The sequence below is a fragment of the Callithrix jacchus genome, chromosome 14, assembly GCF_049354715.1.
Source record: "Callithrix jacchus isolate 240 chromosome 14, calJac240_pri, whole genome shotgun sequence".
NCBI classification, from domain to species: Eukaryota; Metazoa; Chordata; class Mammalia; order Primates; family Cebidae; genus Callithrix; species Callithrix jacchus.
In genome coordinates this window covers 58,235,591-58,379,769 of record NC_133515.1, presented here as the reverse complement: position 1 = coordinate 58,379,769, position 144,179 = coordinate 58,235,591, and the positions used below count along the sequence as shown (strand labels likewise).

General features: G+C 38.0%; 1 protein-coding gene and 1 long non-coding RNA gene across 2 annotated transcripts; one reads left to right on the top strand and one right to left on the bottom strand.

Annotated features, from left to right (window-relative positions):
• The first annotated feature begins 9,153 nt into the window (after positions 1-9,153).
• LOC144579292 (uncharacterized) lies at positions 9,154-20,261 on the top strand. The gene is made up of 2 exons (XR_013526603.1): positions 9,154-9,239; positions 17,049-20,261. It is a non-coding gene; the product is annotated as an uncharacterized LOC144579292 (long non-coding RNA).
• Positions 20,262-51,917: 31,656 nt separating this feature from the next.
• On the bottom strand, positions 51,918-115,280 carry EFEMP1 (EGF-like fibulin extracellular matrix protein 1). The gene is made up of 11 exons (XM_002757741.5): positions 115,194-115,280; positions 113,823-113,910; positions 109,724-109,772; positions 109,169-109,555; positions 67,246-67,368; positions 63,351-63,470; positions 62,257-62,376; positions 60,174-60,293; positions 56,233-56,356; positions 55,953-56,148; positions 51,918-52,543 (listed from the first exon to the last, which is right to left on the bottom strand). The coding sequence occupies exons 2-11, from the start codon at positions 113,901-113,903 to the stop codon at positions 52,382-52,384; spliced, it is 1,482 nt and encodes a 493-aa protein (XP_002757787.3). The 5' UTR covers positions 113,904-113,910; positions 115,194-115,280; the 3' UTR covers positions 51,918-52,381.
• Positions 115,281-144,179: the final 28,899 nt, after the last annotated feature.

The window sequence follows — 144,179 nt, the reverse complement described above, 5'->3', positions numbered from 1 at the left end:
TGTTTCTGCTGAGCTTTGTCTGGAGCTTTCTATATAGCTTTTCTTATTTCCAGGTGAGATGTTCAGAATCATTCACACCACTGGACTTTGAAACGTCGTCTTTAAAACCTCCAAGAGTCCAGGCACAATGGCTCATGCCTGTAATCCTAGCACTTTGGGATGCCTAGGTGGCCAGATGGCTTGAGCCCAAGAGTTCAAGACCAGCCTGGGCAACATGGCAAGACTTCATCACAAAAAATTAGCAGGGCATGGTGGCGCATGACTGTTGTCTCAGCTGGTCAGGAGGCCGAGGTGGGAGGATCGCTTGAGACTGGGAGGAAGAGGTTGCAGTGAGCTGAGATTGTGCCACTGCACTCCACCCTGGATGACATAGTGAGATCCTGTCCCACCCAACCCCCCAAAACCCCAAAACCTCTCAGAACATAAAGGCACATGTCATTATCATTTAAATAAAATATTTATTGAGTACCTAAAGCACTAAGTGTGGGGGATACAGATTTCTAACCTAGTCTTCACATTCACGGATGCAAACATAAAAATATCAATGACTTTCACATTAGTACTGACTCCATGGAAATTTCTAAAATCTTTCTTCTTCTAAATGGTAAACACTTGACAAATACAATTTGTTTGGGGAAGTAGTCATTCTTTGCAAAATGTTTCGGAGAATAGCTGACTGTTTTCATCCAGACGGATGTGTTTTTTTTTTCTCCATATCAAACAAATCAAATATTCCACTGGTGCCAGCTTCTTTGGTTTTCTTCATATACCATTGTTCTTGCAAGTTAGATTTGATGGTTCTATTTCTTCAGGTATGTTTACAGCTGTGCACGGTTTCTGTTGTTTGTCTAAGTTGGTTGTCTTTTTAGTGCATCTTGTTCGTGGCATTGCCGACTTCTTGGCTGTGCCCTACCAAAACTGATACTTCACGATCTTTTACATTTAAGAAAAATTTCTCTGGTCTAATTAGTGGTGCTCAGGAGGAGTTGATTTTGCCTCTAGGGGTTACATTTGTCAGCGTCTAGAGATGTTTTTGATTGTCACCGTTGGTGGTGGTAGAAGGAGGTGAAGCTGCTCCTGGCATCCAGGGAGGACGCCAGGGATGCTGCTATCTCCTTAGTATGCACAGGACAGCTCCTCCCCAACAAAAGGAATTTTCTGGTCCAAAATGTCAATAGTGCTAAGATTGAGAAATCCTGACTTAGATAATTTACAAAGTTTAGCATAGGTGCTTTCTTCAGGTGAATAATATTCCCAGCATTATGCATGACATGCAGATTCCTATCTGAGATCTATTTTGAGGCCCTCCTTTTTTGTTTCTCCAGAGACTTTCCAAAATTACCTGAAACATTTTTTTGGATAGAAAACAAAATACAGTAGCCTCCCTTTATAGTTGCAGGTGTTTACTTTGGCACATAAAACAAAGCTCTCAGTTGAGGCTATTTCCAGCAGTACATTATTGGCAAATCTTAACCATCATTCCCTCCTGCCCCTTTACTCAAGGGACTTCATAAATCAGTCAATAAAGAAAGGTGATTGCATTTATAAAGCTAGCATAATAGGCCTTGATTTTAACTTGGATCTTTTAAAAAATGTTATTGAGTGAAAAATATATTCTTTGCAAACTCTTTTAAGACTGGATCATTTTAAAGGGATTCTCAGCATGAACACATCACAACATATACTCAAGAAGTGATTTAGCATGTGTGCTGGAAACTCTCAAGTTGAGAAACTGAATGACTAGATCAACGTTTCATTCCCTCTGGTTGAACTTCAAGTATTAATAAACACTATAGCATGAAAACATATGGCTATTTTGAGTCTGGGGCTTGGTTTGCAGCCTTGGTGAAAGGTATTTTGTTTTGTTAATTTTTTTTCTTCTTGTATGTAGGGTTCTAATTAAGATACAAAAGGAAGTAGGAAAGTTGAAATTTGCCTTGAAGTTTTAAAAAGAGAAAAGGGAGGATTTGGGTCTACTCTGCACTTGCTGATTAGTGTATCTTAAACACCAACCAGGCAGATGGCTTCCAGACACTGTAACTTTCTCGTGGTTTCCTGCACACATGGCCTTTAGAATATGGGAGTACTTTTTATTATCATTTAAATCAAATATTTATTGACTACATATTGTTCTAGCTGTGGGGAATACAGAGAATTATTAGATGTAGTCTTTGCATTTAAGGGATGCATATATTAAAATATCAACAGCTTTCCAAATTAGTACCTGCTAAGTGCAGAATGGATGACACAGGCAGTTCCTGCTACTACAGTTTGCTTCCCCTTTTCCTGGAGTCAACCTTGCCTTGAACTAGCTGTAAGGCCAAGTGTGCTCTCTTATGGATTTGCTTGGTATGGCTCTCTTGCTTCTCTTGTGCTGGGCTCAGCACACCCTGGTTCTTGGGTATTCACCTTGATAATGAGGTTTTGTGTCTGTGGCTTGGCTTCTTTGGCTTGGTGACTCAGATCTCTTTTTTGTATTACTGACTTTAGTGTCCTGCCTGTTTCTGCTCTGCAGCCTGTCTTGACTTTGCTTCTTGAAACTTCTGGGAGGTGAAAACCCCTCCACTGGCCCCACAGCACTCTTATGAGCACTAAGCAACTAATACCTCTTGCCACTCCTTTCTTCTGCCCTGGTCACTCTTCCCCTCCTGCCCAGGAAGATGCCAGACTTTATGAAAAAGCTGGGACTTTAACTGAACCTTGTGCCAAACGGAGTTTTAAAAAGATTAATTTGAGATAGCACGTCTACTGGAGAGAAGACAGGGAGACTTCATGGAAGTAACCCAGAGCCAGAGGATAAAGGTCCAAGTTGGTAGCAATAGGAAAAGAGAGGATTGATGCTAGACATATTTCTGAGAATGAATTAGCCAGACTGACTTAGCAGAAAGAGAAAAGAAGATGGATGTCTTTGAATTCTTAGAAATGTTAAGATAAAAGATAAAAGTTCCACCTGGAAGAAAATACAAGAAACCTTTGAGGGTTCACCAGCAGGGTGACTAATTGTCTCAATTTGCCTAGGACTGAGAAAGTTCCCAGGACATGGGACTTTCAACTTTGAAATGGGATGGTCCTTGGCACACCACGTTGAGTTGGTCATTCTATTCCTGACCAGTGCCAATATCATACAGTGTGATGTTGAATAAAAGCTTTTATCTTTCTATGGGGCTCTTTTGACACTCCAAGTCAACTTGACCTGGATCATCTTGAACAGGCATTTCAAACAGCTGTTGGGATTTCAGTCAAGGGGGTTGAGACTTTTATAACCAGGACAGAATGCTACATATGAATGGTTGACTGGGTACGGTGGCTCACATCTGTAATCCCAGCACTTTGGAAGGCCGAGGCGGGTGGATTACCTGAGGTCAGGAGACCAGCTTGGCCAACTTGGTGAAACCCCGTCTCTACCAAAAATACAAAAAAATAGCCAGACTTGGTGGCTGGTGCCTGTAATCCCAGCTACTCAGGAGGCTGAGGCAGAAGAATTGCTTAGAACTGGAGAGGTTGTAGTGAGCCGAGATCGTGTCACTGCATTCCAGCCTGGGTGACAGAGCGAGACTCTGTCTCAAAAAAAAAAAAAAAAGAGTGGTAGGTGCCTGTGTCAGTATAGCCAACCTCCTTCAGGCTTCCATTTTGGTGAGAAGCAAACTTTAAAAATAAAATGTTCAAATAATCTCAAATTTCAATGTACTTTCATGCTTCCCTCACCAAAAAAATGGAAGTTCAATTTGCTTAGATTAAAATGTTTTGCTCTTTCCTTAATGCTTTCTTTCTTGTTGGTGAATAATTTAATGCTTATTCAAACTGACTCAAAGCAGAAATCAGAGAGACAAGAGAAATCTGATAGTGAAAAAATTGATTACTGACCACTGAACTTAACTGTGCAATATCCAGAGACGAGTGTTTGGTAATCACTCTTTTGCGAAATATGAATAAGGAGCTGGAATTAAGTCCTCAGGAACTTTATACAACCAGAATAGATGTAATGCATTCATATGCTGATGTATATGCATTTAGATGAGAAGGTATGACCTCCGAAAACTCTAGAACTGATTTACTTTTAATGTAGATGTTGTTGCAACAGATTTGTTTATTTAGGTTTCTAGCCATCTGCAAACTGAAGGCAATAAATCCAAAGCTTGTTTCTAGACTGATACATGAACATCAGTGCAAAATGACTATGGATAGTTTGATAGTGTAGAAGGAGAGAAAAATGAAACACAAAAATTTGCCAAAGTAACAAAGGAAGCGTAGTAAGCTGGGGCTATTTAATGTAGAGGCAAATCATTCTATGCATTTGTTACTGTTTTATACCCCTATGTAATGACTTATGGTTTAAAGATGACCCTAAATCATCAAGAAAAAGTAAAACACATTTAGTGTACCTTCTTTGAGACCCAAGGGAATTATTTAACATTTTAGAAAAAGTTTCCAACAAACTCTTATATTAATGAGTTTTCAGTTATCTGAAAATTGACTTCTGTGGAATAACGTTATTCGATAAACTATCAGTAAAGGAAATACTACATTTTAAACAAAAAAAAAATGGAGGAAACTAAGTTAGGTTCAGGACTCTGTGTTAGAGTACTAAGGACCCTGCATTTCTGTGAAAATTGACTTGCAACGTCCCTGTTCAGCTGGGGCTGTGCAATGAATGCCAACTGCAGGACAAAGCTGGGTCTCGCAGACATCCTGTTGCCCTGACTGCCGGCAGAGAGCCATCACAAGCTTCAGCGCAGCCCCAAGGGGTGCATATATTAAAGAAAAAACAAGACCTATGCTCCAGAATGACTTTATTTAAAATGCAAAGGGTAACAAGAGAGCTACATTTGGGGAAAGCCCAGCTCTCAGAAACAGGAAAGTAATACCGAATCTTGGTTAAAGTTGCTTGCTCTTGAACTAATTAGCTGGGGATTGAATTCAGCATGAGAAGTCAGAATGTGGGCTAAGAGTGAAGAAAAATGTTATTTTTCCTCTTAGGTACCAGACTGGCACTTTAGAATGTAGTAGCAGGCACCACATGAGACTCAGCCAATTTGACGAAATCACAAAACTGTAAAATACACTGTGGCTGATTGAAAAGGGGTTCCAGAGATATAATGTGGGCCAGATGTTTGATAAAAGACAGTTTTTATCTACTTTGGTGGTAGCCTCTTTGTAATAAGATATTGGCACATTTATCATTAAGGAAAAATAAAGAGGAATGAATAATACAGAATCCAGTGGGATAGTAAATAATAAGTTTCCAGCACTTTTGAAGTACTATTCCTACCTAGCATTGAGCTGCTATTTTTTTAAATCTCTTTTTTCTAAGATGGAAGGTTTGTGGGAAATTATACATAAAAGAAGGAAGCCAAAATCTTCTGCTTTTATTTTACTTGTGAGCCTTTAAGGAAAAGATGGCACTTATAAAGTCATATTTCCCATCGATGGCATCCTTCACAGGTTACAATCCCTTGACAGAACATGTCTGCAAATAACAAGATCTTACTTCTTAACAGGTCTGTACTAGATTCAAAATTTTCATGCTTAACTGACTATGTAAACAAGTTTGGAATTTAGGGAATTTTCTATATTACAAGGGAGTGAAGATTTCCTACTTCTTTTTTGGTAGATGGATTCCCTATCTCAAACCTGAAGTGTTCACATTTTCTGAATCTATGCTGTTTCTTCATTGTTCCCTTTGACTCTTGCAGTGTGCATTTCATGTTTTTTCTGCTGCTGCTTCTGGATTCAGAAGTGTTCAGAGCCATAAGCAAGAGTATACAGTCTTAGAGAAAGTGACAATGCCCACAAATTGCACAGTGCTCTTTAGCCGAGGGCTCCCAGCCTTTTTGGTCCTGCTCTGCCAAAGCCCAACTGTTATGTAAGATTCTTGTGCCCAGATCTCTGCCAAGGTTGGGGAATCTGTGAATTTCTTTTTAGTCCATTGTAGAATGAAAGAAGAGGCAGGAAAAGCCTGTGCCAAATAAAGAGTTAGGAGAGAAATGGACTAATTGGGTATGGACATCCATCGGCAGAGAGTGTTCACCTCAGCATCAGTCAGGAATCCACAGAGAAGCCAGGGGGCCACATTGCAGGTCCCCCACAGGCTTTATCTTCTGTGACTGACACTTAAACAGCAGAGCTCATTTGATGCTGTTCCAGGCTCGCCGCTGGGTGTTTCTAATTGTGTGTTTTAATTAATGTTTTTATTGTACTTGGTCCCAGAGGCTGTTTCAACAGACCAGCATATATTTAGAAGTCTCTAAATAAATAAACGTAAAACAAAGGAAAACTGACTCTGCTGGAATTTTGAGAATTATTGTTTCTAAAAAGACAGGGTAAAGTTTCAGACTCCACTGCTTGAAACTAACTCTGGCAATATCAGGGCCTGTCCACCTAAACATATCCTAAGGGTATAGCAAAGCATGGCTTGAGGATCTTATCCAGGGTTTGGGTTTAGAAACCCATACTCTGGGTCTTGAGACACTTAGGAGACACTGTAAAATTTATTGTGCTTGTTTTTCCTTATTTTTTTTGTATTTAACAGATAAATATGAATATTGGGGTGGGAGTAGTAGCAAACATCTGAGGCAACATTTATTTGCACCTGTGTAGATCTCTTCCTGTTGCTAGATAGAGAAGGTAATTGGAATGGGATGGTTCCTTTGCACCCCTTATTGTTGTCTCTTGAATTTTGTTCTCCGCTTTAAAAGGGACAGTAACACCTGAGGGAGTGAGTTTAATTCAGTTCAGCAAATATTGAGTACTTCTTCATTCAAGCCAGGAGCTTGACTTTATGGGGGAAATGAGATGTTTACAAGTTATAGGATATGTATTTATAAGATATATCTGGCTTCTGAATATGTGCTGAGTTTGGAATAGATGAAAGCGTATTTGGTTTCTTCTTGTCATAAGTCATTATTAGTTAAATTCTTCTACCGTAATTTTCTTGGAGCCCTAGAGAGCTTGTGAAAGTTACTCAAGAGCTGTAAGGCTGGAGTGTTAGCAAATTGCCTGGCGATAGTAATGAAGGCCGGGCCTGGATGGAAAAGTGAAGTTCTGAAGCCTGTCTGGTTGTTTGCCATCACTTTTTGTCTTTCCTAATAGTGGCATCCCTTTCTTCCCTTTTTTCCATCTCCTTCAAGGTGACCTAAATTAGTGGCTCTCGACCCTGGCTTGCAAAGAGCTTTGAAAAAATACTGATGCCTGTGCATCAGCAAAAAGTGCCACAGTGATTTTATTGTGCAGCCAGGGTGAGCCCCAAGTGCCTTTGCCCACCTTCAGCACTCCTCTTCTGCATGCAGCGTGGCAAGCTTGTCCTCAGGAAAATACCTGCTTAAGTCACTCTAGTTCCTTGATTATAAGATGCCACCGGTTCTAAGATATACTACAGATTTAATAAGGCTTTTTGACTAAAAAGAAGAATGGACAAGAGGCCACGCATGGTGGCTCTTGCTTGTAATCCCAGCAATTTGGGAGGCCGAGGTGGATGGATCATTTGAGGTCAGCAGTTTGAGACCAGCCTGGTCAACATGGTGAAACCCCATCTCTACCAAAAATACAAAAATTTAGCCAGACATCGTGGCGGGCACCTGTAATCTCAGCTACTCAGGAGGCTGAGGTAGGAGAATTGCTTGAACCTTGGAGGCAGAGATTACCGTGAGCCGAGATCATGCCACTGTACTCCACCCTGGGCAACAGAATGAGACTCCATCTAAAAAGAAAAAGAATGAACAAGAAAAAATATCACATTATGAGTACACCGTAATTTTAGGTCATGCCATGTCTTCAGAAACATTAAAATGTAAAAATCATGTAAATCTTGGAATAAAGAAAATAACATAACATCACATTGGTTGAAAGCAAAACTTTGCCTGTACTTTTTTGAGGGCTATTTGTGTTGTCAAAGAGGATACTTTCAAAGCTAAAATATTGCAAATTTTGCTTTTATAAGGATAGATTTTCAAACTGGGTGCTCTGCTAGGGAAAGGTTTCTGAATCTTGGCAGTATTGACAATTTGGGCTGAATACTTCTTTGTTGTGGGTAGCTATCCTGTGCGTTGTCAGATGTTCGGCAACCTCCTTGGCCTCTCTCCACTCTCTGGATGCCAATGACACTTATTCCCAACTACTCCCCCACCCAGCATCCAGCAGTCACAACCAAAAATGTCTCCAGACATTGCCAAGTATCCCCTGGGTAAGTGGCAATATTATCTCTGGTTCAGGACCGGTTGGCTAGTGGAATAGATGTTTTAGGGGGGCAGTGGCTTTTGTCAGTTAGCATTCAGTTGCAGAGAACAGACCCCACCATAGCTGGCTCAAGCTGAAATGTATTAGCAACAGAGCATTTAACGGTCTACAAAACTGGTCTGTGGGCTGAAGAAACAGACTCTAGGCTGGAGCCTCCAGAAATGAGTTCTGAAGCTATACCACCACTGAGTCATCAAAGGAACTGCTTCACTTGCCTTGATCTAGGCACCACCAGTCAATGAAGAAGCTGTGGTAGGAAGCCAATTCTGCTAAACTGGGGAGCTAAGAAGCCTTCTGTAGCAGCAGGAGGACAACTTATGCCCAGCCTCCTTCCTTGCTTCATCCACTTCTGAATCCAAGTTCTGAAAGTGCATTTGATAATTCAGCCTGAAACATCCCCAGATCACAAGGGAGCCTGGAAGAAAAGTAGTTTTTAGGTGACCAGTCTGCAATAGACAGGAAGGCATTTTAGAGGGAGATTGAAATGGATATTGAATGAGCCCATTTTTGGTATCTTCCATAGGTTTCTTCCCAGAGATCCTCAACCCACACCAGGGTAACCACCTATTCTGGGCAATTGGCTTTGGCTCAAGTGTCCTCTTCACTTCCCATTTGCTTATTTTATAATTAGATATTTTCCTTTTTGTCTTTTTTTCATTTTCCTCCCTATTTTCTCTCTCATTACCATTCTTTTCATACCTCCTCCCTCTCCCACTCTCTATAGGTTTTCTGAGGACTTGAAGGTACTTCATACTTGGCCCTGTCCATGCACATGACATGTGAAAAGTCTTTGTTGATGAGATGTGAGCTAAGGCCTAGGATAGACACCTGTTACCATGTGTGTCTCTAGTCTGCTGATGACACTATGGGAATAGATATTTTGGGGCACAGGGTTATATCTTTGAATAATATTGTCTCCATCTAGATGAACAGAGCACAAGGTAACATGAAGAATTCCATTGTCTGATATGAAGTAAATGTTGATAAGTCGCCTTAAGTCCAAACAGGTAAGATTCAAACTATGTTTTTTGTCCCTGGGGTGGAGGCCTTCACTATTTGAAAAACATGACTCATTATGGCTAAGAGTAAGTGATTGCTTGCCTGATACATTTTTCTTCCAGTCTGTTCCAAAAATCTCCTAATCATTAATTTAGCTTATGGTATGGGGACTTTGACCCTAAGTTAAGATTCAGTCAATATCCTTAGGAGAGGTAAAAAATCAGGTCATTTACTCATTAGTGCAGGGCAACCACATAAAATACAGGAGAACCAGTTAAATTTGAGTTTCAAATAAGGAATGGTGAATTACAGCATAAATGTTAGTATAAATATGTCTCAAATATTGCATGGAACATACTTACACTAAAACATTATTTGTTCTTCATCTGCAATTCAAATTTAACTGGATGTCCTGTATTTGTATCTGACATGAATGAGCTGATCAAGATATTTCTGGAGAATATATTTCTTGAGAAGGACAGGGGAGGAAGAAAACATGAGAGAAACGGACTCTTGAGAGGAATAAAGATGAGCAAGTTGGGCTATGTACAGAAAGGAAGAGGGGTAACTAAAAAATTCCATTACTGGCTGGGCATGGTGGGTCACGCCTGTAATCCCAGCACTTTGGGAGGCCGAAGTGGGCAGATCATGAGGTTAGGAAATGGAGACCACCTGGCCAACAAAGTGAAACCCCATCTCTACTAAAATACAAACAAAAAAATTAGCCAGACCTGGTGGCACGTGCTTGTAGTCCCAGCTACTCAGGAGGCTGAGGCAGGGGAATCACTTGAACCTGGTAGGTGGAGGTTGCAGTGAGCTGAGATCACGCCACTGCACTCCAGCCTGGTGACAGAGTGAGACTCCATCTCAAAAAAAAAAAAAAAAAAATTGCATTAATCCCATTGCTAAACTCACCCTAGTTATCAGTGACTATTTGCTAGACATGCAAATGAAGCCCTGATTGGCAGATAAAGACCTATTCCTTCTCTGCAAATGTGGTCACTTTCCTGCAGCAGTTGGATCTGTTCCCAGTGCAGCATTGGATCTGTTCCCAAGGTAGCATTCAGTTGCTGGGACTGGACATGCAAAGCTTCGAGGTAAGCAGAAGAGATGAGCAGCACAGGCACTGGATACCTTGGAGCCTTGTAATCTTGCTTGCACAACCTCCAGATTGCATGGTTCTTGGCTTCGGTGTAGCTGGGCACAATTTCAATGCACATCTATGGAGACCATGTCACAACAACAAAACAAACCAATGTAGCGGCAAGTTACATTAACAGCTTGAAAAAACAAGTCAACAGACTTGAAGACTGCTCTGGGAGCCCCTCCCTGGGAGTCAGCTTCTGGCAGAAGGGAGTTACTGTGCCTCCTTTTGGACATTTTTTCAGCTAAGATTATTCCATATGATCTGCATCTTGTCCCTTTCAAAGATTTGATTTGTTTGTTTTTTTAGAGAACCCTTATTTGCTTTATTGTTAGTCATTGTTAGATCTTCCTGAGGTGTGGAGTGGTCTGTATTGCATGCAAGTTTCTCATTATAAGGCATGATTTCCCTCTTCTGATGTCACACCCAATGCAATGGTACATCCTTTCACAGGCTCTTACATTACTGTTGGTCACAAACCTATAGAGCCAGATTTTCCACATCTTCTGATGCCTCAGTCACTGCCTGCCTACAAATTGGTAGTTAGGAAGCATTTATACACCTTGCAGCAATATCCCATACAACAATTCTGTAGTAATTTGTTAGAGAAATTTTGCTACTTATGGAGTGTACATTAGGGCTGGTAACACCTTCCTTATTATAGAACCAAGAACAAACTGACTTCTTAAAGTATGTTAGTGGATCAGGCCCAGGAGTATGTGTGGATTGGAGACTTGCCAATATCAGGAACCTCCTGTACTCATATATTTTTTATTTCTGATTTTTATGAAATATTTGATTTACGTGCCAGTAACATCAGGGTGTGTGGGTGAACACACTGTGAGGAAGCCAGTGAAGAGAAGGAAACTGAAACATTTTGGAAGGGATCTTCTTAGCTGCTTAATGTGATTTCTTTAAAAACAAATGTAAGATATGTTTATTTTGCATCTTCACTTTTTAAAATCTGATTTACATTTTTTGTTAGACTTTCATATTTTACCTCAAAAAATTTTCCCCTACATGTACAGTACATTATAACAATTCCAATTTTTATTTACTGTAAACTTACACTCGCAATGGAACAACAGCAACAAAAACGGCAAAACCATCCTGATTTTCCTTATTCTTTGGTTGTCTTTTTTTTCCCCTTTAAACCCAGCCTCCTCTGACTCATATCCTGGGCTATCTCAATTTGCACATGTTTCCAGAAGTTTTTTTTTCGTTTTTATTATTTTCCCTAGTTGTTCTTTTTCCCATTATCCATTCCTCAACTCCTGTTTCCACATATTCCTCCCCTTTCTCTACCTTCTCTTCCAGTTTCTCTAGACATTTGTGGAGAGACGCAACCTTCTTTTGCTCTTTTATCACAGAACTTTCATGAAGTTTTGCTCCAAGTCTCCTTAAACTATATAAAACAGAATTGCCCAAGCTCAAGTTAACTCTAGTCAGACATGAAATGACTTGGAGTTGCAGGTGTGAAAGGGGATAGGTTAGGATCTCTCTTAGGTCCATTCTTCCCTTACTATACCATGATTCCATGAAGAAATACACTTCAGATTGGTGGATCAGGTAAGCTCTTTTTGTGCATTTAGATTCTCCAACTCAAATATTATAGTTGAACATTGTAAATTCCACTGAACTGAAAAAACAAACAGACAAAAAAAGCCATAAGAAGATTTAGCTGTTTTTAGAGAGACGAAAAGATCAATAGTATCGGATGGCCAGAAATCCTTATATTATCCAAGAGAAGATTAACTCTCAGAAGGGAGAGTAACTGTGGTGGGATTAACTCTGAATGCAACTAAACGGTCTTTCTGTGGCACACCTTGGCTTTTCCCATCAATATGATAACTTTAAGCCCTCCTGGGAAATTAGAGGTCATGGATATCTACAGCAAGCCATGTTGTCCCTGGGATTTCTGTGGCAAGACTTCATTTCAGAAAGAGCTGGTGCCTTTATAAAACCATGCCCAAATGGGAGCCATTGGAAAGGGAGACTACAGATTTATATACCACAGTGATAAACATCAATTTGAATCCACTTATTTTGTTGAGGCTATTTATTTATTTGTTTGTTCCAGGCACATTGTTAAACAGTGGCAAACAATGGTGAGCAAAGTCAGATATGGTGCTCCCTCCTTTCTGGAATATATAGTCTAGTGGGGAAGACAGTAACCACATGACCACAAAAATACATGAAAAATTGTATCAGTCATAAGGGCTAAAAATGGGAAGTACATGGAGCTATTTGAGCACATAATATATGGGTCTGACATAGTCATGAGATGATAGAAGAAAACTGAAGGAAGAACAGGACTTACTTGGAGGTTGCAGGTTGGGGTGAGCAGTTCCTGAGAGGCAGTGGCCAAGTACTGAAGCTCTAGGATAGGAAGGATGGAAATAACAGGCCAGTGCAGCTGGAATAGAGTGAGGGTGAGCCAGCCACAGGGGACAATATAAAGAAGGGTAGCAGTGCCAGGTCATCCAGGTGCACAAAGGCCATGTTTCAGATGCTTTTGGTCTTAAATCCTAAGAACAACAAGAAGCCTTCAAAATACTTTTGAGGGCAGGCTAAGAGAGGTGATCAAATTTACATGTCAAAAATATTTTACTTTGGCATCATAGGAAACATCACAAGAAGTATTAGAGGACCTCAAACATTTGCAACTGAGATATATTTTTTAAGAGCTGACTTCCATTTTTGGCTTACTTCCTAGGTAATTGTGCACCTTGGACAAATCTTTAAGTTCCTCACAGTCCAGTTATCATATCTCTCTAATGCCCTCATCAACTTTCCAGAGTGGTTGTGAGGCTCAACTGGAGAAACATATTGAGAAGGGCAGACTGCTAAACAAGCAGACATTATTATTGAAATTTTTAGGAACCTTGAGGAATTATTATAGAATAAAAAGCATGAAGAGGTAACAGTTTTTGCTATGAATTACAGGGTTGCATTACCTTTTTAGCTTATTGAACTTAAGATAGAGTTATTCCTAAAATTGAAATGGTTTCTAAATTATGATAGAGAAGGTAATAATGAGAGTTTCTTCTTTTTGTCTTTCAAGGGGATCTTGCAAATGAGATATCATGTGTAAATGAAACTGGATATTTTGATCCCAATTTTTGATATTGCTGTTTTGAGCTTCTTATTTTGACTCCATCATATTTACAATGAGGACACTTTGACTCCTCCATCCACTCTTTTCTCTACCACTAATAACAACAGTAAAAATTATAATAGCTATTATTTATTAAGTGCTTACTAGGTACCAGATTCTGTTCTAGGTGTTCTACATGTATTTTTTCTTGTGATACTTTTGATAAGGCATAACAGTGTATGCCTTATCAAAAGTATCACATACCTGATTTTATAGATAAGAAAACTGAGTCACAGTCAGGTAGTTAGATTAAGCAACTTGGCCAAAATAATCCAGTCAGTAACATGCAGTTCACAGCCTACAAAAGTGATTAGAAGTATTCAAACCACACAACTGGCCAACTGTGAATGACAGTTCAATCCTGGATTATTTGAGAGAAAGTTCTCACAATATTATCATAAACCAACTGTTCTTTCTAATCAATAATGAGTATTACAGAAATATGTAATCAATAAGGAATAATACTAATTAAAATATCACAGATAAAATGTATTTTTTTTCTAAATTTAACAGATGAATAAAATATTCTTGGCAAAACTTAGATGGCAAAATTCTTACTTGGTATGAAAAACCAGTTGCATAAAGAAAGCAAAATAGCCAAGATAAAATCAGTAGAATCAGTAAAACTAGATATAGATGAAAACCTCATAAATGAATGAAATCTTTATTGTAAAATTTATCCCCTAAAGAATGGACCTGATAAAAATGGTATCAGAAAATTTAAAAAATGGAAATTTAGAAATATTATAAGTATGTATATAGAAACTTGGTCAAAGAATTATAATGATTTAGTGAAATTTACTTCATTATATCTCTCACCATAAAAAGGTGTTCAAAATAGCAGAATGCATTCTTGCCATTTCTAGTCACCATAGTACTGGAAGTTCAAACCAGAACAATTAGACAATAAAAAAATAAAAGGCATCCAAATTGGAAAGGAAGAAGTAAAATCATCTTTATCTGTAGAAAATTTTAAGGACTTAGAAAACTATTTGAACTATAAGTGAATTCTGTGAAGTTGCAAGTTACAAAGTCAACATACGAAACTCAGTTCCATTTCCATACACAACTCATGAACTGCATACAAAATAAACTGAGAAAACAATTCTATTCACAATAGCAGCAAAAGAATAAAATACATAGGAATAAACTAAAAAAAGAGGTGAAACACTTTTAGACTGAAAATTATAAAACTAATGAAGTAAGTGAAATAAAACACAGATAAATGTAAAGACATCCTGTGTTTGTGGATTGGAATAATTAATATTATTAAAATGTCCATACTACCTAAAGTGAATCAATGCAACCCCAATTAAAATCTTCATAGAAATATAAAAAAAACTTAAAAAACTTATATGAAACCGCAGAAACCCTGAAAATTTAAAGCATTCTTGAATAATAAAAACAAAGCTAAAGGCATCACACTTCCTGATTTCAAAATATATTATAAAGTTATAGTAATCAAAATAGTGTAATACTGGCATAAAAACAGACACAGACCAGAGGAATAGCATGGAGGGCCCAGAAATAAATCTACAAATTATAGTCAACTCATCTTCAACAATGGTGCCAAGAACACACAAGACGGAAAGGATCATATCTTTAATAAATGATGTTGGGAAAACTGGATATCCACAGGTAGAAGAATGAAATTGGACCCTTATCTCATATCATATACAAAATGAACTCAAAATGGAGTAATGACTTAAATATAAGACCTAAAACCATAAAACTACTGCAAGGAAACATAGTGCAAAAGCTTCTTGACGTTGGTTTGGGCAATGATTTTTTAGATATGACACCAAAAGCATAAGCAACAAAAGCAAAAATAGACAAGTAGGATTGCATCAAACTAAAAGTTTCTTCACAGCAAAGAAAAAAATCAATGAGTGAAAAGATAATGTAGAGAATATGAGAAAATATTTGCAAACTATATATCTGATAACTGGTTAATTTCCAAAACATATAAAGAAGAACTCTTACAAATCAATAGCAAGAAAACAAATATCCTGGTTTAAAAAATGGGAAGGACTTGAACAGATGTTTCTCAAAAAGAAGACATAGAAATGGACAATAGCTATGTTAAAAGATGCTCAACATCACTAGTCATCAGGGAAATGCAAATCAAAACCATATGGCAACACCCCACACCTGTTAGAATGGCTACTATCAAAGAGACTAACTAAAACAAGTGTTGACAAGGAGGTGGAGAAAAGGGATCCCTTGTACACTGTTGGTGAGACTGTAAATCGGCACAGCCATTATGAAAAATAGTACGGACGGTCCTTAAAAAAATTAAACATACAATTATCATATGATGCAGCCATTTTACTTTTGGGTATATATTCAAAGGAACTGAAATCAGTGTCCTGAAGAGAGATTTGCACCTCCATATTCTTTACAGCATTATTCCCAATAGCCAAGAAATGGAAACAACTTAAATGCCACTGACAGATAAATGGATAAATAAAATGTGGTATATATTACACACAATGGAATATTCATGAACTTTAGAAAAGAAGAAAATCTGCCATTTGCAATAATATGGATGACCTAGGAGGACATTACGCTAAGTGAAATAATCCAGACACAGAAAGACAAATACTGTATGATTTCATTTATATCTGATATCTAAAATAGTCAAACTCACAGAAGCAGAGAGAATGGTAGTTGCCAGGGGACCAGGGGAGGGAGAAATGAAGAGACGTTGAGCAAAGGGTATAAAGTTTTAGTTTTTCAAGATGAATAAGTTCTGGAGGTCTAATGCACAGCAATGCAACTATAGTTAAAAATACTGTATTATGCACCTGAACTTGCAAGATGGTAGATGTTTTTCAGCCCTACATTCCCAGGATACACACAAAGGTAACTATATGAGGGAATTATGGTGATTATTTTATAATGTATATAAAAGTATCAAGTTGTCTACTTTAGCTATATAAAATTTTAAGGCAATAAAAAAATGCATGTTAAAATTGACACTCAAACAGTGTGGTAAAATTGTTTGGGACCTACTTTTGAAGTTTTAGGTATATCTTATCAGCATCTAATATGAAGTCCTGTTCATCTCATCACAAGTAGTTTACTAATTGGCATGGCTAATTTGTTTCTTTTTCTTTAAGACTAGTTTTTATTTTATCTTATTTGAAAAACTAGTAAAAAATTATTTAGTTGGCACCCATAGCCGACCTGAAAAAGAAGGGCTAAAAAAGAGGCTGATCTTTAACATTTAATCAATAAGTAACTTTTTTATTTCTGCTTGTAAATAACGTAGATACTTGTTTGGGATTGCTATTTACTAGTCACATTATAGTAATCTAATAAATTCTATTGAATTAAATTATTTTGTCATAATGCATCTAAAAATTTCTAATTATTATTATTATTGCTAGCTATAGGGGAGAATGTTCTGACTTAATCTAAATAACTTTCTTTTCATTTTAACATATAGTTGGTGTCTTGAGAATGTTCTGTCCTGCCTAAGTTGTTTAATCTTTATGTCCCTTCTTCCTAAAGGCCTCTGAGACATCTGTGGGCTGTGTGTGTGTTTGGCGTGACCAAGATTAGAAAATGGAAATATATTGTGGATCCCTCTACTTAAGATGGCCGACTACGCTGGGGGCGGTGGCTAATGGCCAATTTCAGCAACACTTTGGGAGGCCCAGCAGGACGTGCTTGATCCCAGGAGTTCGAGCGTAGCCTGGGCAACATGAGGAAATCCCATCTCTGCAAGAAATAATAATAAAAAAAAAGCCAGGCCTGGTATTGCGTGCCTATAGTCCTAGCTACCCTGGAGGCTGAGGCGGGAGAATCACTTGAGCCCCAGAGGTTGAGGCTGCAGTGACTCAAACTCTCACCACTGCACCCCCAGCCTCAGAGACAGAGCAAGACCAGGTCAAAACCAAACCAAAACAAAACACAAAACAAAACAGGCTGACTAGAAATAGCTAGTGTGTCCCGCTCTCACAGACAGAAGAAAGCGGTAAGTAGATACTAGCTCTTTAACTGATCATCCAGGTGGACACTTTGGGATTTAGCAAGGAAGCTAAATTCACCCACGGAGAAACAGATGAATGAGACAGGACAACTGCCCACCCAGAGTGGCACGGAGCCAGGGGAGGCCCCCACCATGGGGAAATAGTGAGAGTACCTGGGGACCCACACTTCTGCCAGGGGACCTTTGCAACACTGGGCTCAGGAGAACACCCATGACCTCTCCCAATCGGGGCCTGAAGATTTACACGGAGAGCTAGGTGGAGTCTGGGCCGAGCCGCCACTCGGGCGCATGCAGAGGGCTGGGGGCCTTTGATCCTGGGGCACCCCGACACCAGTGGCTGCAGTTCCAGCAACCGGGAAGGCCAGGCTCCTTCCCACACCACCCGGATAGGGACCAAACCCACGGGCTGTGCAACAGACAAGCTGCAGGCCTCACCTCAGACAAAGTCCACTGGCCTGGGACCTTAGTGTGGCCACCCAGTGCCAGCTGATCTCTCAGGCCAGTAGCTGCTTTGCACTTCCCTGGGACCGAGCTCCCAGAGGTAGCAGGCAGGCCGCCATTTTCGCTGCTTCACAGTGGTCCCTCCTGTTGCCCTCAGGCCCCCGAGGGGAGCACAGCTGCCTTACGGAAAAGCGGCCAGATTGTCTTCCACATGGGTCCCCAGCCCTGCCTTCCCTCACTGGGCAGAGCATCTTGGCCTGGGACTCCAGCCACCCCTTGCTTGGACCCTTGGGCTGGTAGCAGTTCTGCACTTTTCTGAGATGGAGCTCTCAGAGGTGGCAGGTGGGTCGCCATTTTTGCTGCTCCACAGCCCTGGATCCTGTTGCCCTCAGACTGGGGAGTGCAGTGACTTGGGACTCAAGCGGGGCTCCAGCACAGTGCAGCTGTCTTGCAGAAAAGCAGCCAGACTGTTTTCCATGCGGGTCCCTGCCCCTGCTACTTCTCACTGGGCGGGAATCTCTTGACCTGGGCCTCCAGCACAGCCACCCTGCCCCCGCTTGAACACTTCCGTTAATGGCGTCTCGGCCTTTCGCTGGGGAGGAGAATCCCAGAAAGGATCCACAGTCCCTCTGTCACTGAAGCTGCAGTGGTCAGCAATTTTGGTCAACAAAGAATTGCTGCATGTTGCAGCCACTATACAGAGAGAAGCCCAGTCTCTCTTCTGTCTGACGCCCCACCTCCCACCCTTCACCAGGTAGGGCCTCCCAGCTCAGGACCACAGAGCAGCCATCCACCCCCAGCTAAGCATTCTCACTGGTGGTGGCTCTGTGTTTCCCTGGGGTGGAGCTCACCAAGGCAACCAACAGCCCCATCACCACTGCAGTGGTTCTGCCTTTGCCGCCCTAGGACTGGGGAAGGAACAAAGAGCTTCCGGGATTACTTGTGGCACCTGCATGCCACAGTCACCATATGGAGTCACCCACTCTGTGCTCCCTGTGAGCCCCCAAACGCCTGCTCTTCACCAGGTATCCCCCACCTTGAGCCAGCAGCACAGCTGCCCCACCCGCTGGCTGAACATTCCCATTGGCAGAGGCTCTGCATATTTCTGAAGTGGAGCTCCCAGAGGCAACTGAAAGTCCCTCTGCCACTGCAGTGGTACTACTTCTGCTGGCCTTGGACTGGGGAAGGAACAAAGACCCTAAGTGCTTTACCCACACCTCCAGCAAGCCACAGCTGCCCTAAGGAGAAGCCAGTGTGTCTCCCTTATGAGCCCCCTGCACCCCACTGCTTGCCTCTGCTCATCATCAGGTAGGGCCTCCTGATTTGAGCCCACAACATAGCTGCCCTACCCTGGACTGATTGCACCAATTGGTAGTGGCTCTGTGTTTCTCTGGGATGGATCCCCAAGAGACAAGGGAAAGGCCCTCTGCCACAGCCACTAACAAGTTCTCTTCCCCTGCCGCCTCCAAGCTGAGGAGGAAACATCAAACTTGAGCTGGCTTGAGGGCTTCAGTGTGCAGCCCAGGAGTGCCAAGCCAAGATCTGCAGCGAGCACTTGAGTGGAAGAGGAGCCCACACTCTCAGAGAACTGAGAGAGAACACAGCTGCAAACATGAGGAAATACAGAGGAACCATGTGACTGAGCAAGAACCTACCTACAGGCCATTACCTTTACTGCCGTCCACCAGATCACAGTCCAAAGTGTAACATTGAAAATGCAACCCCTCATGAAACCAAGGACAAGAATTCAGCTAAAAATAAAGACCCTGCACAAGGCTTTGGCATACTGAAAACATTCAGAAATAAAGTCAACTGATTATATTCAAATTATACTACAGTTAAGCAACATCGGCCTACACAGATGAGAAAGAACCAGTGCAAGAACTATGGAAACTCAAAAAGCCAGTGTCTTTTTTCCTCCAAATGATTCCACTAGTTCTCTAGCAAGGGTTCTTAACCAGGCTGAAATGGCTAGAATGACAGACATAGAATTCAGAATATGGATAGGAATGAAGATCATTGAGATTCAGGAGAAAGTAAAAACTAAATCTAAGGAATCTAAGGATGATAATAAAATAACACAGGAGCTGAAGGACAAAATATCCATTAAAAGAAATAACTGATCTGATAGAGGTGAGAAACACACTACAAGAATTTCATAATGCAGTTACAAGTATTCACAGCAGAGTAGACCAAGCTGAGGAAAGAATCTCAGTGCTCAAAGACTGGGTCTTCAAATTAACTCAGTGAGACAGAAATGAAGAAAAAAGAATAAAAAAGAATGAACAAAACCTTCAAGAAATATGAGAGTATGTAAAGAGACCAAACCTGTACCCACCCAACAGGTTCACATTGCCCGCTGCCTAAACAGAGCTGATTTATCAAGACAAGGGAATTGTAATAAAGAGTTATTCACGCAGAGCTGGCTTTTTTTTATTATTTGAGATTTTTATTATTACTCAAATCAGTCTCCCTAAGAATTCAGGGATCAGAGTTTTTAAGGATAATTTGGTGGGTAGGAGGGCCAGTGAATCGGGAGTTCTGACTGGTCAGGTTGGAGATGAAATCATAGTGAGGTGAAGCTGTTCTCTTGTGCTGAGTCTGTTCCTGAGTGGGGGCCACAAGACCAGATGGACCAGTTTATTGATCTAGGTGGAGCCAGCTGATCCACCGAGTTCAGGGACTGCAAAATATTTTAAGCACTGATCTTAGGTTTTACAATAGTGGTGTTATCCCCAGGAGCAATTTGGGGAGGTTTAGAATCTTGCAGTTTCTAGCTGCATGACTCCTAAACCATAATTTCTAATCTTGTGGCTAATTTGTTAGTCCTACAAAGACAGTCTATTCTCCAGGTAGGAAGGGGGTTTGTTTGGGGAAAGGGCTTTATCATGTTTATTTCAAAGCTAAACTATAAGTTCCTCCCAAAGTTAGTTTGGCCTATGCCTAGGAATGAACAAGTACAGCTTGGAGGTTAGAAGCAAGATGCATTCGGTTGGGTCAGATCTCTTTCGCTGTCTCAGTTATAATTTTGCAATGGCAATTTCAAACCTATGACTCATTGGATAGAGGGAGAAAAAATATGCGACTCTGAAAACATATTTGAGGAATTGTTTACAAAAATTTTCTCAACCTTGCTAGAAAGACTAACATTTAAATTCAGGAAATGCAGAGAACCCCTGTGAGATATATGAAACAAGATGACCTTTTCCAGGACATATAATCAGATTCTCTGAGGTTGACATGAAAGAAAAAATATTAAAGGCAGCTAGAGAGAAAGAGCCGGTCACCTATTAATATACAAAGGGAAACCCATTAAGATAACAGCAGAATTTTCACTACAAACTCTATAAGTCAGAAGAGATTGTGGGCCTGCCTTCAACATTCTTAAAGAAAAGAAACTTTAGCCATGAATTTCGCATCCAGCCAAACTAATTTTCATAAGTGAAGAAGAAATAATGTCATTTTCAGAAAACCAAATGCTAAGGGAATTCGTTACCACCAGACTTGCCTGCCTTACAAAAGGTACTTAAGGGAATGCTAAATATGGAAACGAGACTATTACTGGCCACCACAAAAACACATTTAAGTATATAGATCATTAACTTTATAAAGCAACCACACAATCAAGTCTGCATGATAACCAGCTAACAATATGATGACAGGAATGAATCTGCACATATCAGTATTAACTTTTAATGTAAACAGGCTAAGTACTCCAATTAAAGGGCACAGAGTAGCAAGTTGGATAAAGAAGCAATGGCAGTGGCAGAAGATTTTAGTGGCTACCAGGAAACAAAGCTTAGCAAGTGAAGAGAGCCAGAGAAGGGACATGAAAGCTACAGGTTACAACAGATTTGTGAACCAAACCAAACACAGTGGTGGCAGGTCCTAGTTGCTACAAAGAAGACATGTTTTAAATAAATACTCCTGTGTATGTGCAAAAAACTCGAGGACTGTATTTGTGAGTAATTTTATAACAGGTTATTTTAGTTTTTGTTCTGTGGAAGTATACAGCATTCCAATAGGGTTTTAATGTAGACTTTTTTTTTTTTTGACCCATGCTCTTGATTGCTAAATGTAATAGTCTGATATGACACTGAGTAAATGTGTATTAAAAAAAAAAAGAAGCAAGACTGAGCCGTATGATGTCTCCAAGAGACCTATTTCACATCTAATGACACCATAGGCTCAAAATAAAGGTATGGAGAAAAATCAATTAAGCAAATGGAAAACAAAAATCAGGGGTTGCTTATTCTAATTTTAGACAAATCAGACTTTAAACCAATAATGATTTAAAAAGACAAAGAAGAGTATTATGTAGTGGTAAAATGTTCAATTGAATAAGAAGATGTAACTATCCTAAATATATTTTCCCCCTATACAGGAGCACCCAGATTCATGCAGCAAGTTTTTGGAGACCTACAAAGAGACTTAGATAACCACACAATAATAGTGGAAGACTTCAACACCCCACTGACAGTATTAGAACATCGAGGCAGAAAACTAATGATGATATTTGGGAACTGACCGCGACACTTGACCAAATGGGCCTAACAGTTATCACAGAAGTATCCCAGAACAACAGACTATAGGTTCTTCTTCTCGTCTGCACATGGCACATACTCTAAAATTAATCACACAATTGGCCATAAAACAGTTCTCATTAAATTCAAAAAATCTGAAATACGAAATACATTCTTAGATCATGGCACCATTAAAATATAAATCAATACTAAGAAATCACTCAAAACTATACAAGTACCTGGAAATTAAACAACCTGCTCTCCTAAATGACTTTTGGATAAAAAATGAAGTTAAGGCAGAAATCCAGAAATTCTTTGAAACTCATGAGAACAAAGATATTACATACCAGAATCTCTGGGACACAGCTAAGGCAGTACCAGGAGGGAAGTTTATAGTGCTAAAGGCTCACTTAAAAAAGTTAGAAAGATCTCAAGCTAACAAGCTAACATGACAGACATCTAGAGGAACTAGAGAAACAAGAGCAAACGAACCCCAAACATAGCAGAAGACAAGAAAAAACCAAAATTAGAGCTAAACTGAAGGAGACTGAGATGTGAAAACCCATACAAAAGATCAGCAAATGCAGTAGTTTGTTCATTGAAAAGAATAAATAAGATTGATAGGTTGCTGGCTAGAAGAATAAAGGAAAAAAGTGAAAAGATCCAAGTAAACATAATCAGAAATGACAAAGGGGACTTTATCGCTGACCTCACAGAAATAAAAAGAACTCTCATAGACTACTATGAACACCTCTATGAACAGAAACTAGAAAACATAGAAGAAATGGATAAATTCCTAGAAACATACAACCTCCCAAGATTGAACAAGGAAGAAACTGAATCCCTAAACAGATCAATAATGAATTCTGAAATTGAGTCAGTCATAAGCCTACCAACCAGAAAAGCCCAGGGCCAGATGGATTCACAGCCGAATTCTACCAGATGTATAAAGAAGAACTGGTACTGTTCCTACTGAAACTACTTCAAAAAATTGAGGAGGAGGGACTTCTCCCCAGCTCATTCTATGAGATCATTGTTTTGGGCAGTTTGGCCATACTGCCCAAAACAATGTACAGATTCAATGCTATTCCTGTCAAACTACGAATGATATTCCTTATGGAATTACAAAAGAACTATTTTAAAATTCATACAGAAGCAAAAAAGAGGCTGAATAGCTAAAGCAATCCTAAAAGCATTATGTTACCTTGCTACCTGACTCCAAACAATAAAGGCTACAGTAACCAAAGCTGCATGATACTGGTACAAAAACAGACACATAGACCAATGCAACAACATAGAAAGTCCAGGAATAATGCTGCAGTCCTACAAACATCTGATCTTGACAAAGTTGACAAAAACAAGCAATGGGGAAAGGACTCCCTGTTCAATAAATTGTGCTGGGAAAACTGGCTAACCATATGCAGAAAACTGAAACTAGACCCTGTCCTTACACCACATACAAAATCAATTCAAGATGGATTAAAGCCTTAAATGTAAAACCTAAAAGTATAAAAACCCTGGAAGATAATGTAGGAAATACCATTTTGGACATAGGTCCTGGCAAAGATTTCATGACAAAGATGGCAAAAGCAATAGCAACAAAAACAAAAATTGACAAATGGGACCTAATTAAATTAAAGAGCTTCTGCATAGCAAAAGAGACTATCAACAGAGTAAACAGACAGCCTACAGAATGGGAGAAAATATTTGCAAACTATGCATCTGACAATGGTCTAGTAACAAGATTTTATAGGGAACTTAAATCAACAAGCTGAAACAAACAACCTCATTAAAAAGTGGGCAAAGGACATGAACAGACACTTTTCAAAAGAAAACATGCAAGCAGCTAAGAAGTATATGAAAAAACACTGAACATTATTAATCATTAGAGAATTCCAAATCAAAACCACGGTGAGATACCATTTCATACCAGTCAGAATGGCTAATATTATTGTTATTATTATTATTTTGAGACAGAGTCTCACTCTGTTGCCTAGGGTGGAGTGTAGTGGTACAGTCTCTGCTCACTGCCACCTCCTCCTCCTGGGCTCAAGTGATCCTCTCACCTCAGCCTCCCAAGTAGCTGGGACTATAGATGCACAACACTGCACTTGGTTAATTTTAGTATTTCTTTGTAGTCACAGGGTTTTGCCATGTTGCCCAGCCTGGGGCTGGTCTTGAACTCCTGGGCTCAAGTGATTCACCCACCTCAGTCTTCCAAAATGTTGGGATTACAGGTGTGAGCTACCGTGCCTGGCCTAGAATGGCTACTATTAAAAAGTCAAAAAATAATATGCTAGTGAGATTGCAGAGAAAGAATGTTTATACACTGCTGAAGGAAATGTAAATTAGTTCAGCCATTGTGGAAAGTAGTGTGGTGATTTCTGGAAGAACTTGAAATAGAATTACCATTCATCTCAGCAATCCCATTATTGGGTATATACCCAAAGGAATGTAAATCATTCTACCATAAAGACATATGCACACATATGTTCATGGCTATTTACAATAGTAAAGCCATGAAATCAACCTAAATGCCCATCAATGATAGACTGGATAAAGAAAATGTTGTATACCATGGAATACTATGCAGCCATAAAAAAGAATGAGATCATGTCTTTGCAGCAACATGGATGGAGCTGGAGGCTATTATCCTAAGCAAACTAATGCAGAAACAGAGTATCAAATACTGCATGTTACAGATATTGGGGCCTACTTGAGGAGGGAGGGTAGAATCAGGGAGAGGATTAAAAAACTACCTATTGGGTACTATGCTTATTACCTGGATGATGAATAATCTGTACACCAAACCCCAGTGACACACAATTTACCTATATAACAAACCTGCATATGTACTCCTTGAACCTAAAATAATTTTTTAAAAAAAAGATTGTAAAGTGTAGCATGCAATTATACTGTGATCGAGTTCTAATATTATAGGTATTAAAAACAGGGGAAACACATGGAGAATAAAACTAATTCTGAGAAGATGCTTATAATCATGTGATCTTGGTAAAACATTTTCTCTCATGTCTTAGCTTGTTAATTTTTTTTTTTTTAAATCATGTAAAATGCTGGCATTGGACTAAATCCTAATTTCCTTTCTGGGTGTCAGATTTATCTAACTCTTCTTTCTGAAATTCTCTCCTTATACAGCTTGTTCCATTTTTATGATACTATTCATCCTTGAGCACTTGTGGGATAGAGCAGTGTGAAGTAGATCATTCTGTTTTTAACCTGCTCATGTTGTCAGTGGAAACCACAATATAAGGAGCAAAGACACTCAGAAGTGAAGTATGCAATATTATACGCTATATTAATATGAAAGCAGTGCCAAAATGGCAAAATGAGGTGATGAAAAGAGGGGGCCACCCAGAATCCTGCAGTGCTTAGTGTTAATAGATATTTACAAACTTACTTGAAATTCCTTTAGGCGTCATGTTCCAGATTGAAGCTGCTGGGAATTTCTATCCTTATTAATTTTTATCTTCTCTATCCTCCCTACATTTATAAAAAGCTACTGCTCAAAGGGCTGTTTGTTAGCAGTGTCGAGTGGCTCCACCATTAAGGACTCATCGTATTTAAAGTACTCTACTGGTGTGGAGTAAATATTTGCCAATGTTCTAAATGCCAGGGCCTCTTGACAACTCAAGAGGAATGTTGCTTAGGCAGGAATGGGGGAAGGGCAGAATAATGCCTATCCCTGCAGCTGTGCAGCAAATTTTGGAGGACTGGGCTGAATTCCTCCCAAAAAATGTACGGCATTACTACTGCCTTGATTGTTGTTACTGTGTTGCTGACCGCATCTGCCTCAGGCTGCCTTAAAATACTCTCTTTCATGTTGACACTTTGGAGGAGATCAAGAATTCTCTTCTGGTTTGGATTTTGATAAGTGTTTGAAAAAGGAATCATGAAAACATAGGTTTGCCAGAGTGTGACAAAGCAAGCTGTCGACTTCACAATGAGGGCTCAGCAAGTAGCTTCATGTTTTCTATTCATAGCCGCCTCCTCTCTGTTAGCTCTTTTGAAGTACCCATAAAACAAAATAGGCTCATTAAATATGAGGGGGTAAATGAAGTTGGCAGTTTCACTTAATTCAAAAAGACTTTCTCTTTAGATGTTTATACTCCAGAAAAAAAAAAAACTATTAGAAGATGAATGTCTGCTTATCAGTGGCTATTCATGTCCTTCCTTTTGGGTAAGTGATGTCGGCCAGGCTTTGGAAGATTATGGGTATTTTGTTCCAGATCTAGCACTAAACTGGTCCACAAAATTAATGTCAGAATAAAAAGTCAGGAAAGTCTTATCTACCATTTCATTTACTAAGTTTGCCTATAAGGATAAAGGCTATATTGAGTTACTCTCTAAACAATAAAGGGAATTTCTTCATCAGTCTTCCCACATGGACAGGGAGGGGTTTGTCCTATGTATGCCCTTTTGCTGACAGGAACAGGCAATGGTTCTGCCCTGTGGATCAGCTCTTCCAACCCCTAGATTCTGTTCTTTCATGAACCTTTTCCTGCACATTTGGCTCCTTTTCTGAACCTACAGCATCTACATTTTAATGAGCTGAAGGGGATGCCCCTCAAAATCTTGCTGTCAGTAAATGAGGTAACATGTGATGATGTTTAGTAAACCACCATATGCAAATGTGAGGTAACTTGAGCAGATCCTTGAAAGATGGAAAATGTTTCTGTGGTCTCTGGTTGCGGGAAAGGACATTCCAAACCAGGGGAATAGTTTGAGCAAAGGCACAGAGGTTTTTCTAATCAGTGGACACTCTTTTTAGTCCTTATTTTATTTGGCCTGAGCAATATTTGATGCTGTTGACCACTTGCTTCATCTTGAAGTATTCTCTTGGCTTCTGAAAACACATTCTGCTGTGTTTACTTCTGATTTTCTGATGGCTCTTTTCAATCTCATCTCCAGGTTTCTATGACTGTGTGTATATATATGATGATGCCTTGCCTATGTCTCTAGCCAGGCTCCCCTCTGAAGTTCAGATCTATACAGCTAACTTTCTGCTGTTCACATTCATATATACAACTCATACTTAAATGCCTTAAGTTCCACATGTCCAAAACTAAACTCATTATCTTTCTCCCCAAATCTGCCTCTTCCTCAGTTTCCTATCTTAGTGAATAATGTACACCCAGTTATTCAACTCAGAACTATGGTATAATCTTGACTCCTCCCTCCCCACACCTTCCATGTTAAAAAAAAACAAAAACTACACCTTTTAAATTAAATTAAATTAAACTAAATTTTATATTTCTGCATCTTTCCAGGTCTTTCCATCTCCACTGCTACCTTTTCGGGTCAGCTTATCATTATCTTTTGCTTGGATGACTGCAGTAGTCATCCTCCTTCAACTTTTCCACCATGTAATTTTTTCTCTACATTGTAGCCAGTGGGATCTCTCTAAGGCGCAAATATGATCATTGTGTTTTCTTTCCTTATCGCGTTCTAATATCTCCCTTTTGCTGTAAGGATAGTGTCCAGGTCTCTAATAAAGTCTTCTTTGTCTTTCTTATTCTGGAGCTGCTGATATCTCTTGCCTCATCTCTTGCCACCACTCCAAGCTCCTGAGCTTCAGACATTCTGAAGTGAACCCACAGTTAACTCACATACCAGGCAGATTTTCCTCTCCTCAGACTCCGTGCACACTCTTCCCTATCTAGCACACTCTTTTCCCTTGCTCTTTCTCTGGTCTCAGCTGGGAAATCACTGCTCCTACTTTATCCTACTGGCCTGTTTACTTGTCTATATTTATTTAGGCCAATACTCCTTGTAGAGTCTGGAACATTCTAGATAACCAGTAGACATTTCTGGATGAATGAGTGAGGGGTATTGCATGAAATGGCTTAAAGGAATGGCGGATCACCCAGACTGACTGGAGTAGAGGATATAAAAAAGACAAGAGTGGAGGATGTGAAAGAAAGGTGGTTGGGTATCTTAGACTGGGTTTCCTGAGCACAAACCGTGAGATGAAGATTCCAGTGCAGGCAGTTTACTGGGGAGTGCTTTTAGGATCAACTCCTGCGAGAGACTGAGGGAGTAAGAGAGGCAGGATATGGCAGAGGGTGAAGTTGAACTGAAATGAAATTGAAACAGGGCTCTCAGGTGATCCCATGTGGTACTTAGAAGCTGGCACAACATTATAAAGTTCTGAATTGAGGCAATGGGGCTGTGTCTGTGTATCCTCACAGCAACCAGTCATTGAATGTGGGCTAACTCTGGAGAAGGGGCAAACTCAGGACAAACTGCTCCTTTTGCCAAGGGCAATTTCCGATGAGGGATTCAACTATAACCTGTCAGAGGCCAACATTGCTGGTACCTAGGGGAATGACTATCCTGGTACTGGAGGACCTGGGTGGCACAAGACCACATCCACTACACAAGGTCTAGTTCAAACCGGATTGAGGCATTTTTGTTCTATTTGGTAGGCCTTGGGATGCCATTGGAGACGTTTACACAGAGAAATCATGTGAGTCAGAGCTGCATTTGAGAAGATTAGTCTAGTTGTATGCTCAGATTAGATTGGAGGTGGTGGAGAAACTGCAGATAGAGAGGCCATTGGGAAATTATTGAAATAGTCCAGATGAAGAAATAAACGCCTGAACAGGTATGTTGGTGCAGAAATGGAAAAAGTGGTGGTTGTGAGAGATAATGACAATACTAAAATTCACAGACCCTGGTGACTGATTGAATATGGGAAATATGGCAAAATCAAAAGTGATTTCATAATTTTGAGCCTACCTGAAATGTATGAATAATGGTTCTGGTAATTGATATTTAAGAGGAATATAGGCTTGGTGTAGATTTGTTGAATTTGCAGTATGGCAGCCACCCAAGTAGAAGTGGACTACAGGTGGCTGGGCAGTTTTTTGGAAGGGCAAAATACACATTAAAAAAAAGTTCTCTCACGCCTGTAATCCCAGCACTTTGGGAGGCCGAGGTGGGTGGATCACGAGGTCAAGAGATCAAGACCATCCTGGTCAACATGGTGAAACCCCGTCTCTACTAAAAATACAAAAAAAATTAGGTGGGCATGGTGGTGCATGCTTGTAATCCCAGCTACTCGGGAGGCTGAGGCAGGAGAATTGCCTGAACCCAGGAGGCGGAGGTTGCCTTGAGCCAAGATCGCATCATTGCACTCCAGCCTGGGTAACAAGAGCGAAACTCTATCTCTAAAAAAAAAAAAAAGTTCTATAATGATATGAGAATGTTCATGTAGCAGCATTAGCAGCAAATGAGTATAAAAGCAGTTAATGCTACAAGAGGCCAGAGAAGACAGAAATCACTGTAGCCAAGAAGTGTTCATGGAGAATGTTGCGTTTGAACAGGATCTATATGGAGGTGTTAGATTTATGAAGAGGAAGAACAGATAGGAAGGGCAGGATGATGACATTCTGAGTGGAGCCAATGGTTTGAGCAGAGGCAGAGAGGTAGAAATATATACTACATATTTAGAAGACCGTGAGAAGATCAGTTTGATTGGAATATAGGATTCATTTAAGGACATTTTGGTTTAAAAGGTTGAACAATTGATTGTGGAGAAATCTGAATGACAGGCTGAGTGATAGGGAAGAGTTTAGATGAAGTTTTGGTAAAAATTTGCCTCTGTTTCTGAAGTTTGATTCTTTCAACTGCCTCAATGTGGGTCTTCATAATCCTCAGAAATAGAACTTTCCACTTGAGAGACACTCTTGGTGTTTTTACACCTCAGTGCTTCTGATACAGAAGGCTACTGGTCTCTGAGAGGCTTTTTCATGGAGATTATATGAAGACACATTGGAGGAAATTCCAGCTCCATGTGTTTTGGAGGCTTTTACATCCACAGTCTTTGCTTAGCTTTCATGAGGCACAAAGAATGTGTGGCCTAATTGGTCAGCTGGTTTACTGGCTCACCCTGAAAAGTAAATATTTTGTATCTGTAAGTGGAAATTCAGTATGTGCAATCTAGCTGCCTAGTCACGCCTGCCCCAAATGCTGTTGAAAACTTTGACCAAGGACTATAAAACTGTCAAGAGCTGGGACCCAAGCTTGCTTTCACACCAAATAATTCATTATTGAAGCTATTGGGAAGATAACAGGACATGCATTTGACTTGCTGAGATTCCTTGTTTGCTACAGAAGCATCTGGCAGAGCTAAATCGCTTTGTATTACATCATGTTGGATTTCTTCTTTTTATTTATCATCTACTTTTATTTGTTTGACATGGAAACTTGCCCCACCCACCTCTGAGCACTCTCATTGAATAAAAAAAATGTATCTTGTTATAACTTCAGTGACTTCAAAATGGAATCTTCAGACTGACACTTGGACCATTAAAAAAAAAAAAACAAAAATTTCTTTTGTGTCTTTGAGCAGATACTTAATTTTATCCTCCTCCCAAGTGGTCATAGGCTGCTATTAGACTCCCTGACTGCCATTTTGTAACATTCACAGGATCACTTGTTTCCTTTGCATAATTGCATCACAGAGTGTTCGAAACAGTTTTTGGGAACAGGCAGAGAATTGCTGTTTAAGAAACTAAATTTTTTTGGAGTAGGAAGTAAATGATATGTGCTTAAGCCCCCATGGATGCTTTTGGAATGGCCTGCTAGATTTAAGGCCAGAGCTGGAGAATATGCAATTGATGATGTACAGTTACTTCTGTTAGGGCAAAGTAGCCCTAGAGTGTCTGTAGCTTTCCTCACAGATAATTGCATGCATGGGCTTTCACTCAATAGAAGAAATGTACCAATTCTTGAGCAATTAAAAAAATGCAAATATCTCATCATGTTATTAAATTGCAACTGATATTGAACAGCTCTACATTAATCTCTAAGAAGCAAACAAAGGAGTACTTACTGTTTTGTCAATTCTTCAGTCGTACACAATTGAATATATTCTTCAGCCCACACAAATGTTTACACACAAATGTATTATAAGGCTTTTTTTATGTTTAAACTTTATATATAACAGTTTATATATAACAGTCCTTTAGATGTTTGGTCGAAAGGAAGTACATTTCAATATCTAAAAAAGAATCTCACAGCCATATATATTGTGTTAAGACATTGTAATTGCTTAATGCCTTACCTATTCCATTTTGGTCCTTCCCGAAATCAGACTAATTTTCATAGTTGTCTATGTATTCATACTACGGATCCTTCCTTCCTTCCATCCTCCCTTCCTTCTTTCCTTCCTTCCTTCCTTCCTTCCTTCCTTCCTTCCTTCCTTCCTTCCTTCCTTCCTTCTTTTCTTTCTTTCTCTCTCTTTCTTTTTCTCTTTCTCTTTTACTCCCCCTCTTACTCCTCCTCCGCATCCTCATCCTCATCCTTCTTCTTTTTAAGACAGAGTCTCACTTATTGCTCAGGCTACAGTGCAGTGGTAGGATCATAGCTCGCTGCAGCCTTGATCAAGTGATCCTCCTGCCTCAGCCTTCCAAGTTGCTGAAATTATAGGCATGTATTTTCTAGTGTAAAGTTAGTTTTTTCCCTATTTGCCTTGTCTAGAGATGGGGAAGAAGAGTCATCTCCAGTCCCCCATCATGTGATGTTAGGGGTTCTGAGAAGACTTCTGTATTTCCCAAATTCACTTTCATAAATAGTTTTATATTAGTACAATTACTGTAACAGAGACCAAAGAATTTAATGCAGTTTACTTATTCATGATGTCTGCCAGCCATACTTTGGTTTATTGATGGTAGTCTAAATAAAAGAGAGAGGCTTTCTAAAAGAGCATGATATTTATTTGGGAATAGAGCATTACAATGGGAGTTGCATAATCTTTGCTTAGCTTTCATGAGGCAATCTTTGCTTTGCATGTGCCATAGTAAACTACATGCATACTCAGGCAGAGAAAGAAAGAAAAAGTTTTTAAAGAAAAAATGAGGAGGATTACATAATTGTTTTGAGATAATTATCCTTGGCCACAAGGATCAACAATAGTGACACCAGCCCAAAGTTAGACAGGCACTTGCTGGGGAAATGTCCTTGAAGAAGTATTTTGTGTGTTCAAGTTGGCAGTATTTGCAATATCTTTTGTGATAGTTTTTATCAGTCATTTATGAATGAGAACCACCCTCTTCATATCCCTGGCCTTACTCATCAGGGTATTTTTTTTTTTTAACACAGGTAACTATTTTGATTCTAACAACTCTCACATTTCCAGTCATCACTGCCCTTTTTTTTCCTTTTTTTCTGAGAAAGAGTCTTGCTCTGTCATCTGCACTGGACAGTCATAGCTCACTGTAGCCTCAAACTCCTGGGCTCAAATGATTCTCCTAGCTCTGCCTGCTGAGTAGCTAGGATTACAAATGTGTGTCACCACACCTGGCTAATTTTTCTACTTTTTTGTAGAGATGGGATCTTTCTATCCCAGTTGCCCAGGCTGGTCTTGAACTCTTGGCCTCAAGAAATCCTCCTGCCTTGGCCTCTCAAAGTGTTAGGATTTTAAGTGTGAGCCACTGACCCTGGCCCATTTCCCCCTTTTGATCAAGATCTCTCTCCAAACACATTGTTGATCAATCATCCTGTAGTTAAATTTCGATGCCCCTTTGTGCCAGGATGGGCCTGTCTGGGTTTCTGGTCTGGTCTTATACTGGAAAGAGTGAATGGCAGCTAGCAGTCAGAGTTAAAACTCTTAACACGTTTGAGCAACAAAGGAGATTTGAAGGGACAGGCTTTCAGGCTAAGCCTACTTGGAGCTCATTATTAAGTTTAACTTTGTTCTGTAGTCTTTTCCCATCATCTCGAAGTACTAGGACAGCATTTAGGAGTCATATTTCTGCAAAAATTTAACAAGTACCAGACACAAAGTTTAAAAAGAGAAAATACAAAAGTAAAATTAATAGTAATATTACAATCTCAGTTTGCATAATCGATTTTAGCCATGAACCTTGACTTCAAAGGCAACCAATTAAGTAAGTCAAGTGAGTGTAGAGAATTAGGTGAGTAACCATGTGGCCTGTTTTCTGACTTTGTGTGTATGGGTTTCAATTTTCCCAGAAAACCGAAATATTAGACAAAGCTAGTCATCATTTAGTTATCCCTGTTAACCATTTTTATAGCCTGTTAATATCAGACATTCACCCAGGTACAAACCTTAAAGTTAAATATATTGGTATATTGCTGACAACTCAGAAGATACCAGTCATTTTTATTAAGCCAACAATATTAAATTAGTCTTACTTATCAAAAAATTGCACAAGCAAAGTTCATCCTGTTTTAGGATTGGCTTATAATTTTATAACATCGTGTCAAATTTTGATACCTTGTTTACTGATCAGACAGTTTTATATATTTGTCCTTGCTAGATGAACAAATATAGCAAGGCCAAATATATAAAACTGTCTGATCAGTAAACCCAGGAAAAAAATGTATGCTGACATTTCTGAAGTTTCTATTTTTATTTTGCCAATAATTTTAAAACCAGCTCTTTAATGAAAAATTTGCTTAAGTCACATGAAGTAAAATGATGTGACTGAGTTCATCAGTATATATTTTATATGAGTGCTCATTTATCTAAGCCAATCTGAATAAAATTCCTTAGGGAATTTTTGGCCAACTATGCCCTATTTTGCCATGTAGACACAACATATAATAAATGTACATATGTATAAACACATAACATATATATACACGTAAATAAAGATCTCACCAGTTTCATTTTAGAATTTTAGTACTATGTACACATTCAGTAGTTTTTAAAAGATAGTTGAATCTAAATTATATTTCTGAAAAAAGAAGACCTGTTTACATGGCTAAACTTTATTTGTCCCTATAGGTAATACAATGAAAGCTATGGACTAAAATCTTGACTAAAGCAGTTACAACACCAGTTCGGTTTTAAAAGCTGTCCCCCAAACTTTTTCTTAGTTTCAGATGAGTTTAGGGTTAAATTTTCAATGTTTATATTTTAGCTGAAACTGGCTGAATTGTATAAAAAACAAAAATTCTCAAGTTTCCTTGAATCTATTTTTTTGTTTGTTAGTCTGTTTTTCTTGACTAGTGAATGCAGGTAAATAAATATTTTTGAAAAGTTTTTTTTTCTGCCTTTTTCTTTTTAATCCCTGCATGGTAGACAAAAGAAGTTTTTCTGTTAGACAGAGATACTTTATATTTTTGCTGTGAGCTCAAAATTTTGACCTGCTTTATCCAAGAGTCTGATTTTTTTAAATTTAAATTTTATTTTATTATTCTTTAAGTTCTGGGGTACATGTACAGAATGTGCAGGTTTGTTACATAGGTATACATGTGCCATGGTGGTTTGCTGCACCTATCAACCCATGATCTACATTAGGTATTTGTCCTAATACTCTCCCTCCCCTAGCTCCCCTCCCACAATAAGCCCCAGTGTGTGATGTTTCCCTCCCTGTAGTCATGTGTTCTCATTATTCAACTGCCACTTACGAGTGAGAACATGCAGTGTTTGGTTTTCTGTTTTTGTGTTAGTTTGTTGAGAATGATGGTTTCCAGCTTCATCCATGTCCTTGCAAAGGATATGAACTTATCCTTTTTTATGGCTGCATGGTATTCCATGGTGTATATGTGCCACATTTTCTTTATACAGTCTATCATTAATGATCATTTGGATTGGTTCCAAGTCTTCGTTATTGTGAACAGTGCTGCAATAAACATATGTGTGCATGTGTCTTTGTATAATGATTTGTAATCCTTTGGGTATATACTCAATAATGGGAGTACTGGGTCAAATGGTATTTCTAGTTCTAGATACTTGTCCCAATTACCCCAGTGTCTTCCACAATGGTTGAACTAATTTACTCTCCCACCAACAGTGTAAAAGTGTTCCTATTTCTCCACATCCTCTCCAGCATCTGTTGTTTCCTGACTTTTTAATGATTGCCATTCTAACTAAAGGGAGATGGTATCTCAGTGTGGTTTTGATTTGCATTTCTCTAACCAGTGATGATGAGCTTTTTTGCATACATTTGTTGGCTGCATAAATGTCTTCTTTTGAGAATTGTCTATTCATATCCTTCATATCCAGTTTTTGGTGGGGTTGTTTTTTTCTTGTACATTTATTTAAGTTGTTTGTAGATTCTGGATATTAGCCCTTTGTCAGATGAATAGATTTCAGAATTTTTCTTTCATTTTGTAGCTTGTCTGTTCACTCGGATGATAGTTTCTTTTGCTGTGCAGAAGCTCTTTGGTTTAATTAGATCCCATTTGTGGTTTTAGTCATGAAGTCTTTGCCCATGCCTATGTCCTGAATAGTATTACCTATGTTTTCTTCTAGGGTTTTTATGGTTTTGGGTCTTATATTGAAGTCTTTAATCCATCTTGAGTTAATTTTTGTATAAGGTGTAAGGAAGGGATCCAGTTTCAGTTTCTGCACATGGCTAGCCAGTTTTCCCAACTCCATTTAATAAATAGAGAATTCTTTCTTCATTGCTTGTTTCTTCAGGTTTGTCAAGGATCAGAGAGTTGTAGATGTGTGGTGTTATTTCTGAGGTCTCTGTTCTGTTTCATTGGTCTATATACTTGTTTTTGTACCAGTACCAATACCATGCTGTTTTTGTTACTATAGTCTTGTAGTATAGTTTGAAGTCAGATAGCATGATGCCTCCAGCTTTGTTCTTTTTGCTTAGGATTGTCTTGACTATGTGGGCTTTTCTTTGGTTCCAAATGAAATTTAAAGTAGTTTTTCCCCTAATTCTCTGAAGAAAATCAATGGTAGCTTGAGGGGGATAGCATTGAATCTATAAATTACTTTGGGCAGTATGGCCATTTGTGCAATATTGATTCTTCTTATCAATGAGCATGGAACGTTTTTCTCTGTTGTGTTCTCTTATTTCCTTGAGCAGTGGTTTGTAGTTCTCCTTGAAGAGGTCCTTCACATCCCTTGTAAGTTGTATTCTTAGGCATTTTATTCTTTTTATAGCAATTGTGAATGGGAGTTCACTCATGATTTGGCTCTCTGTTTGTCTGTTACTGGTGTATATGAATGCTTGTCATCAGCTGGGCATGGTGGCTCTCAGCCAGCATTTTGGGAGGCCGATGTGGGCAGATCACCTGAGGTCAGGGGTTCGAGACCAGCCTGGCCAACATGGTGAAACTCCATCTCTACTAAAAATACAAAAATTAGCTGGGTGTGGTGGTGCATGCCTGTAATCCCAGCTACTCAGGAGACTGAGGCAGAAGAATTGCTTGAACCCGGGAGGCAGAGGTTGCAGTGAGCAGAGATTGTGCCAGTGCACTCTAGTCTGGGAAATAGAGCGAGACTCCATCTCAAAAAAAAAAATGCCTGTGATTTTTGCACATTGATTTGTATCCTGAGACTTTGCTGAAGTTGCTTATCAGCTTAAGGAGATTTTGGGCTGAGATGAGGGGTTTTTCTCAATATACAATCGTGTCATCTGCAAACAGAGACAATTTGACTTCCTCTTTTCCTAATTGAATAACCTTTATTTCTTTCCCTTGCCTGACTGCCCTTGCCAGAACTTCCAATACTATGTTGAATAGGAGTCGTGGGAGAAGACGTCCTTGTCTTGTGCTGGTTTTCAAAAGGAATGCTTCTATTTTTTGCCCTTTCAGTATGATATCGGCTGTGGGTTTGTCATAAATAGCTCTTTTTATATTGAGGTACGACTCACCAATACCTAGCTTATTGAGAGTTTTTAGCATAAAGGTCTGTTGAATTTTGTTGAAGGCCTTCTCTATATCTATTGATATAGCATGTGTTTTTTGTCACTGGTTCTGTTTATTTGATGGATTGCATTTATTGGTTTGTGTATGTTGAAACAGCCTTGTATCCCAGGGATGAAGCTGACTTGATTATGGTGGATAAGCTTTTTGATGTGCTGCTGGATTCAGTTTGCCAGTATTTTATTGTAGATTTTTGCATCAATATTCCTCAGGGATATTGGCCTGAAATTTTGTTTTTTTTGTTGGGTCTCTGCCAGGTTTTTGTATGAGGATGATGCTGGCCTTATAAAATGAGTTATGAAGGATTCTCTTTTTATGTTGTTTGGAATAGTTTCAGAAGGAATGGTACCAGCTCCTCTTTTTACCTCTGGTAGAATTTGGCTGTGAATCCGTCTGGTCCTGGACTTCTTTTGGTTGGTAGGCTATTAATTATTGCCTCAATTTCAGAACTTGTTATTGGTCTATTCAGGGATTTGACTTCTTCCTGGTTTAGTCTTGGGAGGGTGTATGTGTTCAGTAATTTGTTAATTTCTTCTAGACTTTCTAGTGTATTTGCATAGAGGTGTTTATAGTATTCTCTGACAGTAGTTTGTATTTGTGTGGGATTGGTGGCGATATCCTCTTTATCTTTTTTAATTGTGTCTATTTGATTCTTCTCTCTTTTCTTCTTTATTAATCTGGTTAGCAGTCTATCTAGTTTGTTGACCTTTTCAAAAAACCAGCTCCTGGATTCATTAATTTTTTTGAAGGTTTTTTTTTGTGTCTCTATCTCCTTCAGTTCTGCTCTGGTCTTAGTTATTTTGTGTCTTCTGCTACCTTTTGAATTTGTTTGATCTTGCTTCTCTAGTTCTTTTAATTGTGATGTTAGGGTGTTGATTTTTAGATATTTCCTGCTTTCTCTTGTGGGCATTAAATGCTATAAATTTTCCTCTACACACTGCTTTAAATACATCCCAGAGATTCTGGTACATTGTGTCTTTGTTCTCATTGGTTTCAAAGAACATTTTTATTTCTGCCTTAATTTTGTTATTTACTCAGTAGTCATTTAGAAGCAGGTTGTTGAGTTTACATGTAGTTGTGCGGTTTTGAGTGAGTTTCTTAATTCTGAGTTCTAATTTGATTGCATTGTGGTCTGAGAGATTGTTTGTTATGATTTCCATTCTTTTGCATTTGCTGAGGAGTGTTTTACTTTTAATTATGTGGTCAATTTTAGGATAAGTGTGATGTGGTGCTAAGAAGAATGTATCTTCTTTTGATTTGGGGTGGAGAGTTTTGTTGATGTCTGTTAGGTCTGCTTGGTCCAGAGCTGAGTTCAAGTCCTGCATATCCTTGTTAATTTTCTGTCCCATTGATCTGTCTAATATTGACAGTGTGGTGTTAAAGTCTCCCACTATTATTGTGTGGGAATCTAAGTCTCTTTGTAGGTCTCTAAGTATTTGCTTTATGAATCTGGGTGATCCTGTATTGGATGCATATACATTTAAGACAGTTAGCTCTTCTTGTTGCATTGATCCCTTTACCATTATGTAATGACCTTCTTTGTCTCTTTTGATCTTTGTTGTTTTAAAGTCTGTTTTATCAGAGACTAGGGATGCAACCTCTGCTTTTTTCTCTCTCTCCATTTGCTTGGTAAATATTCCTTCATCTCTTTATTTTGAGTCTATGCATGTCTTTGCACATGAGATGGGTCTCCTGAATACAGCACGCTGATGGGACTTGGCTCTGTATCCAATTTGCCAGTCTATGTCTTTTAACTGAGGCATTTAACCCATTTATATTTAAGGTTAATATTGTTATGTGTTAATTTGATCCTGTCATTGTGATGCTAGCTGGTTATGTTGCCTGTTAGTTGATGCAGTTTCTTCATAGTGGCTTTACAATTTGGTATGTTTTTGTAGTGGCTGGTACCGGTTGTTTTTTTCCATGTTTAGAGCTTCCTTCAAGAGCTCTTGTAAGGCAGGGCTAGTGGTGACAAAAATCTCTCAGCATTTGCTTGTCTGGAAAAGATTTTATTTCTCCTTCACTTGTGAAGCTTAGTTTGGCTGGATATGAAATTCTGGGTTGAAAATTCTTTTCTTTAAGAATGTTGAATATTGGCCCCCACTCTCTTCTGGCTTATAGGGTTTCTGCCAAGAGATCCACTGTTATTCTGATGGGTTTCCCTTTGGTGGTAAACAGACCTTTCTCTGTCTTTCTCTCTATTAACATTTTTTCCTTTATTTCAATCAAACATACATTTGTTGCTTTCACATAGTCCCACATTTCTTGGAGTCTTTATTTGTTTCTTTTCACTCCTTTTCCTCTAATCTTGTTTTCTCACTTTATTTAATTGAGTTGATATTTCATCTCTGATATCCTTTCTTCTGCTTGATTGATTGGCTGTTGATATCTGTGTATGCTTCATGAAGTTCTTGAGCTGGGTTTTTCAGCTCCATCAGGTCATTTATTCAGAGATCATTCTAGTTAGCAATTCATCTAACCTTTTTTCAAGGTTCTTAGCTTCCTTGCATTGGGTTAGAACATGCTCCTTTAGCTTGGAGGAGTTTGTTATTGCCCACTTTCTGAAGCCTACTTCTGTTAATTCATCAAACTCATTCTCCATCCAGTTTTGTTACCTTGCTGGTGAGGGGTTGTGATATTTTTGGAGGAGAAGAGGCATTCTTGTTTTTGGTATTTTCAGTCTTTTTGCGCTGGTTTCTCCCCATCTTCGTATATTTATCTACCTTTGGTTTTTGAAGTCAGTGAGCTTTGGATGGGGTCTCTGAGTGGACAACCTTTTTGTTGATGTTGATACTATTTCTTTTTCTTAGTTTTCCTTCTAACAATCAGGCCCCTCTGCTGCAGGTCTGCTGGAGTTTGCTGGAGGTTCACTCCAGACACCATTTGCCTGGGTATCACCAGCAAAGGCTGCACAACAGCAGAGAATGCTGGTTATTCCTTCCTCTGGAAACTTCATCCCAGAGGGGCACCCACCAGATGCCAGCCAGGGCTCTCCTGTATGAGATGTCTGTTGGCCCCTACTGGGAGGTGTCTCCCAGTCAGGATACACGGGGGTCAGGGACCCATTTGAGGAGGCAGTCTGTCCCTTATCAGAGCTCAAACACTGTGCTGGGAGATCCACTGCTCCTTTCAGAGCTGTCAGGCAGGGACATTTAAGTCTGCTGAAGCTGTGCCCACAGCCACCCCTTCCCCCAGGTTCTCTGTCCCAGGGAGATGGGTACCTCATTTATAAGTCCCTGATGGGTTGCTGCCTTTTTTCAGAGATGCCCTGTCTAGTGAGGAGGGAGTCAAGTGACATAGTCTGCCTGCAGAGGCTTTGCCAAGCTGCCATGGGCTCTGCCAGTTCAAATTTCCCAGTGGCTTTGTTTACACTGTGAGGGTAAAATCGCCTACTCAAGCCTCAGCAATGGTGATGCCCCTCCCCCCACCGAGCTTGGGCATACTAGGTCCATCTCAGACTGCTGTAATGGCAGTGAGAATTTCAAGCCAATCTTAGCTTACTGGGCTCTGTGGGGGTGGGACCTGTGGAGCCAGACCACTTGGCTCCCTGGCTTCAGCCCCTTTCCAGGGGAATGAATGGTACTGTCTCACTGGTGATACAGATGCTAGTGGGGTTTTGCCCCCACTAAAAATGAATATATGCAAGAGTGGAACTCTAGTTACTTTTGTAAAGACAAGAGCTATAGGGATAAGGAGAAATAAGTGAAAGTAAACATAAATCTGGAAGATGGAAAACTGTTCTCTGTCCCCATGAAATACTTTCACGACCAGAATAAAGAATATGATCATTTTCTAGCTTGCCCATTGAGGCAGAGACTGCTAACTAGTGACAAAACCTGTTTGCTCTTCTTCCTGGAAAGATAGCCAGATTCTGTTTCCAGGACTTCCTCACAGCCAAAGGAAGAAGAGCAGAGTGATGTAAGCAGCTTCCACACTTGCCCCCTAACGAGTTCTCGATTCTATTCTTCATGCTTTATCCCACCTACCTCCTGATGTGGGATGAGCACAGTGACCTTGAAAGTCAGTTGTTGAAGGTGATAGAACCCCACAATGGGAGAAGCTCGGATGGATCCACGAATCTCTACTTGCGAACAATTGCCTGCCTATCAGATTATGGGAGCCAGAAACCTACACTCATTGTCAACATGTTTCTCTGCCTCACTTTCCGCATCTGATACATTGTTAAGTCCTAGTTTTCATCTCCTGTATACAGTACAATCTGTTCATTTCTCACGCTCTCTAGCAACGCTCTTGCCCAAGTTAACATGTCATCTTTCCCCTGGCTGCTGGAATAGCTTTCTAACATGCAGCCATCTGAGCTTGCTTCCAACCTATCTCCAGGCAAAAGAGAATTTTTCCAAAGTGTGAATCTGATTGTTACTTACCTGCTTAAAATATTTCAATACCTTCCCATTGATATAAGAGTAAAGACACAACTTCTTCAATGCTATCTACTTATCTCTCCAGCCTTATCTGTGGCTCCAGCTACACTGGTATTTTGGTTGATTGGACTGGGTCCCAGAAAATGTTCCCTCCCTCCAAAGGGCGTTTGCATGAGCAGATCCCTTCCTCAATGTTTTTACCTACCTATTTTATGTAGTTAACTCTTACTCATCTTTAAGATCTCAGTTCAAGGAACACTTTTCCAGGGAGGCCTGATAGGTAATTTGATTTTTCTCCTCATAGGCAGAAATCAAATAGCACCTCATGCCTTTTTTTGTAGCACCTGTCACAGTTGCAATGTGTAAAGTATATTTACATGTTATTTCAAAAATTACATTTGTCTGTGGGATTGATTAGTTTATTTCTCCAATAAACTGTATATTCCTTTAAAGTTGATATGTTGGCTGGGCGTGGTGGCTCAGGCCTGTTATCCCAGTACTTTTGGAGGCAGAGGTGGGCAGATCACGAGGTCAAGAGATGGAGACCATCCAGGCAAGCATAGTGAAACCTTGCTTGTCTCTACTAAAAATACAAAAATCAGCTGGGTGTGGTGGCATGTGCCTGTAGTCTCAGCTATTCAGGAGTCTGAGGCAGGAGAATCACTTGAACCCAGGAGGCGGAGGTTGCAGTGAGCCAAGATCATGCCACTGCACTTCAGCGTGGCAGCAGAGAGAGACTTAAACTAAAAAAAAAAAAGTAGATATGGTGTTTAAACAACTATTGTATCTATGCTTGTGGGAAGAATGAACTATAAAGAGAAGCAAGAAAAGAGAGAAAAAAGGTTAGGGAAATAAACGGATGGATGGAGTGAGATCTTTCACCACATGATTCATTATTAGGAGTCAGAATCTTGGTTGAGTGTTTGGAACAACACGGTTTTATGAGGTTTCATGACATGTTTTTTGTTATGTTTTGCTTCCTTGCCTTTATGCATAAATTCCTTTCTGCGTAAACACCCTTTCCTTACTTGAATAAACCCTATTCCACCTTTAAGATCAGCACCTGCATGCTTTCACTGACCTGCTTTGATCAGGGTTAACTGCCCTGAGCTATGCTCCCCTAAGAACATATTCAGTTTTTGGAGAAAGATGGAACTTGTTTACAGTTTTGGTTCTGCCCCTGCTTGATATTTGGACCTAAGCAAATCATGGAATCCATTTCTTCACGAGTAAAATTAATCCTTCTTTTTAGGATGAATGCAAGGAATCAGATAACGGGTTGAAAGCAGCTTATGAACAATAGACGATCGAGAAACAGTGACTTAAAAACATTAAACCCAAAACATTGTTTATTTTCCCCACCATCTTGTAAGTTTCTTTGAGGTCAGAGACCATGCCATTTTTTAATCTTGCTTCCTTAGTACTTAACACAGTGCCTGGCACATGGCAGATGCCCAGTGAAATATTTATTTAAGTGAATGACACTAGAATTATAAGGCAAGATCCAGGAGCTGGGGTATAGTTGGGGATTTAGGCAGTCACAGATTGACCTCTTTGAGGTTTTTGCCTTTTTATTAATGGCTGGTCAATAGATCTTAAAGGAAAGTCAAGGCAGATAATCACTGCTAAGAGACAAGCAGAGGAAACAGAATGTTGAAGCACTATGAGAAAAACTCATCTGTGGGGACCAAGGGTTGAAATATGTTTTTCAACGCTTGAGCTTGAGTCAGAACGTAACTCTTAACTCTATAATTGCTATTAATAAGACTAAATGATGGTTATAGGGAGTGGGGAAAGATTGAAATAAAGGGCCACCTCCTGCACTGCAATATGTACTTTTTTTCTGCCTAGTCAAATATTAGAAGGCCCACAATATGTGTCCTTTCTAATTTGCACAAAAGCACCGTTTAAGCTAGTGGCAGTACTGCTTTGTGCTTTTATTCCAGGGATGTATCCAGATTTTGAATGAAGCCTATATGTATTCCAAGGCTCACTTTAAAGGAAAAAAACATAAAATTAAAAGTACAAAATTAGACACAAAAATGAATTATTATTTAGAATGACATAATAAATTACAACCAATTATAAATTTTAAAAGCTGATAAATACAGCAAAAATCAGAGTCCAGGAAAATAACTTTTTTTTTGTTAATTAGCTGCATAACACTCCTTTGTAATCCTTTTTTTTTCCTATATTTTTTTGATGCATACTCTGGTTGCCAATGAAAGCAATTTTGTAGTATTTTCTATAGAGAGAATAGTAAAATAATCCAGGTTTTCCTCTAGCATGGTTACGATTTTTTTAAATTGGTAGTTTATAAGAGTTTCTTTGCCTTCACAAATCATTATTACAATGTCATGCAAATTTTTAATATTGCTCAGATTTGGGACATCTCTATCAGGTTTCTGTCACATCAGATCTATACGAGTTAAGATCACTCCACGTGTTCTTGTGCAGGGACTAATTTAAACATTCTGTGAAATGGTCATACTAATTAGCCCGTGAGTTGTTGATGTCCTGTTGTGGTGTATAATTACCAGTTTTCTGTTACCTTCACTGATATTAGCATTCTAGATCAAAGTTCTTTCCTAGTGTATTCATATGATACACAGTCCTCTCCATTAATTTATCAATCAACTAAAGAGTCTATTTATTACTTCTGTTTGAAATTTATTTCTTCTTCTCAAAAACTATCACTTTTGGTATTACTTATTTTTTATTGTTAGAATAATTTCCGGTGAGTTCCTAGAGAAATATATAAAAAATATTTTTATGGTATGGCACATTTATAATTGTATATGCTGCATGATTAGACATATTCATGACTGGGCATTGATTAAAAACCACATCTTCTGCTTATTATTTTACATGTTTGGTGAATGGAAGAATTTTCCATAGATTAATTTATAGCTTTGCATATTTTAAATCTTGTTTTTTCTCTGCTATTTACATCTGGTGTTGGATGCTGTAGAATGTTATAGTGTGATGGGAATCCTGGTACTGAATTTTTGTGCATGCTATCAGCTATGGTCAACACAGAGGGTGGTGGGAATATTTCTAGAGGCTATTCCTACCCCAGACAGGAGCTCAAATTAACCATACATAGAAATGAATGTGAACTATATAAATATATCCTACTAAATCCAAACTAAATGTACTCTCCTAATTCAATTTTCCCAGCTGAATCCCAAACATACTTTTGACCCACTTCAGAGCCACGTGACATGTGAAGTGTGATGGGGAGAGCCCAAGATGAAAGAGCAATTCTAACCAGTTTAGCTAAAATGTATTACTTATACAAATTTTACAAAAATATATGACTATGTGAACATAGGGTCCCTTTCAGGACCTTGGAAGGGACTGGTGCAAGGAAGGAGTCTTGAAGCTTTAGCTTCATTAGCTTCTCTGAAGATTAACTTTTGAAGGGCTACTCATTCTACTCTGCAGTTGGACTTGTGAGAGCTCTAGAATCAGATAGGTTCGTGGTATTAACCATACAATACCACTTTGCATAGTATTGCATGTGTCCTTGAATCTAATGCAGTATCATGTGCCTTGGACATGATTAGTGCTAAGTAGAGGAAAAGAATGAGAGAGTAAAAGAAAGAAAAGATGGGAGAATAAACAGAAAAAGGTCGAGGAAGAGATTTATGTGATATGAAGCCATCAAGCCAGTAAGTAACAGAAGATCCAGTTGTCAGAATCATCAGTGAATGTTGATGTCTGCCCCACCTCTCCTTAGCCACATGAGTTTACTGGATGGTGTAGTAGAAGTTTCTAGTTTGCCAACAGCATCCCATATCAAGCCCGTCTTTCTTACCCTTCACCTGAGGGCTTTCTCCAATACTAGAAAGCATACCCTACTCCAGGCAGTGTGTGTGGGCAACCTTTACCACAGGGATGGGAGTTGGTAGATAAATGCTGCAGCCCATGTAGCCTCTAGTGGAGTGTTTCTCAGTTGAGTTCCATATGACTTCTCAGAGGAATTGAGCTCCAGTTGCTCACAAAGGTGACCCACTCATTAACTCACTAATTCATTGGCATCTCTTCCTTCCCTGGCCCACTCCCTCAAGTTTGCTTCCCAAGAGAACCTCTCAACCTACCAGATCTCAGTTCTTGTGTCAGAATGGATTTGGGGCAACACAAACCAAGACACGTTGTTTAAGCCATATGCAAGTAATTTACCACTTAAAGAAACATAATCTAAATATTAAAGTACAAAAAACATAAAATGGAGTTTTTAAAGGAAATAAACAATTTGGAGATATTCAAGTAACTCAACAAAATCATTTGTTTGTGTTATATGCATCTGTTTAAAGATCATGCCAAGATTTTGCAGAAACTAGTTTCTTTGGGAAGATAAAAAAGAACTGAAATATTGCATTCAGGTCTTTAAAATTCTCTTGCATTTATATTCCAACTCTGGCTTATTAAAGGGGTCTGTGCTCCATTAACATACACATGCGCTTACTATATAAACAGCTTAACTAGACTTCTGCGTTGACTGCATGTAAGAGGCAGTTAACTTTTTGCCTTGTTTCTGTTCAGTGATTTTGATATTTTAGTCTGCTGGCCAGATGAAACAAGATTGGTTTTTTGGTACCAGATGTGTCACAATTTGGGTTTGAATTTTGCAGGTGCTCCCTCCAGCTGGGAAGATGGAAGCTTGCCATCTTTCAGAGATGATGATTTGGGGTAGAAATATAAGTGTGTTAAAAATAATTCGACATATTAATAGAGGGCTTTGTCCCTTGTGGGCTTCTTATGCATAACATATGAGCAGACCAGCAGCTGTTCTATATTTTAAAAGAAGAGTTAGAAAGTTAGAACCATACATAGAGCTATTCAAAACACAAGCAACTGCTTGAAGTCATGGAAACAAGATTTAACAATAAACTTTTATTTGTGAAGCTTCCCCCAAAATAATAATCCCACTGGGCTGTGTTCAGGTGGCCTTAGGGGATTGAACAATCTTTCTATTTCCATCATTTGAATTTACTAAAGCATCTCCCTTGTAAATGAAAAGTGATAGAAATTACTACATGTATTAGATATGGGGACTGGTTTCTAGCTGATTTCTATTCTTCAATACTTATTTTTTTAAATTATAATATTTAAAAAACTTATGTGTTTTTGCCATTTTCACTTAAACATGTGAAAGAACCTAAAGCTCAAGTTGTTTATAAAGTGTGATATCTTGTCTTACTCTGGGCTTCTAAACAGAAGCCATTAGGTGATGATGTTCCTTTTCATGTTTGCACCTTCGAAAATCACCTAATGAATATTACCCAGTGTCAAGGAATGACAATGTTCTTTACATTAACCCTTTATGTTATCATAATCCTTATTGCAGGAAGGACACTGTAAGCTTTTCTGTCCAGCTCCTGGAACCAGGAGAGTGTTAGATTCATTTTATCTTCACTGCTGTGTTAGGCCGTTCTTGCATTGCTATAAATAAATACCTGAACTGGGTAATTTATAAAGAAAAGAGGTTTAATTGGTTCATGATTCTGCAGCCTGTACAGGTAACGAGCTACCACCATCTGCTTCTGGTGAGGGCCTCTGAAGCTTACAATCATGGTGGAAAGTGAAGCAGGGAAGCAGTTACATCACATGGCCAGAGCAGAAGCAAGGGAAAGAAGGAGACTCCTTTAAATAACCAGCTTTCATGTGAACATGTTACTGTACCAAGCCATTCATGAGGGATCCACCTCATAACCAAAACACCTCCTACCAGGCCCCACATCCAACATTGTAGGTTACATTTCAACATGAGATTTAGAGGGGAGAAACATTCAAACCATATCAATCACCATTTCTCTCAAAGGTCCCACGTTATTAGTAGAGATCCACTTGGATCCCTTTTCTTCAGGAATTTGCTGTCCTCTCAAGTGTAGTGAGGTCTACACGACTGGTCTTTGCATTTCAGTTTCCAGAATTCAGGAGTATTTTGGTAACACAATTAATTCTGTCTCTCTGGAGTTAAAGAGAACAAACAAGCTACAGTTCAAGAAAGTAAATCAGAATCAGGTTGGTGTGGTATCTATGTTATTTCAATCCGATTGCATGTGACAGCAGCAGTGACAAAAAGTCATGTAACCAGAATGGCTGGCCCAGGATGTGGTGGGGACACTGTTCAAGAAGAGGTTTAAAAGCAAAGAGATTGCTTGTTAGTGTTGAAATTTGGAGTATGGCCAATGAAAAGAGCCCTAATCTAAGTCATAAGAACTGCATTTTAGGCATAGCACTCTTGCTCAACAAACTGCAGTGTTGTGCAAGTCTTAAAAATAAGTGAATTTTACAGGATGGTATCTAAGTTCTAGAATCCTATTGTTATTAAAAATAAGGATATGAAATAGGAGATATTTTATGTTTGGAGGACATGGAGATTGCCAGTTGTTAAAGAAACTACTTAAGAGGGAAATTTGGCAGCTGAAGGGAAATTATTTTCCTTTTGAGAGCTTAACAACCAAAAAGTCCTTGCTAACCGCTGTCAAAAAGTATCTATGTCCAGTCAGAGAGCATGGATGTCTCAGAGCCCAGGCCACAGGTATTAGAATAGGGAAGTATTGGAAACATCTAGGTCAGTCCTCATTACTGAGTTTCACTGAGTAAAAACATAGGAATTTCCCTGAAAGCATGTTTGGAAGTGTGGGAACTCATGAGTGGCCATTTTTTCCACTGGTGAAATAAGGTAAAATGACTTCCAGTTTAACATGAGTAATCAGATTGCAATTAGTTTTAGCGGAAAGGAGCAAAAACATGCGTAAGAGTGAATACTAAAAGTAATTGTAATTTGAATTGCAATTTAAAAAACATAGTTAAATTGAATTATTTCTTATGTTCTCATCATTAATAATGAGCCTATAATGTGAAGATATGTTTTTTGGGGTGGGCACTATTTATTTTTTTCTTCCACCAATGACTGATGCTTCCCAATAGCTGCTGCATACAAAGAAGACAAAGATGTTTTCAAAGATTTAGCAAATAGAGCTAACTCTTCTCTCAGTGGTGCATTCCTGGGGTAAGGCTTGTGTGTGTGTGTGTGTGTGTGTGTGTGTGTGTATGTGTTTTCCTGAGACAGGGTGTGTGTGTGTGTGTGTGTGTCTGTGTGTGAATTTTCCTGAGATAGGGTCTCACTCTGTTGTCCAGGCTGGAGTACAGTGGTGTACTCATAGCTCACTGCAACCTCCACCTCCTGGGCTCAAGCGATCTTCCCACCTCAGCCTCCCAAGTAGCTAGGGCTACAGGAACATGCCACCAAACCTGGCTAATATTTGTATGTTTTTGTAGAGATGAGGTTTTGCTACATTGTCCAGGCTGGTCTTGAAGTCCTGGTTCAAGTGATCCAGCTGCACTGGCCTCCCAAGGTGGGAACCACCACACCTGTCCTAGATATGGTTTCTACAGCTGGAAGAACACCTTGTTTCAACATCCCACTTTAATAGATGAAACCAATGTACTGAGAAGCTAAGTTGACTTCCCCAATATCTCTTGGTTCGTTACTTTAGAACAAAGGCTAGACTCTTGGTTCTTCTATACTGTCACACTATTAGACATTGGAAGGAATTACCTTCCAAGTTTCTCAATACATGCTGGGAAAAATTACAATAATAAATGATTGTGAAAAAATTATTCCCATAATTTTCATCTATGGGAACAAGCTTAAATCAGTGATTTGCATGGAGGAAAGGAAGGAGGCATGTGTAGTTTTAAAACAGTGGAATGTTGTCTTACTGCTTTGATTTGTTTTTAGACATGATATTTATTTTCAATTTAAAATTAAGAGAGCAGGAGATATTTATGTTTACTGAGGATGACTGCACCTGTAAAGGAACTCATGTGTTAGCTTCTCAAAGCTTTTTTCAGGTTTTTGCTTCCATGAATTAAAAAAAAATTATTTACTTGCTACGTTTCTTAGTCAAAAACCAAACTAAAATCGGTGAATTTAGGCTGTTAAACCAGCAGGTGAATAGTCTAGGAAACAATTACTTTTCAACATTCAAGATTGAAAAGGAATAATCACAGGTATAAACAGTTTACCAACTGAATTTCATCAACTGATGAATAAACAAATGTGATAGATCTATGCAATGGAACATTACTCGGTTGGAAAAAGAAATGAAGTACTGACACGTGCTGTAACATGGATAAGCCCTGAAAACATTAAGTGAAAGAAACCAGACACAAAAGGCCACATATTATTGTATGATCTTATTTACATAAAACGTCCAGAATAGGGAAATCCATAGACAGAAAGTAGATTAATGTTTACTTCGAGGGGCTTATGGGAAGGGGAAATGGGAGTGCTTGTTAATGGGTGTGGGGTTTATTTTTGAATGATGAAATGTTATGGAACTAGGTCAGTAGTCTCCAGCCTTTTTGGCACCAGGTTTGGTGGAAGACAATTTTTCCATGGGTGAGAATAGAGATGGAGTGGGGGGGTAAGAGTGGGGGAAGGTTTGGGGATGAAATTTTTCCACCTCAGACCTCAGATTATCAGGCATTAGATTCTCATAAGAGCGCAAAACCTAGATCCCTTGCATGCACAGTTCACAGTAGGATTCATGATCCTGTAAGAATGTAATGCTGGGATGATCTGCCAGGAAGCAGAGCTTAGGTGGTAATGCTCACCCACTGCTTACCTCCCATTGTGTGGCCTGGTTCTTAACAAGACATGGACAGGTACCAGTCTGCAGTTGTTGGGGGAGCGGTTGGAGACCCCTGAACTAGATAGTGACAATTTGCACGACACTGTGAGTGTACTCAATGCCACTGAACTGTACATTTTAAAATGTCTAAAATGGTAAATTTTATCACAAGAAAACAAAGAAATTGCCTCAGTGAAACTTCAGTGTCAACCCCCTTCATGTGTCAGTGATTTGTGAGTAGGACTAGGCTTTGGGATAAAAGGGCAAACATTTAGTCTGCAGTTAATGGCTTCCATAGGCCCAGAATATATATATATTCATATATATATATTTGGAGGTAGAAATTGAGGGCCAGGGCTTAGCATAAACATTTCAGAGATTCCTGTTTCTTCTACAATTCCCTGGGGAACTATAGACAAGACCGGTCTTCTTATTTAAGAGTGAAAAATGTGTTGGAAGAAGGTCTTAGGCATTTTTTTTTCTAAATGTTGCTATTCTCAGCTCTCACTTGAGAGCTGTTTTCATATGCAGAAAAATTGCTAGATTGATTAAAAATGGAAGGGTTTAGATCAAGCTGTAATTTATCCTGACCGTAAGCAATCATGGAGACAGGGTGAGAGGAATGAACTCAACAGTCTTGCTGTGTTGTGGCTTGTTGTTGAAGCTGCTTCTGTGCTCTCCCTGGGTCAGATCTGTTCTCTCCACTGTTTCTGTGCCCTTTCAACCTTTAGGGGTCCATCCCCTACTCTCACACAAGAGTTTGTGTTTTGTTCCTTGGTCTCGGTGAATTTTCTTTTTAGCAATTCCTGTACATTAGTCAACTCTTTGAGAGATGTTTGTTTTAGCATCAAGGTTACCTGGAGACAGAGGCTATTCCTATATGCTGTGACACTAGATGTCAGAAAAAGTTGGCCGTGTACCTGTTTTGTGGCATGATTTTAACTGTCTTTTTGCTTCCTCGTTTTTGTTTATTTATTTTAAAAAATCTAGCGGTAGTTTTTGCACTGGCACCTATAACTGATGTTTTTCCCCAGATATAAAAATTATATGGGGGACTATTGGCTACACTGAAAAATCTCCAAAGATTGGGTGATCTTCTAAAAGAATAAATATTCTTTTTATTTAAAAATATGATACATCAAAGTGAAGCAGTGACATTTTAAATAAGGAGATGCATTAAATCTTCCATAGAAGTGGGTGGGAGGGAAGGTAATTTGCTTCAGTTCACTGTCACTCTGGATGCCAGAAACAAGAACTATCATTATTTTCTTCCCTGTGAGCATCAGGCACAAAGATGAGAAATTTTATTTATAAATCACTGAAGTGTTAGGATTTAAATTTTATTTAGAGATTAAAACTTATCCGGTGAATACCTTTTTTTCATTTCGTTCTGCATCTTGTGGAAGTCCTGAATTCAGGAATGTCATTACATTTACCAAGTTTGCTTTTTCAGGTCAGTTCCAATGTGGTTTAGAAGGAATTTATTTTCTCGTATCCTCCCCATAGATTTCTCAATAGAATAATTTTCTAGGGGATATCTGGTTCATTTTGGGAATTTTGGAAAATTTTGCTTACTGTTTTTTAAAAAATAATCACAATCTAAAATTTCTGACAAAATTTAAAATACCCTACAGAAACCTGCATATTGTAGGATGATTTATTACTACATAATAAAGAACCACCTTTAGCCTGGTCATGAAAATAAAAATCAACACAAATATTGCAGATCCCCATTTTCTAAAGAAATATATCTTTATTGACTTTTTCCATTTTCTTACAAAGCAGTTAAAAACTCATTCTTACCCTTGCATGCTATTCAATGTTACAGTGGCTGCCTCCTTATGAGACTGTTAGTGGAGCTCTAGTAAGTTTCCTTAAGCACCACAGAAGATCATCATTGCTTGGTCCCACTTTTATGGAAAAGAATCCAAGTTTCACCAGAGAGTGTATGCTTAGGTTTCTTGAAGAAGACCAGCTTAGTGGATTAATGTCTAATTTACATACAGTAATAAGGACAAACTTTGAATCTTTACAGATTAAATGCCCACTTTATACCATGGTGTAATTGTTTGAATTATGGGTGAGTGTACAGTATAGAGATGTAGATGCACTAGATATATCTATAAATAAAATAGTGCTTTAAGGTAACAATATTCTTTGGCTGACTTAAATGCCTGTGATTGACTCTTATAAAAGACTAAAATGAAAATGGCCCCACTATTATTGTCAATCTTAACACAGAGCTTGTGCGGAAGGTCCCTATACTGCTGACTGTCAGCATCTCCAGGTCCACGATATGTTCTCTTGGTCCTGATAACGACTTCACAAGCACAAGCATTGCACTTACAGGACTTGTTTGCTAAAATAAAAGAAAAAAGAGAGAGGAAGAGAATAATTTTTCTTTGATTGGAGTTTCTGTGCTTTGTTAGTATACCTCCTATAAGAATGAGGGGAGAATTTTGAGGGTGATATATAAGAACCATACTTGTTCCCTTCTTGGTTTCAACTCTCCTCAGTTCTTATCCCTTGTCTAATACAGTCATTAGCTCCAAGTTTCAAGGACTTGCTTTTTAAAAATAGTTCTTTGTTTTTGATTCCTCCCTCTCTGTTTAACATTTTTCTTCACTTTTAGTTGTGGTCTTTTCAGAGGCTAGATCTTAAGTGAGAATCGGATAATTTCTGAACTTGTAAACAAAGTTGTCCTTTTTCATTTTCTTGACATTGTGCATCTGTTTACATTCTGGTTAGTAAAGAGAAAGGTATTTTTCAACAGAATGTGGTAAATGCTAAGATATGTGGGGTTACGCAAGGCACGTATGAAGATACGTGAAGGTGTATGTATACAGGAAAGAAGAGAAAGAGCCCTGAAGCACTGAGGGAAAGCTTTGAAAACCTGAGGAGAGTCACCAGGGATAAAGGAATGTTTTGTAAAATAATATGTTCAGGAGAACTGGGTGCAGTTTCATTTTGATGAAAAATGTGATGGGTTCTTGTGAGTAGAGAGAGATGAGGTTGGAGGGGCAGGTAAGTGGATGTGTAAGTCTGAATACCAAGAGATTGAGTCATGGATTAGGATTTAGCAATCACCTCAATGGGTGGACATTAAACCAAGGGAGATAATGCTTTGGTTAGGTCTACTTGCTATATACTCATGAGCAGCTTTCAACCCTCTGCTGCAGCAGTCAGCCTCTTTCTGATCACTGTTCAATGTCTTTACTGCAAGCTCCAATGGGGGCAGGAACTGGCTTGGCTTTATTCATTATTGTGTCTCCAGGATCTTCCATGGTGTGTACCTCTTATAGCAATAGTTGTAGGTAATAACAACACCTTGAAGGAGTTTATTGAATTAATTTATTCATTATAACGTTTTTTGGCATCTGCTATGTGCCAGGTACCATTCTATGTTCTGAGGATAGAAGAGTGAACAGACAGGCACAGTCTCTGCTCTCATTATGCTCACAATCTAGTGGATGACACGGTCTAGTGAATAATAGACTAGGTGGTGATAGGGCTATGAATAATAACAGTAAGTCTCAATAAGGGAGCAGAGACACGGGAGGAGTGGGGGGGATGTTGGATATTCAACCTTCTATTTCATGTACTTTCTTTACAATATGTTCTCTGTTCCAGAGAAGATAGTTTCCTCAGTATTGTCCCAAAGGAATATAAATAAAGTTTTATATTCCATGCATCCTTTCACGAATCAGGCTGACACATGACTATCAAGAAATCTTCTTTGACAGCCCACATTGATTTTTTGATGTATTTGGACCACAGAAAGGCATTCTATTTTCATAGATGTTAACTTTCGCTATGCAGTAATATTTAAAGCTCCTTGAAATCAGAAAATGTGCATTACATGTCCTTTTAATTCCTCATGACACCTAGCATAGAGTTGAGCATGTAGTAGGTGCTTAATTAAGCTAATTAAATAACCTAATTAATTAACTTAATTAATCTGTTGATTTTCATGCAGTTCACTGCCCTCTGCACAAGCAGAATTTTAGTGGAGAAACTCTGTAGGATTTGATCCAAGTACTTTTTTGATTATGTGAAAAGAAATAGTCTTAAAATGTCTATTTTTATTATTTTAAATAATTTTCAAATAACGTAACATTATTTAACTCTGGAATTAGAAAAATTGGCAATGTTTTATATCAGTCATGAGAATAAGGATTTCACGTGAGAAAAACGCTGTGTTCTTATTTGAAAATATCAAGTCAATAAATGCACTGATATGAATAATAAATAACTATAAAAGTGCCACGTTTAACTGCAAAGATAAAACATGTTGGAACTTTTTTTCTTAAATTATGGCTAAAAGTTAAAAATAAAAAATTATTTTTAAAGATGTTGAGATGAACCCACTTTATTATCAGGGGTTACAAATAATGTTATTTGTTTAGGCTAGAATCAGTTAACTGATAGTATCTCAACTGTGTAAAATTCATTCAGTGGAAATTTCTTATAAATGGCAAATATACATTGAATTTAAAATACCAAATGTTAAAGAACTATATTCATTTTTATTAGAAAAAATAATTGCAATAGGTTGCATTTTGCATTGGATGTTTCTTTTCAGAAGTTGGTCATGAGAAATTAATCATTTAAAAATTTACTGGCAAAGAAATAGTATCAAATAACTCTGGAGTTATAAGGGAAATTAATATATCAAAAAACAGGATAAATGGGTAAACATTAACAATCTGTAAATAGTACCACAAGGATGAATTTCCCAATTTAATTCATATTCTCAAAATGAAATATTGACTTTGAAATCTGATTAAAAATAAAGAGTACCCAAAGGAGTTTTGAGAAAATTATAACTGGATGAATAACAACCTTAGCATGAAACAGTTACCGTAACTCTGCAAACTGCTTGGTAGGGTGCCATCATTTTCACATGAAGTGGTGAGCCATATTTAAAAGACATCCAAATTTTAACCTAAAATAAACTTGCTGAGATTTTGTAGGGAGACTGGAAGGCTGAGACTTTGGGGTCATGGAGACCAGCTCAGAAGCCACTGAAGGGATCAGGGAAACAATGGGAGCCAGTTTACAGGAAGAGAGATAGGGATGTGAGGGAGCAAAGATAACCCAGGAGACAGTGTGAGAGGGAAATGGCAGAATTCAGAAAGTAGATTTCACATAGGCAGTGAAAGATAGGGAGGTGACTCCATACTGTCAGCCCAGAAGTTTGCAAGAATGGTACAACTACTGACACATACTCTGCAGGAAGGTGGGGTCAGTTCTCACATACTTACAGGTTTTAGTTTTGGTGTGAATGTAAACTACCTTGTGGATGTAACAATGATGAATTCATGATTTTTGAAAACCTCTTAAGGAGCTCCAGGAATTAGTTTGGCTTTGAATTATGTATGTCTATGTATAATTAAATAACCATCAATGATTAGTGATCCCTACTTGGGGTGTGTGTTGGGGGGGAGATGGGGGGTGGGAGGCTTGTATTTTGGTAGTCACACACAACTCTATCAGAGGCTGCCAAACAATATTTGAGTGACTTCAGGGATGCTACTTAATCTTTCTGCATCTCACTTTTCTCGTCTGTAGAAAATGGAGATGAATATTAATATCTATCTGGCAGTGTTGTCAAGAGGAATAAATGAAATAATGTACCTGGAAGGCCTTGCACAATGCCTACACATAAGACTCTTTAAATGTTTGCTCTCCTTCCATGTGTGGATACCACAGAACAACAACCAACTCACATCTTTCTCAATAGTTAAGGCTGCCTTCAGGATACTTACTCGTAGGTAAAACTCTCCATTTTCATTTCCAGATTTAATCCGAAAAGTATTGATAGTGTTGGCATAAATAGTTGTGGCCTGTATCTGGAAGATGTCTGATGGCACAGACCTATCAGATCGGATGCTCATGTATTTGTAGACTATTGACTGGGGCAGTTCTCGGCACACGGCATTTGAGACTGGGCAAACACATCGGCTGCAGAGACAAATAAAAGTAGTCACCAGTTTGGCTTGGTAAGACCAGAAAATCCTCACTTTCAAAAGTTCTGATTTTTCTTACTTCTCTGGTGTTAGAATGTAGGGCTCTTGACAAGGATTTCGTGGATAACAACGGAAGCCGCCATGATAATTCCAACACATTTCATCCTCCCGGCATTGATTTGCAGTCTCACACTCATTTATATCTGTAGAGATGTAGGGTCAAAGAATTTACTAACTAACGAACTGATCTAATTAAATCATATAACTGGCAGTTTCTGTTTGCAAGGAAGGAGGAGTGTGGGCATCTGGACTGTGTTCAATCTGCTTTTAGACACCAGACTGGGTGTTCACTGCATTGAATTTAGGACAGATAGAGTTGAGTCACTCTAGACAGATTAACATGTGTCATTTCATGATATTTTATCAAGTATTTATTGTTCATCTGTTGAATTCAAAGCCCAATGTCAACCATTGACTCTGCTTGTATAAAAGTTAAAAAAAAATCAGTTCCTATCCTCAGGGAGATTATATTTTAGGGAATATGTGTATGGTTACTTAGAAAATAAAACAGAATTTAAAAAGAGATAGATAAGTATACTGGGGGATTGGAGCAGAGTTGGATAATTTTGCCTGGGGGATTAGGGAAGGCTGAAGGAAGGAAGAGGCATCGCAATGTGGTCTTGAAGGGTGGTGGTTAGATGGAGTTTTTTCATGGCTAGGGCAGGGAAAGCTTTCCACGCTGAGAAATCAGCAAGCACAAACTATGGAGGGCAGCTTATCATCTCTTTCAGGAGGCTGGGAGAGAGGAAAAGACTAGAAATGTGGTTTCAGTAAGCTGAAGCATGACTAGTTAATGCGCTGGGAGTGGATTATACTGTCCAGAGGAAGCACAGCACAAGAAGTGAAGTTATTAACTGTTCCACCTCATAGAGCATAGCAACTTTAGGACGATAAGGAAGAAGAGGAAGTTAAGGAAGAGGCTGTCAGTGGAGGGAGACAACCCAGGAAAAGGCAGTGCCAAAGTAGCCAGAGGGAGAGTCCTGGGAAGAAGGGCTGTATTTATGTCAGGCTGGACAAAGACTGACTTTAGATTTGGGAATCAGAAGCCTCCAGATGACATCTGAGAGAACAGTTTTACTAGACAACCATTACATTTACAACAACAACAATAAAAATAAAATTAATATCTACATCTCTATGATTGTCTCCCTTTACATTTGAACAGTGATTTGTATTTTATTCAATGTAAACTTTTTCCGAACCGTTCATTCTCTACAATGATATATTTTATTCATGAATTTACTCATTTCATACATAATTTACTGAATCCTTGCTGTAAGCCAAGCATGGGCTGGGATATGATCTCCTTTAAATTCTCATACCTGGTGTTCTTTAATTTAAAGGGCCTTTATTGCTTTTTGGTTTGCATTATTGAAATCTGCATGTCTATCTTGACCCTTCTATTAGCTTGTAAACTCCTTGAGGGTAAGGGCTGTTGTACTCATCTTTTACTCCTTTCATCACCTAGCACTAATGCCATGGAGCACCTGGCTTTTAAGAAATATTAAATTGAACTAAGTTGCTCTTAACACAGATTGTGTGGAGATAGGAGAGAAAGATATTTTCACTTGATATTGGGTAAAAATAAACAAGGGTTTAGTGGTTCAATCAAGTTCATATTCTCTAAGAGTAATTCATGCCTTGAGTTTAGAGAAAAAAAAGTATTTTAGCTTCCAAACTGGCTAAAGTTATCTGGAACCCAAGAGGAAGCTGGGAAAGCTAGGTAGTCTCCAAGAGATGGTTACAAAATGTATCTTCTTGGACTGGCTGTGGCTGAAGAAAGAAAACAGATTCTTCACATGAAATCAGAATTGACTTACGCTTTCAGTATTTTCCACTTTTTTGAAAAATAAAGATGCTGTTTAGGTACAGGGAAAACTAATACTGTTTTGTTACATGGAGTCCAACAGAAGCAAAAGACAACTTTATAACTTCATTTATTATTTCCAGTAATTTAGAGCCTAGCATAATCATCACCTTAATCATTCTGGAAGATTTTTCAGAAATTAATACTCTCAAAATATTTGATGAGTATGTGTCTATGTGTACGTGTATTCTTTTCCTCTCTGTCTCTGCACACACACACACACACACACACACACACACAGAGAGTTTTCATTTGTATGGGACTGTGAAATGAGAAAAGTTATTTCATCCCCAAAATAAGTCTTTTGGAGAAAGTTAAGAATCCAAACCTTTTTAATTTCATTTTATTCCTGTGGATAAGGCTCAGAAGGAATGATTTCATAGGGGAAAGCAATTGCTTTATACTTTAGAAGAATGCTAAGTCTTATTCACAAAAAACGTTTTGGCTTAACCAACATTCTAAAGCTGCATATCTTCAACATGTAACATTTATGAATCCCCCTCTTGCAATTTTAGTGCATTTTCACCTTTAATTACAGTAGATATAAATGTTTCTAGATAGACAGACTAGGCAGGTAGGATCCCACTGTGCATTAATTTGCTTCTGTCTTTTGCTCAGCATCAAATCAATTTTTGATCAGAAACACATAGATATTTGAAGGACTCCAGAGAAATTTGTTAAGACATCCCAGTAACATTTTCTTGCATGTAATATGCATGTTGAAAGTCTCAATTAAGTTTCAGTAAGTAAAACCATTGGAATGCAATGTTTTCCCACAATTCACATTTATAAAGTCTCTAGTAACCAGAAAGGGTTATAAAGATGTTCATTGTGCAATGAACGACATTCTGATTATGTTCATATTCAGTGGTTGGAGTCTAGTTGAATAATTGCGTGCATATCATAAAATCCCAGGTCATAGATTTCCTCTGAGTTAATATTTTCCTGTAAAATCATGATATAGACTGAGAATCCTCAGTGTCTCCTTTCCTTGATCTTTTCTTTTCTTAACAGGATCTTTATTGTCCTTATGTCTTTGCTCCAACTCTGATTAAAAAGGACTTTGTACATAAGATTTACTACTAGTCACTTACATTGGTAAGTAAATTTCATAAAAACCCTTTGACTTCTACCGGCTTTATAGTTTACACATTATTTGTATGTATGTCATCCACTAAATTTCCACAACTGCCTTTGCCAAATGAGAAAGCTGAGGCTCAGAGAAGTTTGATATTTCTTCAAGATTGTGCAGACTGAATACAGTGGAGCTGAAATTCATACAAGTTTTCTGTCCTCAAGTTCCATCATTTTTTTCATTCTTTTGTTGCTTTGTATAAATTTAAGTGTTTGTACTAGCTTTTCCAGGATTTTCTATATTTTTGGTTTTATCTGATAGTCTTTTCCCTGTTAAGATTTTCAACTACATGCAACGTTGGAGTTAGGGTGCAAATTCTTTTTTTTTTTAGATCTTCCTGAGAGACTCTGAAATCATACCATTGTAGGGAGCTGCGTCTTCCACTTATGAATAGGTGTGAAGATCATCTGAATGTTTATTTTGAAATGGACCCAGATCATTAGCTATTTTGGGGTTAGTTTTTCTGCAAGATATTCAAGCACATTTTACTACATATAAGGCTGACTTTTCTCAGCATCTACATTCTTACCCAATTTATAATCCTGGTGTTTAAGACAATCGAGACTGGATTGAGATATGTTTAACTCACACATTGGGCTTATGCTCTAAACTCAAACTCACAGGTAAAACATTTTAATAACTGAATCTTTTCTGGTGGATGATTTGACAATGTATCTCAAAGAGATTATGTAGGTTAGAAGGAATATCAATATTTTATTAAAATTATTTATCTTTTAAGGAGGAAAAATGATTACTCTGAATTTCAAGGAAAGTCAGTGTTTACATGGAGTTGCCTCTTTATGAGATGTATATATTTTATGATGGACAGGGAAAAACGGGCTTACATTGTGTATTCAAAGTGGTAAAAATGAAAGTCTATGGGAGAATCTTGTAACTTCCTCTCGGCTCTTCCTGGTTAAAACTAAATACCTAACGTATATGAAAATAATAAACTTACCTTGGCATGTTCTACTTCTCAGCACTTGGTATCCCTGGGGGCACACACATGAGAATTTCCCAGGTTCATTGACACATTGATACTGACAAAGGTAGCTTGAGGTTCTGCATTCATCAATGTCTGTTGAATCAGATAAGAGCAAGGACACAGAGTTGAAAAGCTTATGCACCACTACTTTGGTTTTATATGTATATACACACACACATATATATAATTATATATATACATATATAATGAAAATTATTTATATAAAAACTATATGATTAAAATAATTATATATAATGAAAATTATTTATACTTTAATGAGGAAAAATTATATATATACGTGTGTGTGTGTTTGTGTGTGTATATATATATATATACATAATGTAAAGAGATCTGGCTTCTGGTCTTATTCCTGCTGTGTTTTGACTTGGGCACATTTCTTAAGTTGCCTGGGTTTCACTTCTGTATGTATGTATGTATGTATGTATGTATTTATTTATTTATTTTTCTTCTGCTCAACAGTCCAGGGGGAAGTAATATACTTTTGATGTGAGCTAAAAAAAGTAAAAATATTGCAAATTCTGAAATAGAAACACAAAACTTTATAAGCAGCTCAAAGGCAAATTCTAACAATATCAGCTTATTTCCCTCTATAATTTCACAGCAGAAAGAGTTTTTCTTATCACGAGTTTTACTGAATCATTTCTGACAGTTCGGCTAATCCTGGACCTAACTACACTAGCTGAACAGACTGAATGAACTGGCTGTGTTGACGCTCTTCATTTTGGATTCTGCAGACATATCCAGGATGCAGAGTTCATGTTTGTCTTCTCAGAAACTGGGTGACTTTTACGCCAAGTTCATCTGAGCTTTGAACTCCAAGTCCCCTACCTTTGTAAGCTTCCAGAATGACAGCTTGGCGGGAGCTGGCCTTCAGGGGAAGAATGCTTTGCATTTCTGAATAGTGATATCCCTACCGTTTACTCAGAAGGGCAGAGGCAGCTGTCCTGAGGTAGCCTCTTTCAATTTTGCACATAATAGCATGATGTGAGGCCTCTCTCAGTGGGGTTTGAACTTCGTGTAAAGCTGAATGAAGGTCAGAGACATCAAGTGTCCGTGGCATTCCCCGCAGGATGTCTAATGCCTTTTGAATTACACAACAGAATATGCATATGCAATGGACTCTGAAGTTCATCAATTTAGTTAAATGGATCTCTTCTTGTTCACATGGAAAGTGAAACCCCGGCAACTTAAGAAATCTGCCCCAGTCACACAGCAGCAGGAATAAGACTAGAAGCCAGATCTCTTGATTTTTTATTTCAATTATGTGACATTCACTCAGCTATTCTGAAACTTAAATGTGCATACCAGTCATCTGGAGTTTTTGTTAAATGTAGATTTGGTCTCAGGAGGTCTGGGTGGGAAGCCTGAGTTTCTGTATTTCTCATAAGCTCCCTGGAGGTGCTGACACTCCTGGTCAATGGATAACACACTAAGAAGCAACATGCTAGAGTGCCCTTTCTAATTATTAGATCCAGCCTGCACCTAATATTTCAGTTACTTTATTTCTTTCCCTCTTTCTTGGTAACATATTAAAAAGGCAATGTAACAACTGAACTACATTAACTGGATTTTAGAACAGAATTCCCAAGAGTAAACATTTATTTTCAGAAACAGGTACATAATCAGATAAAACAACAGCAATCACAGGAATTGGACTCTTTTATTTTTATTATTTAATTTTTTTTTTCTTTTTCTTCTTTAAAAATTTTTTTTGAAAGTGATTTATTTAAAGAAAGAGAAAAACAGGAGAAGGAGAGAGAAAGAAACAGCTAACCCTCACACTGAGTGAGAGAATCCAGAAAGATGGAATCTAGGAGAGGAAAGCAGCTTCCACACTGAGTGGAAGGGAATAGAGGGAGGTGGAGTTTAGGAGGGGAAGACAGGCTTCCACAAGAGAGTGTGGAAAGGGACTCCAGAGGGAAAATCCAGGAGAGAGAAAAACAGCTTCCATGAAGGGAGTGTTTGTGGAAGGGGACCCAAACATGGAGTCCCAGGAACTGGACCCTTATTCCATACTATTTGGGAAGAGTTTTACCTTCACAGTTGAGCCTGTCACTGCTTAGCTCATATCCTTGATTGCACTGACAGATGAATGAACCAAGAATGTTGTAGCACTGCTGAGCACACTGATTGCTGGCATCACATTCATTTATATCTGAAAAAAGTATTTTTTAATATATATACAGACTTTAAACATATCCTTGCTCTTTTGTACCTATGTCATCTGCTGATAAGTGAGTAATTCCCTAGCTGAATTGCTTGCCGTGTAGAAGCTCACTGGAGAACATCCATTTAGGTTTCATATTTGTTGGAACAACTTCTAACGTCTGTCATATACGTCTCTTGGAAATACCAAAGTATTTTTTCTAGGAATGACAGTTAGTTTGATGTTTGATGAATTTTCCCAAAGGAACTTAATGCTTCTAATAAATATACATTCCTGTATCTATTTTCTTTTGCTGTTGTTCAGATACAAAATGCCAAGTCTATAAATAATTGATATTAAGACACTTATACTGATATGGTCTCTCAACACGCTGTACTGAAGATTTATCTGTGCTATTTATTACTTTTTAAATGGGTTCTGTTAAATTCCATTACAATTATAACATACGCCTTTGAGACCCATACGGAGTTTTGCAATGCTCTAAAGCACTGCAAATATTGTGAAAAGGCATTTTTCCTACACTAGTTTTTTTTCCATGTCATGCCAATCTTTTAATTGTGTGCCATGACATTGTATTCTGAAGAAGGAGAAGCAGCATGTAAAAATCAGATGCATTTTCAATGGAAAGTTTATATACCTTAACTTGTAGTTACCCCTTTTACACTTTCAGCATTATATCACACACTGTTGACTAATTGGTGTGTGTCTATCAATTGATTTGTAGTTTTAAATTTGTTGATATATCCGCAGAGGATAACTAAAACCAAAGTTAAAAAGTTTTCCATTCACATCTTGATGTGTTTTAAGACACAGATTGGTTATCATCTTTTAAGCTTTATGATTGCTGAAGGGAAGTCAACGGAAACTATTTACTGAAGAACATAGAAAACTGGAAATACTGCAACAGGGCATGGGGTTTTCTTTTGTGAAGACAGAAATCAGCAAGTTCTCAAAAGGCTTACCTACACAGGTATAGTTGTTTGCTGCCAACTGAAACCCAGGACTGCACTGGCAATAAAATGAGCCTGGTGTATTCACGCATCTTTGGTGGCAATATGGAGGGATGGTACATTCGTCTATGTCTAGGTTATCAGGCACACACACAAAGAGAACCAGATTATTGAATTAGCCTTGCTGCTTACTTTCAAATTCTCTGTAGAGCATTATCTAGTGAAAAATCTCTTTTTAAAAGTAATAATTTCCTCTCTATTTTGTTAAAATTAGAGTATATGTATTTTAAATATACGTTGTCTGTATTCTGTAGTGAAGACGTTAAAAACAGACTCAGTGTTCATGCCATTCGGTGGTAAATAAACTTGGTGGATGGGTTGAGATTTAAAGAAACGAAAATAATTGAGACAATTGCACCCACACATATATGTAAGATGTCAATTTGGGGAGTCAAAAGCTTATTTATAATTACAGAAGTAAAAAAGAACTACTAAAATGCATGGTGCCACGCAAAAGAGAGGAAACAGTTGTGGACTGTGCTCAACCGGTGACCTTGGCTAAGTCATTTATACATGTAGTATTTTGCTTTTTTTCTTCTGCAAGATGTGGATAGCAAGTCTTGCCATGTGTATCTTAGAAAGTTTTTTTGTATCCAATAAAAGAACATTGTGGAAGAATAGGATGCTAAACAAGTTACCTCTTGAGAGTGCTCTTCTGACACTTTGGTAAAGTGTTCCAGCCTGTGTCCTTCTCATATAAATATTTTCAACTATAAAATGCTCAACTGAGAACTTGCAGAGTAGGACTAACATCTTAGAAGCATAATAAAATTTCATTAATTCATGATTCTACACTTTGTGACAACTCCAACATGGCATGTGTAATTTAAAACAACAGTCATGCATATACAATGTAACGCTAGATAGTGACACTGCCTTATGGTAAAACAAAACAAAACAAACCTTTTGGTACTTTAATAACTAAAATTGTGGGAGGCAGTGTACTCAAGTGGCCTCAGGATAACCTGAGTTTGAATCTTTGTTCTGGCAATTACTAGCTTGGTCTTAACCTTTCGAACTTCTATTTCCTCTTCTATAAGTAGAATTGTTGGGAGGGTTACATGTCATAATGTAGGTAAAGTTCCTAGCACAAAGCAGGTAAACATAAATGGGAGCTAATAAACTGCAAGATAGATCTGATTCAACTTGAATGTTGAAATAAATGATAAGAAGATATTCACATGGCTTTTCCCCTTTGTTCAGGTGTCTGTTCAAATGTCACCTCCCCAGGGAGACCGCTCTCCCACCAATATAAAATAGGTTCTTCTATTCTATTCCCTTACCCTGCTTTTGAGTTATTTGTACCCCTTAACATTGTTCAACATTATGTTACATGTTTATTTGCTTTTTGTCTGTCTCCCTCACTATAATGCCTGGCAAATAAGACCTGTCTCTTCTTCTTGAGGTGAAGGTAGAGGGTTTTTTGTCTGTTCATTGTTGGATCTGGAATAGGGCCTGGCATAGTAGGTGCTCAATAAATGTTATTTGAATGAATTGAAACTTCACACTGATTAAGAGCAATTTTAGCATAGTGCTTCCTAGTCCAGTACTATCGTCAGGTGCTAGTATTGATAGCTAATTCATATGAATGGTATTATACTTTCTAATAGCTCCCTGAGGGCTATCAATTTGTAAACTCTGTTTACTACTATCCCAGTGCCTAGAACAATGCTTGTTACACAGTAAGTCCTCAATAACTGTTTGGTGAATAAACGATGCATGTATTCTCAACTTGTAAACATTCATTGAACCACTGTTATTTGCTAGCATTGTGTTTGGCACTCCAAGTTTATACTGGTAATGAATATACATATGTTCTGCCCTGTCTTGTATAAAAGACAGGTATGAAACAAATTATTCCATGGGATGATAAGATCAACAACAGAAACGAGTGTATGGGACAGAGGGATTACCACGCCACTCGAGATGTGGCCTGCTGACTGCTGCTGGTTCGTGGACTATTTGGACCAGTCTGCAATGAGTAAATACAGAAACTGAGAGTACATGTTCAGACGTAGCAATTTGACATTACTGTAACATCATTTTTGTTGTACTTTACAGAAGTATTTGTCTGTCACAGATTGGAAATTTACAAAAAAGTATCCTTTACCATAATTTGAGAAGTACTGGCACAGGGGAGGGAGCAACTAATTATATTTGGGTAGGTCATAGTGGGCTTCCCAGAGAAAGTGATCCTAAGCTAGGATTTCATAGTGAAATAAGAGTTTGCCAGGAGGGAATGTTCTTGGTGCTGTAATGAGCTTGTGTAGAGGCACCAAAGTGTAAGTAACACTGTGTGATGTGTGTAGGGAACTGGTGGAATAAAGCTGGAGTGTAATTTTTTTTTTTGGTGGGGCAGAGGTGTTTATGCAACAGAGCTGGACAAAGATCAGATTGAGCAAAACCTTTCATGTTCTGTCAAGGAATGTAGACTTGATTCTCTCGGTGAGGGAAGCAAGAGGGGAAGACACATGATTAGATCTGAGTTTAGGAACATCTCCTCCTACCACATTAAAAGGGCTGTGACCATATGTTTGATTCTCTTTGATTCACATTACACTAAGTTGAATTAGTTCTTTTTTCTGTACTTTTGATGCCCTCAAATGTTTATTTTCCTGTCTAACACAATAGCAAAACTTTGGTATCACTGGAGTTTTCCACACATTCTTCTTTTAAACATAGCTTTATTTACAGCAAACCCTGGGCCTTCCTCAGAGGCTGGGCACTAACCCCAGCATCTAGGCACAGCCCTATGGCAGGCAGAACTGGGCTGGGGCCCACAAGGAACTCAGTGTTGACATGTGAACATTAACAGCTCACATTCTCAGAGGAAAACTGATGCTGGTTGTCTGTCTCCACATCTTCACCCTCTGTTCCTAAGAGGAAACAAGACATCTTCACTGATCTGTGGTAAGAGGGGGTATGTAAATAAATGGACAGAGGGAGTTAGAGTTTCATGCCTATTGCTGAGTCACATGATTAAGCCCAGAGTGTTATATTTTACTTCACTATCTGCCAGTTGGCTTCCTCATACTTTGTTCTTCTGTTTACTCAAAACACACACATAGAGCCTCCATCACATGGTGGGCACGCTTCTGGGACTGGGGAGACCACAGTGACACAAGCTGACCTGGTCTTGCCGTCAGGGAGCTCATGCTCTTAAGGCCCTCCAGCAGAGGCATAAGCTGACCTTGGCTTTGTACTCCTGGTACCCTACGAAGGCTTGCAACATAAAGAGCCTTTAATACCCATCTCTTGACTCAGAACATAATGATAGCATACAGCTTTACTGCACAGGGACAGGCACTGATCTAAGTATTCCCTACATGACCTCTGGAGATAGGGACTAGTATTATCTCCACAGTACAAATGAACATGGTGAGACACAGGTTTTAAGTAACTTGCTCAGGGTCTCAAAGTGAGCTGGAGGTGGTGCTTGGAATGCAACTCCACTATTTGCTCTCTGTGCTGTGCTGTGCTATGCTGTGCTGTGCTCTGCGGCACTTAATGGTGAATGAAGCCCACAGTACCAGTGTGTTAGTGCCATGGCCCCCAGAACAGAGAATTTAAAATTATTTTTGGTTGTTTTGATGGTCCCATTCATACCCCAAATATCTGTTTTTGCTTCGTCTAACATTTAATCAAAACTTTGTCATCCAGAATAGCCTCAACCTGTAAGGTGAATTGTTTCTTGTTAGTGTAAAAATGGATGGGCAGTCTCTAAAAGAATAAGCAGTTATTGGCTACCATTCTCCAAAGAAATCTGAATGCTTTGATTGGAATGCTTGAGGTTGAAACAGTTAAGGTACTCAAGACAGGACCATGCTCACTGCACTGTGGTACTTACCTACACACTGCTCCCCTCGCTTCTGATATCCAGGAAGGCACTGACATGTGAAGGAGCCCCGTAAGTTGATGCACACTTGGTCTGCTCTACAGCTGTGTGTCCCTGCAGTGCACTCATCTATGTCTGTCAGGGACATGCAAAACAGAAAGAATTGTCAATTGTGAGAATGTTGATATTTCCTCCGTTTTGCCACTTCTTAAGTTTTTACTTTACTCTTAAAGCTTTATAATGTTATTACATTGGAAGTGTTTAAAATCATAAATTATTTCAAGTGTTCAGAAAATAATTTTGCAAATACCAGTGTGTACCACTCAGATTTAACAAATGCTAACATTTGCCATGTTGGTCTCAGCTCACTTTGTTTCGTTAAGAAACATTTCATACAGCTAAAGCCTCACACCTCCTCATCCCCTGACCCATCACCTACTGCTGTCTTGGTAGGCATGAATCCTTCCCTGAGATGTTTCTGTGCTTCTGTTAGACAGGGATGCAGCCATTAGGACATATAGTATTGTTTTGTATGTTAAAAAATTTAAATAGATTATATAATACTTGCTTTTTCCATGCAATATATTGTATTTGAGATAATTTCCATTGACAAATTTCTAAAAATCTGACCAATAACTGGGTGTAATCAAACTTTAATATTGTATGTTCCCTGTCACTGTTTTTGCAAACAGCAGAGTAACATGTATGTATAAATATTTCATTGCAAATTTCAGCATGCAAAGGATTCAATTTCATCATGTTCCTCTAGGCTGTGTAGTTTAAAAATCCACATTTTCTCAAAGCAGTGTACTTCTGGGAATAATTTACTAAATGTACCTTAAGGAGTATGCAGGTTCCAATTCTAGAAAAGTAAACGCTCAGTGATAGCATAATAAACCAGTTACAAGAAATTTCTTTGGGATCAAAAGGTAATATAAATTTGTGTGTGTACATTCATGTTTACAGTAATTAATTTTGCCTTATCTATATCTCCTTTGTATTCATTCAAATCCATATTATGAAGTAAGTAGCACACAAGAAGGGATCATATAATTTCATCATTCTTTAACAACCACTCTAAGCTTCGTTAAAAAATATCGTAAAACTTGGGATTCCTAGATGACAAATTTTGCATAAAACACAAAATACTATCCTGGGTCTACCACAGTGATGATCTAAGACTCCTTAAATCTGCCTCAGGGGTCTTAGATCATCACTGTGGCAGACCCAGGGTAGTATTTTGGAAGAAAATGTAGGGAAAGAATCAATAATAAAAAAATCAGTAACTAGAATTTACCGGATTTCTGTCTTCCCTCTAAGAATCTCAGAGTAACCCCTAGGGTTGTTTTGCCTTTCACTTTTCTGTTGTTTTCAAGGGGGACTGCTGCATTTACAGTATGCAGTATAATAATATATGAAGTTGAGATTATAAAAGGGTTGTCTTCAGAAATCAACTTCACTTAGCTGGGTGTGGAAATGATAAGAGAGATTCTTTCCATAAGAAAAAGGGAGGGGAGATGAAAAATGCTTGAATGATGTATGGCTATTTATTGGATAATAATCTATAAAGCATCCACTTACGTAATTCTTTGAACTTGCTTTTAAAGTTTTGGCTAAGGTTTTTGTTACTTTGTTTTGAAATTTATTATAATTACTACTAGTATTATTTTCAAATCAGTGATTACAAACTGTCCTTTCTAGGTACTATGCGATGGTGCAACAATCTTGCTTTGACATTATCTGCTGTTTTTTGTGTCTTTTATTATTTTCTCAGATACACTTGATGAAAACCTTTCTACTGGGGTTTCTTCAGAGCTTTATGACTCGTTAATGCAGAAATGACAGCAGAATTTCTATTGTTTTATGTCAAGAACATTTGCCAGCATTTGCAGTGATAACAGTCCTGAGAGATATGCAATGTTAGATTCAGATGTGGCAAGTTTTCTCTGGCAGAAGATCAAGGCCTTGGGCTGGCTGCTGCATTTTCTAAGGGAGGCCTCAGCAGTGACTGAGGCTTTTCTTTTTGACATCTCTCTGCAAACTGCCTCCACCCCACTGCATTCCTACAACCGATGCCCTATGACTTCCTTCCTATTTCTTGTCACTCATTTCTTAGTGTCTGATAAATAGGCTAACATTTCCAGTGGAATTAATATATCATTACATAGATTTTAAACACAAAAACTTGTGCTACTCCTTCTTAAGAATGACATCTTCTGAGAGGATTATTTAATACAAATATTAGGTGAGTCAAATTAATTTAATAAAAACAAACAACAACAAAAACAAATAAAATACCACTGTGCTCACTGCCACTACTTTTCTTCCCTTTTCCCACCAAAACCTAAACAAAGCTGCAACAAGATTTTCCTCACCTAGGACTGACTGTTGATTATACATTCTACTTACTGGGACTCATAAAATAGTCCAAAAAAGTGACCTCTCTGACCCAGAAGCAGCTACTAACTACATTTCTATTTATGGCTTCTCTAGCTTTACTTTAAAATACTTATCCTCTCCCTTGCTGTTGTCAGTTTATCTAATGCTAAGGGCTATAATCAGATTGAATTTCTTTGACCTATTTTCAATTATAATGTACATTTATTAGTTTATCTAAAGAACACAATTTTATTATTTTGAAAGTTATACTTTGAGATCCTGGAATTGCTTACTTATACATCTATACAAAGTCATATAAAGTTATTACACATTGTTAAATTTATTATGTTTGCTTTTCTACTTCTATGCATTTCCATTTGTCTTAAATATCAGAAAGTTAACTACGATGCAAAAATTACTAAAATGGACAACGATGTCAGAAACTCAAAGCAGAGTATCCATCCCTGGGTAGATTCTATGGAAAAGCTGGCTCTCCCAGGAGTGTTGATGACAGCCCACTGTCCTCTACTTGCTCCTGATTCCCCATAGTGCAAACACTGCCTTTCGTAGGTATCTCCATGGTGTGTAAGAAAAATCAGTCTCCTACATTTATATGGGAGAATATCTGCATTAGCAAAAGCAATGCTTTATTTATAAGGGAAACTACTCAGGTCAGCCATGATTTTCCTGATAATCTAGGACAAATTACTATGGGGAGAAATTTTTTGTTGTTGTGTTTTCGTGATTATAGTTTGTCATTAACAGTTAAGCTCACTTGGTTTTTCAGGCAGTCAGTTAATAAATTTCCTGGGACCTGGACCCAAGCTCTTTGGATAGGGGTAGGGGATCTATATCTTACTCCTCGCCCCCATATTCCCAGTGCCTAGGATAGTGCATGAAACATGGTGAATTTTCATTAAGTATTTGTTCAATAAATGGATCAATGAGTTACTACCATTTGCTGAGAATTGGTGCCTAACGTTTCACGAAAAATAGGATCCGTGTTTTACCTAATGGAGCTAAATATGTATAAAGCAATTGAGTCCAAGAGTGCAGAGGCTATGAGGTATAAAGCAGCATCAGCAGTGGGCAGTCATGGATGATTTGCCAGAGGAAGTGAGTTCTCCACTGCATTTCTGAAGAAAATGAGATGCATGGGTTGCCAGGAAAAGGAGGCTGTTTCTAGGCAGAAAGCAGCTCACATTAGAAAATGCTGAGAAGACAAAACAGGTTTCCATGAGAAGCATGGCAGACAGATGGAGTCAGCACAGCTGCAGGGGCTCTGTGTGAGGAGCCTAGTGCAGTGCCTGGTTGAAGGGGATCACGAAATGCTAGCTCTGTGGTGAGCAAAATTCAAGGCCTTAAAGGCAGGATTAGAGAGTCTGGATTGAACAACATGGGGACTCACTCTGAACTATGTAGACAGAGCCTAATGCTAACATTACCAAAGAACAAAATAATAGAATGTGCTTCCTAAAATATCACAACACATTTCATCATTCTAATACATTAAGAATAGCTAATAGCAATATTTGGTGATTCCCTCATTTTTCAAGAATGTGCCCACATGCTCCTTCTTAGTGATTTATACTATTGCAGGTCCCTCTCTTGCTGACTTTGGCACCATTAGTTGCTTTAAATAACTCAGGCTAATCTTTGCTCAGCTCTCACTTCTAGCCTCTTTGTCACACCAACCCCCAAGTCTAGGAACCACACATTTGATTTTCTCTCAAAGTTAATGGAGGCAACTATGTCCACATCTCTGTGGTGTCCATTACGTCCCTGCTTAGGCCCTCATTCTCTATGTTTTTGGCTCCTTCCCTTCAGTCTGACTCATATTTCCCAAACCCCTGACTCATGCTGCTTTCTCTCTCTTATGCAACATTTTAATCTCTGCAATGTTCTTTCCATAATTTGATAACTTACCACGACATGGAGTCCCTTCAGCATGTTTTCACAGGCAAAAATTATCTGCACCTTGAATGGCGTTGAGTACCATTTAGACTTTTCTAATTTGTGCTGCTTTTGGTTTAAGAAATAATTCAGAACTACTTCTGAATAAGCCACTGTTGACTAGTGATGAGAATGCATTAGTAACAGGACAAAGAAGGCTGAAATTATTTTAAATCTGTCACTCCCCATGTAATCTAGGGTCATGGTATCAATTTTTTTCTCTTTGTTTCTCCGTGTCTAAAATAGTGTATCCTCAACAATAACACGCAGAGTTTTTAAAGTATTCAGATTCTTTACAATATGCTTTTTTGTTTCCAGACTATAAATCTCTGGAGTAAAATAACCATATTTTTACTAGTTCTGTGTGGACACTGTGCATGCTTTGCAAATATTATTCAATGGTGCTATCCTGTGAACTCTTGTGGTTAGGGAAAAGGTAGTGGTTAAACTCAAGTTGCTGATACTTGTTGATCTATGTGGATTTAAAACCGTATTATACCTAGCTTTCTCAATCAAGCTGATTTAATCTCATAAATGGAGTAAAGTGGAAAAAGGTCAAGGTCAAGGATTCATGTTTGTTAGAAGGAGGAGCTACTTTACCATTGGCCTCCTTCCCCCCAACATTCTTAATGATTTAGATACCCACCTGCTCAAAATGATTGCTCCCAATCCTTTTTAGGGAGAGGGTGATAAACTAGTTCCTACCAAAGTACTCTTTTTGCTTACTCTCTGAAACTTTTCAAATAAAAAAGGACTCATTGAGTGAAGCTCTTAGAGGTATTTGGAGTATTTGGTTTTTTACTATGATCCTGGAAGGTAAGAACCACTTCAGCAAGAGCTGAGGGCACTGCGGTTTACTACTGATTTACTCATTCAGTAATTGCTATTGATAATGATAACCTGAGTAATTAATATGACAACTTACGTAGCTTGAAGTCTGATTTAGAAGGAAGTGTAGAACATTTTACATAGCTTCATATACAAACTTGATAATATTCTAAAATTAATTCGTACAAAAATAGGCAAATTCGTAGCAATATGAAAGATCTATTATTTGGGAAGGCAGAATTACAAAGCTTCTGATTTAATCCTAAGGGCAGCTCTGAGGAAGAGATAGTTAATTCATCCACAATTTACAGATGAGGAAGAAGGATGTCACTGAAATATGGACTCAGTTGAGGGGACTTGCCCAAGATCACATAGAGCAGAGATTCAAACCCAAGTTTCCATTTTGTTTCTGCAATTTAGGTCTTCAGAAAGACTTATTTCCTAAGAGTTCTGGAGAGCAGTTTGAAGTGGAGTTATACGTGTTTTTAATTTTTTTTAGCCTTAAAGATAGGATTGTTAATGTCAGAGCACCTTGATTCCTCCCTTGTGTCTTTCTTCTATTTAGAATAACATTCAATAACATTCATAGCCATCCAAGTTTTCTGTTTCTCTCTCCAGTTTTTAGCCAATTATCAACAATTTTTTGTTAAAGACTTTCTAGTTCCCTTGCTGTTTCTTTCATAGTACTGGAATCAGATTTATCTGGGCCAAATGCCCAGTTCTAGTTAGCTTTTCACCCTTCTGAAATTATCAGCTAGAATTCACCCAAGCTAAGCAGTTCTAGTATAGAAAATAAATACTAATATTAAGTAACAAGAAAGAACTGTCTTCATCGATGGCCAGCAGTAGATTTATAGTGCTAGATTCTTATCAGTTCTGGCAAAACAGATTGTTAATAATTTGGTGTGCTTTAAATGATAAACAAAAATATCACCAAAATCAGCAAATATCAGCTTCCCTGATAGTTCATTTCTCTATTTTAGAGAGTGGCAAGTCAAGTGTCCTAGAAGTTCTTAGCTTTGCATTGTGTTCTATCAGGACTTCACAATATGCTGTTCTCATAGGAAAAAAATCATGCTACTTCCAATTGCTTTTCTAGCAATGATGATGGATTTGCATTGCAAATGGACCCCCTCACCTAGCTTCCTCTGTGGACGAAAGTGTTCATTTGCTAGATGATTGGATAGGCATCCAGTTCATGAACATGAGGAAGAAAAACAACTGGTACATGTGAACGACCAATCTGTGACTCATCTGTATTACACACAAACCAAATGAACCATAGGCTGAAACAGAAGAGCAAGGAAACAAAGGCTTTACTTCTCATTCTTCAGCTGTTTTTGCCTGCTGGCAACATAAACTTTATGCTTTCAAAATCTCAAGGAAACAACATTGTCTACTGATAAATGATGATTAATAGTTAGGAGTATTTTCTGGCATCTCTGTGAATATATCATACCCAGATAAACTCCCTTTTTTCCCCCAGCTTAATTATTAAAAAATGTTCAGGAAAAGATAACCCTGATATTTGGGATATTACAACCAATCATCAATCTACCACCTTGTGGAGGTAAACCTGTATTTTGAAACAAACAGCCCATAAGTCTTTGCTCCAGGATGGCTCAGTGCTAGGAATTCAAGACCCTTTGTGTGAAGATTTAAGCCCATTCCATACAGGCTGGAGACGTACTTCAAAGTGGATGGCCTTTGGAGGAACTAAGATCCTACCCTATTATGGGATGCCTCTGCACTGACATTTCAATTGTGTTTTCCTGGTATCTGGCCACTTCATCTCTCCTCTCCCCTATCTCCTACTTCCCCGGTCTGTATCAAACACTGGAGAGTGATGAACTGAATGGGGACTGACTACATTCAACTGAGTCCACCAAGCCCTGCCTGAGCACTGTGATTTGATTCTTGGCCTCCCTCCCTGAGGCCTTGCAGCCAGATTAGTCAAGTCTCCAAGCCCAAAGCACACACATTCCTGGCTTATTCCTTCAGGCAAATCATCACTTGAGGTCGCATAAGCCCCTGGCTATGGCAGTGCCAATTATAACAAGCATGGCTTGCTGACCTCCTAATTGTATGAGACCAATTACATTATGCTTGTTGCTCATTCAACAATAAGCAGCTTTTGTGCCCACTAAATTGAGGCATACTACTAAATTTGGTGAGTGTAACTTGGCAATACTTCTCCAACTCATTAACTGCTTGCCTAAAGCTTTTTCAATAAAGAATAGCTTTGTGCCTCTTGCCTTCAGAGAATGTTATTTTCTTGTGTGTATTTTCCTGCCCCTTTCATTATATCTTACTTATGATCTTTCTGTGCAATGTTTCTCCATATGCCTCAGGGCCCTTATTTGCACTAAATTCTTTTTTTCTGTTCTCTTTTTGATTCAGAATTCCAGTACAGTGAAAAGCAATGAAAAGAACAAAGATGTGGATAAATCTAAATAAATACTGCTGCCTAAAACAATAATAGTAAAGTATTTTGGGATTTACAAAATATTTAGAATTGAAATACATAAGAATAATAGCATATATAGGTTGGCAGGAAGAATAGAGTTTAAATATTTTAAGATCCTTTGCATCACACAGGAAGAGTTAAAAGTACTAATTTGTCTTAAATTTTGATAAGTTGTGGATGCATGTTCAAATGATCCCTAGGAAAAACAATAAAGAAATGGCAAAAAAAAAAAAAAGTAAAATGGCAAAGCTAATAAAGGGGAAATGGAATAATATAAAATACTGCCTGAATTTAGAAAGAAGGCAAGAAATAAAAGGAAACTAAAATATACAGGACAAATAGACTGTAAATAGAATGGTAGTTTAAACCTAAACATTATCAGTGGTTAGAGTAAATGTAAATGGACTAAATGCTCTCACTAAAACCAAAAATTGTCAAATTGATTAAAATACAAAATACAAATATACTGCTTCAAGAGACATAATTTAAATATAAGGACACAGGTTAAAAGAAAAAAGATGGAAACTATTTATGCAAACACTATTTTTTGCAATATTAGTATCAGAAGAGATTGACTTTAAGGAAAAATGATTATTACAGAATAAAAAGGAATACTACATAATGATAAAATTTCAGTTTATCAGGAATATGTAGAAATTCTAAGTTTAAATTCACTTAATCATATAGCCTCAGTATAAACAAAGCAAAAATGAATGAAACTAAAGGGAAAAAATGACCAACACAGTTATAGTAAGATTTTAACACACTTCTCCTAGTAATTGAAAGAATAAGCACGTTTTCAGAAATGAATAGAAAATGTGATTAAAACCTTTGAACTAATTGACATGTATAGAGCACTGTACAGAATACGTAGCCTTTTTAAGTATTGAGAGAACATTAAAATAAAATGGCTACATGCTGGCATTAAAATAAGTCTAAATAAATTTCAAAGATTTGCAACATACAGGTTATATTCTCCAACTACAATGCAAATAAAATAGAAACAATGACAACAACAAAACTAGAAAAAGCCCTTCTTTTGGAAAATGACATACTTCAGAACAAGCCATGGTTTAAAGATAGCAAAACTGAAATTTGAAAAATCTCAAACTGAATGAAAGAATTTGTGTGTGTGTGTGTGGGGGGGAAGCCAGCCCATAAGAAGGCCCATAGCCTCACCCTGCATCCTCACACCATCCTTATCTTTTTACCTCTACTCAATTTACAAGAGAAGAAAATGCAGATAAGATCTGTATCTGAGATGGTCTTCAGTGTAAAGAAAGGGTGCTTAGGGAAGGAGGAAAAAATCTTTTTCTTCTAACTTTTATTTTAGGTTCTGGGTTACATGTGCAGGTTTGCTGTATAAGTAAATTCGTGTCATGAGGGTTTGTTGTACAGATTATTTTGTCACTCAGATACTAATCCTAGTACTCAATAGTTGTTTCTTCTGCTCTTCTTCCTGGGAAGAGGAAAAGATCTTGACTGTGTATTTCCAAAAAGCCGAAACAGAATAAATGCCTAGAAATGCAAGAAAGGCAGATTTTAGCTCAGTGTAAGAAAAAATGTGGTTGTTAGATGTTTTGATGTATTAGGAAGTAATGAGCTTCCTATCATTGAAAATACACAAATGATTCAATGTGGATCCCAGCACGGGGTGGGGGATTTGACTAGTCATCTGTGTTTAAAAACAGTGTTAACATGCTACATGCAAATATGACAAAGTTTTAATAATTTTTTAATCTGAATGGTGGGTGTTCCATGTTCATTGGTTCATTGTGCTATACAATTAACTTTTCTCTAAGTTTGAAAATGATGATTAAAAATGGAAAAACAGATGCTGAATGCAGTCTAATATAGAAAATTGAGAGGATTCAGCAATGACTATCTTTACTTTCTCTCATTTGACACCATGTGTCAAATGATATATCTATAGCTTTGTATAGTCGTGAAGTTAACTTTTATACCTTTACAATCTATCTCCCAACATCTGAAAAACTTGCCTCATGATAAAGTATAGCAAGGAAAGATTTCATTGTAAGTGGTTATTTACTCCCTCCCTCTTCCTTGAGCAGGAAAACAGTTATGAAATTTTAGACCTATTATTCCTTGTCCTGTATTAAGGATTTTTCAGGAAGGAAGATTCAGTTTTCAACATGTTAAGATTATTTAGGGATCAAAACATTAAACTTGTGCCCAGATCCTTCAGATAACATTAAACCAAGTGAGATTTGACTTCTTGGTTTTGCTCCAAATTGACACCAATAATTTCCATTTCCTCCAAATTATCCATAAATTACCATGCATATTTTGGACTTAATTTGTTGATAATTTATGTTGACATAGGCTGTGGTATTTTCCCCCCTTCTATGTTAAGACACTTTTAGTGTTGTGAAGCAACAGCATTCAAGTACCTCCTAAATATTAATTCAAGGAGTGCCTAAAGGCCATAAGGGACAAAAGAAAATCTGTTCGATAAAACTTCTGACCCTGTGAGAGTTGCAATTCTAAAGACTTCTCCAAGCTAGCATATAAAATAGTCTTTGGACTTTAAAATGAGTCTGGGGCATTTTACCTCACATTTCCATTGGGGACAGAAATAAGTTTCTCAGAAAATACATTCTCTGTGATCTGTTTCAGTTTTATGAATCTGGAAATTAATGCTTACTTCGATAAATTCTAAAATGCTGCTTTTAAAAGTATTTGTTTTCTAGCTCTAATCTCTTCTTCCCTTTCAAACTTGGATCCTGGAAAACCTGAGTAACATGCTCTGGCTTTCTTGGGGCCATAGTCTTGGATCTCCATTTCTTCTTCTCTCCTTTTCCACTTTTCAGCAGTGACTTCTCTCTCCCTTTAATCTGTAGGATCAAAGGGGAGTCTGAAAATGGATTTATCTTTCTGTGTAGGAGTAAATGGCTCTGTTAGCAGAATGGGATGACTAGAAAGTTCTCTTCAATGTTTAAATGCACTACTGTGTACCTGTAAAGTTGCATACTTGTCAAGAATTTAGAGTAGCTTAATGTCCATTTGGCAATGCAAATTCTGAAAAAAAACCTGGTGGGGAAACATGCCATCTACAAGGTTTGTGTGTCTGCAGAGTACAAAGGCAGGTGGACCCAAGCCAGTTATGCAGTTGATGTGTTAGAGGCTGATGCCAAACTAAGTCAATCTTAAAGAAAATTTCTTGGCATGAATAAACAGATGAAAAAAACCAAACCCTACATTCTAGATCTGTTATATATACTTAAATTGGTTACTGTATGGAGCACATCCATGGAGTCTATCATATTCCAAGTTTTCATTTTGAAAGAAAATGGAAAAATTGAGCAATTCAGATTGTTAATTTTAAAATGAGCCTAAGATTATTTCTTCCTGTGGAAATGTAATAATTTGTTTATAGAAACTTTTAAGTAAAAACCTTTGGCTTCAGGCACATATGTGGTTAATGTGGATGACTGTGAGGCTGCCAGATAGGTGTAAGGAGGTAAGGTACCCTGTCAGTGACCTTCAATTACTAATCTCTTTTCATGATTTTCAGAATTAGAGGAATCATACTGTTCTCTCACAGCAAGTATTTTTAAGTTCTAAGTTATTTTATTTGAGATTGTATCTTTCTGTAGTTGTTTATGCTAGCTTTTTTTTTACTAGCCTTATTATACCAAGAATTAATGTTTATATATAATTTATTATACCAAGAATTAGAGTTCAAGGGAGGACTTGTTGATCTTTTTAAGAAAGTCTGAGAATCACAGAATAACTTTTTCTCTTATGCAGCTCACCGACAACTATGCTTAAAACCGAAGAGTGGGTAAGATCACAAGTTTTAGAGTCAAACAGGCCTCAGTTTAAATCCAGGCAACATCACATGTTAGTTATGTGTCCTGGAAAAGTTATTTAACTTTTCCACTTTTCCAAATCTCACTACCACATCTATGAAGTATAACCTCACTGCCATATTAATCAGGTCATAATGATATTGTGAGGACTAACTGAAACAATACACACTCAAAATGGATGTACCTGGTCCACAGTAAGTGCTCAATAAATTATACTTAACAGTGTGAAGACTTAAATTGGTAGCGGGATCAGGGTGGTACTTCTGCTATATACAGATGGAATGAAGCAAGAAAACTGCAGAAAGTCAGGGCTTTTAATGTAATTTTCTATATAGTTTCGCATTATTAAATATCCTCCCTTTGTTTTCTTGCTTAGTGTCATGTTCTCAATATGGTCTTTATGACCGAAACCCAATCAGGAGGATGACCTTCCCTTCCTTTGGCATATTCCAGATGAATGGATATAAGAAAAGGCAAACACAGCCTTTCTTGCTAAAAGTTATTCCTCATTAGGAAAATTGCAAACATTTAAACAAAACAAAATCTGTCAAAACAAAACAAATCTAGCATCGTCTGCATTTCATAATATTTGATTCATAGAATCAGTCCTGTCAGAGGAAAGGACTGTTGACGGCTACAGACAGGATTGCTTCATGGCAATGAAGTATTAATGTTCATAAAGACTACCTAGCACACGTAACATTAACTAGAGCTCTAATTAGAACGTACATGTAACTTTGAGAGAGAACTTTTGTGTGAACAAGTTCTAGCTACGAAAAAGATATGAAAGATGCAAATTTTAGCAGTTACTTTTATTTATTATTTTGCGAATGTTAAGGCCATTATGGTCACCATTTTTGAAGACAGTAATAAAATTATCAACTAGAACTATAAACAGGGAATATTTTCAAATGTTATAGAGTTAAACGCATATAAAGCCAGGACAAGGATTTTTTGTCATTTGTTCTTAAGGACAAAGCTTAGAGTTAGACTTTAGGATGAAAACACTGGATGCCTGACTTTTCGAATGAGCAGACTGGCACAGCCTTCACTATTGTATTTAATGAAACATTCATCCAGTCATATCATATAGGGAAGTTTAATTTGGGGCCACTTATTTGTTTTTTAAATGCTGTGCTAGTAATATAGTAAAACCATGGCATATTAGAAAAGTATTCTTTTGGAAAGCTAATTTTAGTTTCTTTGAATACAAAATGACCTTCTTCAAATGCCTTCATTATAGCTGAAGGTAAATTATATGTGCGTACATGACTGTTTCTTGTTACTCTTGTAAGAAAGGGTATTAACAAACAGGAGAAATGAAAGAACTTAAGGCCCAAGGAAAAGCACCATGCTTATGATAATAAGGTGACAAATCCCATGGCTAGGCTGACTCCTTCTCTGTTGTCATCCTAGCCTATCAATCATCATCCTACATTTCTGATCCCTTCCTACTCAAATAATGAATTTTTCATTTGCTCGAGACCATTCTTCCAACTTGAGAACTCTGACTGCTGCCACCTCTAAAGTGGTGTGAGGACTGCCTCCTACTGGTCTATAGCTCCTGGACATTGCTTCTTGGGTTGCTTCCCTGGCCCAGTGCTGAGGCTCTCCAGTGCACTCCTTGCAGCCTTGGCAAGGCTGTCTCTGCCATCTTCACCTTTCTAGTGTTGCTGGGCTGCTGCCAGCCTCCCAGGGCTTCAAGATCTGTCTGTGACTGTGCACATAGGTGTTAACACAATGCAGTTGGTCCTGTATGATTAGTGTGAACCTTCACTGCAACATAACAGGTGGTTCCATACACAAAATTGTCTTTTCTTGGGGCTCCATCTCATCAGTGCCATCTCACATGACCCTCTACATCAGTCAGGCCACCTACTGCCTGCCACATGCAACACATTCTTGCCATTTGTCTGCCTTTGCCGCTGAGCCTCCCTCTAAATTTTCTACCTTACCAGGAAGGTAGGTAGAGAATTACACATCATCTCCAGCAGACCCCCACCATTGAGAAGGAAAAGTACAGGTATGACTCTTGTTAAGGAAGTGTTTCAGAATGGAAACTTAAGTAGGTCAGTAAATGGATAAGTCAGGTGTTTAACCTTAGCAAAATAGCTGTGGGATCTCCTAAGAAAAAGACCTTCCCCTTGAGGGTCCAGCTCAACTCCAGGTCACCACAGAAAGTAGCTTGTTCACATGACCTTTGGGACAGCTGTGTCCACAAATTATCTTTTTTAAGAAAGAGAATTGCAGCAAAATCACTCTCTCTGGAAACTCTACTGACCTGGGGAGGTGATCAATGGCTGCTCCCCACCTCATCCATAGTCAAAGCCCCCTTAAGGATGAGGCACCTTTTCTGGCTGCCTCAGGGTCCTAAACAAGTTTTGCTCTGACCACCAAAGTCTGGCATTCCCCACGGGGGAACCAACAGCTGGATAACCCCAGGCACCTATCAGTGGCCTACATGATTTTATGCCTCAACTTGTTAAAGACAGCAATTGAGCTGTCTATTAGACTGGATATATAAATTCCAGGATGTTTATATTATAAACTGGCAAAACACTTAAATAACATTTGATGCTTCCATAGTATTTACACAATTGTATCATAATTACAACATTTTGTCTTACAAGATTAGGGGATGTTGTGACAAAAATGTGAATGTGTAAAACTCTTGTAACTTCTGCAAAGGCTGAATTACAATTTTGTTTTCAAATCAGTCTTCTAATAAGTGGTAGCACAAACTCTAAAATAGAGCAAACCTCAAACACTAAAAATCCTTTAAAAGTTGCAGTTATATTCTATGTGGAGAAAAACTAGAAATGGCCTGCACTGATGCACTAAATGTTGAGTCCATTTTTAGGGCTGGTTTGACTTCTGTAGCTTTTCCTTGAGCTAAAATATTTTCCCTACTCGTTATGTTTGACAAAAATTTAAGCTTATGAACAGATCTGTGTTATTTTTTGAGTGAAATCCATATTTAATTTGCCACCATAGAATTACTATAAACTATTATAATGAAACCACTCGTTATAATGAAATTATCTAGACAGGTTATAACAATTGAGAACTCAGAAATACATTTTAAAAGTAAATGATGTATTTAACTTTTTTGTGAGCAAAGAGGGCAGATTTCATTTTGATTTGCATACACAAGTTTCAGGCTGACATAGAGCATCTTTAATTTTGTATAAAGGGAAGCTGATTACATCACTTCCTACCACCTGCAGGATGAAACCCCAAACTTTAAACCGTGACTGGCAAAGCCCTTCATGATTGGACTCCTGTCTACCCTCATGTACTGCACACTAACGTTATACAGAACAGTTTGCTCTTCCCTTTTCCCATCTTCTCATGACCTTAGCAAATGCCGCTTTCTCTACCTGGAACATTCTTTCTCCTTTCCCCATTTCTTTAAAGTCTAATTGCCACAACTTCCTAAGACTGAGGCCTGGCGTCACCTTCTCTAGGAAGTCACTAAAATGGGACTTAAAATATCACACTGTAATTACTGTCTGCTTCCTCATAGACAGAGCTCTTTAAGGGTAGGTCCCATAAGCTTTTATCTTTGTATTCTCAGCACCCACTATGCTTTGCACATACTAGTTACTTAATTCAGGCTTGTTGAATAGTCTCACACTTTGAAATGATGTCTAGGGATCCAGCTACAGGATATCTAGTCTGGGGTTTTATGCTGTCTCCCAAACTGTAACTAACAAAGCACTATTGATTTTGCCTTGATCTTATTATTTTTAAATCTGTTAGAAAATAAAAAAAGTAAATTCCAGATAACGAACAGATCATCTCTAGCAGACCCCCACCACTGAGAGGAAAAGTACAGGTATGGCTATTGCTAGTGAAGTATTTCAGAATGGAAACTTAAGTAGGTCAATAAATGGATAAATCCATGTTTTACTTTTGCAAAATAGCTGTGGCGTCTCCCAAGGAAAAAAGTCAAGACTTAAAGAAGTAAGATCTAAATTCAGTTAAAATTCTTTTGGATTAATCCATAAACTAAACTATCTATTCTTATGTTCTTAAATTCTTGCTTTATTGGCTCAGCAGTCCAGCCTCACCCCTACTCCCAAACCTCTTTCTGTACCCCTTTTAAATGCTTATTTTTAAATAAAAATAACTTTTAGCTGGAAAATGTTTCCCCTAGACGTATCAGGAAAACTTGTTGCTTTCCTCTATCAGCAACCAGATTACTTCTTAGTTCATGCTTATTTGCAGAATGGATGGTAGGGGGGCTGTGGGGTAGAATGGGCCTATGGATAATTGTCCCCTGCCATAATTTCCAGTATTGCAAAAACCTTGTTACCATGACTCTGCTTACATTGAATTCACTGCATTTTTGCAGGGTCACTGCCTTAAACATGCTAAAATAAGAGTAACTGCTGTTAATAGCCTGTTTAGACATAGTTTATAGTTGGAGACTTGCTCCGTATTCCTTCAGTCATATATTGCAACTAATGAACATTCTATAGTTTAATAAATGTGGGCATGAGGCAGAAAGGCTGATTGTTCAGTAGAGCATGTAAGGGCTTACTTAACTCCAAATTGGTTATTTCATGAAGTGTGTGTGGGGGTGAAATTACAGCATCTTATTAATTTGCAGTTTATGCTTATCTTTGTAATACCTATGACTAAATATACTGGTCAAGAATATTAGAAACAAACTGTTCACCTTACTTGGAGTCAAACTTATTTAGAATCACTGTTTCATGCAGGAGAAGTTGCTCCATGGCAAAATAATGAATGTGTCTGTTAGAAGTTTTAAATAGTTTTAAATTAATTATTATGATTCAGAAAATAGTCTATATGTATCACACTCTCTTTTTATGCTTCTTACTAGTGTAGCTACTTTAGGTACAGTACTTGAAAGTAATGCAATTCTTTCTTGAGAAACTCACTCCCTTTTCCATAAATCAGACTGACATAGGCCCTCACCACCAATGCTCCCCACCTCAGTCCCATTAGGATGATTTAACAGATTTAACCATATGTGCATATGTATTTTTTCCTCCTCATCCTATACCTATCTGGAGATAGGGTTTTCATTATGTAACTCTTTGCTCAAAATCTGTCACTAATTGTGACAGTAATAAATCTAAATGGCTTAAACAAGAATTCTGGGTCATACCTAAACTGTCTTCCAATGGAATTTTCCAATCTTGGAATTGTTACCCACAGTAACCCACTTCTCTCAACCCAAACGGTGACACTAGGACTGGGTGGGAAACAGTGGTGGTGAGGGCTTATGTCAGTATAATTTATGGAAAAGGGAGTTTCTTAAAAACTAATTGCATACTTTCAAGTACTTTATATACAGTAACTATGCTAGTAAGAGGCATAAGAGGAGAGAGTTTGATACACAAGGACGGTACTGTCACCATTATGCTGCATCCAGGGTGTCCATCCAGCAAAGCCTGTCCTGTTCTGTTAAGGTTTGTTCACTCTGGTTCATCCTTCATGACCTAGATCACATCTATTCTCTCAGAAAAGTCCTAACTGGCTACCTGGTGGCAGGACCAATCCCTCCTCTGACTTCTCCAGAATTTTTCAGTAATCACCACTTAACATTGATGATGTGGGAACGAAGGCTCTCAGCTAGAGTCTGTTGACTTGAATCATTGAGCTGAATATTTGTGCCATTTAATTTTTGAAAGTCTGATCTTATGTCACATCTTCAGACAGACTGGAAAGTCCTTGCAAGAAAGGTGGTGTGCCTAGGCTTCTAGTATAGTTTGAACACAGGTTAATTAAATGCATTGATGCAGTAACTGATAACTAAATCACTAAAAATTGAACAAATGCATGAATGGTGCAGACTTAAGGGTATACATGGAGAAATATATCCTAAATTTACATTAACAAGGAAAGGAAAGATGGAGTTCTAAAAACCACTGAAAGGAAAGGAAAAGGAAAAGGAAAAGGAAAGAAGAGTTCTAAAAACCGTCTAGTGTTTAAATCTTATCCTGTAATACCTATGGGGCAAAAAGCAGAATTGACCAGAAACAGGAGCTTTTCGTTCCATAATCTCTCAGTTAAGCTTGCGTGTTTGGCAATTTAAGAGGAACATGAGGTTATGGTGACGACCTGGCCACATCATGTCCCCTTTTCCTTCTACCCAAGGAGTGACCACAAGCTCATTCACTGTAAAGTGGACTTTGCTGCATCACATTCACAGGCCACCTCTCTGAAGGATGAAATGCAATGCAGAATGGGGCAGGACAGAATAAATCTTATTCAGAGAGCATGAACAATTTCTGGGGGGAAAACTCATTGCTAAGTTTTATAATTTTTTTCTTCTGAACTTTTGAAAAAAATAAACTCTGGTTTCAGTTTAGTTTCCCCCCCTCCAAAGAAACCTACATGGCCACTTTTTCAAATTTGTTCCAGATGGATTCAGTCATAGAATGATTGATTAGCCACTCAGTTGTGAGCTATGTGGTTAAGTTCAGAAACCTATAACAAACTGGTTTGGAGCTGAGTTTCATGGTAAGTGGCAGAAAGGATAATCCTTAAACTGTCGTTTTAGAGTTAGTGATGAGGAAAGAGGAATTTAGTGGTGCTACTTATGTCAAGAGAATATATTAGTAAATGGATGGCTGAATATGAGGGAATCGAACATAATGCTTTTTTTCCCTCTGGGGTTCACCATAAAGGGAATCAGATCTGACTGCCCCCACAATCTCCCCACCACCAACTATTCTCTCTGCCTTCTTCGTGGACTAGACCAGCCTTCCCGGGATGCTCTGGGCTGACCTCTACCTGGCTGTGAGGCACCCATTTATCCCACAAGCCAGTTAACTGACTCATAGAGATTTTTATTATTGGCATAAGAAACACTGGTTTCTGAAAAATCTGAAAAATAATCTGGGGGAGAGTGAACTGAGGAGAAAATGCACTGTACTCCATATAGAGCTGTATTATGTACTTTTAAAAGCAATTTGAGGATGTTTGGTCTATTTCTATCTTCTTTACCAAAAACTCCCCAAACTTTCCTTTAGATTTTAGTTACACTTTCTAATAGCTGTATTAAGACTTTTTATTTTTTTTCTCTCTGGTTGACAATCTGGCTACTAGAGTATCTTCATAAGGAGACTGCATGTGGCTGGTGGCTGTCCTTCATGACATCATCTCATATCATAGTTCTTGCTATAATTGTTAAGTTGGTTTCCACCTTCACTGACTTTTAGCTATACTTTTTTTCTCTTTTCCTCAGAGTGCTATCCTACCTCATTAGTGACCCTTCTCTGAAAAATAAGCCACTATCCTGCCTCTCATTGAGATCCGCATGTTCTTGGGACCCCAAGAAAATTCATGTTGGATTTTGTTGTTGCTGAAGTTTTACCTCTTACACAATCTGTTTATTGTAACCTTAGGATATGTTCAGTGCATGTTGCCTAGTAGAATTTTGAGGCAACAGAAACGTAAACGTTCTTAAACATAGGGTTGATGATTCTAGGAGCAGGCTTTTGAATAGACTGGGAGGAAAAATGTGACCAGAACAGAACAGAGATTTCTAGGGGAGAGATGGAGAACATGATTTCCATGATTCCCTAACAAACGCAAATACCAGAATGTCTAGGACAAAAGGTAACATGAAGCAGGAGCAGTGTGTATTAAATGTCTTTCATGTAACAAGCATGTGATGACTACGTGTTAATCAGCAATAAGGGAGTTTTTAATGCTTGCCCATTAAGTTTTTGTTTCATGAATATTATTTGTAGAGTGGAGGAAAATAAGACTTTAATTAAACAAGTTTTAAAATCAAAGGAGATGGAATCATTTGAGTGTTTTTGGGGAGGATTGATAGTATTTTAGAAGTCTCAGATCAGTGAAGAAAAGGCTACATTTATTCAAAAGGAGCTTTTAGAAACAGCCAGGTTCTTCTTTTCCTGTGCTACTGACCACACCCATTAGGCTGCCTATCTGCATGAGTCATACAGCCTCTTGCACTGCTGGGGAGGGGGTATATTTTGCTCTGAACTCATATTTTGCTTTTTGAAATCATTTAAAATTCTAGGTTTAACTCTAAACGGTCAGTGTCAACTCAGGGAGAATTTTAAATCTAGATTGTGGTAGGCAGCTTCTGACATGGCTCTCAATGGTGCCAGCATCTTGGCATTCACACCCTTGAGTGTGGGCTGGATCTAGGGGCTTGTTTCCAATGAACAGTATACGGCAAAAGTGATGGGTTGTCACTTCTATGATTAGGTTACTAAAGACTCTGACTTTGGTCTTATTAGCGTTTCTCTCTTGCTGGCACCTTCTCTTGCTCCCTCACTTGCTAAGGAAGCTGCCATGTTGTGAGATGCTCTATGGAGAAGTGTATGTGGCAAAGATTTGAAGGTGGAAGAACTTATGAGAAAAGGAGGCAGGAAGTCAATCCTGCCAGCAACCACTAGTATGTGAGCTAGGGAGTGGACCCTTCCCAGTCAAGCCTTGAGAGAGCTGCAGCCTTGTCGAGACCCAAAGCCAGAGGACCCAGCTAAGCCACAGCTTGGTTCCTGACCCAGAGAAAAGGTGAGGTAATAAATGTTTGTTGTTTCAAGTCACTAAGCACAGGGGTAATTTGTTATGTAGCAACAGATTAATCAGCACTTAGACTTCCTTACGATTCATATGTGATGGAAAATAATAAATAAACTCAGAGAAGAGTCATTGCTTTGGTTATAAGCATGGTGTGAGCTGGAGGCTGAAAGAAATTCCAAAATGTGAAACGAACTAATTCATAGACTTTAAACACTCCCATCTCCAATGAAGATGGGAAATCTTAATTTAAGAGTCAAGAAAATAATAAAGGGCTGGTCACCTTTACATTTAAAATGGGTTTATATTAATATATGTAAACAGTTTATTTACTGTGCACCAAATAAAATAAAAATAACTCTTTTCCAAGGTAGGACTGAAATGGAGCCTTGGGCTGTGGCATGAACCACAATACCATAATCACCCAGGTCAGAGCCTGGGGAAAAGACTGCAGTGATCTAGCTTTTCAAGCTCCAGTGATTTTGGTCCAGACTTTTAGCAAACAACTAGTAGTAGGTGTGAACTGTTTTATCAATAAAGCTCTGGTGATTAGAACGGTCTGGTTTTTTGCTTCTGAGTCATTAATGCTATTATAACCACAAAATGCACCTGCATTCTTTCCAAGGTGAATTTTGACTTGCCTGGGTATGTTTTTCTGTTAAAAATGCCATCCAAAAGGCAAAGATGAACTCCTATCAATGGAAATATCTTAAATGCCAGGCATGTATCAATTACGAAACATATCATTACCATACGTCCACAAGGCTTACAGCCTGGAAAAGTGAACTCATTTTCTCTTTCTTGTCCTTTTTAAATAATTTCAAGTAAGAGCTGAAAGGACCACTCTTAATTGTAACAACTGAGAAAACTGAGATCCAGCAAGATGAACTGATTTAATAAAGTCAGCAAGTCATTCAGGGGAAGACCCAAATGGGAACTTTCATCTCTTGCTTAGTTTCATGGGGTTTCCACCATTCTTTGCTGCCAAAGAATACTTTCTGGAATCCTCTGAAGCATTCAAGTGTAAAAACATTCCATTACAGGAGAAAATTCTGTTAATTAGTAAGAGAGGGAAATATCTCTGTATTATAGCCACAGCTGTTACAATGTAATTTGCATTGGAGAAACTGAGTAACCAAAGGAGAAAAATGTATTTTTGAAAAGTAACCACATGCAAATTTGACTCTATCCAAATTATACCACATTTGCTGCTGCAGAAAGTAGAGAATGAAGAATCATTAGATCTATCAGTTTCTTGATAGGAAGGATACTGTCAGCTACTGGAAGACACGTTCTGCATATATCAACAAAACCAGGGAGCTTGTTAGAAATATATAACGCCATACATTAACCCAGACCTACCCAGAATCAGAATTTTCATTTTAACAGGATCCCCAGGGAACCGATATGTTCATTAATATTTGAGAAGCACTGATCTTCTCAAACATAGCATGGAGGAGATTCTAAAAAACATATTAAACAATTGAAACCCAAATTTAAAGACTTCTTTAGCCAAGTTTATAAAAACAGCAGAACTGATTTATTAGGTGTCACCTTTTCTATTTTCCATCATCAGTCTTTGGTGGAAAATGTGCATTTATACAAATATATATGCATTTATACATGTATATATGTATGTCCACACACATATATGAGTGGACAGTTGGTAATTACAATATCTTATGAGATATTTTAGGAGAATATACTTTTGATTAGTATAGTCCTGTGACTGCTCATTGTCCTCTACTCCCTTGTCTTGCTCTCTTTTAATCTACCTCCCTGTTCCATTCCACATCTTTTTTTCGGCCTGTCATTCCTCTTACAGATGGTCTTGTCTTTCAGGGTAAGAGGAGGCTTCCAGGGTAAGAGGTAGGGCTCAGTTGTTTGCTCCGTTTTGCTTTTTCTCCACAAATGTATGTTTGAATATAGTCCTAGCCCCTACCCTAGTAGGTACTCTCTGAATTTTTGCTTTTTCCTTAGAAGACTGATTTTCATACCTGAGTGCTATGTGTTAGTGGTAGGTGGTGCTAGAGGGTGAGTGTCACTGTTACTTAAGCCTTGCAGAAGCCAGGAAGTACCATCACTAGCTTGAATGTTTCGTCTTAATAATATGCAGTATATGTTTTTTAAATTGACTGATGGGCAAGCAACACCAAGTCATGAATTTTCAGCAATTGCTGTTATATAGTTGTGATCTTTGTGGTTAAGGGTCTGTGGTGGTTAAATTTATGTGTCAACTTGATTGGGCTAGGGGATGCCCAGATAGCTGATAAAATATTATTTCTGGGTGTGTCTGTGATGTTGTTTCCAGAAGAGAGCATCTGAATCGATGGATTGAGTGAAGCAGATAGCCCTCACCAAACTGGGTGGTGTAATCCAGTCCATTGAAAGCCCAAATAGAACAAAGAGTCAGAGGAAAGATGAATTTTTTCTTTCTCTTGTTGAGAGGGGACATCCATCTTCTTCTGCCCTTGAGAAAGCAGCATTGGAGCTCCTGGTTCTCAGATTTGTGGACTCTGGGACTTACACTAAGAGGTTCCATCTCCCACCCACTTCTTAGCCCTTTAGACTCAGACCAAATTGTACCACTGGCTTTCCTTGTTTTCCAGCTTATAGATGGCAGATGATGAGACTTCTTAGCCTCCATAATCACATAAGAAATTCTCATAATAAATCTCTCTCCATGTATCTTATTGGGTCTGTTTTCCTGGAGAAACTTGACTAAATACAGAGGTTCGCCTAACTGTGACAGAGAAGAGAACTTATTTCTTCTCTTCTAAGAGATAGTGACATTTTTTTTCTGCTGAGCAACAGCTTTGGCATAACAATGGTATGTTACCTATTAGAATAATTACAAAATTTAAGATCTCCAACTGCAAAGGCTTGGTATGAATTTGAATCTGCACTGATTCTTCTTCTAAGCCTATCAGGATTTACAATGAAAGGTAAGCAGGTCTGTTGCTTGCAGTTATCCATTTCTCAGGATTTTTACTTGACTTTTTTTTAGCTAGGGAGAAAATTCAAAATACCATTCACATTTTAATTAAATAATTACCATAATCTTTATTGAAGTCTTCCTGATTTTCTCTTGTCACTATAAACTTTTCCCTTAATCTGAAACCAGAAACTATATATTTTACTGAGAAAACATCAAAAGTTTGCAATACTTTTGATAATGTGCAAAGTCCGCCTATTCCTGAGTTTGATACTCTAAACAGATTTTCCAATAATTCTATTATTATATTATTTTTTGAGGCAGGGTTTCACTCTTGTTGCCCAGGCTGGAGTGTGATGGCGCAATCTTGGCTCACTGCAACCTCCGCCTCCCAGGTTCAAGTGATTCGCCTGTCTTAGCCTCCCAAGTAGCTGGGATTACAGGCGCATGCCACCACACCCCACTACTTTTTTTATTTGTAGTAGACATGGCATTTCACCATATTGGTCAGACTGGTCTTGAATTCCTGACCTCAGGTGATCTGCACACCTCAGCCTCCCAAAGTGCTGGGATGACATGTGTGAGCCATGGTGCTCAACCTCATTTTCTGATAATTCTTTAAAGCTCTATTAGAATCCTAATACTGTTTCTGGCCAAGTGTTTACAATGGCAACTAGGTAGTATAAGCTCTTTTTCTAACAGAGTGATATTCTATTTGGGGTATTAAATAGTGATAGTCTATTTGGGGTATTAACCTTCTGTGATAGGTTGGTTTATTGGAAATTATTGCCCTGGCATGCTTACACAATCAATTTTTCTGCTTATTGAAAAATCAATGAGAAGATTTTTCAGTTGATTTAGAGTTGAGCTCTAATTTATAATAGTTTTGCTATTTAACATTTTTTTGAATAAGCTACTCACCAACTAATCTTTCCTGTTTTTCAGAACTATTATTAGCTGCTTAAATTGCACTACAATTAAATTTCCTTCTTCCATTTAGTTTCTTTTTAACATTAGCTTACCCCCCACCACCATAGTCACTGAAGGAGGGAGGTCAAATGATTAAAGTTCAGAACAAATCCCTGCATCTTTTTTTTGAGATGGAGTCCTGCTCTGTCACCCAGGTTGGAGTGCAGTGGTATAATCTCTACTCACTGCAAACACAGCTTCACTGGTTCAAGCAATTCTCCTGCCTCAGACTCCCTAGTAGCTGGGATTATATTCCACCATGCCCAGCTAATTTTTGTATTTTTAGTAGGGATAGGGTTTCACCATGTTGGCCATGAAAATCTCAAACTCCTCACCTCAGGTGATCTGCCTGCTTCTGCCTCCCAAAGTGCTGTGATTACAAGCATGAGCCACCTTGCCTAGCCAAAGCCCTACATCTTTACCAGCTTGCATAAGAGGACTTTTTTCTCTGGCTTCCTCCCTGAATTAAGATTCTTCTGATATTCCAGGTCATGAACTCTTGGCAAAAGGCGCCCACAGCTTTTACTGCAAAGTTTCTTTCATCATGAATGACTGGAATTTTCTGCCTTGCTTGTTGTGTGGAGTTCCATTCCAGACTACTTCCTGACTATATAATTTACCAAAGTCTGAAGAATGAAAAAGCCTGGAGGTTCAGTGTCAGTCCCAGATAAGTAATTTTTGAATCTGTCTTAAAAGGTAGTTTATTAAAAATGTTAATTTTGCTAAAAATTAAGTTGTTCCATATAAAATACAAAGGTGGGTCAGGATGAAATCCAGGCAAATCTGTGAGAAAGATTAGGTATGAAGTGATCAGCATGCTGCAGAAGTGTATTATGACAAAGCCTCAGAAGTTATATCTCAGCTCCTTCACTTTTTTGTCAACCTTTTCATTAAACAAACATAAATCTTTGTTTAACAAAAAGTGTAGTAACTGTCCAAGGTGCACTGCTCTCATGTAATAGGTGAACATATGCATTAAGAAAGCAGTTTCCGGGAGATCCAAGATGGCCAAATAGGAACAGCTCTGGGGTGCAGTCCTCAGCGAGAGCAAAGCAGAGGGTGAGTGGTCAGTGCATTTCCAAACGAGGTACCAGGTGCATCTTAATGGGACTGTTTGCACAGTGGGTGTAGCCCAAGAAGGGTGAGCCTAGGCAGGGTAGGGTGCTGCCTCACCAGGAAGTGCAATCCCCAGAGGACTCCCCTTCCCACCCAATGGAGGCCATCAGGGGCTTTTCCATCCACTCCAGCACTCTGGCTCAGATACTGTGCTTCTCCCACAGTTTATACTGCCCACAGACCAGGAGATTCCCTGGCTGGAAAGTGCCATGAGTTTCCAGCACAGCTGTTTCAGCTGGTGCCCCAGGTTTCTGCACAAAAACTCACACAAATCTAGGCATCCTTTTCAACTGGCACCTGGAATGCCTGGGAGACAGAGCCGCTCATTCAACTGAAAAAGAAAGTGCTGAAAGCAGGAGAGCCAGGTGATCTGGCTTGGAGGGTCTCACCCCACAAAGACCAGCAGTCTGAAACATGCTGGATTGAGAGTTTTGCAGCAAGTGCAGTTGGACATGGGACGGCCCAGCTCTGTGGTGGGAAAGGCCTCTGCCATTAGCAAGTCAGTCCACCACTACCAAGGCAGTCTGCCATTACCAAGAAGGTCCGCCATTACCGAGGCAGTCTGCCATTACCCAGGTAATCCACCATTACTGAGGCAGTCCACCATTACTGAGACAGACCACCATTACTGAGGCAGTTCTAACTGTACCTCTGTAAACAAAACTGCAAGGAAGTTTACACAGCAGCAGGGCAGAGCCTGTGCCGGCTTAGCAACACCTCTGCTGGCAGACTGTGAATAGACTACCTCCTTACTGGGCAGGACATCTCTAAAAAAAGGCAGCAGCATGTCAGGAACTTATAAATAAAGCCCACCATTCCAGGACAGAGCACCTGGGAAAAAAGGTGGTTATAAGTTCTGCTGCAGCAGACTTAAACATACCTGCCCAGTGCTCTGAATGGAACAATGGAGCTCCCAGCACAGCACTTGAGCTCTGATAAGGGACAGACTGTCTCCTCAAGCAGCACCCCCAACCCCTGTATATCCAGAGAGGCACCACATAAAGGAGAGCTCTGGCTGACATCTGGCAGATACCCTTCCGGGACAAAGATAACAGAAGAAGAAACTGGCAGCAACCCTTACTGTTCTGCAGCCCCCACTGGTGATTCCCAGGCAAGCAGGGTCTGCAGTGGATGTCCAGCAGTTCTGTAGCAGAGGGGCCTGACTGTTAGAAGGAAAAGTAAAAAACAGAAAATAGCTTCAACATCAACCCAAAGGATGTCCACTCAGAGACCTCATCCAAAAGTCACTAACTACAAAGACCACAGGTAGATAAATCCACAAAGATGGGAAGAAACCAGCACAAAAAGGATGAAAACACCAAAAAATGGAACGCATCTCCTCCTCCAAGGGATCATAACTCCTCACCAGCAAGGGAACAAAGCTGGATGGAGAATGAGTCTGATGAATTGACAGAAGCAGGCTTCAGAAGGTGGGTAATAAACTTCTCTGGCTAAAAGAACATGTTTTAACCCAATGAAAAGAAACTAACAACCTTGAAAAAAGGTTAGACAAAATGCTAACTAGAATAATCAGCTTAGAGAAGAACATAAACGACTTGCTGGAGCTGAAAAACACAGCACGAGAACTTCACGAAGCATACACAAGTTTCAATAGCTGAATCGACCAAGCAGAAGAAAATGTATCAGAGATTGAATATCAACTCAATGAAATAAAATGAGATGGCAAGATTAGAGAAAAAAGAGTGAAAAGAAATGAACAAAACCTCCAAGAAATATGGGATTATGTGAAAAGACCTAATCTCAAAAAAAAAAAAAAAAAAAAGACCTAATCTACATTTAATAGATGTACCTGAATGTGACAGGGAGAATGAATCCAAGCTGGAAAATACTCTTCAGGATATTATCCAGGATAACTTCCCCAACTTAGCAAGGAGGCCAACATTCAAGTCCAGGAAATATAGAGACCACCACCAAGATATTCCTCAAGATGAGCAACCCCAATACATATAATTGTCAGATTCACCAGGGTTGAAATGAAGGAAAAAATGTTAAGGGCAGCCAGAGAGAAAGGGTTACCCACAAAGGGAAGCCCATCAGACTCACAGCAGATCTCTTGGCAGAAACCCTACAAACCAGAAGAGAGTGGGGGCCAATTTTCAACATCCTTAAAGAAAAGAACTTTCAATCTAGAATTTCATATCCAGACAAACTAAGCTTCATGGGTGAAGGAGAAATAAAATCCTTTACAGACAAGCAATTGCTGAGAGATTTTGTCACCACCAGGCCTGCCTTACAAGAGCTCCTGAAAGAAGCACTAAACATGGAAAGGAACAACCAGTACCAGCCAACCCAAAAACATACCGAATGGTAAAGACCATTGACACAATAAAGAAACCGCATCAACTAATGGACACAACCACCAGCTAGCATCAAAATGGCAGGATCAAATTTACACATAATAATATTAACCTTAAATGTAAATGAGCTAAATGCTCCAATCAAAAGACACAGACTGGCAAAATGGATAAAAAGTCAAGACCCATTGGTGTGCTGTATTCAGGAAACCCATCTCATGTGCAAGGACACACATAGGCTCAAAATAAAGAGATGGATGAAGATTTACCAAGCAAATGGAGAATTGCAATCCTAGTCTCTGATAAAATAGACCTTAAATCAACAAAGATCAAAAGAGATGAAGAAGGGCATTACATAATGGTAAAAGGATCAATGCAGCAAGAAGAACTAACAATCCTAAATATATACCCACCCAATACAGGAGCATCCAGATACATAAAGCAAGTTAACAACCTACAAAGAGACTTAGACTCCCACACAATAATAGTGGGAGACTTTAACACTCCACTGTCAATATTAGACAGATCAACCAGACAGAAAAATTAACAAGGATATCCAGGACTTGAACTCAGATCTGGACCAAGCGGATCTAATAGACATCTACAGAACTCTCCACCCCAAATTCACAGAATATACATTCTTCTCAGCACCACATAGCACCTACTCCAAAACCGACACATAATTGGAGGTAAATCACTCCTCAGCAAATGCTAAAGAACAGAAATCATAACAAAAAGTCTCTCAGACCATAGTGCACTCAAATTAGAATTCAGGATTAAGAAACTAACTTAGAACTGCGCAACTTCATGGAAACTAAACAACTGGCTCTTGAATGTGGACTGGATAAACAATGACATGAAGGCAGACATAAGGATGTTCTTCAAACCCAATGAGAATGAAGAAAAAATGTACCAGAATCTCTGTGATACATTCAAAGCAGTGTTTAGAGGGAAATTTATAGCAATAAATGCCCACATGAGAAGGGAGGAAAGATAAAAAATTGAAACCCTATAGTCGAAATTGGAAGAGCTAGAGAAACAAGATCAAAAAAACTCAAAAGCTAGCAGAAGACAAGAAATAACTAAGATCAGAGCAGAACTGAAGGAGATAGAGACACAAAAACCCCTTAAAAATCAATAAATCCAGGGGCTGCTTTTTTGAAAAGATCAACAAAATAGACCACTAGCCAGATTAATAAAAAAGAAAAGAGAAGAATCAAATAGATGCAATAAAAAATGATAAAGGGGATATCATCACTGATTCCACAGAAATACAGACTACCATCAGAGATTACTACAAACAACTCTATGCACATAAACCAGTAAACCTGGAAGAAATGGATAAATTCTGGACTCTTGCACCCTCCCAAGCGTAAACCAGGAAGAAGTTGAAACCCTGAATAGACCAGTAACAAGGGCTGAAGTAATTAATAGCCTACCAACAAAAAAAAAGGTCGAGGTACAGATGGTTTCACAGCTGAGTTCTACCAGATGTACAAAGAGGAGCTAGTATCACTCCTTCTGAAACTACTCCAAACAATATAAAAAGAGGGAATCCTTCTCAAATCATTTTATGAGACCAACATCATCCTGATACCAAAACCTGGCAGAGACTCAATGAAAAAAGAAAACTTCAGGCCAATATCCATGATGAACATAGATGCAAAAATATTCAGTAAAATACTGACAAACCAATTGCAACAGCAAATCAAAGAGCTTATCCATCACGATCAACTAGGCTTCATCCCAGGGATGCAAGGCTGGTTCAACATATGCAAGTCTATAAACATAATGCACATCAACAGAACCAAAGACAAAAACCACATGATTATCTCAATAGATGCATAGAAGGCCATTAACAAAATTCAACAGCCCTTTATCCTAAAATCTCTCAATAAACTAGGTATCAGTGGAACGCATCTCAAAATAACAAAAGCTATTATGACAAACCCACAGCCAATATCATATTGAATGGGCAAAAACTGGAAGCATTCCCTTTGAAATCTGGCACTAGACAAGGATGCCCCCTATTACCACTACTATTCAATCTAGAATTGGAAGTTCTAGCCAGAGCAATCAGGCAAGAAAAAGAAATAAAGAATATTCAATTTGGAAAGGAAGAAGTCAAATTGTCTCTATTTGCAGATGACATTAGTGTATATTTAGAAGGCCCCATCATCTTAGCCCAAAATCTCCTTAAACTGATAAGCAACTTCACAAAGTCTCAGGATACAAAATCAATGTGCAGAAATCACAAGCATTCCTATATACCAATAACAGACTAACAGAGAGCCAAATCATGAGCAAACTCCCATTCTCAATTGCTACAAATAGAATAAAATACCTAGGAATACAACTAAGAAAGGCCCTCTTCAAAGAGAACTACAAACCCCTGCAGAAGGAAATAAGAGAGGACACAAAGAGATGGAAAAACATCCCATGCTCATGGTTAGGAAGAATCAATATCATGAAAATGGCCATACTGCCCAAAGCAATTTATAGATTCAATGCTAACCCCATCAACCTACCAATGACCTTCTTCACAGAACTAGAAAAAAACACCTTAAACTTCATTTGGAACCAAAAGAGAGCTCACATAGCCAAGACAATTCTAAGCAAAAAGAACAAAGCTGGAGGCATCAGGCTACCTGACTTTAAACAATGCTACAAGGCTACAGTAATCAAAACAGCATGGTACTGGTATCAAAACAGAGATATTGACCAATGGAACAGAACAGAGGCCTCAGAGGCAACACCACACATCTATAACCATCTGATCTTTGACAAACCTGACAAAAACAAGCAATGGGGAAAGGATTCCCTGTTTAATAAATGGTGTTGGGAAAACTGGCTAGCCATGTGCAGAAAGCAGAAACTGGACCCTTTCCTGACATCTTACACTAAAATTAACTCCAAATGGATTAAAGACTTAAACATAAGACCTAACACCATAAAAACCCTAGAAGAAAACCTAGGCAAAATTATTTAAGACATAGGCATAGGCAAGAACTTCATAACTAAAACACCAAAAGCACTGGCAACAAAAGCCAAAATAGACAAATGGGATCTAATTGTTTCTGTACAGTGAAAGAAACAATCATTAGGGTGAACTGGCAACCAACAGGATGGGAAAAAATGTTTGCAATCTATCCATCTGACAAAGGTCTAATATGCAGGATCTACAAAGAACTAAAACAGATTTACAAGAAAAGGAAACACACAAACCCATTCAAAAGTGGGTGATGGATATGAACAGACACTTTTCAAAAGAAGACATACATGAGGCCAAGAAACATATGAAAAAATGTTCATCATCACTGGTCATTAGAGAAATGCAAATCAAAACCACACTGAGATATCATCTCACACCAGTTAGAATGGCAATCATTAAAAAATCTGGAGACAACAGATGCTGGAGAGGATGTGGAGAAATAGGAATACTTTTACATTGTTGGTGAGAGTGTAAAGTAGTTCAACCATTGTGGAAGACAGTGTGGTGATTCCTCAAGGATCTAGAAATAGAAATTCCATTTGACCCAGCAATCCCATTACTGGGTATATACCCAAAGGATTATAAATTATTCTATTATTAAGACACATGCACATGTATGTTCATTGTGACACTGTTTACAATAGCAAAGACCTGGAACCAACCGAAATGCCCATTGATGTTAGACTGGACAAGGAAAACTTGGCACATATACACCATGGAATACTAGGCAGCCATTAAAAACGATGAGTTTGTGTCCTTTGTAGGACATGGATGAATCTGGAAACCATCATTCTCAGCAAACTGACACAGGAGCAGAAAATCAAATACTGCATGTTCTCACTCATAGGTGGGTGTTGAACAATGAAAGTGCATGGACACATGCGTTTTTGTCTGTTGCAGGGGTGGCTAGGAGGGACATTGGGGATGGGGAGGTTGGGGAGAGATAACATGGGGAGAAATGCCAGATATACGTGATGGGGGGAATGGAGGCAGCAAACCACCTGGCCATGTATGTACCTATGCAACAGTCCTTTATGATCTGCACGTGTACCCCAGAACCTAAAGTATAATAAAAAAAGAAAAAAGAAAGCAGTTTCCAATGTTAATGTTACAGGGTTAATAAGAGGAAACTTCTCTTTGCATTCAGCCATTTCAAAAGCAGCATCAACTATGATGAGTTTCATTTTGGTACATGGTACCTTCCTACTGAAAATAATGTTGTGTTTACATGTTTGTACATATGCATGTATATAGCTGTGTACTTAAATGGGTATCTGTATATGTGCACATATATGGGTGTAAATAGCTAAAATAAACTAGTCAATAAAAGGGGTATTTAGCCTGCATAGGCAGATTTCTAAAGTGTCTTTTAATTATTTCTCTTGGGATATTCTTTTCTTTTTATAAGTGGGATCTTTTGATATCACAAACTACTCAGGAAAGAACATGGATAAAGAGAGAAAATCATTTTATACAATAGTATCTCTTTAGACCCCAAATTATGATAAGTAGTGATTAGAGAAAGTTCACTGGTAGGTTTTGCAAAGTTAAATGATTCCAGCCAGAGACCTAAATTGCTCACATATGAAGTCTCTTCAAATCAACAATTCTGAGGATCCAACAGCAAACTCTGAAAACAGACTTATACTGCCCTTTGTAATTTTTGTATATTAGAAAATATTGGGATATATAAGTTTTCAGAAAATAGCAAAAATGGTAATTTAATGGCATGCTGGTGTGATTATATATATAAGAGAAGGGCTTTGCTGCAAAATATTTCACAAGGGAAATCTAACATCATCACTGAATAAAAATCCTTCCCTAACCCAGGTTGTGTCAGACTTGGTATGCAAGGTGGGCAGTGAGTAGGACCCCTGAGTTGTTTCCCATTTTTGATTGTGTTCTGTGGCTTCACTCAAGGGGGCGGGATTAGATTCTTTGCAACGAAAGGAATTTAGAGTGAAAACTTATTTCACCCCTTCCCCGCAACTTTCTGAGATTTAACTATATGCAGTTCCAGCTCCTGTCATGATTCTCACTTTAACTAGGCACATGTAAAAGCAAATGCAGTTTTGATGGCTCTCTTGGATTCTCTTCCCTACTTCACCTACAGTTCAAGTCTAAGCTAGTTTATCAGCTCTCAATGGGCTCTCAGCAAGCTCTGTTCTTTCTTCCTGGGCTCCTGAGAGTTATGGCTTTCCTTCTCACTTATCTTTCTCCCTCAAGCTTCTCTACTTTGGGACCAGCTCAAAAAATTCTTCTTTTAAATCACCTGTCCCCAACTAAGTGACTTTCTTGGAGTCTAAAGACAGATTTGAGAAGAATAATTTCTAGCCAGGGAAATGTCTAAGATAAGATAGATTGCTCAGAGTCCCTCTGCCTTGATCTTATTTTACAGAAATTCATCAAAACCTTGAGTTTCTTCACAGTATCAGAGAGATCACATCAGTGTTTTCTAGCCTTATAGAAAGACAAATACTGCATGATCTCACTTGAATGTGAAATCTAAAAAAGTCAAACTCAAAGAAGTAGAAGGAGAAATGTGACCAGAGGCTGAGGCTGGGATGGGGGGAGATAGGGGGATGTTAGTCAAAGGGTACAGAGTTTCAGTTAAACAGGAAGATTTTGAGCTCTACTGCACAGTGTGGTGACTATAGTTAATAATAATATGGTGTATCTTTCAAAACTGCTAAGCAAGTAGATTTTAAATATTTACATTGCAAAAAAAAGTGAGGTAATAGTTATGTTAAGTAGCTTGATTTAATCATCCCACAGTGTATACATATATCAAAACATCACATTGTACCCCATAAATATGTTTATTATTTGTCAATTAAAAATAAAATTATAAAATCAAAAATATTTTTCAGGCTTATATTATCTCACTTCAAGTATCATAAATATTAACACTTTCCCAACCAAAGTGTATTTTCATCATTCTCCATGAGATTTCTGAAGAAGGATATATTTGATAAAGAAATGCATTTCCTGGTTAAATGGCTTATTGGAAAATAAAAAAGTGTTCGTGTTTTTCTCAACTAGTCTTGCTCTACGAATAACAGCAAGCTGTTTAGTCACTAATATTTACTGAAAACCTAGTAATCCAGGATATATATACTAGATTTTATGAATCTTTCTTTCAGGTAGCATAAGCTTAAAACAGGGACAAGGTATCTAAGACCTGTTAAAGGGACAACATTTACTGATTGCCTATTCAATAATAAGTAAAACAGGAGGCAGTTCTGGAAGATGTTTAGACAGAGCTAGATGAACTCATTAGCATTTTGCTGGAGTTACTGAGGATGGAACCAGTCATAGATACTTGCTCTGTAAAGTGGCTCATCAATTATTCTTTCTGATTTGGTCTTCTTCCCCACCTTATCTTGCTAGCATTCCAATCAGAAGCACACTGTTTCTGGGGACCCCTCCGGGGAAATCATTCTAGGACAGATGGAACTTGGAGAAAATATAATGCTTCTCAATTGTTCTGTGCAGTTACAGTGTGATTACTTCCTCTGATGTTTGGATCTTAATTTCCTTATCAGATTTCCTAATGTCTCCTCATTATTCTCTCCCAAATGCCCCATTCCAGGGAAGAAACAGACTTTTGTCCTTAACCACATTTCTGTGAACATATTTTCTTTTCCTGTACAAATATGTATTTTAGTATATTGTGGTGCTACCTGTGTCACATGCTAGTTTTACATCTACTTTTGACAATTCACTATGTACTTCTAGTGATGTTCATGTTACTTTATTGAACTGTTGTTTGTTTCCTTTATTGTTATTTGATATCTCATGGGACAATTATGACGAATTCCCTAAGGACTATGAGCATTCCTTCCTTCTACTTTGACTCTATTAAGCCACAACAGAAAGTGGTTCTTAAACTTGACCGAATTCACTGAATTCTAATGGAATGCTTTCATGTTCCATTTGATCAATTTCACTTGCAATACTGACTATTTACCCTAGACTGGGATAGACGTACAATCATTTGAAAGGTAGTTGAAGTTTTAGAATTTGATTTAGTGCAAATCTCAAGCTTTTTAGTCTATTTAGTACACATTTATATACATTGATTGACTATTTCTGCTTTTAACCTGTGTTCATGCTAACATCTTCACATTCAGCCTTTTTTCATGTCATTGATTCACTTCACTTTTATTAAATGTTTACAAATCATTTCAGTTTAAACTACAAACCTGCAATTCTTTTTAAATTTTTGCAATGACAGCATTTTCTTTTGCCAATATCTGAAATGCAGTTTTCTTGATCAGTTTAATTTTTGAGTGTGCAATTTGTAATTACCTCCTGGAAAAAGCAGCATGCTAATGAATTTCAGATGTGGCGTGAATTACTTATTTGTACATTCTGCAAAACCAAACACATTGGGAAAAATTTTGTTTACTCTTTGGTTTCAAAGAATAAAATTGTGCCAGCAATTCAACACGTGCAAAGGCAATCCTTACAGAAGGGGCACAACTTGTTGATTTCAGGGAATGTAGCTTGAGACTTCCTACTGAAGAACTAAATAATGAGCCAGTACCAGCGCACTTTCCTGAAGTTACCCAGGGTTGCAATTCTACACTAATCTGTTTCTTCTTGCTGCAATGGGGAGGGGAAAATTCATTCAACAGATTGAGTGTTAACTAGTCTTAAAAAGAATCTCTCATCTTTGATGGGAAGTAAATCTCTGATAAAGTTTAAATTGAAAGGAGATGTTTATGTGAACACTCTTCAAATATCTGATATTCACAGAGTCTAAATGAAAAGAGATGGTTAGCTGAGCACCTGATATTGGAAGGATCTAATATCACTCTGGTGACTGAAGAATGCTTTACAGTCAAGTCAGAGTCAGTCTCCTTCTCTTTTGTGGTTCTACACAAACTGAACCGCCAAACAGCATTGCCTCATCTCATAAGTTTGTGCCATGAACTTAAGGAGGAGCCCTATAGAAGACAGATGTCACTTAGCACCAATCATTGCCATAGCCAGAACAAAAATTAGAGTCTCTCCTACTGACAATTTAAGAATAGTTATATGATTGCATATTTGCAGGTTTTACAGAAATATGTATCCTGTTTTCTTAATATGTCCCCTTTCCTTTAGATTGCATACATTGTGTCTTTGGTTCAGGTATATGGTCTTAATCAGGACCCCTGACCATCCATGTTTAGGAATCGGAGTACTAAAGATGACAGTAAGAAGAGTGAGAGAAGTAAAAGAGAAATATTATGTTACCCTAGAGGCAGATTGTATGTTTTCTTTTCACTGCTTCTTATATCCCGTGTGAAGTATTGTGACCCTGCCCTCTGATTTATATAGCTGGATGCAGCTCTTGAAGTTAAGATTAAGTTAAGGCATTGGTTCTCAGATTTGAGGAGTTGTCAATATTATGGGATCATTAAAACAATATATAATTATATAAGTATATTTAGTTATATTGTTATCAAAATATATATTTGTCTTTTTATAACAATATATGTTTTATATATATATATATATATATATAAATTGTTAAAGCAATATAATCCTGTGCTCGCTTAGGCAGCACATATACTAAAACAATATAATCCCAGGACCAGATTGCTGGTCCTGGTCCTCAAGTTTCTGATTCAGTAGGTCTGAGGGAAATTTGCATTTGCATTTCTAATAAATTACCCAACGATACTTGATGCTTCTGGTCTAGGGACTACACTTTGGGAACCATTGAATTAGGGAGGTGCAGACCTCTTCTATCCTTCCACCTCAAACGTTTGTCATTCAATTTTTACGAAGGAACTTAAAGAACATTTTGTGACTGGGTATGAATCAGATACATATACATACTGTTCACAAATGCATATTAAAATGACATAAATGGACTAGAAATTCAATGGCTGCAGTATATTGAAAAGTAAATTATGAAACAGTGCTAGAATTTTTAGCAGCAAATCAATCACTTGTATAATTTGAAAAATATTTAAGTCTCCCCTATAAACTCAACTCTTATCCATTTATATGGCTTTAGAGAATTTTCAGGTACTTGAGGTAATTAACAACTAAAAACAATGAAGAACAGTAAGCAGGCTAAATGCCCATTTCCTTATTGTTTGAAGTACTTTTTCTTAGGTTAACATCATAATTTACTCAATTATAGTCTTCCTTTTGCAAAATATCTATTTTCTGAGACCACAGGTCTTCACTGGGCTATATAATTATATGTAAGAAAGATTAGGCATTTCCTCAAAAAACTAACCCATGCAGCCAGTGACCCTAATGACATTAATGAGAATCAACAAAATGGCAGTGTTTGAAAGCTGTTTGGTAATGACAATACCAGATAACTAAGCCAGTTGGTTACACTACAATTTTCTAATTCTCTTCTGGATATGAGATCATTTAAGTTTAAAATGGAAGAAGTCAAAGAAAGATATCCCTAGCATCTGAGAAGCTGTACATGTTAGTTCAAGTTTATCTTTGCAAAGGTAGATGTACAGATAATAACTTCTTTCATTTTCAAAAGAGTATTCTAGTTGCCCTTATATTTATAAATAAATGGTAGAATATAATGGATGGTTCCTAAGTTTATGGAGGTTTGTAAATTTTTACCCTAGGTACACTATAATTTGTTCCTTTAGGAGGCAAAAATACATTTTTTGGTGTTCTAATCACTCCTGTATCACATATAATCATGATAAAAATAAAATAAAATTGAAAATATAGTTGAAAATTGGAAAAAAAATAAAAATTTTAGCAAACTGAAAAATTTATAGGTGAAACATGGTATTTAATTTGGCCATGTGGTGAAATTTTTTCCAGGTAGAAATGTGAAAAGATTCCTAACTTTCCCATAGTATGACACATACTTAAGCGTGCAGGTTCTAATGTCCAGGTATCCTACACATGAAACATCTAAAACAATGTAGAAACTTGCTCATTGGCAAACTGGCAAATGGGATCCCAACAACTGCAGAGAAAGACTCTGTCCAACTAGTTTAAAATCAGTGCGGTTTGGCTTTTGAAAGTTCAAAACAAATTGTAAAAATAGTCTCACTAGGCAAGCAATGCCTCAACCTGAAAAAATGGCTCTAATGTTAAAATTTATTCACTATTTTCTGTGAGGTGCAGGCGATTTGTCTATGGGGGTTTGCTAGGGGCTCAACCATTTTATTTGTCTGGGATGAAGGCATTTCCAGGAACATGGAACTTCTGGTTTTGAAACCAGACAGTCCCAGTAGACAGAGATGGTGGAAACCCTAGGGTATGTTTTTTTTATATTTCTTAATGATATCTAATATAATATAAGCCAGGTACTGTACTTGATTTGGTTTTACAATCAGCTTTATTAGGCATTCATACTGAGTTCATTTCTTGCTGGCACAGTTTCTTTACCAAGTTAGTAGTCATTCCTGTAAGTTCTGACAGAGTTTAGTAATGGCTTAATTACCAGCTATGCAAAATGTCCTGTGTTTTAATTTTTTTTAAAGTTCAATTAAACAAACAAGTTTCTTCAGTTAGGACGATCAATGCTTTCTCTTTCTTGTCAGTTCCCAAATGATTTTTTTAAATATAGGAATGGAAGTCTTAGAAAGTTATATATGATTTTTAAAAAATCCTTTCTCAACTCCATCTAGTGATTTCTAACTCCATCTCCTTTAGAAAAATTATATAGAGACTATTGCCAGGTCTGGTGGCTCACACCTGTAACCCCAGCACTTTGGGAGGCTTAGGTGGGCAGATCACCTGAGGTCAGGAGTTCGAAACCAGCCTGGCCAACATGGCAAAACCCCATCTCTACTAAAAATACAAAAATTAGCAGGGTGTGGTGGTGCATGCCTGTAGTCCCAACAACTCAGGAGGCTGAGGCACAACAATTGTTTAAACCCTGGAAGTCAGAAGGTGCAGTGAGCCAAGATAGCACCACTGCACTCCAGCCTGGGTAGACTCTGTCTCAAAAAAAAAAAAAAACAAAAAAAGGAAAGATTATTATAGAGACTATGCAATAAAGGTGTAGAAAATTAAAGGTGAGCCAGCAACAGTTTATAATATAGTCCCCATTCAACTCAACTTATTTTTGGTGTAAATGAGTATCTGTTTTTGAGACAGATGATATCTCATGGAAACAATTTCTAAAACTATTTATACATGGCTCCAGGTATGTAACACTGAAATGATCTTCATTTTATAGCTGCCAAGAATAATGTCAGTCATGGGAAACTCTCAGTGGGACTGGCTCCCACAGCACGATCCTCATTTAGCAAAAATTACCTGAAAAAAGCCTGCTCACTATGACCTGATCTTTGATGTTGCGTTGCATTTTAAACTCCTTGTATCTGTAAAAAACTGAAAACCCCCAAAAATACATGAAAAGGAGTAAAAATATCATGTTTTCATTAAACAGTGAAAACATGGACAGCTACTTAAAAGATATATTTACAAAGTAGTGTACATTTTAAAAATCTAATTATTTAAATTATTTAGGAGCCATCTGTGACTGGTACAGTGAATTCAAAGGCACAATAGATTTGAAGACTGAATCACAGTACAGATTTCAGTTCTTACATTTAAAGTGTCCTCTGTTTTAGGTTACATAATGATAAACTATACCTGCTAAAAAAATGTATATGGAAAAAAGGAATAATTTTTATGCATATAAGACTTATCTGTAAGATTCATTTATTCTAATCCAGTAGACCATGAAAAATGTGTTTGGATTACTGGGTATAAATACGCAGCATTTAAAAGGGAGTGTAGAGCTTTACTAAAACAGAAGACTCCTCAAACTCCATGATGATGTCAATAATATAGGTCCTTGGAGCACATCACTGTTTTAAACGAAGGTCCCCATACTTTCACATTGATTATAGAATTTTATTTTGTGCTGCTGGCCTGGAATGAGAATGTCATACATCTGCAGGCAATTAGAGGAAGTTGGACTGCATGTTTGATTAGCTCAATAATAAATGAGCACAAGTGTGACTCGACTTATGTTAGTCAAATTCCCTAGACAGATTATCCTGTTGTTATCAGATGAAATAACCCCCTTTTATCAACAATTAAGTAAATCCACACTTATGGGCACTTTGCAAAATTGTAAGGTGGGAAGAAATCCAACTTAAGCCTTCCAAAACACTTTTAACCCTGCTTTCAATGGTATAGACACCAATCCCAAATTTTAGAAACTGGCTGAATTACACAGAACAGTTAGGGTTGGAAATAACCTGTGTGCACACAGTTAACAAGCATGTATTTAGCATATTTCATAAACAAGGCACTTAATACTCTGCTTATAACTTTAAAAAATTCACAAAGAATTAAGAACTACAAATGTTTTACTATGTGAAATGTAACTTACTTTGTTAGGTAGTCTAAATTTTTCAAGAAAAGTTAAATAGGACTTTATTTTAATTAATCACAGTATAGTTTCTACCATAACCAATGCATGCGATAAGCCTTGAATATATTTTATTCCAGGACCTCTTCATTTAGTTCTGGGCATTGTTCTTGAATTCAACCACGTGTCAACGATGGTCCACAAACTACTTTGGAAAATGACTTATTCATTTATCTGTTTTTTTTCTCCCAAGTGCCATTAAAATATACATCTGAAATATTCAACATAATTCAGTATTTAAAAGTTGACACTTAAGAATTTTTCAGTGAAACTTTTTGATTTTGGGAAAAATAACACCAAACTTTCCAATCTAGTTATGTAACTGAGTAACACAGCTTAAAGTTTGTATATCTTAAATAAACTCAAGATATTTTTAAATCAATATTCACCCAAATACGTGTATAAGCATAACCTCATCATTTTCTCTCCTTGACATAATCCTTAAATTCCAATAATTTAATAAAATCCTTAATTATTCCAATATTAGAATATCAAGCAGATGCTGAAGCATTCATCATCAATACTGGAATTCTGACTCATGACAGTAACACAAAGCAGATGCTAATACAGTGCACCCTCTGAAAAGTGACACCATCACAACATGGGTTAGGTCTTGATGTGGGGTACTTAAAACTTACAAACAAAATATGAAATAAATAAAAGTCAGAGCATGACAGGTTTCCTTACTTCATTTTTTTTGATTTTTTTTTTTTTTTTTTTTTTGAGACAGTCTCTGTAGACCAGGCTGGAGTGCAGTGGTGCAATCTTGGCTCACTGCAAACTCTGCCTCCCAGATTCAAGCAATTCTTCTGCCTCAGCCTCCCTAGTTGCTGGAACTACAGGCGCATGCCACCATTGCCAGCTAATTTTTATATTTTTAGTAGAAATGGAGTTTTACCATGTTGGCCAGGCTGGTCTCAAACTCCTGAACTGAGGTGATCCACCTGCCTCAGCCTCCTACTGGGATTACAGATGTGAGCCACCGCACCCAGCCCCTTACTTCATTTGTAAGCCATTTAAATTCAAGTATCTTTTATACAGAAGATAAAACTAAGCATGGGTGAATAAGGGGCACCATCCCAGGGCACAAGAATATGCCTCTTTCATTTAATGCAGCAGCTCAGTGGTCTCTGTTGAAACCCTCGTTGTTAAGGGAGGTCTCCTTCTCACGCATGACCAGTTAGAAGGTAAGAGCTCCTGGGCCGCATGTGGTGGTGACTTGGAGTTCTGCACTACATGGTCTATCTGGTTGGCCTCTGGCAGGGAGAAAGGAGCCTCGGGGCTAAAATGGCCCCATTTCCTTAACGCAATCTCAATACCAGGCTGCTGTGAAACGGTTTGCTAAGCAGGAAAAGGGAAACAAATCAACTCTTAGCACAGTTTGGTTAGCTAATATCCTACATGTCTTCAAAGCCCCAGATTCTTATCACTTTGCTAGTATGAGCCTATAGCTGTTTCTAGAATACACAGTGATGTGAAAATAAACAGAAAAACCTAGGCAGATGATGCCATGGTGCAAGTGATATAAGTGAAATGTGCTCAAATGAGAGCTTTAAAAGAGACATAAATGTGAGTGGGGGAGAGTACCTCCAAGGTAATGAGAAACAGGAGCCCCATTTCTTTATTCCTGAATGAGGAAAATAAGTCCATGGCCAGTTAAAGAAAAGAAACTTGAAAAACCAAAGGGTGCATCTGTGGAGTAGCTTGACATGACAATTTCAAATTCCCAATGAATAAACTAATGGCAACTTTTGCCAGCTGTGACTTTGGCACCCGCCTGCCTGGGCTGGAAGGTCAGCTCTGCACTTAGTACCTGTGTGATCTCTTGTTCTCAAACTTGGCCACACATGAAAAACTGAAGAAAACAAACAAACAAAAAAGCCAATGCCTGCAACCCAGCCTCGGAGACTCTGATTTAATTGGGCTGGGGTGTAGGTCAGCCATTGAGAAGTTTTAAAGGTTCCCAAGTGACTCTAAATATGGGCAGCTAAGGTTGGGAATCACTGATGAATCTTCTGAGCCAAGTTTCCCATTTGTAAAACAATGATGATGACAGTGTCATCTACTGTTTAGGAATATTGTGATGATTAAATATGATAATGCACCCAAAGCACTTAGCACTATGTCTGGCATGTGGAAAGTCCTTAATAAATAAATGTGCACTATTATCATCCTCATCACAAGGTACACTTGGGCAAAAGCTTTCAATGGTTAGGAAGATAAATCCTGCCTACCTTGGCACACGTTGTGTTCGCTTTGCTCGTAGCCTGCTGCACATTGGATACGGTGGGAAGGGTTGGAGGGAATGCGCTGAGGATCAGCTGGGTTCCTCCTGATGACAAAGTTATTTCGGCTAGTCTGCCCTTCAGAGCCTGCGGCTGCAGCAGCACTGGCCACGAAACCACCCCCGGGCAGCACTCCACTAGCTGCCACGCTGCTGGCAGATACAACCCCGGTGGTTGCCCCCGAGGTTCCTTCTGCTGCTGGTGTTTCCTGCTGAGGCTGTTCATTATTGACAATAATCTGGGCTGTTTTTGGAAGGCAGAGGTATCCTCCATAGTGGTTGACACATTTCATTCCACCTTTACAAGCATCTGGGACAATGTCACATTCATCAATATCTGTGGTCAGTAATAAAATAAGTCAGGAATCTTCTAAGAGGGAAAAGTCAAACATATAAATATAATGCTTATGCCTTTTTGGCATTACACAGACAGGACAGGAAGAGTGACAAAAGAGATGGAGACAGAAGGCAATGATCACATGGGAGGTCTTGGAAGCTGACTCACCTTTGCATTGCTGTCTCACAGGATCCCACTCATACCCGTCAGTGCATTGCTGCAAAGAAAACATCAAAGGAGGGGCGAGAAGACAGTTAACTGGTATGTCCATTCCCTAAGAAATCACTCTAAAAGCTTCATACTTATGGCAATAATCCTTGCGCTAGAGTCCTAGATATACAATGAGATGGGTGGTTTAACATTCTACTGCTTTTTAAAAAGACAAGTCTGTACATTGGACATATTCAAGTATCCATTTTCAATCATCAGCTGCCTAAACTCTTCTTTTCGGTACAGTTGCCCAGTACCATCTTCTTTTGTTTTGAGACTAATCTTCTCCAATTTCTCTGACTGCTCTTTTTTAATTTGCCCTTTTTCACACATTGTAAATGTCAAAAAAAATGCCAAATTCTCTTTCCTTCCTTGCCTCCCCCAACTCCCACCTGCCCCGGACTCTTCTCTCTCTCTCTCTAAATCCTCTTTCAGCATTCATGCACCTGGCTTTCCCTACCATTCTTTCCTCCATCTCACACCCTGGCCTGCTTCCCAGTTTCAGTTACTAAGGAACAGAGGTGTTCCTCCTAGCAGTTCCCAGCTTCAGTCTCCTCTCCAATTCACCCACTGAACAACCTATAGAGCACCTTCTGACACCAGGCACTGTTTTAGGGAATGCAAAGATGATGCAGACTTTGTCCCTGTCCTCAAGCAGCTCAAAGGCCAGAAGGGGAGACAGACAGGTAGACAAGTTGCGGCAAGATGGCAGGTGCCTTTTACAAATGTGTGCAGGAAGGAGTGATGAACTCTGCCATGGTGAGCATGGTAGGGCAGAAGGGAAGGCTTGACAGGGGAGGTCACAGTGAATTGGGCCTTACCGGATGAGCAGGACTTTTTCCAGGTGAATGGGGGAATTCTAGGAAGAGAGGCTGTTGTGACAAAGCCATAAAATTATTAAAAAGTGAAGGAGCTGCAAGGAGTTCTGGGTGGGTGGTAAGGGATGAGGTTACAGAGGTAGGCAGGGCCAAGTCCAGAACACCTTTCTTTGGCACAGGGAAGAGCTGAATTCTACCCTGAAGGTCAGTGAATCTCAAGCTTCACTGTGTCTAAGGATCACCCAGGGTGCTTGTTAACATGAAGATTCCTGGGCCCACCCAAAGGATTTGATTCTGTAAGCCTGGGTAGGGGGCCTGGAATCTAAATTCTTAGCAAGTATCCCAGGCGATTCCGATACAGGTTGTCTAGGAACTACTTTTTGAGAAATGTTGCTATAGGCTATAAGAGGCCTCTGAAGAATTTTTAAGCTCAGAAAACAATCTGATTAGATGCTCATCTGAGAAAGTCACTGTGAGGAAGAAGCCTAAGAAGGATTGAGCAAAAGTGGAGTAAACAAACAAATAAACTTAAATTTTTTAATATAGCCAAGAACTGCTTATGTACACAATAGATGCTTGACAAGGAAATAGCTGAATGGAAGCCCAGAGTTCCATTTAAATATTTTACTGATGTCTGAAACTTACTGGAGTGAGAATTAAACTCACTGTGTCTTCCAAATTAGCTTTTTCTTGTTTCCCAAACAGTGCTTAAGGTACCACCACCTTTCTGGAAACCCAGGATTCCAAATTTAGTATCAGTGCTGAATGCTCTGCTTATTTTCCTTCCATCTCTGCTGACTTTGTGTCCATTTAGACCTCTACCACATTGACCTAAGCCTTTTGCTGGCCCTGTGAGCAGGCAAGATCCTGTATCTCTACATGCTGTATACAGTCCCCTTGATGATCTTTGTTGAACTCTTGGTTATGCTGCACCTCTCTGAGACCTCACAGTGACTTGCAGATCTCTCATCATCACCATCTCTGGGTTCTTTCCACTTCCCAGTTCCGGCTGATCTGACCTTATCACTGTCTGGATTGGTATCAGGTGCTTTCAGCTCTAGTCTTTGTTTATGCCACTCTCTGACTCAGTGCCTCTTCAGCCTTTCAGTATGAGGTCATCACTTGCCTTCAAGAACCAGCAGACTTCTGTCTCCTTTAATAGGCCGGCACCAACATTAATCACCTCCTTGCTTTTCTATTTCCTTGGCAATTTGTATAATCTGTATAATAATATCATTTGTACTTGCTTAGGAACTTTGTAGTTTTCAACACTATCTTCCCTGGTAAATTCCCTGAGAGGGGGCTGAATTTTCTTAGTAAACAAATAAATTCTTTTAATAGTGATGAGAATTGCTTATGCAGACACTTGTTGAGCATATAGCTGAATGTGCCCTATCTTTAATATGGAAGGACTTTAGTATGAGGGGCTATTTTTTGGATACAAGCCCATTCTTCTGAAAAGTATCTTTCAAGCCAGGCAAAAATGGCTGTTCCATTGAATAATTTGTATGGTAAATAGGGAAGACTTGCACTTTGTTTTAGGTATTTGCTTCTAGACATTTAATGTCAATATACGATTAAGCCTAGACTGGGTTTAGCTTCATCACTTGGCTGTGTAACCCTAAGCAAGTTAGGCACTCTCTCTTCAGTTCTGCCGTCAGTAGAGGGAAGATGATGCCACTTACCTCATACATTGCTTCAAGGATCAAAGGAGATCCTGTTTCCACAGTGGGGTACTCAAAAATAGTTATTATCCTGTCCTTTAACCATGAATTATTAGACATATAAAATTTGAAAGAGAATAGGCTCAACCTTAGCACAAAAGGGTATCATATTTGGAAAATTTGTTACAATAATAATGAACCCCAGTTAGTGGTCTTAAAACTATCATGTTTAAGCCACAGATAACCTTTGCTGGTAAAAAAAAAAATGAGTAAGATTTAGGTGATTAGCAAAGGGAAGGGCATAGAAGATAAGCAATTAGAAAAGAAATAAAGTCTTTTATGAGATGATTATAAAAGTGGGTAGTGAATTTAATTTTAGCTCCCTGAGAAGGCAGTAATTTTAGTCTGAATAACAAAACATTTTCATTTTAAGATAAACAGCACATGCCTTCATTTTTCTTGCTTTATTTATCTTCTGCAGAGGAAGCAACTGCATTTAACATGAAGTTAACAAAATATTTGTATTAAGCTATTTTATTTATGGTGGATCTGAACAACAGAAAGGAACATTCGCCAGATGAATACTAACATTCTAGGGATAATGTGGTACCAAAAAGTGAGATAATGTTTATTATCAGTAATTGACATCAGTTCATTTTTAAGAGTTTTATTTTCAAAACTTTTTCACATTCTTTCGAGTAGGATTACTTAATTTTAAATTGGGAGCAGCAGAAAAATGTGTTTTTTATATTCTAATCCAGGACAAATGTCATTTGCTTAACACTGATTAAAGACAAGAAAACACAAAACAGAGGTGCAAACAGACTCACCAGAAGTGAGGTCAGGGCTACCCATCTCTGTTCTCACCATAGCTATTTGTAGCAGCAGGAGGGGTCAGATGATCTTTTTAATATTTTATTAAATATTGGTTATACCTATGCAATTAACTAATCAAATATTACTTGGAAATATTAGAGATGCTAATTAGAAAATGTAAAACTGAGTTGCACACATTACATTTTAAAACCACTTTAGCCAATAAGCATCCTCATAACATATAAAGTGTGTCTGCCTTTATTTCTGAAGTTATCAGTTATACTATAAAATAATGAATAGCCTTCATAAGTTCAATAAAGGCCACTTACATGAGAATGTATGTCATGTATACAGAGGAGGCCAGGTGTCTTTATGGTGTTTGATATTCTTACTTGACTCACATATTGGTTTTATCTGCATGTATGTAGGAATCCAGGTTTTCCAGTTCCTTACACCCATTAATTTATTAAATGTATTGGAAATATGTAACTTTCTTTGGTTTTAGCTTTTAAACGGATCCCATTTTTAGCCTTGCACAAATGATTACATGTTGATTGCTATCTTAGTTTGGTGAGCACAGTGAACCTTTGAAAGATCAAGGGGCAATTTACAATGAATCTTAGATATGAACCATGAATAAAGTGTTGTTATCACCCTCCGCAGAGTTCAGCCCAAATACACTGGCAGGGGTGGGTAAAGTCTTTTTTTGTCACGGAATCCCGCTGAACCGCACTTATCTCAAATTCCATCACCCCTTACCGTGTACGTGATGGTTTCTTCGGTGTCCTGTGACTTGACCAGCGCCAGAGTCAGTATAGTTAGGAAAAGGGCTTTCAACATTGTGAATCTCAAAGAAAATACAGGACAAACTGACGTTTAGTATCTGCTGCGGGGAAAATAACTAAACTTTAGCAGTGAACACAAGAGAGGAAGGGAGGGTGGGAGAGGCTGAGGCTCCACCATATTCAACTTCCAATCTGCTTTCTCATCTCTCTTCCCCCTCCCCCTCCCGAACCTTCCCTGTAGCCCACGAACCGGGCAGCAAGAGCGTGAAAAATGCTGCAGAATTGCATTTCACGTTACTCTATCTTACTACACTGTTTACATACAAAAGACATTCAGCGTGCATTTTATACTGCACCTACACAGCCGGCTGCAGAAAGAGGGGGTTGAAAGGAAAGAACAGTAATCCATTTCAAAGGGGATGGTGCGTTTCCTCCCCCCATTCTACCCCCCCGCCCCGCCCAGTCACGGAGGTGGGGCTGCAAAACTATTCTCCAGAACTTTAAGACTTTCCCGGTATGCTCACCTTGAGCAAGCAAAGTTCCGTGCACAGCTTAGCAAAAATACCTGTGAGCCACTATGAATTGTCCTGGCCTCAAGCCTTTAATTTTTTAATCAAAATAACAAAACAAAACTTGAAGAGCAATCTCCTCCCAGTTCGTAGAATACTAGACCTTCTCCCATCTCTCAGAGCTTCTCACACCCCCCAGCACAAACTCTCAAAGTGGCATTTCCACGCCTTTCTCTGCGCAGAGCTTTGTTTAAAAGTCCCAGGTTCTGTGGAGGAGCAGCCCTAAGAGTCTCATTCTCTTTTGTCTCATCAGTCTCTGGGTTCCCGACATGCTACCTTCGCCATCAGGCTGCCCAGGACCGGACCCGGGGATCGCACCGCAGCCCGAGGTACCAGTTTCGGGCGGCCGGCCTAGCCCAGCTGAGAGGTGAGGTCCCTTTCTCAGCAAACTAACAGGCGGCGGTCCCCCCGCAGCTGCTCAGCGTCCCAGCTTCTAACCAGCTCCTGTGGAATCCAGGTGCGGCTGAAATTTCGCACACTGGTCCCCTAAACTTTCAAAAACCATGTTTATGGGCAAAAAGCCCTGCCAGCTGGTTGTCGGCGCGCACACACATGCCCATCCCAACAGATGTCACCCGCGTACTTGCACTTGCTGACAGATCGCATTCAGAGGCTGCACACCTCCACCTCCCTCTCTGCCTCAGACACCCTGCATAGTTCAGGGCAGTTCTCGGGTACTCAGCACCCCTCAGGTCACCCCACCTCAGTTACTCTCCCGCGTGCGGCCCCGTGGGCACTGGGCTTGCTTGGGGCGACTCCCCGTCGGGGGCTCCTACCTGCGCGGCCGCGCTGCGCTCAAGGTCCGGGCAGCGAGGGGAGTGCGCAGGAGAGGGCAGCCCTGTGGGTCTGATCTGGCGAAGTCTGGCAGCGGCCGCGGCGGCAGGAGGAGGAGGAGAAAGAGAGGGAAAAGGGGAGGGCGAAGGGGGGCGGAGGAGAGAGCTGAGGGAGGCGCAAGCGCTGAGTCAGGCGCTGCGAGCCCGGCGGGAGAGCACGCAGCGCAGCGAGGTCCGCGCCCCCTGGTCCAGGGGCCCTCTCCGCCGCCCCGGCCTGCCCTCTCTTGCCAGCCCCGAGACCCCAGGCTAGTTGACATGTGATGTCCTGGGTGTGCTTTAGCCTTGGGGATGCTCCCACCCTCTAGGGTGTTTTCTTGTTCCCAGAGGAGAGAAACATAGCATCTCCCAGAGAACAGAGGGTCTCTAGAAATTGCTGTTATTTTTTTTTCCCCATTAAGTGAATGCTAGGAGAGTAAATTAACCCCATTCATAGAACTGTTTTGCCTTTTCTTCCAGATTTTTTTTTTGAGGTGGTGTCTGCTTCCACAAATGGAGAAAAATGAGAATTCATCCATTCAACAAATACTTGTTACCTATTGTGTGCTAAGTGTTGGGAATAGGCCAAATCGAACTTGCACTAACAAAATTGTGAAGTGGGGTTTGTATTATGGTCTCTCAAACCTCCCTTTATGATGACAAGTGTCAGTGAGAATGGAGAAAAGGGAACGCTTGTAGGCTGTTGATGGAATGTAAATTAGTACAAACATGATGGAAAATTGCATGGAGGTTTCTCAAAAAACTAAAAGTAGAATTATCATATGATCCAGCAGTCTCATTTCTGGGTATTTACTGGGAAGATTTAAAATCAGTATGTTGAATAGGTATCTGTAATTTCATGTTTGTTGCAGCACTATTCACAGTTGCCAAGATATGGAATTAACCTGTATCCATCAAGGGATAAATGGATAAAGAAAATGTGGCATATATATATCTGTATATACACACATATATACATAAATACATACATATATACATATATATATATATATATATATGCCTTTTTAAAGGCTAAATAGTATTCCATTGTGTGGAATTCTGTCATTTGTGACAACATGGATGGAAGTGGGAACATTATGCTCCGTGAAGTGAGCCAAATACAGAAACACAAATACCACATGTTCTCAAGTATCTAAATGTAACTTAAAACAATTGAACTCATAGAAGCAGAGAGTAGAATGGTGGTTACCAGAAGCCAGGGTTGTGGGGAGTGAGGAGATAACAGTCAAAGGGTACAAAGTCTTAGTTGGATAGGATGAATAAAAGCTGGACGAGGGGGCTCATGCCTGTAATCCCAGCACTTTGGGAAGCCAAGGCGGGTGGATCACCTAGGGTTAGCAGTTCAAGACCAGCCTGGCCAACATGGGGAAACCCTGTCTCTACTAAAAATACAAAGATTAGCCAGCTGTGGTGGCACCTGCCTGCAATCCCAGCTACGTGGGAGGCTGGGACAGGATAATAGCTTGAACTCCAGGATGCGGAGGTTGTAGTGAGCTGAGATCACCCCTGTGGGTGACAGAGCGAGACTCCATCTCAAAAAATAAAGGATGAATGTTTGATTTTTTTAAGATCAACTGCATGGTATCATGAATATAGCTGATAATTGAGTACTGTATATTTCAATATCACTAAGAGTAAATTTCAAATGTTCACATCACAAAAAATGTCAAATACTTGAAGTGATGGATATGTTAATTAGCTTTGTTTAATTATTTCACATAGTATTAAAAGTCATAACATTACCTTGTACCCTATTAATATATACAACTATAATTTGTCGATGTATAATAAAAATATTCCTTATGATTTTTTTCATCTATAGCTTCTCTTTTCTCCATTTACTGACTTAGTGAAATCTCCAATACTGCTCATTCAAAGTTGGGCATTTCACTTTCATCTTTCATACTCAGTGGAATTTTAGGAATCCGGAGAGAAATTTTTTTTTCTGGCTTTATCAAATCATACCACACAAATTGCAGTTATCTCTGAAGGCTCCAACTCTAACGTCATAGTAATAGCTTGCTTCCAAGGCAGCTGTCTTCTAGGAAGCAAATGTCCAAATACAGTTTCATGAATGAGACAACCTACAAACTGAAGGGTTTAAAGACTGACTCTGTCCTTGAGCAGGAGGCAGAGCTTACAGGAGAGAGAGATTATCAGGTGGAAGTTGCTCTCTTTACCTCTGGGCTTTCAAGTGTGGGTTACCTAGACATTGTCAGTTTGGCAGCAGGCCACACAGAATTGGACAAGATCGGGGGGGTGGGTGGTGTACAACCCTCCCTAAATCTTACTTGAGTATACAGGTTTGTTAATTGTATCAAATATTTTTACTATCAAAATTCTAGTGAGTGTTTTCCTCAAGTCATTAATGACCTCCATATTTTTCAGACAAAAAATGATTTTTGCTTTTTGTACAGTAGGAAGATCTGTGCACATGGTTTTTTCTGTTTCTCTTAAGCTCTTTCTACTTGTCCTCAGCTACTTTCCCAGAAACATGGGGTGAAAACTCTCAAATTTATATCTCCAGCCTGGAACTGTTCTTATATATCCAACTGCCAACTTGCTATCTTCATTTGGACATCCAATGGATGTTTCAAACTGAACACAATTGCTGCTCTCATCCCCCAACCTACACCACCCACCTTCACCATCTCAGTAAAAGCAATTTCATCTTTCCATATGCTCAGATCCAGGACCATGGAGTCATCCTGGATTTCTCTTTTTCTCAGATAGTCTGCATTCCATCCTTCAGAAAATTCTGTTGGCTTCACCTTCAAAATGTCGAGAATTGAGCCATTTCTCATTGCCTCCTTTGTGACCACTCTGGTCTAAACCACCACAATTTTCTGCCTGTATTATTGCAACATCCTCCTAATTGGTCTCCTTGTTTACAACCTTGTTCCCCTCCAGCCTTTTCTCAGTGGGCATTCCTATGAATGGAATCATAGAGCATGTACTCTGTTGGGTCTGACTTCCTTCACTTAGCATGTTGTTTGAGATGCATCTTTGTTATTAGGTGTATCAGAAGCACTTTCCTTTTTATTGCTGAGTAGGATTCCATTGTGTGTATATACTCTGATTCGTATGTTCACATCTTGATAGATACTTGGAATGTTTATGAATAAAGCTGTTATGAACATTCATATATAAGCCTTTGTTGGCATATGTTTTCTTTTAGATAAATGCTTAGCAGTGAAATTGCCAAGTCATATGGTAGTGGTATGTTTAACATTATAAGAAAGTGCCAAACTGTTTTATAAAGTGAGTGTGTTATTTTATGTTCTTACCAGCAATGTGTTAAACTCAATTTGCCTGAAATCCTTGCTAACTCCTGGTACCATCAGTAATTTACAATGTTAGCCATAACGGTGGGTGTGTAAGTGCTATTTCATTGTGGTTTTATTTTACATTTCTCTGATATCTAGTGATGTTGAATTTTGCTTTTGGTATGCTTATTGTCTGTCAATATATTTTCTTTTAAATTTTTGTTGATTTCTTTATTGTTTTGTCTTACTAGTTGTAAGAGTTTTAAAAGATAATCTTCCTGTAAGTCCTCTTTAGATTTATATTTTTTGAATATTCTTTCCAGTCTTTGTCTTGTCTTTCCAATTTCTTAATGCTGTCTCTTGAGACCAAACATTTTAAATTTTGTTGTGATTTTTTTTTTTTTTTTGAGATGGAGTGGCTCTCTGTCGCCCAGGCTGGAGTGCAGTGGTGCCATCTTGGCTCACTGCAACCTCCACCTCCAGGGTTCAAGTGATTCTCCTGCCTCAGTCTCTTGAGTAACTGGGACTATAGGCGCACACCACCATGCCCGGCTAATTTTTGTATTTTTAGTAGAGACAGAGTTTCACCATGTTGGTCAGGATGGTCTCCATCTCCTGACCTCGAGATTCACCCACCTCGGCCTCCCAGAGTGCTGGGATTACAGGCGTGAGCCACCATGCCAGGTGGAGGATTTCTTTAATGGAGTCCAATTTTATGGGTTCAAACTGGATACATGGATTAAGCAGAATGCAAGTGGAGATTGCAGTAAATTCACCTTCCTAAATTGCTCTGAGCTCAGAGGAATCTGAGATTTTAAAGATTTGGGCTGGGCATGGTGGCTCATGCCTATAATCCCCGCATTCTGGGAGACTGACAGGTGGTTTACTTAAGGCCAGAAGTTCGAAACCAGCCTGGTCAACAAGGGAAAACCTCGTCTCTACTAAAAGTACAAAAATTTGGGCATGGTGGTGGGTGCTTGTAATCCGAGCTACTCAGGAGGTTGCAGTGAGCCGAGATTGCATCACTGCACTCTAGCCTGGGTGATTGAATAAATAAATAAATAAAATAAAAATTAAGAAAGGGAAAGCTTTGAAGATTTATTTAGTGACAAAAATTCATAATTTTAGAAGAGATTCACAGTTGTTGATGATCACATACTGAGCACTACGCTCTATTTCTCTATATCCTTTGGAGTGTGTCTGATTCAAACATGTACTACCAGTATGGCTGAGTTTTAGAGTGCTTAAACCTGGTCTAGAATAACTGTGTCCAACAGGGACCCACACTGGGCATCCCTGGCATGCTAGAGACCAAGATATGAGTCACGGAATTAGCACACAGTTTCTGGCCATGTGTCCAAACCAGTCAACATTTGGGTCCACTTGATTTGTAAAAGTATATTCTCCTAGGAAACTGCTGAAGGAGAAGCCAAGGCTGGAACCAGAATTGATAGAAAAAACCCTCTCCTTCTTAGAGAAAGAGTTCATTTAAAAATTCTAGTATTCTTAGTGAATTGATAAAAATTGATCATTGACTGCTGATAGTCCTGTAATATACTCTTGAAAGAATAATGTTGATTAAATTATTTATTCCCTTGGACTGCTTTCTTATTGATGCATAAAAATTCAATATTCTTGAACAGCAGAATTTACTATTAATATCCTTGAAAATATTCCCATGGTGAATAAACATATGGATTTCTGATATACTTTGTATGATTGAGAAAAGTCTTGGGAAGAGATGGTGTTTAATTTTTTTTTCTAGGGCTAAAATTCTGTGTTTGTATGTTGTCTTTTTGTCAATGATTGGGAGTTTGCATTGGGCCAAGAGAAGGGATGAACTTAAGTGAGCCTTCAGCAGATGTTAAGTCTTTTCTTTAAAAAAATCTACATTACACATAAGCAATTTTAAATCTGTACATAAGAGATAATGTGTATTTATTAAACTGATTTATTAAAATATGCCCCAAACATTCACTCATGTGACACATTAAAAAAGGACTCATTGAAATACATGGAGGTTGGATTGCAGCTTTGGCCTCAAAGAATATTGGCAAATTTGCATTTATGCAACATTAATTTGCCTCAAGTATGTCACTGGTGAGTTCTTTGTTTTAGTGAGTGCCAGATGTATTCTTCTTCAGAATATATTTGGTGAAACTCTCTTTCTGAATGCCAAACGGACATGAGAAAACTTTAAGTCATCTGGAGCTTGTAAATTGTTCTAAAATTTTTGGAATTTTATTGAAGGCTTGATTTCATCATAAAGCAGAGAATACCCTGGAAGAATAAAAAGCAAATCAATCAGAAATGATTGGAACCCGTAATTAGAATTTCCTTGGAGAGATAAAAATGTATGATGTAAATCCACCACCTTGCAAAAAAGATTGCTTTCTAACAAGTTATCAGATCTTACAGAGCAACTTCAGATGTGAACACAGATGTGAAGCTTTTTTTTAAATGTTGTTTTCAGCTACAAGTTTCTCCTTCTCTCCTTTCAAATTTAGATATTGCAGAGCCTTCGTTTGGCTAATCAAGGCTGGCTGATGGGGTTTCAAGATGATTGCATTATGGAGCATGAAATTAGAAATAATGCCCTTGAAAATTAGTAATTTTATTTCAATATGTAGTTTAAAGAACTGGATCATCACTCCACTTTTGCCAATTTGGAACCTTTAATAATATTTTATTGATTTTTAGGATTTTCTTTGTTCTACTTTCCAACTTTATTTTACCTTACTTGAATTATTTTTTCCTTCACTTTGTGAATGAAGAGCACAGAAATGATCTTCATCTGTCTTTTTGTGAATATTTAATCTTATATCTTGAATCTGATCACAGATAAAACAGATTTAAAATATCTTTGAAAATGTTTAATTTTTAGAGAACAATGGTTTAAACAAAATCATAAATATTTTGTTTGTTAACATTTAGAATTTAAAAAATATATAGCATTAGTAAGACTGATTTATGATTTTTTTTTCTCTTAGTATGTCATATCCTATACCAGTGAAACTGCTGAGACCAAAGCATAGAAATGGAATGGATGTTATTATTTTCTCTCTGCTCTTCAAAGAACTTTAAAGCATAAATTATTTTAATAAACTAGCATTAACTTCTGACTTCTCTCTCACTGTAGAATGTAGAAAGACAAAAAAAACCACAAAACTTTTCTGCTTGGAATTTGTAATATGCTGCTAGCAGATAATTTACAAGAAATGGCATATTTTACTTTTATTGTTGACTAAATAGGGAAAATGTAGAAACTATTCAAGGTAAGAGGTTAAATATTTATATATCCACAGAGAGATATTGCAAGGATATTGCTTGGATTTAAGTGTGTGTGTGTGTATGTATGTTTTGTAAAGAGCTCTGTTCAAGCAGATGCTTCAATTATAGTTAATTTTAAAAGGGCCAAGAATTATAAAACACTTGAATTTGTTCAATTCAGTTGGAAAAATGCTGGGATCAGAAAGGACTTTTCAATCTTATTTTAAAATAGCTAAATTTTATTTTATGGTAAAAAGAAAAAAGAAGAAAAAGGGATCTTAGCAGCCACTTGCTCCAACTCCCTCGTGAAATTTAAAGCTTAGACAACTTGTCCAAGTTAACACTAGTTAGTGGCAGAACCAAGAGTAGGACCACAAGTCTTAACTCCTCAGTTTTGGAGCATTCAACTTCTTCACTTCCTTGCCCTATCTCTTTATTTATAGCATCCTTTGTTTATTTGACATAATTAATCTTCATTATCATCATCCATCCATCCAACTCACATTTGACTGAGGCATGTTTCCAGCCCTTAGAGAGCTGTTGGGTGGAGTGAACATGCAGAATAAAATGAGCGTTATCTCTCTTCTGCTAAGCTGTGATCTTTTTGAAGGCAGGGACTATGTCTGTCTACCTCCTTAGCAGCCTATGTTGCATACATGCTCTACAAAGCTTCAGGCAGAATGCACTTTACAATGGGAAATTTCTGCACCTGACCCCCTACTGTGAATCCTCTTGTCTGTTTTGATTTCTGTCTCATTGCTTCCCACTAGGAGTCCTCTTTTCAGCTTATACCGCCTCTGGACAGACAATTTACTTGGCCAGCCTAGTTTTAATTCTGGCTTCTTTTCTAGAGATGATGTTTTATATTATTGTCACTCAATTCTCTGCTCTGCAGATCTTGGGCAAGTGACCGTCATGTCTGCCCCTGCTGCAAACTTTTAAGACATTGGCCCCAGCCCATATTAATGCCCATGCCTCATCTATCTGGGAGCTGAAATTGACAGTCATATCTTTGTATTGCTGAGCAAAAGCATATGACCTGGCACTTAATAGATACTCCACAGATGTTTGTGAAAATGAATCATAAAGATACTTCATGGTGTCACCTTTGTCCTCATTCTACTCATTTTTTTAATTAAATATTTAGCTAGAGAGACCATATTACATACCATGTGTGAAAATGGCTTATGGGTCAATTGGTCACACTCAGATACATAAATAAAACTTAGTCTGAGTCTTGAAATTCCAAATAGCTCATTTAAATATCTGGAAAATTGTATGAATAATTTTTTCTCTTCTGTATATTGTGAAGACTTTGTTGAATATAAATTTATGCTATATGAAGGGGTTCTTTTCTCTCCAAGGAGTTATCTAATCAGTGAAGAAAATGAGATTGTACTCTACATACATGGTAAATTTCTATCATTTAGTCTTCTTTCAAACACTTCCAGAAATCTTGGGATAGAGCTAATTAATAACTAATAACTAGTAAATTAAAAATAATGTTTGAACAAGCTATATTTCAGACAAAATAGCACTTCTTTTTCTCTGAAGTATATTAAGTAAGTATAACAATAGTCTTAAAAATGACAACCTCAATTAAAAGTTTATTTTCCATGGTTTGCCAATATGTAAAAATGAACTTATGTTTCTAAACATTCTGTAGCTTTCTTCTTCCTATTGACTCATTAGCAATATTTGTTTTTTCCCTAATTATAAAAGTAACACATGCACAATATAGACATTTTATAAAACATACAAAAATATAAAGATGCAAATTAAAATCATCCATAATAAAAATGGCTAAATATTATTAACCACTGTTAACATTGTTGTATTTCTTTCCAGACTTTCTATGTGTTTGCATTGATTTTCTCCTTCTCTCTCTCTCTCTCTCTCTCTCTCTCTCTATATATATATATATATATATATATATATATACTTATTCTGTGTATATATCATATCACAAGGGCACCAAAGTGGCATTGCATCAGACATCACTATTTACATAGTCAATAGAAGAAACAGCTTCTTGGATCTAGAGGCTCATAAGCACCTTTCCTTAAGAACCAGAGTGTGATGCTTTGGCCAGGGGAACAAATCCGGGAGATGATACTGCACTCAGTTCGTGGTGCTACCTTTTTTACCTTTTCCCCAACAGTTGTGTCTGTTATTAAATCAAGTGTGGGTTTTCTCTTAAGAGGCTTCCAAGTCTCTCAATGCAAATCAGTTTGCAGCGGGCCCACCCCACTGGTTCGCCAAACTCATATATATGAATTATAATGAAAAGCATGGTATTACTATCTCTGTCAAATTATACTTGAGTCTGCAGGGTGACCTATTAGTTGGTGATAAAAAATAGAAAGGATTTTGAATTTTTATCACAGAGTAAAGAACTTTTGAATATTCGTGAATTTTAGAGTTCTGTTTGGATTTTCTTTGCAAAGTTTTGCTGTTCTTGCTATATACTGGCTCTCATTTGCTGTGCCTAATCACCGTTTCTTCTCTTCATAGCATCTTCTGTGTGTCTTTCCTTCATAACATCTTTTATCCCCTCATTATTTTTCTACTAGCTGTTGAGGAATGCCAGATTTCTGTTTTTTGTTTTTGTTTTTTTGAGATGGAGTCTTGCCCTCTTGCCCAGGCTGGAATACAGTGGCACGATCGTGGCCCACTGCAACCTCTGCCTCCAAGGTTCAAGCAATTCTCCTGCCTTAGCCTCCCGAATAACTGGGATTAGCAGCACATGCACCATGCCTGGTTAATTATTGTAGTTTTTTAGCAGAGATGGGGGTTTTACCATGTTGGCCAGGCTGGTCTCCAACTCCTGACCTTGTGATCCACCTGCCTCATCCTCTCAAAGTGCTGGGATTACACGTGTGAGCCACCATGCCTGGCCTAAATTCCAGATTTCTTAAACCAACATCATTGCATCTACATGGGATAAGTAACAACTGGGTCACAGAACATAAGGCTACCTTTGTTTCTTTTTTCCTACTTCTTTCCCTAAAAATAGCCTTGAAACTAGAGTTGAGCAAGTTAAGAGTTCATTTAAGTGAAATAAAACATTTCATAGTCAGGTAAAGGGAGCTGGTTTTCTGTCTCCTGTATTTCAGCCTGAGGATCATTTTTCAGACCCCTCTTATTTTCATGTTCTTGTATTTATCAAAGGCCCAGCAACATTACAGGGGCATTAGATCTTTAAGTCTTTGACCTCCTAAGCCATTAGTTTTCTTTTTATGATTGTGTTTCAGAGCTGAAGGCTCTAATACCACTCCTCTATTGTATAGAATTTACCTGAAACACAGGCAGACAGACATATACCCACCCTCACATCTAGAATCCCATTTTTTTGCTTCTTATCTCATATAGTATTAATCACTTCCTTCACTCCTGAAGGCTTTTTGAGCATCTGCATTGTTCCAGGCCCTTGGCTGAGTGTGAGGGATACAAAGAAGGTCCAGTCTCGGACCCATCCTAATATGGAAGGGGAGATGGACAATGCTTAATTCTATTTGAGGAGTCAAAGGTTATTAGAGCAACTGATGCTTGATGCTGAGTTCCTATCACTTAGTCTTTCAAACACTTTCAGAAACAGATTTCGCAGGAAGATAGGGTTTTTAACCACACGAACCCTCTAGGGTTGGATGTTTTAGAGAGAGGAAACAGCATATGCAAAAGCGCAAAGGCATCGTAACATCCTTATGGGAACTATGAACTCTTGGGTTTTGTTTCAATATAGGCGCAAGGTAGAGGGGGATGGTGGAAGATGAAGTTGAAGATCAAGGAAAGGGTGAACCAGTGGGTCCTGAGGAATGGCTTGGATTTTGTCTGTGGTTGACAGGCACCATTAAAGAGTTTAGAAAAGGGATTGATAATTCATACTTAACTGTTATAAATATTACATTGCTGATAGAGGGAGTGGTGGGTGAACTCTTGAGAGGAGGTGTGAGGTTAGAGGTGTGAGGTTGAGAACCTGTCTGAAATTTTCAGGTAATGGATGGAAAGATGTCAGAGCAGGGGTATGTTAAGGAAGCAGGCTGTTCAGGACATGATGATAGTGACAGGAAGAAAGTTCAGATGACTTGGGTTTCTTTCTCAGGAGAACAGGTGGATGGTGGTGTTATTAGCCAGTAGACTAGAGGAAGAACCAGGTAAGAAAAAGAGTTGGGAAAGAAAGAGAAAGAGAGAGAAGGTGTTGAAGTCTGATGAGCACTGAGGACTGTTTATTCTCCCAATTGGAAGTGGGTCTAAAATACCGGCTTTAAGACACATAGGCTTGGCATAGTGGCTCATGCCTATAATCCCAGCACTTTGGGAGGCTAAGGTGGGAGGATTACTTGAACTCAAGAGTTCTGGACCAGCTTGGGTAACATGGTGAGATTCCATCTCTATAAAAAATTTAAAAATTAGCCTAGAATCATGGTGTGTACCTGTAGTCCTAGCTGCTAGGGAGGCTGAGGCAGGAGGATCGCTTGAGCCATGGATGTCAAGGCTGCAGTGAGCTATGATTGCACCACTGTACTCCAGCTTGGGTGAGAGAGTGACAGCATGTCTCAAAAAAAAAAAAAAAAAAAAAAAAAGACAGATAATATACATTTGAAAGATAATTATCCAGGCCTGAGGAATTGTTTATAATAACAGAGTAAAATTATAAAGGCATATTATTGGGCTAAGAGTCAAGAGATTGTTTGTTTGATTTTTGTAGAAATAAGCTGCTGTCAGATATTCATTACATCTAACTCTAACTCCATGAATGCAAGGGCTGTTTCTGGTCTGTCTACTTCTGTGTCAACGCTTGCCATGAAATAGGTTCCCAACAAAAATTTATTGGATGAATTATTGAGTGACTAGTTAGGTTTGTCTAAGAAGTTGTGGTTTTGTTGAAGAATCTCACAGAAAGCACACCACAAGGATACGGTCAAGGAAACAGCTTCCTTTCTCCCCTTCCTTTGTTAGTTAACTTCAACAAATGCTTATCGTCTTCCTTTTGTGACTCCAGTTTGCTACCATTTTCTTTGGAATATTGAAAAACCTGAAGAGACTGCTTGCTTAATGGATCTGGGAAGTGTGGTAGCATTAATTTGTATATGCTTTAGTCTTTCCAATTAGATTTCTTAAAGTGCACATTTCCAAATGTATCTTATTCTTTTGAGTTTCTATTTCATTTGGACAATGATATTTTAAAATACATAAAATGTTTAAGACACACCCATCTGCAAAAGTCCTTTGCAAATTAAAGTGAACTTGTATTTCCAATATTATTTGTAAGCGGTAATGCATTAAGTCTGACTAGTCTCCAGTTTGTGGAAATAAGGTTTATGAGAAAGCCCTGAGTCATAGATTTGAAACTGATTAGTAGACTGTTCCTAAATTATAAAATCATTATAAAGCCAATGACGGTATGACCTTCAAGTAGCTTATTAAGTCAGTAAATTCTCTGAAAAAGAAAACCTAATAGTCAAACTATTTATGGGCAGTCATGTAGTTTAAATTATTGGCTTTTCTGCTACGCAGAGATATCACTTTTTAATTTGATGATTGGAGTTAATTAGGTGATTATGTGCTGGCTAACTGCTAATGCATTTATTTGAAATTGTTAAATATATTTTGGTTGTCGTAATTGAATTTTATGAGTATAAATTAAAAGTCAAATGTCTACGTAAAATCATCTGGATAATTTGTGTGTGAGGATGTGTGTTATTATACTTACAATTGTTTGTTTTTAAAAATTTTATTGGGCTTTTAGTTATTCTACAGATATTTGTACACACATACAATGAACTAAGCATTGGGTTTACCACTTTGTTCTTAATAATATTATAGTCTGGAGGGGCTATCAAACATCTGAGCAGGCAATTATAGCTCAGTTTGATGGGGCAAACACAGAGTGCAAGGAAGAGGCAATCCACTCAACTTTGGGAGGCCAGGGAATGCTTGCTTCCCATAAGGAGGAACATCTAAGAGGAGTCCTAAGGGACAAGTTATCCAGGTGAATTAGTGAGAGTTCTCTAGAGGGACAGGACTAATAGGATGGATATATATATGAAAGGGAGTTTATTAAGAAGTATTCACTCACACAATCACAAGGTGAAATCCCACAATAGACCTTCTGCAAGCTGAGGAACAAGGAAGCCAGTCTGATTCTCAAAACCTCAAAAGTATGGAAGTCGATAGTCTGTGGCTGAAGGCTTGAGAGCCCCTGGCAAACCACTAGTGTGGGTCCAAGAGTCCAAAAGCTGAAGAACATGGAGTCCAATGTTCGAGGGCAGGAAGCATCTAGCACAGGAGAAAGATGGAGGCCAGAAGACCTAGCCAGTCTACTCCTTCCATGTTCCTCTGCCTGCTTTTATCCTAGTCACAATGGCAGCTGATTAGATGGTGCTGGCAGCTGATGGCGGGTGGCCCTGCCTGTCCTAGTGCACTGACTCAAATGTCAATCTCCTTTGGCAACATCCTCACCAACACATCCAGGTACAATACTTTGCATATTTCAATCCAATCAAGTTGACTCTCAATATTAACCATCAACCAGGCCAAGGGAGGAAATGGCTTCACGAAGACTCAGAGACCCTTCAGGAGATTCATAAGCAGTTCACCATAAATGGAGTAGACAGATTGAGGAAGGGGAAATGGGAATTAAGGCATGAGAAATAAACTGGGGTTGGTCATGAAGGCCCTCGTTTGCTAAACTAGGCAACCTGGCCTGCATGGTTCTGTATAGGTGCTGTATTGGGTTTTGTTTAAATGTAGGTGCAAAGTAAGGGGAATGGTGGAGGATGAAGTTAAAGATCCGGGAAAGGGTGTTCTTATGGGTTTCAAGGAGTTTTTTTTTTTTTTTTTTTTTTTTCAGTCGTAAAGTGTAGACTAGATTTAGAAACAGTGGTCACTGTTGACCTTGAAAAGAACAGTTTGTGTATATGGAGGATTGGGAGTGGAAACCAGACTGTAACATGTTGAAGAGTGAATAAAAAATGATGGAGTAAAGACAGTGACTGTTGTCAAGTCCAGAAGTTGTTTGATTTATGAAACATTTATGGTTGGTATGTCATGAAATGCTCAGAATTAGGTATGGAACTATGAGGTTGACTGTAATAACAAATGATAGATTAACCATCATATACAACAGTTTGTATTAGTTTCTTGCCATTTGTTAATTTTAATTGTTTTTCTAACTGCATGGAGGATGCTGACTTGAAATAAATAAGCTCAGAGTCTGAGTTTATGGACTGCTTCTGAAGAAGATGTGAATCTCTCCCTTTATGTGCACCACTTTTATTTTCCTAGAGTATTATTTAAAAAAAAGTAGGTGATACAAATGTTTCTTTCAAAATCAGGTGTCTTTTTATGATCAAGTCTAATGCCTTTTATTTAAGAATTATGGTGCTTATGAGCATATTCAATAGTTTCCACGAAGTTCTGTCTCACAGTGACTAATTGAGAGAGCTTAAAAGTAGACTATAGTCACGGCAATAAACAAAACAAGTCATACAAATCTAATTTTTGACAATAGATCAGTCATTTCATGGAAGAATTTTTTGACATTATAAAATATACTGGCTATAGGATTTCTTTGGTTCTTTTACACATGTAAAATTATTTGATTAACAACAACTCCACTTTCATAATATTATGCAAAGCAGCCTACCTGTGCTGCAGGTACTAAGTTGGTTACCTTTCAATACAAATTATCTTTTTTCAGGCTATTAGCATTAAAAAATGCAACAAATAGATGATGCTTCTAATGTTAAAACTGCTTTTGAGGTAGATTTACCATGAAGTTAATGAAACTTCAGGGCCCCTTACTTGCATGTACCTAATTTTGTATCTCTAATTTCTAAGGCCTTGTACCTAATTTTGTATTTCTGATCTCTTATTCTTTTTCTTAAAGAGGGCCTATAAATTGTATATTCTTCAAACCCACAAAAATCTAAGCCTGTCCTGATTTCTTTCTAACAGACAATGCCTAGATAAAGAATCTCATGTAATTATTTAATGCTTCTATTTTGAACTTTATTAAGAAAACAGATGTAGACTACTGAAGGTAGAAATATATTTAAGTTTTCAACAGGTGCTAATTAGTAGACAATATTCTTGAAAACCAACAAAGGAAGAAATTCCTACAACTAATTTATTTTGTTGTTGCATAGGTTTGTTATCTGGGAAGAGCCCACAATTTTTGAGGCTCACTGTTTGGTAGGCATCAGTTAACGCAGCAATGCTATGAGGTGGGACCTTCTCTTAGCTGCATTATATAGGCAAGGAAGCTGAGGCCTGTAGACTGAGACTCTGAGCCTGCCTGTTAAGAATGTGCTTGACTTTGCTATGTACACTATTCTTCAAATGGTCAATATACCCTGTTAAGATAGTCAGGGTTGTCTGTTTAATACCTGAAGAAGCTTAACTTCATAGAGAATGAACCTAAAGTCAAGTGCCTCTGTCAGAGGAAACTATTAGAGGCCATGGCCTGCTCAGGGCACATCCATGACCACACAGGAAAAGGGACTCCAGGCATACTTCTCTTTCAGAGTGAGTCTATCTGTGGCGTTATTGACAAATATAAATGACAACTTACTACCATGGCACATTTTAGATTACTGTTTTATACTAGAGGCATTTTCTTGTTTTTACACCCAAGAGGGCACCAGACAACCCCAAAATCCACTGGTTGTCCATAGTCAGAATCTTGTTAGTAGATTTGAATGATTACCAAGAAATGAACTTTTTGAGAAAGGAAGGGTTCAGACAAAATAAAATAAAAGAAATGAGCCCAAATTAACTATGGTGATAGGAAAAAAGAAACAAAACATTCAATAAAAATTCCCTTGAGTAGTTTTTTATATCACCCAGATACCTGTTGTCATACAAACAGCCTAACATTGATTTTGTCACTAAAATACTCAGTGTGAGGAGGGCTTGTGGTAGTCATAACCAGAGTAGGAATCTCATTTATTCTAAAACCATCCATGAGTAGCTGAAAAACAGCTCATCCCATTTTTTACTTAGCTATCAAAGCATTTATATTGCCCAAGTGGAGTTGTGTTACTCTATAGAAACAAGGCCATGTTTATTTGAACCTTTCTGTGGTAATTGTATTTTCAGGCTGGTCCCTGGTCTTCAGAATGCTTCCTAGAAGCCTGGAAAGGGTTTAGTTGTTTGTTATAGGCTTTTTCCAGACTTAAACTCCCCCCTCCCAATTTCTGCCAGCAATATTTTATTTTTAAAGAGCACTCAATACTCCAGGCACAGTCCATTTTTACATTTCAAATTAGAGCTCTGATTTTTAGAAAAAAATAAAAAGTTAATATCTGAGATCAGGCAACATCTTTAGTAACATCTTTCTTTTAAATAGCTTTAGTTGACTTTGTCTTTTTTCTTTTTCTTTTCTGATTATAAAATTTTCTTGAGAAGTTTGGTAGGATATTGATTTGAAACCAGTGAATTTTTGAGGGCACTCTATAAGGTTTTTCTATGATACATTTTTAGGTCTTTGTATTTGGTAAATAACCATAAAAAAGTCTTCTGTTAGAAATTTACCATATCATTTCATAGCTGAAAGAACTGCTTCTGAGTGCTGTATTTACCCTAAATAGCTGACAGATTTATCCCTCTAATAACCTCCCACTGCCCTAGCCCCCTACCTTCCAATTTTGCTATAGTTAATCATAGATAAATAACAGTTTGTGATGGCCCTTGGGAATTGTGAGATGCTCTCGGCTGGAATTTAAATTTCTATAAGCAATAATCTCAATTTGTCAGATTTTGGGATCCTAGCCATGTATACTTTGCATTATTCAATCACCATTCAAAGTCATATCTGTAGGAAAGAACAGGTCTCAACCACATAAATTCAGTCTCTGAATTAAAAAAACCAGCATGAGTCAAATGGACTCAACTAATCAGGTCTTCACTTTAAGGAATGTTTGTTAGCAAACTGCAGTGTGATTGTTCATTATCTGATTAAAAAAAACTTTTAATTCAATTGGGAAAATGTTCATTATGAAAATATGAAACACTGAATGGGAATACTTATTGGGAGTTAATGATTGGGGAGTTTATGCCATGCTTTAAATGCAATAGAAAGCTTAAACTTTTTATGCTAGGGTATCAAATTTGAAATGACATCTAAAAAATATTTGAACTGATCAGAATGAAAATCGTTTCATTTTCATTGAATGGTTTCATGAAAAGTTACCAACACTTGTGTGAAAGGTTAAAAATTGTATTACTTGGAATTGATGGTACCCACACCAAATTTTTCACGTCCTCGTTTCCTCTTTTTACATATGTGTAGTTATTTAGAGAATAGGTAAAAGTCAGGATTGATCTTTTATTTCTACAGTGTCTGCGGGGTACTGGTAGAAGTTCCACCTTGGTAGGTAGCTCTTTGGATTGAATATTTTTCTCTGAGCAGGGGATCATGCAACTGCTGGGAATGAAGTGCAGGCTATAATTCTAAGTCATTGTTGATCTAGGCTAAATTCCAAACAATAAACTGGTAGTGAAAGTCCATAGGTCCTATTACTAATCTCCCTAGCCTCTTAGGTTCCTTCTGTTTTTCTTCTGACTATATTATCAACAGTGTCCTGTCAAGGGATATATCAAACTCCCATAATGGAAGCATGATGTATAACCAATTTATAAGTTAAAATAATTCCTCATTCTATATTTAGGGTGCTCATATTTAATATGTGCCATCATTGAACTCTAGATAACTTTTTTTTTCAATTTCTGCATATTTTCTAACTGTTTCCTGATACTGAATTTTAGTATTTATGACTTCTTGGCTCCTTTATATTAAATTTGTGGTCATATGATGCTAGGGCATTTAAAAATCATTTCACTGGTAACCTTCATTATGTTCTGTAGTTATTCTGAAATTCCACTGTCCTTCTTGAGCCTCAAGGTGTTCCCTTTGAAAAGTGCCAGATTCACCATAAAGACAAGTGTGAAGTTTTAAGAAGTTGTATTTTCTGGTGCTATTTACACACAATATTGTTTTCTAAAATACTGTATTTAACATTCCAAAAATTATTCTTTGTATGTGATTATTGTGGAATATGACATGCCAAAAGATATAAGTTAAAGTCTTCATAAATCTCACCATCCAGATGTAACAAGTGCTGACATTCAGAAATACATCCTTTAATATCTTTCTATTTACAAATATATATATATTTTAAAGTGGAGGCCAGGCATGGTGGCTCATGTTTGTAATCTCAGCACTTTCAGAGGCTGAAGCAGGAGGTTTGCTTGAGGCCAAAAGTTCAAGACCAGCCTGGGCAACATAGCAAGAGCCCTGTCTCTACAAAACAAACAAACAAAAAATAATGGCGTCATGCTGTGCTTAATATATTGCAATTGTTTTCTTTCCTAATTAACTTATTATCAATACATTTCCTCTCCACAATTAGGTATGATTACTATCATTTAATGACTGTGGAATGTAAAGTAGAGATTGCCATAATTTATTAAGCCAATCCCTAATTATTGAAGATATGCTTCCAACTTTATATTGTTAGAGTTTTCTAATCATTGCTCTTATACATAAATTTTATGCATTGGATTATCTTCATAGAGTGAATTTCTAGAAGCATAATTACTAGGTTATTAAGCACATAGTAAGGTTTTTGCTATCTCACCAAGTTGTTCTCCAAAAATATTACAGCAATAGATAATCGCTCCTCGTAGGTCTGAGCGATCCTTCATTCTGCTCTCTTCTTTTTAAGATATTCTCACAGTTGAAAACGGCAAGAGCCATTTTCACTCATACTCATCACTCATGATCACTCATATACATGGTTGCTCTGATTTCTATTTTATTAGTTACTAGGTTGAATGGCTTTTCATATATTTGCTTGTATATCTATAATTTTTAAGGATTATATTTTTCAGTGTTTAGCCTGTTTTTCTATTCAATCTATTTGTAGAATTTAAAAAGTAACAACTCTTTATTAGACATTATATAAAAATTTTTCAATTTGTCATCTGTCTTTTAATGTTTGTAATATTTTTATACACAGCTTAAACTTTTAACGTTTACCATAAATTAGATATATCAATTATACAAAAGACTATATAAATAACATGCATATACTCTTTGAATAATAATAAAACAAGTAATCCTATACTCACATTACTGTTTAGGAGTAGTACATTTTCAAAACTTTGCAGCCTCTATGAAGTATTATACCACATTTCCCCTTCTCTCCAGAGATAATGGATGTTTTGAATTTTGTTCTTATTTTCTTTGTAGTTTTAGAAACCATATATAGATAATTCCTAAACAATGTATTATTTAATTTTATTCATTTTTGAACTATATGTAACTAGAATCATATCTTACAAATTCTCTTGTGACTTTCTTTTATTTGGAAATTTATTACCCTTTCAGTATCATCCATGTTGATGCATCCTTTAAATGCATGCATGTTATTATACTATATGGTCATATCACTATTCATTCTGTTGTTTCCAGTTTTTTTCTATTACAGAAATGTAACAATAAACTTTCTTGTACATATGTGCAAAAGATGTATTCCTGGATTAGAATTGTTGGCTCATAAGATATGCATATTTTCTTCTTTAAAAAGAGCCAAATTGTTTTCCAAAGGGCTTGTATCATTTTATACTCACACTAGCAGTGCTGAAGAGTTCTTGTTGCTTCATGTTACTGTTAACCTTTGTTATTTTCAGACTTTAAAATCAGTGGTGGCTATAAAATTCTAGCTCATGGTGGTTTTACTTTGCATTTCTCTGATTACTAATTAGGTAAGCATCTTTTTCATCTATTTATTGGTCCTCTGAGAAATGCCTTTTCATGTCTTTGGACCACTTTGTTATTGGGTTGCTTTTTTTTCTTTTCTTTTTTGATTTCAAGATATTCTTTATAAATTCTGGATACTAATCGTAAGTCAGTGTTATGTGTGAAAATGCCTTCTGGCCAAGCGTGGTGGTTCATACCTGTAATCCCAGCACTTGGGGAGACCCAAGTAGGAGGATCACTTGGCCCCAGGAGATTGAGACCAGTCTGGGCAACATAAGGAGACCCCAGCTCTACAAAAAATTTAAAAATTAGCTGGGTGTGGTCTCTGCTACTCGGGAGACTGAAGTCAGAGGATCACTTGAACCTGGGAGGTTGAGGCTGCAATAAACTGTGATCACTACTGCATTCCAGACTGGGCAACAGAGCAAGACTCTCTCTCTGTCTTACACACACACACACACACACCCTTTGTCCGCCCCCCAAAGAAAATGCCATCTCTGAGTTCGTGACTCCTTTTTTCCATTTCCTTTGATATATTTTGATGTCATAATTTAATTTATCTAGTTTTACTTCATGAGTTTGCTTTTGATTTCTTGTTTAAAGTCTTTTTCCACCCTAAGGATATAAAGATATTCTTCTGTTTATTCCTGAAAGATGTAAAATTTTGTCTTTCACATTTATTTATTTCACATTATTTAACTGCAGTTACACATCTGCAATTTTTGTACATGGTTTCACATGCTGTGGTAGTTGTATTATTGATCACAATTTGTCACCCCTCCCTGTAACCATACCCTTTAGGCATGTGGTTTCAAGTTTCTGTTGTAAAGTTAGATAATACTTACCCAGCTCTTGGCTTTAGTCATATAGCTTTTTCTTGGCCAAGAGAACGAGCAGAAAGACATCATTTCTGAGCCCGAGACGGAAGAGGCCTTGTGTGTTTCTGCTTCCATTGTTCAGAGAACATGTCTGAGCTGATCCACTAGTCCCAAGAGGTGAGCTATACCAGCCACACAGCCTAAGCTGAGCCCAGTTGATTTCAGCTGAATACCAAGTCACTTGTAGAGTATTCTGTGGCGATAAACCATTATTGCTTTAAACCACTGAGTTCAAGGTGGTTTGTTTTATAACAATAGTTAACCGATACAGGTATTGATCCAATTTCTTTTTTTTCTGCATAAAAATCAATTGTCTCTCTTCTCATTAATAGTAATGACTCAAGTCTTTTGGTTAGTATTTGTCTGGTATGTTCTTTTTTAAAAAAGAACATTTATTTTCATAGGTTTTTGAGGGGAACAGGCGGTATTTGGTTACAAGAGTAAATTTTTTAGTGGTGATTTGTGAGATGTTGGTGCACCCATCACCTGAGCAGTGTACACTGAACTCAATTTGTAGTTTTTTATCCCTCATGTCTGATATGTTCTTTGAAGCAGAGTGTTTAGTCATTTTCATTTCATAGTGATTATTGTTGCTTTCGAATTAATTGCTCCCATCTTGGTTTTCATTTTCTCTTCACTTTATTTTTTTCTTTTTTCAGATTGGTTTCTTATTATGCTGATTTTTTCATTCTGCTTTTTCCTCTTCGAGTTTTTAGTTGTACCTACTGTATTTATGAATTGTGGTTATCTTAAAAATTTTATTATGCATATTTAGCTTAAAAATGTTCAAAGGACATCACTATCTTCAGGACCTTAGACCACTTTAACTTTGATAACCATCTCCTTTACTATTGTTTTATTTTATATTTGTTCTAGCTTTCTAAAATCCCACAAGTTAGACATCATTATATTGCAGTAAATGTTTATTGACTTCATCCACATGTTTAGCATATTTTCTCTTGGTATTTTCTCCTGAATTTCAGTTCTTTGTTCTACAGTGTTTCCATTAGAAATTGCTTTAGAAAGGATATGTGGGTTGTAAACTCTCCATTTATGATGGTCTGAATATGTATTCATCATGCTTACCTTGAAAGATACTTTTGTTGGGTATATGATTCCAAATTGAGAGTTATTGTTATTTGGCATGTTGAGGATATTATTCCACAATCTTCTGGCTTTCATGGTTACTCTAAGATGTCAGCAATCATTTTTATTAATAATTGTTCATTTGTAGATGATCTCTCTGTTCTCTCTGGCTTCTTGTAAGATCTCTTGAACTCAGGTATGCTGCATTTTATGATGTCTCTAGGTGTGTATTTATTTTCATTTTTTCTTCTTGGCAAAGATTTATGCCTTTCCACAATTCTAGCAACTCTCTTGCATCTCTTCATTTGTTTTTTTATCTTTGACTGTCCTATATGTCTCTATATGTCCTATATGTCTCTCTCTTCTGACTCTGTTCTCCAAGTCTCTTGACCTCTCTTTTATATCAATCTTTGATTCTTGTTTCTGCATATGGGTACCCAGATTTATCTTCTAACTTATGGGTTATCTCTTCAGCTCTAACTTGAAGATTAGCTTAACAATTAAGTTTCTAATATCAAAATAGTTCCAGTTTAACGTTTTGTCTTTTTCAAGACTATCTATTTTTTATAGTCCCTTGTTTCTTCATTTTCAATGTTTTTTTCTGTAAACACATTAAACTCATGTATTTTTAAATATAATACCTAAATGTGAGTTTAATTGAATTGCATAATTATTCTGCTGACTCTTGCTCATAGTGGCCTGTTTCCTTATTTGTTTTGTGATTTTTATTTGTGAGCTCATAATCATTGGAACTCTATCTGTGGGGAATCTGAGGCCTGGGTTAAAGCTGCCTTCTATAGAGAGAATTTAAATTTGCTTCTGCAAGCCAACTGGGGAAAAAAATCAAGAGCTACTTTAATCTATTTTAGTCTGTCATCTTTTTTTTCCTCTACATAATGAGAGTTGTGTTACCAAATCAAAATGAAAGTTTGCCCTGAGACCAAGAGTTCTTAGGAATTCTCTTCTTTTTTTTTTCTTTATTCAGAAACCAGAATCTAGAACCCTTGTTTCGTGAGTCAGGGGTATGGTTTTGTTTTGTTTGTTTAGTTTACCTTTTCATTGAGAATATCTCCTTTCATGATTTCAGCTTTGTGAAAATGTCTTGATCTTAATTTCCGATTTAGGTTGGTCCTGTTTCCTATTCCTCATTAAAATAGAAATCTCCAAACTGTTAGAAATCACAGATTCCAGCAAATGTCTCCAGGCAGCTGTGCTGTTTAGTGCTTGGCTACCTTTTTGGATTCTAGCTTTTAAGTCATTTTTGCTACTGAAAATTACTTTATTTTCTTGTCATCTAAGCTATGTTTCTGAAAGGGTTTTTAAAAATGTTTTGTTCAAAAATTTTTAGATATTCTATACAGAAAAATTCCTTAGGAGGCACCATATTGTTGGAATTTTAAACCTAGAAATTTAAAATTTTAAGGTAGTCAAATATATCAATTTTTAAAATAAATTTTGTTTTCGGTGTTAAGCTTGGGAAGTCCTGCTCCAATTCAAGACTATCCAAACGTTCACATGTATTTTCTTTCTGTAGTTTCATGATTTTATATTTTACATGTTTAAATATGGTTCATTTGTAGTTAATCTTGATGAAACATGAAAAATAGAAATCTAATTTTATTTTTTTCTCAGATAGTTAACTTATTGTCCCAACATCTAGGCAATTTGTTAAAAAATAGAAACATAAAATAATAATGGCTAAAGGCCTAACTAGTAATGAAAAAGGTTGTGTTTCAGTTGTAGTTAGAAGCATACTTGTTAGATGCATAATATGGAAAACCAATTGTGAAAATGAATGATTTTGTATTTTTTAAAAGTATGTTGACTTCCTTTGTACTCTTTGAAAGAGGGTGGACTTTTAATTCCTTGGTTTTATTCACCAGGGTCTCCAACAGAAATTTTTTTTTTCTAAAAAATGTCCAGGATACTGTAAAATGAAGCATTAAAATAGGAGAGTCTGGAAAGCAAAAGATTTTTTGCTGACTCCATGTTTTTTGTTTTTCTAAAATCAGAATCTTGTATATATTGAATTTATTCATTGTGACATATTTATTGATGGCCTAGTACAGAATTAGAAACAGATATATATTAATTTGAAAGGGGAAAATAGGACTTTTTAATTTTTCCAGGTGTGAAGGCTATGAAGATGGAGACAGAGGCACATGGATAACCCCTATGGAATATTATTATGCTCATCCTCATAGGTTAAACTTGTGCTTTTTTGGTCAAGTTTCCCTTTACCCTGGAATTATTTCCATGCATACTAGAAAGTCACTGTACTGAGAAGTAAAACTTAACTTCCAATTGAAACTTGTAGCTTACATTGCTACAGATCCATGTAAGAATAACATGGGTTTTGCATTATGGACATAATCTCTATCATTCAGCAATTATTTGTTGACCCTTTGAAACTCCATGCTGGGCCTTGCAATGAATAAGAAGAGACCTCAATTCTCAATTATGTGTAATGTAGGAGAATAGGTTAGTTTATTAATAGAACATATGAATGGTTAATCACATCAAAAAAGTCAAAAATAGAAATGCATTTGAAACTAAAAGCATATGGAAGAGACTTGACCCTCTTTGGCACTTCTGAATTTCATAGTATTTTCCACTTACAGTCAGAGAGCTTTGACTGTTATTGCTTAGCCTGGTAGTTATAGGTGAAGAAGGCAGTGAGAGGTTGGATGGAAACAGGATTGCTTTTACAGATATATTAGAAGTTGCTTTATGGACTACATTTCTGAAAGGTTGTTTGCTTCTTCTTCTTTCCTCATTAAAGAGAATTTGTAGAGTTCTAAGCAACAGTTGCAACATCTTTCATTTGTTCAGTGTCCAACATAGTGTTGGGAACATAGTAGGGACTCAATAAATGCCTGCAAATTAACTAAAAGGGGGAAAAGGAAAATGCCACCTGTTTATTTTAACTTTCTGGTTGATTGCATTCTAGATAAATGATGGTTAATTACAGAGTGTAAAACAGGAACTGATGGAATCTAGAAAAGATGTGGAAAGGGGAGGTTGTCCAGCAAGTCAGGAAATTTGAACCTGATGTCAAGAGTTCTAAATGTTCTTTCTGTTCAATGCTGCAAGGTGTTTACCCATCATTCATTTTAGTTTGTTTTTATGTGGGCTTAAACTTTGGGTAATTTCTTGATTAATGCTTTTTCAAATTTAATATCAGGTTTTGAAAAATGATTTGCATTTTGTTTTACAACAGCTGCCCAAAATATCCCTGAAAAATGAGGGCTGTGTTTACCTTTAATAGTTAAAAATCACTTGGAGGCAGTTCAGTTGAACATGAGTATGTGTTTGCAAGAAAGTAAAACATAACCAGAGTGAGTAACCTCTGTTCTCTGAGGCTTATTGCATATCGCTTATGCATGAAAAAACAGTGAATTTATTTGTTTTAATGCCCCAAATTTTGACTCAAGAGTTAAAAGGACCAATAAAGTAAAGTAAAAATGGCAGCAAACTTACTTTTAACTGGAATGATATTTAATCTTACATATCTTCATTATAGAACATGTTGAAAACAGAAATAATTTTCTAATGTTGGAAGCCCAATTTAGAATATCTTCTCTGGTAATAAAAAATGTAGGCTGGCCAAATTCAGTGAATAACCAAAGTTCCCAAACCCACTCTGGAGAGAAAGGAGAGTTATTTTTTTTAGCTTAGATTATCCAAATAGCTTATCTTTCTAATCTCATGACATTCAGTAATTGCTCAATCTTCATCTGATCCCTGCTGCACTGTAAACTGAGTTATATTAATGAAATGAAAGGATTTAAGGAAATAGTATGACAGGAATCAGCACTGAAAGGTTCATTTTACTTTAAAAATGTTGTTTTTAAATTAGAGATGATACATGATAATTTATTGAAACCTGAAGAAATCCTGATTCATCCTCTCAAGTATCAGTATTTGGTTGATTATTCCATGGAGATTTTACTCTCTTGTTTTTATTTTCTCTAAAGAGTGGGTGGATCTTAGCTTGATTTGATGTTCTTTCCCAGGCCACCAATAAAGGCAGGCTTGTTTCCCAAGTGACTTTTTTATTATCTTTCTAGAAAAATGCTGATGACAATAACTTTTAAAATTACCCTTTATACTGAGCCTCTTCATGCCTTCCTAATTGAATATGATAACAGCCAATTACTTATTATTTAAGGAGTAACTTGGGGTTAAACAAGGGCCTCTTCCTTTAAGATAGACCCTGGAAAGCATAACAAAGAATATAAGACATGTTTAGTTATATTTTTAGACTCAGAGTTTGATTACAGAGAAAATGACATTGATAAAATAGCCTTTCAGCAATTAAGAACTTTTGTTTGATCCTTGGCATGGTGCCATATACACTGTGGGGTATAAAAGCTTAAGATGTGGTTATGGTCACCAACTTGCAGTCTGGATAATGTGAACTTACAGTCCAGATAATGTGATCATATTTACGCCTGAACTTCCAGCAATTAAACATACAACTAAATGCTAAAATGAGCAGCATAAACAGCAAGTATTATCAGAGTTCCTAATGGGGGTCACATATCCGTAGAGGCCAGTTCACTTACACAGTGGAGTCACATCTTAGGGGTTTCGTACTAAAGTCTGTATACAAAATAAAAATTATGCAAAGTCAATATCCTTGAAAATCTATTAAACTGCTCATAAATTTTAGTATATACCATCACAAATGTATGCTGCATTAGACACTAAAACACACTCTCTTTCTCAGCAAATGCTGTACACTGTTTCCTTTGCTATAGACACAGATCACTAAAGAAGTGGGCTTGGTTTTATCAGCATGAGGAGCTACTTAGACTATGGGGGGCACACGGGGAGTGAATGCTGCTTCAGTGGAATAGAGGGCAGAATTGTCTACGCTTTACAGTTCTTTTACTCACATCCTCTCCAATAAGTATATAGAGGCAAGTTTACATAAAGTGTGTACCTGATGTATTCCATTTTATATAAACTACATGTACTCTTGTCTTTTCTTTCTCTAGCTGTAGATGATAAATGTTGATTTGTTTTTATTTGGCTGTATTCAAGATTTATGTGTCATACTTAACTCAGCATATTATTTTTCATGCTTATTTTTGAAATAAGACCAAGGCTGTCCTAATTAGGACTTTTGTATTCTTCTCTATAACTTTCCTGTATTTTTCTTCTCCTCCTCTTAGTTTCATAAAGAAAATACACCCTATCTGTTCTATAGCCAAAACTACCACTTGTCCTGGGACTCACCCTTTCTCATTTTCTTTAGAACTCCAACCACTCATGCCCCAACTGAATAACCAATTAGCAAATATTTACAGAGAACCTACTATGGTGCAAAGTATTTGGAAAAGAAACTTTGAAATTTGTCAAAAGGGAAGACTGGGACATTCAACAGTGCAAAGTACCATGTTGTAAGTACCAAGCTGGTGATACAGAGAGTAAGTGCTGTGGTCATTTCAGAGGAGGGAGACACTCATAGCCTGGAGTGAGTGGCTGTGAAAGTCCAGAGACTGGGCTGCAGACTGAGCCAGGCCTGGAACTTGGGTTGGATTAAGACACAGAGAGCAGGGTGCATTCATAATTCTGTTCAATCAGACAGAGGTACATGAGTGCTGCCTGGTACTGGTCCTCTGTGAGCTCCTGGTCTAGTGATGGAGACAGACAGTGAAAATGATAAATTTCAACAATGTGGCAAATGTGTTTATACAGGGATATAAACAAAGTCTTGTAGGGGCATGGAGTGTGAGGGGACCCTATTGGATTCTGATAAGAGGTAAGAAAGGATGGGTCATTTGGGTGGTACTTTAAAGGTAGATAGGAGCTTCCCAGGGTACAGACAGGAGAAAAGCCTTTTCAAGGCAAAGAAGAAACTGCTCCCAGGAACAAATCTGGAAAGAACAAGAAGCCCACCATGACAGAGATGAAGGGTGTGGGACAGGGCGAAGCAGACTGTGAAACATCTTCCATGACTATAGAAGGATTTGCACATCACCTTGTAGGAAAAAGAGAGTGAAAAGTCACAGCATGACATTATAAGATTTGTTTTCTAACAAGAAAATGTGGCCAGGTGCTGTAGCTCATGCCTGTAATCAAGCACTTTGGGACACTGAGGCAGGCGGATCACGAGGTCAGGCATTTGAGACTAGCCTGGCCAACATGGTCTCTACTAAAATATAAAAATTAGCTGGCTGTGATGGCACACACCTGTAGTCCCAGCTACTTGTAAGGCTGAGCAGCAGAATCACTTGAAACCGGAAGGTGGAGGTTGCAGTGAGCTGAGATTGAGCCACTGCACTGCAGCCTGGGCAGCTGAGGGCTACACAAGGGCAAGATTGTGTTTAATTCCTCATGGTATACCTAGCACCTAGCACATAGGTGTGCTACACTTTACTCAATTACACCTTTGTGTTGCCTATATAGTCTAAGGAAAGGCTGAGAACAAACAAACTAAGGCCTTAGCAATAGAAGTAGAAAGAAGAGGTCAAATTTAAATGAGGTTTGTGAGATAGAATCCACAGGGACTATTTTCTGATCAGATGTGGTGGGAGGAGATTAGGAAGAAGAGAAAGTTTAAGATAATGCCAAGGTGTCTTAACGTGGGAGGCCAGATAGATTTGTTATGAATTAAAATAGAAAACACAAGAACCACGATGGGATTTGGACTCTCTTTTGGAAGTGGCTGTTTTGTTTAAAGGTCCTGTGGATTTCTGAATCAACTATGTCCAGTGGGCAGTGGGAAACACAGCTCTGAAAAGTGGGATTGATCTTGAGGCCAGGGATACAGATTTCAGAGTAACAAGCAGAGAACAGATGGACTAGGGGCAGATGAGACCACACTGGAACGGCCACTCTCTGGGGCTGGATGAGGACTGTACTGATTTGAACAGTGTCCCCCCACACCACAAAATTTCATGTCTACCGAGAACATAAGATTCTTAAGTTATTTGGGAGCTTGTTTGGAGGTTCTAGCAGGGGAGTGCAGCTGTTTGTATATCCTTGACCAAAAACCTGTCCTCCTCTATCCAGATGGTCGTCCTCTTCCCCTGAGTGTGCAGCTTCAGGAGGGATACACATGGAGTGGTGAGGGAGGAAGGAGACACCTGCCTAGCCAGCCATATCAGCCAAATCAACCCTGGTCATCAATGGGGTGACAGATGTTGCAGTCAGATTGCCTTCACATCCTGTCACTTTATTTGGAATTGAGTCTCTGCAGATGTAGTTAGTTAAGTTAAAATCAGGTCATACTGGATTACTGTGGGCCCTAAACCAATGCCTAGTGTCCTTATGAGAAGAGAAAACAGAGACACAGATGCACAATGGAGAAAGCCATGTGAAGGCAGAGGCAGAGACTGGAGTAATGCATTTATAAACTAAGGAACACAAAGAATTTCCAAGAACTCCAAAAAGGTAGGAGGAGGCAAGGAAGGAACTTTCTTATGGCTTTCTGAGACAGCATGGTTCTGCCAACACCTTGATTTTAGACTTCTAGCCTCCAGAATTGTGAGAGAATATGTCTGTTGTTTCAAGCCACCTAGGTTGTGGTATTAGGTGCAGCCCTAGAAGATTGATACAAGGACCATGGATGAGCCCTGGAACCTGACAGTTAAGTGGAGCAGAAAACGAGGACATGAGAAAGGGGCAGAGAAGTAACATTACCAGAGGTGGGGAA

Coding starts and splice junctions, on each gene's coding strand:
- EFEMP1 (XM_002757741.5), bottom strand. CDS start 113,903: ATGTTGAAAGCCCTTTTCCTAACTATACTGACTCTGGCGCTGGTCAAG. Junction 62,377..63,350: donor AAACAACTATACCTGTGTAG/GTAAGCCTTTTG, acceptor TACTTTTTTCAG/ATATAAATGAATGTGATGCC. Junction 56,357..60,173: donor GAGAAGTAGAACATGCCAAG/GTAAGTTTATTA, acceptor ACATCTCTACAG/ATATAAATGAGTGTGAGACT.